This window comes from Gavia stellata, chromosome 4, assembly GCF_030936135.1.
Source record: "Gavia stellata isolate bGavSte3 chromosome 4, bGavSte3.hap2, whole genome shotgun sequence".
In the NCBI taxonomy this organism is placed as follows: Eukaryota; Metazoa; Chordata; class Aves; order Gaviiformes; family Gaviidae; genus Gavia; species Gavia stellata.
Window position 1 is genome coordinate 49,264,139 of NC_082597.1, and position 106,753 is coordinate 49,370,891.

At 40.4% G+C, this 106,753-nt stretch overlaps 2 protein-coding genes across 3 annotated transcripts; both read right to left on the reverse strand.

Annotated features, from left to right (window-relative positions):
- Positions 1-27,884: 27,884 nt before the first annotated feature.
- On the reverse strand, positions 27,885-86,735 carry POC1B (POC1 centriolar protein B). 2 transcript variants are annotated; one of them, XM_059815940.1, is made up of 13 exons: positions 86,683-86,735; positions 86,296-86,380; positions 77,408-77,579; positions 75,601-75,780; positions 74,203-74,310; positions 73,210-73,325; positions 72,691-72,824; positions 71,863-71,931; positions 67,329-67,481; positions 55,286-55,376; positions 54,539-54,545; positions 29,187-29,358; positions 27,885-27,998 (listed from the first exon to the last, which is right to left on the reverse strand). In XM_059815940.1, the coding sequence occupies exons 1-13, from the start codon at positions 86,695-86,697 to the stop codon at positions 27,894-27,896; spliced, it is 1,407 nt and encodes a 468-aa protein (XP_059671923.1). In that variant the 5' UTR covers positions 86,698-86,735; the 3' UTR covers positions 27,885-27,893. The 2 variants fall into 2 exon arrangements, with proteins under 2 accessions (XP_059671923.1, XP_059671922.1); XM_059815939.1 differs by lacking the exon at positions 54,539-54,545 and having other exon boundaries at positions 29,187-29,369; positions 55,290-55,376; positions 86,683-86,709.
- GALNT4 (polypeptide N-acetylgalactosaminyltransferase 4) lies at positions 84,026-85,783 on the reverse strand. The gene is made up of 2 exons (XM_059815970.1): positions 85,236-85,783; positions 84,026-85,115 (listed from the first exon to the last, which is right to left on the reverse strand). Exons 1-2 carry the CDS (start codon positions 85,781-85,783, stop codon positions 84,032-84,034), a joined length of 1,632 nt encoding a protein of 543 aa, XP_059671953.1. The 3' UTR covers positions 84,026-84,031.
- Positions 86,736-106,753: the final 20,018 nt, after the last annotated feature.

Here is a 106,753-nt window from a genome sequence, read left to right on the forward strand (position 1 = left end):
CCCTGTGTCCCATGTCTCCTTTCCTCCCAAATTCCCACCTGACCTTCATACTCAGGCCTCCAAAAATGTGTGAGCTGCCTCTATTCACTATGGGTTGAAGAGTTTGCCTGCGAGCAATTCCTGGGCATCTGACTGTGTCCTACATGCACTGCTGTGAGGCACACTGATGAAAGGGTTACATGGGCCACCGAGGAGGGAACTGAGCATTTGCTGAGGTTGTTTTTGCCTAAGGCCACCCCTTAGAGCAAGAGCCTGTTTGGGAGCAGGCAGGAGACTTTTTGCTCGCTCAGGGTAGGGTTGTGAACTGTGGTCAGGGAGGAAGGAGCAAGGTCTAGACAAAATGGGACCACTGAGCCTGAGATAACAGCCCTCCATGAAACGTGGCCTCTCTATCTGAGAACAGGCTGCCCACCTAGTCTGGTGTCTGTCTGAGCTCTTCTTGCCACCATCAGAAGAAAACGCCTTAGTGGACGTATTCTTAGATAGAGACTGTTTTCTTTAGCTCTCCATAATCTGCCCGGCAAGGGCATTTGTTGAAACTCAAAGTGTCTGTTTTTGTTTCTGCTGCTGGATGAGAGGGCACCTCACACTTCTCCATGGGCATGGTCTAGTTCACTTTCAGAGGAATTACGAAATGCTTCTTGAGATGTGGCATGGAGGATTTTGTTCTCTCCTTTCCTTCCCTCAGGTCCAAAGAAGGGTTTCTAGGAAGTGATTTGGTTTTTTTTTTAGAGGAGATAGTACTTCTAGGAACCTACAGCCAGTATATACTTGGAGGAGAGAAGATGGGTGTATCATTTCAGAGGAATCAAAATGAATTCCTGAGATCTGTATGTCAAGTATTTCCTCCAAGGATTTTCTTAGCACAAGGTCCATGTTCTTCTGAAATTTCCCGTGTGTTTCAGGGCTTCCGTAAGAACATGTGGGCTAAATTTGCTATGGAGTGGCCCTTGGACCAGGGTGAACTTTACCTTTCAAGAATCAACTTCAGCTGAAGCAACCTAAGGTCATGTCAAAAATTTCTTTCTTGTCCCCCTGTCAGTGACATTTGTGAATGATGGAAAACCATCCATATGGCTAAACAGACTATCTCCACTCCCCCACAAGTAGTGACTTAGAGGATGAAAGTAGTATTCATCCTGATCATCTGTTTTGTAAATCTCAAGCTTTCAAGAATGTCATTATTATTGGGGGAGCAGAGGAATGGACATTAAAACAGGATCTGTAACAGATTATTGGTGCTGGGAAGTGGGTAAGCTGGAGGGCAGGAAACCTGCCTGAACCCCACCAGCCCTGCTATTGCCCAGGAAGAGGGCCTGTGGGCCCGTGATAATACAAGGAGGAGGAAGCATTCTCACCATGGTCAATTAGAAGTCCAAGGAGACTAAGTGGGGCTTGAAAAATGGTAGGACCCTGAAAGGGGGGATGATGATAACACATCTAATGCATGTAAAGAGAGGACTGGTTAGGACAGGGACTAGGAACAAGGCTGTAAATCTGTTTCTGCAAGCACATCCTTGAAAACTAGTCCCATTGCACTGCAGGGAGGCTGGCAGTGGAGGAGGCTGAATCTCAGCTCTGGGATTGTGGTCCAGTTAAGCAAATGACATGGTTCTGATTGATACTGGCCCAGAGTATGGCTCAGTGTTTGTGGCTGCCTAAAACTGACGTAATTTAAACTCCGTTTCTGAACTAAGGAGTATGAACATTTCAAAGCTTTTTGCTTCCAGTCAGGACTTCCAGAGGTGGTATTAATAGCTTTGCTGAACTGTACTCCATTGATTTAAAGCACCTGTGCTTCTGAAAGTCAGGATTTTATCAATTTTTTATCACTTACACAGGAAGCAGTGCTGGGCTTAATGCTATTTATCCAGCTCGACATATTGACTTTGACTTAGGCGATCAAAGCGTTTGGGTTAGGGATTGTGTAACATCTTCCTATAAGAACTGTCAGGGGTAAATTTACCAAAGCCTGAAACTTTGATTGATGATCATTTTGCATGAGTGTTCAGCATCAGGAAGCACACAATAGACCCTTTGTCTTAATGGAGCTGCAGGCCGTGGCACCTTTAAACATACGTATTTTGAAACATGTTTCATCACCTCCTGGAACATAACAGTACACAAAACCCTGGAGGTACACTTGAAAGTGAGCTTTTCCTGGGCTCCAAGGAGGTGACCCAAGACCCTTTAAGACGCAGTTTGCTGTAGTGCAAATTGGGAGTCAGGAAGGAGAATAAGTTATTTGTCTTTCTCTTTTTTTTTTTTCTTTTGTAATAACAGCATTTCCCAATAGGTAAGCATCTGGAAAGTGCTAGCTCAGGAGCTCAGATACTCAGTCCTCTGCTCCAGTGAGTCCTCCTTGCAGCACTGCAGGCAACAGCACAGCCTGGCAGATAGAGCAAGACCTTCCTCCGAGGCTGGATAAAAGAGACTTGACTTCTTGTCCCAGCTTGTGGCAAGACATATCACCTTCTGTGAACTGACTTCCCTCATCTATTTGTATGTGAAGGGTAATAAATACGCTTGTTAAACCCTTGGTCATCTTATATCACCGATTGTTGAGGGTTTCACATCCTCTAACTTTTAAAAGGTAGGACCCTGGCCCCCTTCACTAGGGTAATGAGGAGAGACTCCACAGAGCAGAGCTCAGCAGGGGATCCTAATTTAGTGTCACTAGTTGCCCACAACAGAGAATACCTTCTACCGCTAACTATAAAGGGAGCCACAGAGAGTAATGTCCTGCCCCTGTCTCAAATGAAGCCATGTAAAGTATCTGTCCCAGCCTCAGTGGAATTAAAATGATAGCGGTCCCCTCATCGCAGGAGGTGGTGTCAGCGTGGATGTACTTTTTGGATAGTTGCTCTTGCTGCAGTAGTAGGGGGCATGTACAGAATTAAAATAGATGAAATATGACAGATGGTTGTCTGAGTTTTTCTCTCAACATAAAATTGAAAACTGACAAGTTATATAGCATTATACTGGTCCTATTACTGTCCATCCATGGCTTTGAAAGCCATGCAGAGCTTTGATCTGCTTTGAAAATTACTGCTGTTGTACTCTTTTTTTTTTTTGGCTAGGTGCTGAGAGTGCAGACTATGCTCAAAAGATGGCTCATCCCATCTCTGTAGCCATGCCCTGCAGGTCTGCTCTCGGGGCTGAGTGTGGCTGCCGGGAGCTGTGCTGGCCAGCACTTACCCAAGGCTCAGAAGTCTGCAGCCAACTTGTTTCTACCCAGAGCAGCAAGGGTATTTTGAGTGGTGGTAAAGGGGCTTGTCACTGCTGCCACCGTTTTGTCTGCTAGTCATAGCCTTTGTCCTGAGTGTGCCACCGACTGTGCACAGCTGGCCTCTGTCACTGCAGCGTGCAGAGGTCTCCTGTCCTGCAGAAGGGTGGCAGTGTGAAAATGTTCTGTGGGCTTTTCCTTTCTTTTCCTTTTCTTTTTTTTTTAGCTACAAACAAACAAACAAAACCTAAATGTTTGGAATGCAGATTGCATGGCTCAAGGACTCAGGATGATTAAAAGCAGGAGCCATACAGAGACACCCAGAAATGATTGTTTTTAACAAGACAGGAACTTTGTCTGAAAACAGGATGACCTGCTGCAAAAGACGCCAGCAAATCCCCATAGAGCTTTAGAAAAAACAAGCAGGCGCCTGAGTGTGCTTTAAAAAAAAAAATCCCGCCTAGTAATAAAAAGGGATGTAAGGGTAAACAGGAAAAGAGCACTCCACACTGCGAGCAGCCCGGAGGAGGAGAGGCTGGGAAGAGCACTGATCTGAAAACCTGATATGGAAACTGAAGGGAAAGATTTCTTAATATTCCCTGGGACAAACTCCCTGTGAAAACACAGCCTCAATGCAGCTTTGAGTGGCAGTTGCCTACTAGTTCCCATGTGCCTTTGTACCAGTAGTATGGAGGCTTTGGGAGAGTAGCATGGGCTCTACAGGTTTTGTTGGCTGGCTTCAGTGGCTGTAAAGAAGCGTTGTTTCAGACTTGCATGAAATAGAGGCTTAAGAGACATTTCTACTGCATAACTGTATTTCCTGCTGATGAAATTAACTGCAGTTCTGCACACCTGTGCTGCAGTTATACTGCAGTATGGCTCACTCTCCCAATTTTAGTGTGAATCTCATGACATATGTTGTGTTTTCCACTAAGTCCTAGCTCCTCAAGTCTTGTAATTGCATGATGATCTTTCATGTGTCTGAAACAAGTCTTTCTAGCCTTCATGCTTAAGAAAGAAAATCTTGAAATCATAAAGGCAGCTTACCATAATGCGTAGACCAAAAACCCTATTATTGCTAATTTCTGATGGTGAATTTTAAAATCAAATGCTATTTTGAGGAATTAGGATATTGATGTTTAGGCTTGATCATGTTGACGACTTCTGCTTGTTGGAAGAATTTGAAGACTCAAATACTAAGCAGGTTTTCCACTGCAACCCACATACTATCAGTGAGACACCTGTAGCAATTAGTGTGATGGGGTATGTATCCAGCATCAGGCCCAGGGACAGCAAATTCCTTTACAGCAGGTTTCTCCTGGGTGCTGCTCCAAAGTCAAACACATCCTCAGAACTGAAATAACAACTTATTGCAGCTTGTGTTTGTATGTGACCAGAAACGGATTCAGCAGGCTGTAGAATCCATTGACAGTAAAAGAGTCATCCTCTCAAATATAGGGCCTGGCCCCGACCAAAAGGCAGACTAGTGGCTTGGGCTGATGTCAGTGTTTTGGCTTCATGTTGGGCCTTTCGGCATGGAGGTTGCTCCCCTCTGGGCACCAGACAACTCTGTGCAGCTAGCTCGCCATGGAAGCAATGCTCCTGCACTCGCCAAAGGAGCACAGCTTTTCTGTTTTGGTGGGTCCTATGGAAAACGCTGTAGTTCAGACAAACATCTATGGCCTTACAGGCACTGATGGGAATTACAGAGAGGTTTTTGGATCGCCTCCCCTGGATGCAGCCCTAAATGCCAGGTAATGCACATCCAGTGCCCTGGTGCTCCTTTGGCTCCTGACGGGTGTTTACCAGCCGTGGCCTGGGAAAACCTCTGTGTCCCTCCATACCAGGCTGCCTTCCAGAGAGGCTCCAGCCTTTTTGGGTGGGCGGAGCAGGGGAGAAAGACATAGAAACATAGAATCATAGAATCATTTAGGTTGGAAAAGACCTTTGAGATCACCAAGTCCAACCATTAACCTAACACTACCAAGTTCACCACTAAACCATGTCCCTAAGCGCCTCATCCACATGTCTTTTAAATACCTCCAGGGATGGTGACTCCACCACCTCCCTGGGCAGCCTGTTCCAGTGCTTGACAACCCTTTCAGTGAAGAAATTTTTCCCAATATCCAATCTAAACCTCCCCTGGTGCAACTTGAGGCCGTTTCCTCTCATCCTATCACTTGTCACTTGGGAGAAGAGACCCACCTGGCTACAACCTCCTTTCAGGTAGTTGTGGAGAGTGATAAGGTCTCCCCTCAGCCTCCTTTTCTCCAGGCTAAACAACCCCAGCTCCCTCAGCTGTTCCTCACAGTCTTTGTTCTCTAGACCCTTCACCAGCTTCATTGCTCTTCTTTGGACGTGCTCCAGCACCTCAATGTCCTTCTTGTAGTGAGGGGCCCAAAACTGAACACAGGATTCGAGGTACAAAGAGGTCACATTTGTTTGTGAGCTCTTCAGGTAATGGAAAAGACGTTAGTCTCCACCCTCTTCTGGGTATTGCTTTAAGGTTGACAAAGAACAGCTTCTCCTCACCCAGGAGGAGGACAGGCACTGGGAGTGCTGTGTGCGTGGGGCTGCTCTGAAGCTGCCCAATTGTATGAGGTTCAACAAGGCCAAGTGCTGAGTCCTACACTTGGGTCACAACGCTACAGGCTTGGGGAAGAGTGGCTGGAAAGCTGCCCCGCAGAAAAGGACCTGGGAGTGTTGGTTGACAGCCGGCTGAAGATGAGCCAGCAGTGTGCCCAGGTGGCCAAGAAGGCCAACGGCATCCTGGCTTGTATCAGAAATAGTGTGGCCAGCAGGAGTAGGGAGGTGATCGTGCCCCTGTACTCGGCACTGGTGAGGCCGAACCTCGAATGCTGTGTTCACTTTTGGGCCCCTCACTACAAGAAGGACATTGAGGTGCTGGAGCGTGTCCAGAGAAAGGCAACGAAGCTGGTGAGGGGTCTGGAGCACAAGTCTTATGAGGAGTGGCTGAGGGAACTGGGGTTGTTCAGTCTGGAGAAGAGGAGGCTGAGGGGAGACCTCATCACTCTCTACAATTACCTGAAAGGGGGTTGCAGAGAGGTGGGTGTTGGTCTCTTCTCCCAAGTGACTAGCGACAGGACAAGAGGAAATGGCCTCAAGTTGCCCCAGGGGAGGTTTAGGCTGGATATTAGGAAAAATTTCTTTACTGAGAGAGTGGTGAGACACTGGAATAAGCTGCCCAGGGAAGTGGTGGAGTCACCATCCCTGGAGGTATTTAAAAGACGTGTGGATGAGGCATTTAGGGACATGGTTTAGTGGTGGACTTGGCAGTGTTAGGTTAACGGTTGGACTTGATGATCTTAGAGGTCTTTTCCAACCTAAATGATTCTATGATTCTATGACACTATCTCAGATGAGGGGCCCAGCTCTGCAGCCCGTCACAGGGGCGACGGCTACCCCTGCATGCCTTTTCAGCCCCTGCGTCTGATGCAAAATGTTTCCTGCTGAGGAGCTGTTTGGTTTCGATTTACGATCAGTTCACCTGCACCCTTCGGTTTTGCACCTGTTTTCTCAGGTAGCCCAGTCCCCTGGGCATGGGTTTTTATTCATTCACTTTTTTTATTACATAACATACATGGGGTTTTTTTTCTTTGCTTTAGTATAAATTAAAGATTTGTTACTATTAACGTATGTGACTGACTTAATACTTATCCATGGCCTGCAGCATCCTTCAGCACTGCACTACTTGAGATTAAGTATTATATAGTAGACACTATGATCAGAGAAATTTCCAATTTTTGAGAAATTAAATTATAACTGAATTAATTTTTTCATCTCATCACGATGGATAGAAATACCAGCTGCCTAGACCACCCGTTACCTAATTATCTGATCCTCACACACACACTCACAGGGACACAAACAGCTATAGCAGCACATTTTGGTTTGCCGCTATAACTTCCAAACTCACTATGAACATGGAACACAAGATCTACTTGCAGGGTGTAGATAAGCATGTCTGTGGAAGGATCTTGACAATTTTATTCTTACAAGATGTTCTTGTCTTCCTCGGACAAGCAAAGACATGATATCATTTATATTGGTCTGAGAAAAATTAATTCTAAGTAGACATGTCAATATGGTGACAGCTTGATTTAAAAAAGAATGTAAAATAGATGTACAAGATACTTAAATATATCATCGGGGAAAAAAGTGTTAATTTGTTCTCTGTAAGAAAGAGATGCTTTAAACTCTGCCTTAAAATGAATACAAATTGGGTGAGATGTCCCAGGTCCCAAATTCATCTCACAAATTGTCAAAGGAGAACAGCAGAAACAGCATCACTGAAGATCTAACATGGCAAAAAATGTTTCATTTATGTTAAAAAATGGTGCATTCAGGGTGGCTGCTCAGATTTCTGCAAATACGTATTTGTTTCCCAAAGCTCTGGCTTAAGTAAGAGGTAGTGGCTTCTGTTTGTCACTTTTTACTAGAACGGTGGATCTTATGAGACTTTTTTCAGTTGAGGACATTTTAACTCATGCAAATGAATTGTTCACCTCAGCCTCTTGGAAGGGAGTCATGGAGGACTGATGCCACTAGTGCAGGATAGCTTTTAGGCCATTTACTCTTTAACGGGCTATAAAGTAATTGGCTATTTTGGTTCTGCCTGGCGGGGTCTCTGGCTTGGCCAAGTATTGCTCCCTCAGTGGCTGCCATGCCTGCGCCCTGCAAACGCCTGGAAGCGCAGACCTTCTTCACTGACAAAAAAGGCCATTCGAACCAGCTCTTTTGCTGCCAAAAGCTCACTGTTCTGGGCAGCGAAGACACAGCCTCTTCACAATACCGCCCTCTCCCCGGGGGGACGCTGCCATTTGCAAGGGCCAGCCAGGCAGCGAGAGGGTCATGCTGGGCATGGAGAGGTGCAGCCCGATGCTGGCATCCCTGGCAGGGGACAGTCATGGCCACTGCTGGCCCCCAAGCTGGCTGCGGGGAGGTGGCTCCTGGAGAGATGACAGTGGGGAAGAGAGCAAATGGGAGCCAAGCTGTGATTAAGGTTTGGGAAAAGTGGCTATTTAAGTAACAGGCCAAGGCTGGCAGGGACCTCTGGAGACCATCCAGTCCAAGCCCCCTGCTCAGAGCAGGGTCAGCCAGAGCAGGTTGCCCAGGGCCAGATTCTGCACCTCTAGCTGCCAGCGGTGCAGAAGCAAGCCTGAAGTTTGAGGCCTTGAACCCAGAAGTTTGGCATAGCACAGCATGTGCCAAACTTGTGCTGAGAAGTTCTGAGTAATGAGGGATGATGCTCTGAAAAGATCATTTCAATGAAGCTCTTTTTCTTTGTATTCCAACTAGTCACAGATTATTTTTTTTCTCACTCCAGATATTATTTTGCATCTTTCTTGACATATGGAAGAAAGGAATGATGCTGTTCTGATCTACTGCCATAAAAATATGAAATGTTGTTTGTGTGATCTTCAGAGTAGATTAGAACTGGGAATTTCCACTTTGGGGGGATTTTCAACATGTTGAAATTTGTTTTCCTTTCAATCTAGACAACCTACAGTAGTCTCAAGTTTTACTACAAATTAGAAATTCCCTCCCCAAATGGATTTGTAAAATATGTAAATGTTTTATTAATCTTTAGAAACAGTGCTACAAAGCAAGATGTCCATTGATAACTCCCTTTTATTATTCTAGATAACTTGATTTTAAAATTATTCCATGGCTATTCTGGGTCTCAGCTCATAGTTTAGCTGTCTAGATTCTCAAAATATTCCTTGGGGAAGGACTCTCAGAGATGGCCAGCACTGGCATTGCTGCTCTCTCTGAAGTGATCATTGACTTCTGGGAACAAGAACATAACGAAAACACAAGTGCTTTTGGCAAGCCCAACATTAAAGTATGCTATTTAGCACAAGGAGTTAAAAAAGAAATAATCCGAAGATGGGAGCTGTGGGTAAGCATCTCTCAAGTGATGCATGTCATCTATGATCAGTTATACCTGAGTGGCAAGGCATGATGATGCAGCAATCAGTGCAGGGGTTACTATGGTGTCTGTTTTCCTAACATTATAAAATGACATATGGATTTCCTTTACAGGAGGTTGGCTACTCCTGGTAATGGAAATAATACAGACAACACAGGTACAACTGCTCCTCATTCTCACAGAGGGTTCAGGTATCACCACGTTACCTTGCCAGCACTCTGGCTTCTGAAGAGACGCGTTGGCTGTGGTGGCAGCAAGCCAGCGCTGCCCGGACTGGTTCTCCGCTCCAGCTAATAAACCCCCCAGGAGCTGGGCTGGTAGCACAGAGTGTGGTGCACTGGCACTTCAGCGGCCTGAGGAAGAGCTAGCCCGGGTATAGGGTTCATGCTCCGATAGAACCACACTGGAGACAGCCTGGGTCTCTTTGCCCCATGTCCCAGACACTTTTCCATGTTGGGAAGTGGTGCACTCGTGTCCCAGCCAGCTCTGGATAGAGCTGATGGGTTTGGGCTTAGCCCTGTGGGGACACAGCCATCCTACTTCTAGCCTCATCTGGCTCTGGAAGCAGTACAGGCGTGTCTGTGTGGTGCTTCCCCCAAGCCAGCAATCACGGCTGGTTTGAGCCATCATCCTGATGGCACCATTTGTCCCCCAGACAGCTCAGCAGCCCAGACAGTGGGATAGAAACAGGCTTGGGGAGACCAGCTGGCATCATTATACCTCTGCAAGAATTAGACAAGTTTGTTACTCCTACAAGGGCACTTACAGTACAGGGGAGATCGGATTTTGCATCACTGAGTTTATATGCTGTGGCCTGGGCTGTGCCAGGGGATGGCTTCTTACCCCTTCCCATCTTCATTTCTTAATCAGACATAAGAAATGAAATGCTGAAAGGTGCAAAGCAAAATGTAAAATGATTTATTAGGGTATATTATACCAGTGCTCAAAAACAACGCAGCAAAAGGAAAAACAGCAAACAATTAACGTAGGACTGTATCCACGTGTATTTTGGGTAAGTGCTTACAATAGCACAGAACCAGTTTCTGAGGCATTTGACATACAAAGTGCACCTTATGGCCTTTCCTGGTATGAAATTCAGAACATTCTCAAAGTTTCTTGGCACTGCAGATGGCAAGTTACTGTTGAATAGATGAAGTGATGCCGCAAGTGGGAAGCGATAGATGAGGAGACAACGACAGCTCTTAGGGCGCAGACGGATGTGTCTCCGCTGCAGTGCAGGGCCAGATGTATCTTGTTCAGTCCAAAACTGTTCGTAAGCTGTTATTGTCCAGTGTCACCGCTGAGTAAAATAAAGCTGAACTGATTACTAATACAGAGCCTCCAGTCCTTTTCCCGTAGTCTGAATCTATACGTTATAGCTCCAGGTTAAATCATATGTATTAGGAGCAAACATAAAATAGCTACAGAGCTCAGAAGTGCAGATGACTGGGGAATCATATGTTAATGAGATAAAAATTGTATTTTTCCTCCCAAAGGCAAAGGGACTATTTAAAGAGGAGAATTTTCCTTGGGGGAAAGACCATTTCTCAAGGCTTTCTTCTATTGTTTTTCAGCATCGTTCCAGCCCAGCCAAATAAGCCAAGCTACCAGGAACAGGGCAGTATCACCCGCGAGTGATGCCAGAGCAGGTGGGGAAGGGGAGGAGGGACGAGTTGCTGGTGGAGATACCTGGGGGTTTGGCAGGGTGTTGAGCTAATTCCTGAAGAAAACCAGGAAAAGTCCAACTGAAGTCGAGAGCTGCTACATGAGATGGAAGAGGAGACAGGGTGGAGTCTCCTTCCCAAAAATGATCCCGTGGTAAAAGAAGACCAATAGCTATAACGAGAAAAGAAATAATGTAAGGGACCAGTGGTGAAAAGGCTTAGTAAGGGACAGAAAATGCCAGGCCTTCTCATGGTCCACTGACTCCCTTGCCAAGTAGCTGTGTCCTGCAGCTGATGGATGATCCTGGACAGGGAACAGCCAGCCAGGGAAGGCATTTCATGAGTGGGGTATATACAAGGCAGTACTTCATCTCCAGGCTTCGGTGGAGGAAAGGGAGCAGAGATAATGTCCTGATGAGTAGTAGCAGGCATAGACGTGATGTTCTTTCATCATGCTTGTTTACAGTGTGGCAGCTGGGCTGAACACGCTCATTTACATCGCATTGCATGCTATGTGAGTGCTCAGCAAACAGAGGCAGGTATCTGAAAGCAAGGTATTAATAAAGGCTGCAGTGAACTAAACCTGATCACAAATAGGCTTTAATATTGCACTGCAGGACCATAACTCCTGGAGAAGTGGTTTGAATATGTGGGCTGCTGGCTTCATGCACTCTGGCAAGGACCACCATGTTGATGTTTATAAACCATCCCAGAGGGTGTCTGAGAATAGCACAGGGCCTCCGGAAGGGCAGACCCGTTCTCCAACAACACATTGCAGTTGAATTTAGAGGGTGAGGTAACTGGGCTGGGCTTGGGCGACCCAGCAGCAGCCCAAACCTGGCCAGCCGTGCCAGGCTACACACCTGTGTGGACCTCGCTTGAGCAAAGTACTCGGCTGGGGCTGCTACAGCTGGGGCAGTCTTTGCTGGTGGGACTTTCGCTTTCTGAAGAGAGTAGAAGAAAAATAAGCTGGACAAGCAGGGCAAGCAAGGAGGGGAGATTTGAGCCTCCTCTGTAAAGTACCCAAACTATAGCAAAGCGTCTGGAAACGTGTCTCCTGAGAGAAAACTGTTGCATGTGAAATGCTATGCTATGATTGGGAGTTGAAGAAAAAAATATCATAACTTCGCAGATGAATGACCAAAGCGCCAACATGAGAAAATGAGCTCCTGGTTTGCCATAAAGGCCTTTGCTAAGCTTTCAAGCATTGAGCAACAGGAATGTAAAACCTCTTTCGGTTCGGTGACAAGAGGCAGCTGAGAAGGAGGGGTACTTGTCTGCATTAAAAATCAACTTTTGCTAGACTGGTGTTCCTGGCAGGTTACACCTGCTTCCCACCCCGTGCCTTGCTGCCACTCTGTCTGGAGCAACGTGCTCTTAACAATAGCTGGTGGCTGGAAGGTACAGCATGTGCTACACTGCTCATTTCCCCTTCCTCCCAGCCTGATTGTTATTGCAGCGGTCAGGAGCAAGAAGGGCCACCACCAAGCTGTGAGAAACTGTGGCTGTGACAGTGAGGGTCTGACTTCATGCAATACGAAGTTGAAGAAAAATATTTAAAGAGAGAAGATGCCTTCCTGTAAGTACTTTGTACTGTAAAGCATATGTATATACACGAACACTCGCATGCACATGTATCCGGGAGGAGGTGTGTGTCCATAGGGGAAATCCTGCCTGCACCAAAGTCAATACCAAAAATTCCCACTGACCTTGGCAGGGCAGGGCTTTAGGAACTGTCCGCCTGTGTGGTGGGACATTATGCAAGTGTTCAGACACACTGCGAGCACATTTACTCACTGTAGGGCTGGGGGATGGCAGCCCGAGCCGTGCCAGCAATGCATTGAAATACAGCTGGGGAGTGAGGGCTCATCCTCAAGCCAAGCCCCACGCGCCAGCAGCTGCACATCGTCGTGTTCTCATGGCTTTCTGAGTCAGGTCTGAGCTAGAGTAACTTTGTCAGCCTGCAAGTCATGAGAGCATTCCCAGGCAGCGACTTTGCCTACCTCAAGGGACTGGCAGGGGTCTTTGGTTGCTTGCTTGGTTTTGGATTGGGGACTTTTTCTTTGTTTGTTTGCGTCCTTGTTTGTTTGTCTTTTTAACATTTGTTTGGATTAGTCTAAAAATTGGTGAACTGCCTTCGTTTACTCTGCTCCCAAAATACGTAGGATAGTTCTCAAGGGTCAATTAGAAGGGCCAACAGGCCCTTGGATAACCCTAATCCTACATTCAGTGGTTTCATCCAGTTTATTTTACCCTTGGCTCTGCCTTTGGTGAGGCAGAAGTTCAAGAAATCTATTATTTCTACTACTGACGTTAGTGGTTAGTGTCTTGAAAACTACTATTTTAAGGTTGATTATAATTCTATTCCAGTGATTTTTTTCAATTGTTTTGAATTTGTGCAGCTCTAAGCATCTTTCAGTGATAATATAGATGGAAATTTAAGATCCTAGCATAACGAATATAAATCTCGGTTTCCTTAGGTACCTTTTGGAGATCCATTGGCAGTAATTTAGGGGCCCAAGGTTTAAAGACCTGCTCTAGTATGTTTAGCTATAATGTGCCAAAACTTAAGTGGCTATTTTCACATCAGTCCCTGCATGCAGTGGGCCAGCCACCTGCTTTTGTTAATGTAAAATACGCATTGTATTTATAGATTCCTCCTGCTCATAACCATCATTTTGTAATAGCTGGATTCTCATTTTTCTGTCCTTCTCTGGCACCGCAAGCATCACAAACCAGCATCATCATGTGTGACAGGCATTTAACCTGCCACCTTCATCTTGATCACACACCTCCCAACTGGGACTCTGCTGTGGGGCACAGAATTAGGTGACTTCCAAAATCGGAGCTGTGATTCCTGCAGGAAAGCACTCTATAGCCATGCCTGGGACCAGATTTGGGGCAGTATGCCAAGTTCTTTTGAGAATTTGGCCCTAACTGTAATTACCATAGCTGATGCCTGCCCGTTTCTGAAAATCTGCTGCAATGTTACGGGTGTTGAACATTCAGAAAATCTGGTGATAGAGACCAGCCAGTCAGTGGAGTGCTGTCTCAGTTTGAGGGTGACATGAAGGCCAGAGCTGCTAGTAAAGGAAAGCAGAAACGCATCCGGAGTAATAGACAGTGTCTGTTCCAAATACCTGGCGAAACCAAACCAAAACAGGAGTATTACTAACAAATGTCAAGCACACCTCTTTCTGCCTAACAAGTATAAAATGCTAAATCACTTCCAGAACAAACACTGAATTATCTTTGCAAAAGACTAGTATGTCCTCAGCTCCTTCAGAAGAGCTCTGAACTAGGATCCTGAATCCAGAGCCTTCCTGTTGCTTTGGCAAATGCATCCTCACTTCCATGCAGAGCCATGGCCCCTTGGCCATGTTCTGTGTTTCACTGGAAGAGCTGGTAGTATTGCAAGCTGCTGAAGAAGAAAAACTGCTGAACTGCTTTGGAGCTCTAAGATCTGGGTGGGTGAAATTCATTACAATTTAATGAATATTTTTTTCCATTCATTTTAAAGATGTGTATGAACTACTTTCAGAACATTATTATAATCTGTAATTTTTTTTTCAGTGAATCTTTACACTGACTATTTACATATTCTTTACACTCTCCCTTTGGCACACGCTGTACATGATAACACATAAATGGTTGTGGTAACCACTCTATAAAGATGTAAAGTGCAGTCATTGCCACAGTACCTACAAACCAGATTCTATCAAATTTACCTTCAAACAGGGATCTCATCTGCCCCCGAACGTATCTGGATGACCCCTACATGTGTTAGCAATATGCTGCAATGACATACATGTGTTCCCACGCGGCCCATCCCTGCACTGACGGCACAGGTTTCTTTGTTCAGAATCACATTATGCATGTGTTTGTTATTCATGTTTCTGCTTCCCCAGCTTTCCTTTGATGTAAATTTAATACAACTTTTTTCATCATTATTTGAAACAGAAACTCTGGGACAAAAGGAGCATCAAATAATATAGGATATACTGAATAACATTAGGCATTGTTTTATACTTTTTCTGCAAGTCTAAGCCATAATAAAAAATACATCTTTTTCAGAAGAAAAGTAAAAGTCTTGACTTTAATTCAGGAGCTACAGCCTTACAGTTAGTCAGGCTGGGATGCCATGGCACTGAGCTGACCTAAGTCTACCGCAGAGAGTTTGTGTCAGGGGAGGCAGGAGGAGGTTCAGATTGGCTTCAACTGCACTGGAGACATTTTATTTTAAGTGGACATTAGCGTCTAAGGCCCCTGCAAGTCTTATACTGTGTCATATACAATTTTGGAAAAGCTTTGCATTCCTCTTTTTATGTTTCTGAGCCACACCTTCACCTGTTATTAGCTTGCACAATGTATGAAGATAATGTTGCTCTGTGCTTAACGTTTAAACAAAATTTCTGTCATTACTGGCCCTGGTTGCCAAAGCGACTGTGGGAAATGAACAGGGCAGATGGGAGCAGGCTTTCCCAGTGGATGCTACAGAACATTTCTGTAATGATTTAAAGCCATGCTAAACAATAGCTTGTTCACATTCAAATGCAGAGCATCCCAAGATGCTGCATGAGGCAGGGGAGAGAACTGAAATTGCTTTTGCGGAGATGCTAGGCATAATTAAAGGCTTATGCCTGAATCTTACAGCTAACAAACTGCTGTACAACAAGGGAAACAGCTCCCTAAGTAGCTTTTTACAAAAGACTAAATATACTATCATAATAATAAAACCTAACTATCCAGCTGCTGGTGAACTATGTGCATGTGGTACTGTGGACATCTCATCCCCTCTCTCCCCTTGAATCCGTCCCTTTCTGCTGCTGGAAAATAGCAAAGGTCCTCCCAGAAGCAGCTGAAAAGTTTAATAAAAATAAGTCAGAGCTGCTTAATCTGCTTTTGCAATCTGGCTGCGCTTTTTCTGAAAATCATGGTTGTTCCTTTGGCAAAGTTCAGGGCGAAGTGAGAGCTGCTAGGATGGCCCCAAAGAGGGGGGAGAAAAAAGCCGCTTGCTGTCTCCCCTTTTGATAGGAGAACTAAAGGCAAATGTGTGAAGGTACTAGAGCCCCACTGCAGAGCAGGAAGAGGAAAACAAATGGCACCACACCATATGCCTGTAATCCCAATTAAAATGCATTCAAATCCATTTCTCTTCTCCTCAGCCTCCCTTTTCCACACCAGTGAACAAGCATGTTTGACAACAGACTGTGGGAATTTCTAGTTCACTGAGCAGGTTTCCTTCCTCTTTGCCCCTGCATCTACCTGAGGCTGCTGCTCCAAACCCTTGCCATACACTTCAAAGCAAGCCCTGTCTCCCTCCCCTTGCCATATAGCCAGGCGTTGCGCTCCGTGCCAGGGGCTCTGGGAGAAAGCAAACTGCGAAGCAGCAGACATGGCTTGAGGTAAAGCCTTCTCAGTGGCAGTGCTGGCCTTTGTCGGAAATCAAACCTTTTAGGCTCCCCGTTGCTGCTGTGCTTAGCTCGCCACCTTTCCCAGGCATGGAGCTTCCTGTGCTTGAGGAATATACGTGGGGAAGCATCTAGCAGGCAGGCAGGACCGCCTGCCTTCAACAGGCACGGAACATCAGGCACAGCAGCCAAGGTGATACCTACTCAGTGCCACCGGCAAGAAGGGGGTAGGAGAAAAATGCTGCAGAGTACTTAGGAGGCTGGAAAATGCATGGAGTCGGAGGGGTCGTGAACACATGAGAGGAAGGCAGCACGGACTGTTCATTAGAGGCTGAACAGATTGAGAGAGGGAGAGGACGTTAGTGTGGCAAATCAATCCGCAAGCATCAAATTGATTTTAAAAAAAGCAAAAGGATGCACTCACCATTATAAAATCAAATCAGAAAACCAACAAATAAACATGGCCTACAGTTCATAAAACCATGGTTAGGTAGATAGCAGAACCCTTTTCTTAGGCAGGATAGCAGGCAACCTCATCTGCAGCTTTTCACATTTCTACTTCTCACCGTTCTAATGCAGAACTAATCACTTCCCTCTAAAGGCCCTTCCCTCTCCTCTTCATCTTCCTATTGACGTAAAAGCTATTGACTGGACCTATAATCACAGCATTGCTTTTCACTATTTGTCTTTTGCTTCAAACTCTGTTGCTTTCTCCCTTGTAGCATCTCTCAAATCTCAACCAAGAATTCAAAACACTTGCTTAGAACTTCGCAGTCTCCAGGATTTATGTTTTACATCCCCCTCCTTGCCAGCCTTTTCACATCTCCATCCCACCGCTTCCTACACAGAGTACAGCTGCCAGGTTGATGATACAGATGCAGAGATAAAATTCAATTCTCAAGAGCTGCCTTAGTAAAATGATTTTAACATACAGTCCCAGATAGCTTTCTCTGTATGCATTTTCTTTATGCTTTTAGGTTCACCACATCGACCTTTGCCTCTTGAGCAGGTGGAGCAACCAACAGCAGTAGCAGGGTGTTATCCTCCGTGCTCACTCGTGCCACAGGGAAAGTGCACGTTTGGGGAAAATACCAAGCAAGAGGCTGCTCTGCAGACTGATAGGAAACAGGGCCTAATGGACATGGGTCATTTCTTCCTGTTGCCCCAAGCTTGACTTCTCCCAACACTACAAATCTTCTCAGTCCTGCTTCACACTCCTCAGTGTCTCATTACCGTCCCCATCCACTCTGCGGTTCTCAGATCTTCTCTTCTGTCTCCTTACCCCAGTCCCAATCTCCATGCTGAGCTAGTCTCGGTCCCACTGTGTCCACATTTCCTCTGGCCTGCGTCATTCTCTGTGATAGCTTTCAGTGAGCTGCCTGCCTTTGTCCTCAGAAGAAATGTCCCCTACACCAGTTCACTCCCATCAGCTGTCTGTATGCTTTCTGATGCCAAAAGGTCTCCAGGAAAGGTCCAAAAAGGGGGTTACATATTATCTCGATTCTGAAAATTTATAGAAAATTTCATCCTGAAAAGGATACGTAGCATGGAAAATTTCATTCAAATGTTGGGAAATTTGTGGGAATGGCCTCTTACAAAAAGAAATGCAGGAAATGAGGGCTATTTGTGGCACTCCTGGTCTGTGGTTGAAATAATTGTAGGAGCTCTTGGCCACCACTTTCCTAACCAGGGCTCCCAAATGAGCTAAGTGATTCTGTATGTCAAGCCATAGTAGTGCTGTATGAACTGTAATATTTGCTTAAAATCCTCTTGCAGACAATGTACTGATTCAAACTCAATCCTATAGCTGCTGCAAACAATGTCATTATTATACAGCTCATTATCCCACGACAGCTGGTAGAAATGAGCTTGGAAATTCACATGCAACTTTGAAAATGCACCTGTACTTCTGTGTTATCCATCATGACTTCTTAATGGCCACTTGGACAGGCAGCTACTGAACACTATCGGTACCGACGCTTCAGGCCAATCAAAAGGAACGAGTGAACAACACGGACACGAGGCAGATTCCTCCCGGCGTATGCTGAGGTTATGCCTGTGGTCATTTTTTGCTGTGTGACTGTGGGGACCACGGTGTCTCTGTCGTGTGAGGTAACCCACAAGAGAATCTGCAAGGAGGCACAACATTTTGAGGTTGCCTCACACTATTCAGGGTTTGGCAGACTCACTGTTTATACAAAGTTAATACCAAATTGATGCTTTTGGGAAACTCCACCTTCCAACTTCCTGATATGCCCAGCAAGACTTCAGCCAAGTGCAGTAATTGTAGGCTGCAAAATATTTTTTCAGAGGAAAAGGACAGGAGAGAAGAGAGGGTGAAAACAGAGAGAGGAAGAGATAAGAAAAGAACTGATGGGCTACAGCAGGACAAACAATATAGGCAGGACAAAGTATTAGTGCAGAGGAGGCAGAGATTGTGGGTACGTTTGGGAAGACCATTCAACCTAATTACCAGAGGCTGTACTTCAGCAGAACAGAGTTCATGTTTGTCCTCTCCCTCTCTCTCTCTCTCTGCCTACATTCAGCTGCTGCTGGCTTTGTCTCTTCCAATAACACCCCTAAAACTTGAAGCCTCTTCTTCTCCTTGGAGGTTTCAGCATCTGTCAGGGCTTACAGCATTGCCTAGAAAATTACACTGGGGCACATCCCTTTCTTTCCCCATTCTTTCTGTAGCCCCTGGCCATGCTGTAACAGCACTATAGTCTGATCCCGTTGGCTGCACTAGCCTCCTGGACAATCCACTTTCGGATGTAATGGGTTTCCTGATTGAGAAAATACCATTAAAACTGAGAGGTCTGGAAAAAATGAGATAGATACTCTAATGCTTAAAGAGAATACTAAAATAATGCTTACAGCTGGATCCTGCTGTTTGGTAACACGAAGACCAAATTAACTCCAGAGTTTAAATCACCAGATCTTGATGTTGGCCGAATGCTTCTCAGTCAGATGCTTTCCAAAGCCAAGTTAACCCAAGTACACAGATACACTTAACATATGGCTGAAACTCATGGGCTGAAGGGAAAAAAAATATAGGCATTTGCTAGAGGTTGAGAGTCTGAAGTACAAAGGCAGATAAAGTTGACTGCCTATAGCGGGAGCCCTGAAGTGAAAGAGAAGTTATCTGCCTTCTCCAGCTTTCTTCACCTATTGAGCCCCCAGGATCCCAGGCACATGCCTGTGCAAGGTCCTGCCCTCAGATAACCCCACATTAAAGAGAGAAAAATCAAAAAACCAGCACCCAACGGATGGTTCAGACTGAAGTGCAGAGAAACATCTCTGGCTCCAAGTGAAGATGGAGCCGATAAACCAGGGAGCAGCAGCCAAAGCATAAGCAGCCGACCACCGAGGTGACTTTCTAGAGTATATCTCTGTGCTTAACGTCCCAAGAAACCATCTCACGTCCACAATTCCAGTGCCCAGAAGACACTAGAGAGGTTGATGCAGCCTCTGTACCAGAAACTGGCCTGAGAGAAGCAAGTGAAGGAGACAGTGCTGAAGGGCACTGATACTTCAGAGAGACTGCAATGCAATTAGGCATTTTAGAAAATAGAGAGGAAGAGACAATACTGGCAATGGGAGGTCTCCTGAAAATATTTCAGTTCCAGGGCAGTTTAACCTGAGCAGCTTCTCTGGAAGGGAGGAAAGCGGCTCTGGGTCTCCCACATAGCAAACCAAGAGACTGGGCTGTGCAATGTCCTTGTTATCAAAACACGTAATTCTGAACAAGCAGAAAAAGCCAGGTAGAGCCAATGTGTATTCCTCCCAAGACCTTTTCCCTCTAATTTAAAAAGAAAAAATCAAAATCAAAAAAAGAAGTCAGGAAGAATCACAGGTTCAGACCAGAGGCGTCCCAGAGCCGTGGAGCCTGGAGAGCCGCCAGGCAAGCTGGCAGGAAATCAGGCGGGTTTGTGATGGAAACCTGCCTGTGTTTCATCGGAAGTTCATCCAAACAGAGACGCTTCTGTGAAACATTTTGCTTACGACAAATCGGCATTCTCTGACAAAAACCTGTGCTGTTGGAAACCTCCCAGTCAGTGTTTCTTATGGCATAATTGTTCCTTAAATTAAAAAAAAAGAAAGAAATTGGGTGTGTCATAGCTAACATTAATGGGCTACATTATATATAGTTTTGTAAATGACTCCTTATATGGGGCAAATCTTAACAATGAGCCCTCGGGCATTTTAGTCTGGTTTTGTTTTCACAATGAGTGCTGAGAGCTCAGCTATGTTACCCTGCAATGTACATAAATGTAAAAGGAATGGTGAGATGCTGGATGAGGATAGAGCAATTTTATTGTATCCATAATTTTTTCACTCTGAATAACATTTTTCAAACATTAGGTTGTCAGTTTTGTATTCCTCCCCGTTCCTCCCAAATCCATCACACAGCAACATGCAGATAATTCCCTCCCAATACTCAGATTATGTAATGAGGGCTTAACTTTCTTACTTTGAAATTACTAACTTCATCATTTAGAGAAAAGAGAGAAATGTGGAAAACACATACACAACTTGGAGTAGCTGAATAGCTGAGAGCACTTTTCTTTTAAAAGAAAAAAAACACAAAATGAGGGATATTTCCTCTTTTATGGTTTTGAATGATTACTGGAAACCTCTCTCATTCTCACATCTCTTCCAAAGGAGTACACAAAAGGTCACAGGATAAGGTCTGCATACAAACATGGGACTTAGTCTTGCATACTCTTCACTTACCTGAGCTCCAAAGCCAGAAGTGGGAGCCTCTAATTCAGATAGCAAAGTACCCATTTAAACTAACCAGAAGCTCAAGTTAATATGGCTATATTTGTTTTCCTTGTACCTTTGAAAGAAAACAGCCATCAGCTGCTATTCAAATGTTCTTTCTTTGCCCCAGTTATGTGAATGCAGTGCACAAGATTAAGACATTTTCAGCATGTAACGTCTATCATGTGACAAGTCCCACTGATTTCAGCCAGTGACTTCCTCTTGAGTCAGCAAAGTACTTATGCCTGTGCGTGATTCCGAGATGACTAATCTTGGCTGTGCCTGTGCTGGCAGGTAGGTACATTGGGCAGGATATCCTGCAGCCCTGGGCCCTGGCATCCGCCCTGGCTGCATCCTGGCTCTGGGCTGCGACAAGAATGGCGTTGACCACAAGCTCCCGCATGCTGTGCTTTCGTTTGGAAAGAAATCCCTGTGCCCGGAGCCGGCAAGAAGTGTGGTGTACTTTGTGAGAGTCTGCAGCCAGGGTGACTGAGAGGATGACTGGAGGAGCATCTACCCTGTTGCATGGCCAACAGCCCAGCTTCGTGCTTAGTGTTACCCACATGCTGAAACTCTTTGGTAACTTGCAGTGGTACCGTATCAGCCCTGGCTCGAACAAGGCTGTCACAACTTCTCTAATGAACCTCTCACAGACTTTCAATAATGTGGCTATTTATAGGCTAGGTCTATACTGAATAGATTGCAGAAGCTGCACAAAAGCTTACAGTGTTTTAGCAATGAAGCTGTAGAGAGACATCAGTACAGACCAAAACCACTCAGTACGGTTACATACAATTAAATATTATAATCTACTACGCTTTGCCTGATTACGCTCACTGCTTAATTGAAAAGTTAATGGCGTCTTACTACATTTATAAAATTTTTTTTATAAGTGAAAGCTGGTCTTGTGAAGAACAGGAATTTTCAGGTCTTACAGATTAAAGAACTAAGCCCTGCTTTTCCCCGCAACATCAATTTTTAGGCGTAGCATGACTTAATTTTAACAGAATACCCCCAGTAATCAGTGCAGAACTTGGACATAGTCGGAAACCACCAGCAACTGTCTCATCTTTCTCTTTCAAGTTGTTCTTTTTAGGCTCTAACAAACATCCTGGGTCTTGTGCTCCTAGCATGTATCATAGGGTGAAAATAGTAATAAAAGGAATGATTAAAAAATGTTCAACAAGTGCTTTCATGAGAAAGAATTGCTGCCCAGAGCGTTCTGTCCATTTCACCACCCAAGTGCATTGCATCTTAAATGTTTCTTTTTGAGATGTGAGAGATGAAGGTAGCGCAAAGCAGCAGGACTCTTTGCATACGGCTCACCTGAATCTTTCTTAGAAGAAATCAGAGAAAAGATTTTACTGCTCTGACCTTCCCAGACTTCTGTCTCTATGGCACTTGTTCCTAAAATCCAAATAACCAGCAGACCACTGCAAACATACTTTGCTTATGAATCTTATAAATCTTCTTCTGAATCTTATGAGAGAATTGACATTTGATACAGGTGTTGGGATAAGCACTGTAAGCCTTTGGCTTCCACCACTGTGGCCAGAAGAGGCTTCAGTGACACCCTATAGCACAGAGACTGACAGTTCCTGCTACTTTGTCTTAACATTTTACCTCTCTAAAAGAAGCTAGGATTTCCTCTGGGGATTAGGAAGAGGAAAAAACTTGGGACAGAGCTACTATTTCATTACAATACAAAGCACAAAAGGATGAAAAAGATAGCTAATAGTTGTCTTGTCTTCTCTTCTGGCAATTGCTTCCTCTTTAGCAGCTTTGAAGAGAAGTTGGGTCCCTCTGTTTTATCCTGGTCTGTAAGGTCACAGGTTTTTAAGTCCCTTTATGGCCTAACTACTAGTCTGAGCTGCAGAATTCTATATTCAGATGGCATTGAGACCCTCAGCATTTCTTTGCAGCCCATTCCTGCCTCTGCAAGTGCATAGAGTCCTCTGATGCCCAGTCCCCACTATAGGCAGGGGAAAATCGTGTGACCCGTCACCAGCAGACTCAGTACCCCCATTAATACCAAAGCGCCCAGGGGATTCCTGAACTAGATGTTCCTGCACTGGTCTAGACTGTTGCTGCTTCCCCGACAGACAAATTTCACATTCAGCCCTCCTGAGGTGAGAGAGAGTGACTTTTGAAGGACAAGGTTAGGTTAGGCAGATGGATCTCTATCAAAGTCCCGCTCCAGTGGACTCGTGGGAGTAGCCTAGAAATTCCTGGAGACCCTTGGAATCAAACAAATTATCAAACAGCAGCTTTTCTGACCCTGACACATCCAGATGGGTTTTTTCCACTTGTTTTATTAATTTTTGCTTCTGAAGACAGGGAAAATGAAGTGCGGCAAGATGAAGACCTTAATTTGATTGTGTAGCTTTTGTGGCAGGAAACGTGTTAGTGAAAATAAGCAATTTTTCTGCTTTAAGTTGCATTTACAAATACACTGATGGTACCTTGTCTAGAACTGCTGATTCTCTTACAGAAGAGTATTTTGAAAGGGATGACACATTTTGTCTTGTATAAGGTTCCTTGGTGCTCGCCAATAAAATTCTTCAATACCAATAATAATATAAAAATAAGGTCACTGATTATTTAAGATGTTTATGTCTAAGTACAATACTAACTTATAAATATGTTCTGTAACAGGTAATAAATGCAGCTTACCGCTCACTGACTAGTTTAGAAACTCTTTTTTTTTTTTGCTGGATTTAGAATTTCTGCTGAAATTGGTGAGGAGTGTACTCAGCACATCCTGTTAGCTGAGTCAATTGAAATTGCACCTGTTCATGGATGCAAGTCATAACAAATACAACCCATATACATTGTAAAGAAAAGGACTTGTATGCACTTTTTCCAATTAACATCTGCCTTTTGGCAAGTCATTAACCTATTTTCTCACAAAGAAACGGCTTCAATTGTATTACGCATCCGAAGCGTGCAAAAGTCCCTGAGGGAGCACTCTGACAAAAACATACTGTTCCTGGATCCAATGTGAACATACATATTCATTAATTGTTTGGGGCAAAGAATACAGAATTTCTGATTTTTACAAGTCTTACAAGGTAAACAGGTTACATAAAGCTATGTCCTTGGAAATACATTCACATCCCAGCTACCATCGCTCAGCAGAAAACTCAAGAGTAGTTTTGTGCTGTGATACAGCAATGAAAATAATTCAGCAACACTGTAGTAAGACTTTTAGGAAGAAAAAACCCTGTTTACCCTAAAAATAGTACAACATATGTATCTATCTAAATAAATATAAATAAATAAAGGTGGGAAGTTGTATTTCTCAGATCCCTCATGCTACAGGGATCTGTTCAGGCTATCCTAAAATGGCAAGGAGAACCTATTCTACCACAATTTCTCCAGCCAGAAGATTAGTTTAATCAAAATTTAAAACTACAGTATAAGTTTCTTGCCATAAAGATAATGAAACAATGAATTATTATCTTACACATGTAAAAGCAAGAAACAACAACCCCCCAAAGAAGAGAGAGTTGTTCAGATTTATTCACCTCCAGAAACGGGTTTTCCAAAACCGTAAGTTTATTAAAAAAAAAAAAGTCAGCAGTAGTAAAAAGTAAATACTGAAAATTTTTGGAGAATGTAACAGTGTGTTTAAAACAAAAACAGAAAAAAAAAAACCCAAAATGAAACAGCCTCCAAAACCAGAAAATAGAAAACCCAGAATACAGTTTCAGTATAAAGCACAATGGATTACTGGCATAAACTGGTGTCTCAGTCTGATTTTGCCCTGGTATTTGAAAATCTTTATGCTCAGATCAAAAGAAAAAGTGAAGTGCCTTAAGGCACAACATTGCAACATTTAGCCATTTGGTGTCTGCCCCCACGGTGATAATTAGGAACCTCTAAACATGCTCCCAAAGGAAGCGCGTATTGCCATCCAAAGTGAAAAACTGAGAAAAATACCTTTACATAAAGTAATGCCCAAGATAAAAACTCCATTAGAATGCCACTAAACTTTGATAGGAATTACAACTAAAATTTAAGACACAGTAGTAACTGACGGCATTTCTCTCAATTTCGAAATGTCTGCCGAAAAACATACAATGAGCTGCTGAGCTACTGCATAATGCTTTGACCCTTCAGAAATTTGAAGTTGGGTTCCTCCACAGTCTCCCAGCGACACTGGCAGGAGAGGTTATTCCTGCTGCCACCTTCTCTCTCTCCCCCACAAACCTGGGGGATCTACTGCACGTCATTCAGACATTGGTGGTTTTTTTTAGTAATTGAGCCATTTTGCAGGAGCTGGCCTGGATGCTGGAAGCAGTCTCCCTCCAACAGGGTGGCCTATTTACATTTACTATCAGAGTGATAACTTAGCTTGAAGAAAGCTGGACTGCATCAGGTACATGGTTCAGCTTGTTTAGCACAAGTATGGATTTTCAGTACTTCACTGCAGTCTGCAATACCGATATACTTTTCATAATCATTTAAAGACCTGTGCAATTATTTTTTCACATGGTGCAGCAGCACAACTAAGGCTAAAGAGCAGCCATTTTCCTCTAGCGCTATGAGACAATTCAAATTAGTCAAGTCACCAGTTATTTGCCAGAGCACAAACCCTAGAGTAAATGCTTCTGAGAGTTTAACCAGCCCCTTCAGGTACTTTTAAAGGAAGTTCTTCTATTCCATAGCTTTATCTGTAGTTATATGGATCAAGAGAATACAATAACTAGCCCACATCAATGTTCCTTTAAAAGAAATGTCACGTTAGCCAGTTGTGGTTTAGGAGAGCCATCACAGCTTAAGGAAAATAATCTCCACCCTATTCTCAAACAACCATCTCTAGTTATACAGACATCCCAAGTGTCATGCATGTTGAGTTTCAATACCAACAGACCACTCGATAGAATGACAAAAACATATCTTAATTTGGAAATGTTATGTTAGTTCACCAGATTCACAAACAGCAGAGGAATAAACTGGATTTAGTAGTAAATGGTCCAGATAATAGGTACTGAAAAGGAAGAAGGATTAGTGATAGGAGCTAATGCAGAAAGGAAAATTTCAGCAGAGATTTTATTAAAAAATACAGAAGTAAAAGAAATTTCCTAATCTTGTTGCTAAATAACCCTGAAAAGCTTAACAAGAAAAAAAATCTACATATTTAAAACACATATATGTACTCCACTCAGAGAAACCAAGAAACAAGCAAAGGATTTTAATAGCTACATGGTTTAGTGTCTTCTAACGGTGTCAAGAAAATGCAAAGTCCACAAGAGAATTTGCAAATGCAGAAAGCAAAGTACATCTGACCTAAAATACAGTATTTACATAACTATGCATTATATAGCATTATAAACAATTGCATAATCAAAGGTCAGGCTGTTTACATTGGAATATGTGAGACCATCCTTTCACAAAAAATCTGTGGCTAGGATGTTTTTTATAGGAGACTGCTGCTTCGCAATAAACAGTACTACTTAAGACTGAGCTGAAAATATGTAGTCCTTGTTGGTAAAATTCAGAGATTACCAAGCAAGTGAGGTGATGTCTGGCTATCTGAAGATGATTACTAGGAGAGAAAAATGAAAAGTTATAAAGAAAAATTGACAGCTCATTGCTTTGGCTTGAACCACAATAGTATTTGCACAGTGAGCTTCTGTACTTAAGCTGAACTCTGTTGATGTTAATGAAGTTCAGCTTGGGCAATGGGCTTTATCTATATACAGGCAGTTGCAGAATTGGATTAAAATGCTCCCCCCATTTCAAGTGTCCTATTTTTCAACATACAAAATGTGAAGTTGCAGAAATGGATGACTACCTAGTTTTGATTGTGGATTTACAACAGGTGTTCTACAACTGGCATTTAAAAAATAATAGGTAGACATAAAGAAGCATAGATGTTTTCTATTAAAAAACAAAAAAAGAAGACCTACAATCGCCTTTCTAAAATTGCATTTTTATTTAAAATAAACACAAAAATCATCATACATTGCAAAGTCTTTCCTGATTTATGGCTTCATTCATAACACATTAATTGATGGGGGACATTAATAGCATGCAAAGCTTGAGCACCTGTGGAAGTCCTTGAAGGATGAGAATCTTTTGTATTTATGATACAGATTTCACGTAATTTTGAGCTTGGTTCAAATATATTCTTCAGAAGTATGAAGCGGATTTTTATTTTTCTAAATATGAAAAATGAATTTTGATGGGGATGAGATAAGCAGAAGTGCTTGACTGCATCAATCTTGCAGCTGAATTCACACAGATGCAATTATAGTTTCAAAGTTTAAGTGACTTAATTTTCATATTTGCAACTAAAAGTTTTACACTACATTTTCTTGCAGTCATCACTAAAATGTTTAGAAGATATAGAGTAACTGTCACTACTTTTTGGTAAAATATTTGAGACTATGTAAGGGACAAAAGAAAACCTCTGGCATTTTTGGAGTTAGGGCTAATTTAATTTAATTTAGGTGCTTGAGTAATGTTGCCTTAGCGCAAAGAGCATTCTTTTCACAATCCTTACCTGAGTTAAAACACCTGCATAGTGTACTTCCATAATAATTGCTATTAATCTAAAAATACATAGTTTGTTGCGTAGTCATATTGAAAGATTTTATTAGGTTGAAATAAGAGTCCTGTAACAGTCAATGGGAATGATTTTAGAAAATATTAGTTTTGACTGGGCTGTACTTTATTAAATATATAACGAGAATATCTGCTTGCTACTAATGTTTAAAATGTGTTGTATATTTTTTCTTCAGTTTTTATTACATTGACTTGTTAGAAAAGGAGGGTTTTTTGCTTATAGCAAAATCCAGAGAAGTAACTTTTATTATTTCCTTGTGAATATATGAAACATATTCACCAATATGGTTTCTTTTCATATTTTATTCTTCCTGTTTTCCCTGAAGTAACATTTTTTGCTGATTTTCTAGGCATTCTTTCAATTTATCTTCAGTCAAAGTCAGACGTTGTTCCAGGATTGAAATAGTCTGCATGAAGAGGACAGTAATTTCAATTTGTTTTTATATTACTCACATAGTATAAAAGTGTGCAACATAGTAGCATAAGAAAAATCATTTTAACTCAACAGGAAAAAATATCCTAAGATGGCTTTTCCTTAGCTATTCCACTTTTTACAACTGTATTTAAAAATAATGGCTTTGTATTTATGGAGATTGTCTAAAGGTTTAACATTTTTTTCACAAAATATTTTCTGAGAGAGAGAGAAATACATAGATGTGCATGCATATATAAATTACTCTGAAATACTATGAGAAAGTTGCATCCGTATTTCAATAGAAAAACAGCCATCATTGGTGACCCCAAATGATGTCTTCCAAAAAACTAAAAGAAACTTCTAAGGCATCCCCCAAAAAAGGAAATGAGAAAAAAAAAAAAGATACTATTAAAAGGCATTCTCCAAGCAATTACCTTCATCAGAAAAGGTCGGTTTCTGGACACAGGCCTGGCAGTTTCTTTTTAATCCAACTTACTACACAAACAATTTTCAACTGATGACTTGACTCCATATTTCAAACTTATTTCTTGAGTTAACATATATATTGCAAAAGAATGCAGAAAAAAGCCTCAGCCACTCCCTTTTGATTTGGTTTAATGTTAATATATTACAGACTACAGAGTAGTATCTTAAACATAGATTGGCTAAATCTGGATTACTAAAAAGAAGTACTGAGCACTTGCAAACAAGTGACTCAGAGTCACTGGCTGAGACTAGTACTTGTGCAGTTCCACTGACACTACGAATTATTCCACTGCTTAGATTCCTACCTAAGCCAACATCTTGAACACTAAGTTTGAAAAGGGATTTAATGGTACATTGCCAATTTACTTTGTTCATCCCCTGCTAATGCGTGACTGTTCAAGCTGGAATCTGACAATGTCTTCTAAATGCTGGCTTCTGGCAAATCTACACTAGATCTCACTACTGAAAATGTTCATGATTACGTAGCAGGAAGCCTTCACTCTAGCAAACACAATACATGCGATCAATATTTGCTGAAAGGAAAAAACTAAAACAGTCACTTGACTATACAACTATTCAGAATAACCCCATAGACTTCAATATTCTGATTTATGAACGTGGTTCCTGGTTTCTTTTGCCCATTGACAGCACTATAATTTTCCACTGCAAGTGTTATCTGTTATTGCATACTTACTAGAGTTAAAACATCCAGCTGCTCCACAATGTGCTCCAAAGCATTACCCAGGGAGGGGGAGATGCCTGTTTGCTTGTGCACATTCTGCACAGCTGATTCGCTCTCATTCTCTGACTTCCTTTTTGAACTTGTTGCCAAGACTGAAGCAGGGGGATACTGCAGATCTTCACTGCTGACATCATCCTTGAATACAGAAACACCATTTGAAGATTCAGTTGCCTTTGTCTTCATTTAATTGGAACCATACAAGAAGACAGGGAGAAAAGTCTGGCTTTTATTTTTTTTTTAAATATATTTACACATATATGCACACACACAAGGGCCTTCAGATTTGCTTCTTGGACCTGGTCCAATTCGTAACTCTTCAATTTGTTAAGGGAGAATTTCAGCTGTGATGGATGAGGCAATAAGAGAAATCTCAGCAGTCTTTAGGTACATATGATTGTTCTGTATTACTAGAGCTTGAATTAAAACTTGAATAAATACTATTGCTGACTGGAGTTTTCTTCAAAAAGATAGCTCTAGTTCACAAAGGAATTCATTCACAGCAGTCATATGGATGAAAAGTCCATCCATGTGTGACTAGATGATCACAAGGGTTCCTTTCAAATTCATAGTATGAAACCTTTGTTTAGTATGAATTAACCTCTTTCAGAATAAAAAAATATTAAGTAGTCTTTAGTTGTTTATTCAGTGGCATTACTTTTTGAGAAACTGATTCCTTCAGAAAATGGGAGGAGGAAACAACAAAAGACCCACACAATGCAAAGTTAAGAGAGAATAACTTTGATGTATAAACACCGCTCCAGGGTAAGTGAGAGAGCATGATCTTCCCAATCAATTCTGGTTTTGTTTGTGCCTTGAAGTTCTTAATGGCACTTTTGAGTCATGAAAGGTTAAATCATCACTAATTGATTAGAAGGTCCTTCATGACAACTTTACCTGATTTATTAATGACTTTGAGATTTCTTTGAAAACTTCTTATACCTTCAGATAATTTTAATTTATTTTTACACTAAAATAAACTGACCTAGTCAAGTTTTATTACTTTTATTATCTCTATTTTCAATATCCACAACATTTACAAAATAAAACTTTTAAATGGTTACAATTTAACTGTTTCTCTGAAATTTATTGACAGCTGAAAATATCCATTAGCTATGCAAAGGGGAAATTTTGGTCTTACCTGATGTATTTAAAACACACAATATTTACAATGTACCCAAAATATATTTATGTTGTAAAGCTTAACAGATTTAAAAAAAACCCAGAGTCTTAAAATCATTGTCAGCCATTAAAAAAAATTCTCCTAAGTCTATAAAATAATCTTCTAGAATGTAAATTGCAAGGCAGAATTAGTGGCAAACCTTTACAAGATTACCTAGGCATGTTGATGAGTTTCTGTCAAGAATGATTTATGTGCAGTTGACCCTGCCTGCCTTTGAATCAGGTAGGATCAGAGAGTGATGGATGAAATACTACTACTACAATAATGTCATGATTTTAAATATAAGTAATACTAAATCATATCAATATCATCAGGAACTTTACTGCTGCATCATCCACAATACTATTCCTGTGTCTTCAGTGCCATCCTGCACAGTCCTGACCAAGTAACATGCTCTGTTCTCCGGACTCACTGTTGCTGATTTTCCAAAGTCTTTCGTCCCTGTGTGCTGGTGTTGTGCTATCTAGATCAATGACAGAGAACTAAGGAAGAGACAAGTTGTGTCCACCACCTATCTGGAAGGGCTTTTCTTTTTACTAGCAAAGCACAAGAGCGAACCAAAAATGCCACACACATAGTCAGTAGAAGACCTTGGGTCTAGGGAGGGGAATGGCTGAAAGCAGAGATTGTGGTGGGGTAAGAGGGTTTTGTATCTTAGGAAGAGGAGGGCAAAGAAGAAATTCTCACTACCCTCTCCAGCTTAAAAGCTCCATAGCGCAGTTAAGTTCTGCAAGGTCAGGTCTCAGCCCCCAGGCAAGGACACATGAAGTGCAGAGCATAGGGTTAATAGGTATAGGGGGAGGTACCCATGCATATACTTCAGACCTTACGTTACAACGCTACAAAACCACATGGAACCCTTCTCAAGGTTTGATAGTACCATGGTATTTGGTGATATGTCACTTTCATTGATTTCATTATCATGAAAGAAACAGATAAATTAACTAGAAGATACCTCTAGCTCCCTTTCAGCCCTCTTTTCTGTGCTTGGTGACTGATTCATGCAAATGACCTAAGCATGTCAAGTAATAAAAGTCTGATGCAACTAACACTGAAATCCAGTGATTTGTATTGATACTGGGTTGTGTCAAAAAAAGTGTGCTAGACATCAGACTACAGATTTCAAACATTAAACATCCGAGGCTGTGCTACAGAACGTTCTAATGGTTACAACATTTGCATTGGACTACAGAGAACTGGCCTTCTCAGTCTAAGGCTATTTAAACTCATAGGTCATAGCGCAATGTCAGCCAGGCTGTTGCCTTTTAAAGGCATGAAACTGTGGAAGGAACGGTACTCTCTCCAGACGTGCTGTTCGAGTTTTGCCACTGGTCAACATAAAGCAGCTTTAGTTCAGTGGTTAGGATGCTCAGTAAGGAGCAGGTAAGTCCTGTTCCCATGAGAAGCTTTATATTTTATATATAAGGGGATAAAATGAATAAAGACCCCATAGGAGAAAGGAATTGAATCCAGAACTTCCCCACTCCTAACTAGGTGGTTTAATTACATCTTTCTCTACAGTACCATGAATTTCAATTTCTTCTCAATATGAAAAAACTTGTGATGTCAACTTCAAGTTATTCCAAAGAATTGTACATTGTGAAGGAGTCAGTCACTTGTTAGCACAAAATGAAACAGAATACAAATGGTTTGATTTTTGGATGAGGAAGGCAGAAAACAAACTTCCCATTTAATTTTACTTTGCTTTAGCTCCCTCCTTTAAAGTGTTAGAAGTCCTCAAAAGAAAGTATTCTGAATATCTCAGAATATTCTGGCTCACAATGTATCCCATGTACTTTTAGATGAGCATGAAGTGTAGAGGATTACTGCATCTGAAGACTGTCCATATCTTCCCTTTGCAGATTTCATTATATGAGATACCATTAATTCAATCCTAGAAGAGCTCAAATTCACTGCGTTATTTCTGACTTACCAAGTTGTATCTGAGGTCCTTGGGAAACATGATTAATGGAAGTTTTTTGGCACGCTTACTAAATCACAAGATGGAGATAGTCTCAAATGGTGATTAACAAGGAAAAGATTAAGCTCAATTTGGCGTTCAAATGTTAAAGAAAAAATATTGCCAGACATTAAAGTATTCCTGCCTTACAACCCATCATACTATGAAGAACATTCTTGTATTTAACTACAACAGGAAAGTTGGTTAGAATAGACTTAGTGAGATTTCTATAAAAGATAGTGAGATTACAGAAACCTTGCTTCTGTCTGTAAATCTTGACTGCTTGCCCAGAAGCTTCCAAACCTCAACCAGGATTAGCTAAATTTGGCAGAGAGGTAGAGGGCTCATTGATTAAGTTCCCACAAATTTCAGGAAAATTGAAGGCAGGGTAGATGGGACATGTTGCAGGAAAGACAGGTAGCACTCAAGCATTATATATTCTGCATGGCAGCAGTAAACCTGCCTGGTTATCATATACCTTATGAAATGCAGGCAGTTGATGAGGGAAGTTAAAAGTGTCAGTGAAAAACAGCCAGTTGGTGCAGGAACAATTTGTAAAGCTTACGCAGTTATTCTTTGTAGACACCTGTATGTGTCCTCTGAAAATTTTGGCACCTTTTGCTGATTTTAATCAAACCTAATGAAGAGGTAGGGGTCTCAGAAGTAATTAAGTTCCTGAAAGCTTCAGGAAACCATTTGCCAGAGTTTCCCGCCTGAGGTTAACACAGCTCTACAAGTTCACACTCCTTAGCTCTGAAAGGGAATAAGGATGTGAGTTCCAGAAGTGCGAGAAAGACCAAGGCTGGAACCCACATCTTGCCAGACACCAATATCAATAAGCTCATTGGAAATAAACCTACCATAGTTTAATGTTAACAAAGCTACTTGTACTGATGTTTTGAGAAGTACATTAATTTTCTTGCCATTTGAATAATACAGTAATTAAATAATACAGCCAAAGCAGGTGTAACTGCAAATTTCAACTGATACTCCCTGACTTTGCTTAAATGCATATTGCTTTGCAAGTTCAGTGTCCTACGGATAATCTATTAATTCTCAAGTACTTAAAATAAAAAAATTATATTTAACATTCAATGCACTCAAATTAAGAATTCGCTGTCTGTGATTCGAAGTATTAGGATTTAAAATCAATTTAAATTAACGGAGCAGGAGAGGAAAACAATCTGAGGTTATTAGACATTGACAAGTTCTTCTAAAACCAGTTCTGTTCTGAGGTTGGTGTTTCTCAGTTTCTTTCAAACAAGCTTGCTGTACTTCAGACTGGAAATAAAGATTTCAGTTTAAGCACCCACAAAGTGATGACAAATGTCACTATTAAGCCAATCTAAACAGGTTCTTCCAACCCAAGGAGGAAAGCTGTCAATTCAGGTAAACAGAGCAAATGCTAAGCTACTAAAAGTCTCACCAAACATTTTTTTCGTACAGTAAAATGGATCCAAAATTCAATGTATCAGATGAACAGGCTATGAAAAATGCTTTGTAGCTTAGTAAATTGCCACCAACATTGCCAAGTCAGAGTACTGGAGAAGTCTTCTTGTAATTTAGTGGGTTAACCAGGAAATTGAGATTCTTCTGTTACATACTCAAAGACTTATAGGGACAGTGAGACATGAAAGTGCTTATTTATATAAGGCAAAGGCCTCAATGTTTGTCAAATCTGAAAGGATCGAATACAGATAAGCACATAATTGAACTTTCAAAATTAGTAAGAGAAATTAAATGAGACAGTTTCAAATTTTTAACTTAGATAAGTTGTGCCAAAATGGTTGTTATTTTTACCATATTCTGGAAATTTGTAGATATTTTTAAATGTTGTCAGACATCAAGTATACTGCTAAATCCTTGAGATGCCTGCTTTATATTTTAACCTTTCCTAGTATCTAAATTTACAGCCTCCTCCAGCTCAGTGAAGGGTCCAAAACTGCTGAAATCTAATGCAACACTCAAATGCCAAAACCTTGTTATGAAGGAGTGACACTAGTCTCAGCAGATTTCCTTTACTTTTGGATACCAATCAGTTCATATCCACCACTTTCATTCAGCATAATCTTTTATAAAAAAAGTTCTTTTTAAAGAAACTCTCTACTCAACAGCCTATTTTACATAAAGTGTTTCAAAAACTAGATGTTCCCTTTCCTTCAAATTAGCCCCTTTCTAAAGTACTTTAAATACTACCAATTCATAAACAATTCTATATGTTGCCAGCAATGTGGTAAAAATGCCTTATAACTCAAAAAACCAAAACTATTCTGATAGACTTCAGAGCTCTAGCTTATTTTGAGAGAATAAATTTGAATAAGGCAATTAATTTTAAATTGTTACTTCTAAGCAAAGCTAAAAAGAAAATTAAAATGTGTACAACGTTTCCATTCACAGCCCATTAGTAATACGATGGACTCGCATTTGGGCAACTTCATGCGAGTTACAAATAAGGAGGAGAAGGAACAGATTTAATTAATCAATAGAAGTTATTACCATGATATTACCAAGCGGATGTTCAGTAGAAAATTAAGTTTAGCTTATAAATGATGTCACAAACAGCAAACCATAATTGCTCATCTTTGTTTTCTGTCAAGCAAAAAATAGCCAAATCTCTGTGGGTGGTACTTAATTTGTGAAAAATCCTTACACATAACCTTATCACCTCTGCCTAGTCCCAAATTTTTTCCCATGAAACATTCAGAGATCAGACAGAAACAAATACTGCATCCCAGTCTCCCTTCACTTCATGATGTGTAAGAATAGAATCTGAGTAAAAGGCATCCACATATAAAGATGCCTGAGGAGTGTTATTTATAGAGAAAAAAAATTCCCTCAAGGGAAAAAATATGAAAAAGTACAAGTCTCTGTCACTCAATTGAAAATCATTAGTCTTCAATCTTCTAAGAGCTTCAAATTCAGAAAATACAGACAACAGCTTCCAAATGAATATCTGAATGATCTTATAATTAAGATGGGCTTATACGAAAAAGTGACATTGGTAAGCTTCCTAATGAATCACAAAAGTTGGCATGGTCTGCTATTTAAAAATAATCCTTTAAATTTTGAACACATGGTACATTTGCCTACTAATACTAAAACATTTCTGTTGCTGTGATTAAAACAACTACAAACAATTAGTCATAAGCAGGGTATTAAGCTCAAACAGGCCAAAGAGCAAAGGCATGACAGAGTAGTATCCCACCTTACCAGACCTTGATTTCCTGTGTTTTTTGGTTCTTTGAAATCATGGGAAGTTTCTCAGAAGTACTATCATTATCACTGTCTTGTGAGCCTACCCTCAAATGAAAATGGTTCACTGTGGATATGCTAAATTGAACCATTTGGGAGATGGTTTTTTCTCCTTTTTTTTGTAGGCCATAATTATTCACAGATCACTTCTATTGGTTTGAAATTTTTTTTTTTAGTCAATAAGTGATCCACATAAAACAGAGCTCTGATCTATTAGGGTAACAATGAGCATGTTAAATCACAATCTGTTTTATCAGTTTCTACTGCAGAAAACTTCCCTGTAGTTTCAGCTGATGACAGCATTCTTCATTTCCTCTCCTGTCTCATGCACATGAATCAGCATAGCAAAAACCTGCCGTATGCCAAACTGCAGCTTTCTGCCCCTTGCTATCTGATGAGGTAGTTCTGGTTCTGCAAACTTTAATCGAACTTTGGCATTCAAGCAGTAAAATATAGATAAACTATACAGCGCATCTGAAAACAAAGTTCTACCAAGCATTTCTAGCTTGAGCAGACCTCTTTCAGAACAAGAGAATTTCACACTTAATTCGAAGTCTTTCATGGCTTCTTACACACTTCAGACTTCTCTAGCTCTTAAAAGAATGTCCAAGCTAAAACCAAAAATTGAAAGCACTTAATGTAAGTGCACCTCATCCAATCCGACAAGGAAATACTTGGTCTTCTCCCCTCTGGCATAGGTATCATCACTGAAGGCAGAACATCCTTCAGTTTAGAACGTGACCACAAGTAGTAGTATCAGGATACAGACTCACAGCCAACAAACCAAGCCAGACTATCAGACTGTATTCCTTAGCAAAACAGGCATTTTCACCTAAAATGGAATAGAACTTTAAGTCTTGAAAACAAATTCAGCCTGAAGCTAACTGAGTTTAGAGAGGTCACAAGGCCAGTACAGTACAATGAAAACTAGTTGCTAACTTTTTTTTTCCAAATATCAGTATAAAATTAACTGAAATCCTGATGCACTTACATCTACGGTCTGATTAATCAGATTTATTTGTTTCTATCATGATAACAGTTATGTTAAATTTAGCATTGCTGTGATGGCATGAGATAATAAACTCCTCTGTTCACAGGCACATCACAAGATATCCTGAATAGATAGTTTTATGTAAAGAAATTATATCATACTTTACAAGTGTTCTTTCACACACATAACGAGAAACTGGCTGCATGGATTTGTAATGTCAGCTTTTTCCCAGATTGCTGCCGATGGTCTGAGAAAACACTAAAACAGTGCACATTCAATGCACTGAGTATTTGGCAATTCCACATATACAGAAACCAGTACAGAACAAAATATTTTCTCCATATTCCATTCATGTCAAGAGAACACAGAAAAAGAACCAAAAATAAGCCTTGTTTTCTCCAAGAAATATAAAAATTAATTTTATTTCCCCAATAAAAAACTTGATAGAAGTCCACAAATATTTGAGTGCATCCAATTAGAAACAAATAATGTTTCTTAAATTTTTTTTCAGTTCTTAGATTATCAGTAATACCTAAGCTTTACTTAAAAACGGGTAATCTTTTTTTGAGTTTGCTCATTGATGTTAGTTTCTAACATCAATAGTTCCCTGCACAGAGTCTGATTCAGTAAAGAGAGCCACAAAGACTGAATAGCTATGCTCTGTTGCCACTGGATTTAGATAAATTTAACCCTTAAATACAGTAGCTATACAGTTATAAAGTACCTATACAGCTTGTAAAGGAAGAAAAAAAAAACCACAGACCCCTCAAACATGTTCTAATCAAACAACTACATTTTAAGCATTTAGAGAAAACTGAGGATTTTCCCCCACAAAACAAGCACTACTGCTGAAAAGTTAATAAATGAAAAAATAAATATCATTAACATCCCACACAAACTAGACAGAAATTATTCGAGGTTCAATTTCCAAAGGTGAGAATTTCCCTGCCAGGAAGTCAGTTCTAAATATACCAGTTCAGGAAGACCATATTCAAACACTGTCATAAATTATAAAAATACTTGCACCACAGGCACTAAAAAAACCAATATGTACCCTATGAACTAAAGGTAAAAGGAAGGTAATAAATGATCTTCAATATACCTTGAGCTTCAGCAAGATTCTTTGTAAAGCTGAGGACAGATAACATGAAAACATAGAAACATTCCTACTATTCACAATTACAAAATAAAGTAGCCAATTTTAATTTAGGCAAATTACTTTGGACTGCATGTGTGCATATCCAAGGGAACATCTTAGAGATGAATGAGAGGGCATCAAATACATGGAGGGAAGGAGGCAGGGTTACCTCAGAGTGAGAATGAGAGCACAGCATCCTCACCAGAAATACATCTACTCAGAGAAGTGACAGCCGTTCTGGATTGCCTGCTCATGACTTTTCTGTCCTCTCCTCCCTACTTAAACTGACTGAAAGTCTGCTTTTGACCAACAGCTAGTTAAAGAAGTCTAACTGAACTTTACAAAGAAACAATAGCCAGTAACAGTATGATTGTGCAGAGCCTTAAAATGTATATAAGGGCTAGCACTTCATCTGTCTCATTCAAATGGCTGGCAAAGTCACCTAGTATATTCATTGGTATTGTTCAAAATTAATTTACAATGAAAAGAGACAATTCAACAAACCCAAAGGAATTTCTCATTCTTGAAGGCATGTTTACTCCTAGGATACTCGACCTGTTGGGGCAAAACTAATCTTGATCAAGTTACACTGTATATAAATGAGAAGAGCTAAAGTAACACTCTTCCGTTGTCTTAAACCCTGCCTCTCAATAAGAATGAACAAAAAATTACTGAAGACAAAATCCTGAAAAGACAGACTCTGCCAGGACAAGGAGAAGGACTGAAGGACATGAGTAACCTCCTCCCAAACACTGCAGAAAGCTGAGAAGACCTGCAGTCGCTGTGCTCCAGTCTCCACAGACCAGGGGTCTGGTGCTTCACAAGGGTGGGAGACTGCTGCACAGGAGAACCAGCGTAGAGCTGTCTATGCTGCAGAGCCTCCCTTCACACACATATACATACTACATTAGCAGAGCCCCCTGCTGTAGAAGGAGCACATTAGATCTTTTTGCCAGCCCATATGTAAGTATATACACCTATACATATCTACATGCAACCTTCTTTCAAAATTATAGGCAAAGCCAACAGAAGCTCCTTTCTGTTGGCACAGCTGCACCTGTACCCATGTTTTTTGTCAGGATAACAGTGTCAGTGCTACAGTATGAATTTTTTTTTGGTACTTCATACCTACATAATTCATATCAACAAAACTTTGTTGCATAGACAAACCTAGCTTGCCTCCCGATAGGGGATGGTAGGAGGTGCAGGGTGTCCACACAAAGATTTCAGAGAACTCTCTCTTGTTAGCTCAGATCTGGCAGCTTTGACTTCACTTCAGAGCAGGGGTAACAACAGGAGGATATACCACTTAATCGTGTGGCTATTGACAATACCATTGGGTTTTTAATCCTACTTCTATGGAGCAAACAGTCTCCTCCAATTCAAATTATTGACAAGAAATGAAGGAGTAAAAAGCATTAGAAACTAGGTTAGCAATCCAGCATAGTAGAGCTCAAAGTTAAATCCAACAGGGCCAGCACAACTGCGTGAAGACTTTGCCAAAAAGCCAGATGCTACTATTAGGGCGGAAAAAGAAAGATACCCAATATTTCACAGCTTGGAACTGAAATCCCCTGACTATAACCAGGAAAAAAAACAATTTACTCTGTAATAGAGAAACACTGTTCCTCAGCATTTGACCAAGGCTTTTGTTGATAAAATGTTACACCTATAATGGATGATGAAGGACAAGGACATCAAATACTTTAACAATAGTGTCACAGAAAAGTTTCAAATTTTTCCTTAAAAAGCCAAAATTATGCGCTTTTTTTAGGTTTCATTTAATACCTGGAGAAAGAAACAAAAGTCTACACTGAGCTATTTCAGTGGTCAGCATTAGTAATACGCTGGACAAACTGTCCAATTTGTCCAGTTGAAAACAATACTCAGTGCTGCTGAGCTTAGTTCAGAGGTGGATATTCAAAGATTGCTTTAGCAGCACTAGCATAGCTTTGTAAAACTCAACTGATTTCAGTACAATTTACTGTGATAGGAATCAAATTAGGGAACTGCAGAAACTGAGAAATTTGAGAATTGCATATAAATATCAAAAAAATTTTAACTTTGGAGTGGTCTGACATGCTTCTTATACTCTTGAAAAATAATTTATTTAATTAGTGTTCTATTACAAACTTCTGTCAAAATACACACATTGTTCAGCACCAATTAAAATGCTAAATGTGTTGGCACATAAGATTGGTAGGTAGATAGAGTCTTCTTGGCTGTATTAAAAAAGGAATTCAACAACGATAAAAATTACATTTAAAGCATTAAGGTTGCCAATAATAGCTTTATTTTGAAATGCTTCATAATTTTCTCCCACTATTGGGCTGTGACAGTTGGAATTTTGAGGAAACCAAAATAAACACCTTACTGATTTAAGAATATGTTCTGCAGTTCTGCCAGTTCATTAAAATCAGAATTCAATTTAAAAAAAATAAAAATCTGTGACAAGCAGAGAGAGCAGGTTTCATTGCTCAAGCAATTCGTTAGCTACCAGGCTCTAAAGATTTATCTTCTCCCTATCTGACACTTGGTATTTGTATTTTAGCCAATTTCTTCCTACCTAAAGAGACAAAAATTAACAAACCGTTGGAGGTGACTAATTGTCAGCATGGGATAAACAGCAACACCACTCTGACTGCATTTGGGTGGTTGGGGCACGGGGAAGGGTAGGGATGGTGGCCGCCTCAGTGAGTTACAATTCCAAGAACATTTGTTATTCTTAAATTTCAAAAGGAACATATGACTAGAAGAGGTCTTGATCACTGAATCCAGTCCTCAGATATGAGAAGGAGTTTGCATCTATACCATTCTCATTGAGCCGTCTCTTATTTTGGAACTGATATCTCCCATGGTGAATTTCTTTTATGACTATTTATTTTAATTTTAAAAAGCATAAATATGGACAAAATTTAGTTTATACAGATTATGTTCTAGTCAAGTAAAACCATAAAACCTTCCCACTTCTGCTTCAACAGATGCTTTTAATATCACAATGGTCACATCCACAATCCTGTTGACTTTTGTTAAAATAAATATGGATAAATAACAAAAGTAGTCAGCTAAAATTAGGGGTTTGTTCTCCACTTCTGCAAATGATGCTGGGAGAAAGCCCCCTTTTTCCTTAGTTCTTTGTGTGAGGGTGTCTTATGTATTAAGATCCTGATTCATATTATGACATGGCTGGCTGCTTTGCACTCAGCTTTTCCTCCCTGCCAACACAAAAGAAGGGGCAGGGGGAAATCCAGTACAAACTCCTGCCTCTCTCAGCAGCAAAATGCTATAAGGCCAACAACTTGAGGAAGCTCTGCCTTATGATTCTTATAGGATTCCTTTGCCACCAAGCTGCAGAAAGGCAGTTGGTGAACACAGCAGAAGGGAAGCAACCTGGTCTAGTGTCCACGACAATTCACAGATTCGTGTTCCAGATCCAATCACTGTCACACCTTATTACTCTTTCTTGGTACAAGAGAAAACTCCACTTACAGTTTCTGTTCTCTGTAGTGATTCTTATGTGGCCAGAAAAACAGAGGTACTACAAGCAGATACATGACTTAGAAGAAACAAGACCAATGCTTACTCCTTCATTCAGCAAGGTATAGCATCTTTTGTACGGAAGAGGTTCTGAAGAACAGGCTCACTGTGGATTGGCACATCTCTCCATTTAATATATGTAAGTAGAAAATAATAATGTAATTTATGGGTTTTTTTAAAAAATATAGCATAACATCACATAGGACACTAAAAAAATACATACACAATTATCTCCTTAGAATATAAGGACATATAAAAGGCTATATATATACACTTTTATATATGTACTTTATATATAACATTTTTCTATGTGTGTATATGTATACATGGATACATTCCATATATATGCATATACACACTTATACAAAACACCTTACAAACTCTTAACTTATAATAGAAATAAATTACAGCTCTGTCCCCTATAACATGCATAGCTTTAAAACTCATATGTGTGTGTGTATATATATATGGAAAATAAATGGAAAACAGTAAATAAAGAGTTTACTATTTGGAGATAAATATTTAATTCCACTGGTCACAGTGTATTATTTTATTCATACATCCACCCAGGTTTAAATTAATTTGTTAAACACCCATGCAATTCTTCTGCACACATTCCATATTTAATTATGTTTGCTGCTACATTATTAGCACTTGTAGTATGTTTGGCATTTTTTGTTTGTTTTGAAGAGCCAAACTTAAAACATTGATTAACATTAGTATTGTTTATGTGTTCAAAAAGGGAAAAACTATGACAACACAATTATATATACACCAAGTCATTGTTTAACTTGCTCACCTTTCTATTGCTCTAGCGTACAAAAAGCATCTTGGAATTATATTTGTATTAGTGACATCCAGATGAGAACCACACGGTCTAAAACAGTATTCAATAGCAATTGTCATTATATAGGTCTACACAATTCAGTATATTCTTGTATGAATGCTGGGTCAAAGTGCTGACAAAAAAAAAAAAAAAGAATCTACATCATCAACTGTTTCTTTTTGCTGTAAAGGAACATCCTTTTAACATGACTAATCACACAGGCAGCCAAAAGAGGAGCATCAGTATGTTCCACAAGTAGGACTGAAAGCCAAGTACGTGTACAACTTGGAGCTGAAGCATAAGGGCAGAACTTCCTTGTGTCATTGTATCTCAATAAACTACTGCACGTCTGTTCTGAAAATCTGGTCCTCTGGTTAGACCAGGACAAAGAAATGGGAAACTTTTATTCTATTCCTGCTTGCCATTTCTTTGGCATTGAGGTCTGATGCTTTACCAAGCTACAGAACAGAAATTGTGTTAAGAATCACCACATTAAAGCCCTCTTGCTTTGTATTGATGACTAAGTTGCAGTCTCTCTACAACTTTTCTGCTTTTAGAAAAAAATTCCCTTATTTGTACTAATACTATGATCTTGTAAAACTTCTGAAAGGAAGATTACTTTGGTATTTTATCATCACCAGCAGCAGCCTGGTGATAGCAAGAACTTATGGAACTGTGTGTCCATGCAAGGTACAAGAGGAGGTATCATTTCCCATACCCTAATGAAAACACAGCATCACTGGCACTCCCTGTCATCTATGTCCCTGCATCTTAAGGGAAAAAATTTCTAATAATAATGGACCACATTAACACAAATCTTTTCCAGATATCAATCAAGTTAAGTGCATAACACTTACACATAAGATACTCCTGCTGAGAACAGCAGCTCAGATTCTGAAATGTGCTTGTGCTCCCTTGTGCTCACAGCCATGCAGCACTTTCTTTGAAAGTAAAGCACATTTCTCTAAATAGTTTGGTTGTACGGGTTAGAGTTGGATTAGGGATATAACTGGATTGAAAAAAGATATATAAAGATATAAAAAAATATTTAAATACTTCACTAAATTAGCATTAATAAAAAACTGCATTAAATACTATGCACTAGGGTATTGATAAATATAAACACAACTATGCTAAAAGGCATGTAAAACAGAATATCCTACTGTTACATCCCCTTTATCAGCTTCATTTGATTAAGGCTGACTGTGTGCTTGCAACTGCATAGAAGAGTTAAACAACGTGTAATCAATTCTACAGCATCAGTTATGACAGGTAGCGGTCTAGTCAAGATATGGAGATGCCACACTCAGTGGGATATGGAAGAAGGCATATCCCAAATGTGTGCCGCACTCCATGCTCGATGTTAAACTGACAATAAAAACAAAAGCAGTTGGCACTGTAATGCCAGATCAACAGCTGGCATTCCAGTCCTAAATGCCAAATTCCTGTTGGGGATTTAGAGCCTTCACAGGTAAAATATACTGTTGCTTTTCACAACTGTAAAAGGCAGAATAATAGAAACGACCATAAATTAGAAGTGATGAAACATAGCTGATCAGGATAACTGAAGGCCTCAGCAAAAACTCTATAGCCATTAGAATGAGGAGTAATAAAAAAGACATTTTAGCCCACTTTCCTAAGGAAACAATGCTGAGATTATCATTTGCGTCTGCTTGTCCCCACACCTCACTTAAATTTTGAACTTGTTGCAGATTTAAGAGGGTCTGATGGAGGAAGAGATATCATAGAGGGAGCTGATTTCATATAAGTTTCCTGAGAAGAGATTGCCAGCTAAAGGACAGAAATCAGTAAGGACTCCCAACTGGGAGAAAGGCTCTGGCATAGGCATAAGTTTACACATTATTGGAGACCAGAGAATGCATATGAGAAACAGAACTTTAATTACTACAAAGCAAGGGAAAAGTTTCAAATAAAACCTTACAGTCAGCTATGAAACACAGATTTGTAGGAAGCTAGACTACATGTTTTCTGTCACTCAAGGATGATTTGTACTTTACAAATATCAGGAACAAAAGAAGTCCTAGCAATGGCATACTTATTAGTTAGAGGTGTTAAAGAGTGATGCAGAAATTTTTTGAAGTGGTTAATGAAGTATTTTTATCTTCCATTTCAGAAGATAATAAATGCTGTAATTTTATTTCTGGCAAAATACTTTCTATTCCAACTGTAGCAAAAAAGACTATTAAACAATTTACACTGTATGTAAATATTTTTAAATCCTGGGTTACATAGTTTGAACTCAATGGTTTTGAAATAACTTAACAAGTAAGGCAATGATGCTGATTTTTAATATATCCTGGCATAATGGAGAAATACCAGGGAAGTGGGGAAGCTGACATTCCATCAGTAGTTAGAAAGGATAAACAGGACAACTGTGTGGTCACAGTCAGCTTGAGAATTGTGTCACAGAAAAACACTGAAAAGTTGATTTAGGACATATATAGAAAGATGTAAGGCATAACGTCAAGCAAATCAATACAGTTTGAGAAAGAAAAGAAATGGTCTGTCAAACTCTCTAGTGAAATATTTAGTCAAGCTGTTCTGATAAAAATACTTTTTTTTTTTAAATCCATAATACGCATCCTACAAATTTAATTAACAGATTTTATGTTGTAATGCAGCATGAAGTCAATTATCTAGCTAGTGTTTCTTCAAAAACAGTTTAATTAGAAGGTTACTACAGAATTATGCTGGTTTTAGTGATTCCACTGAAATCTGTTCTTGTTTCAGTACCATGCAAAACATACCAGCAATCTCGAAGACCAAGTTTACAGACAACACAAAAAGGCATACTGGAAACTACTAAAATAGTCAGGGCTACTTGGCAAACTGACTTCATTCAGCCATCCGAATGTAACCTTGTGTACACATGTAAGATCTCTGAGATGAAGACACTCTAGAGTAATACACTATAGAAAGCAGAGGTATTGAAAAGAATTACAATGACATAATAGATAACTGAGTGAAGTGATAAAACTTTGATGTGATAAGGTTATTGAGTGAAGAATTACAGCAACTTCTTACCTGTAGTTATAACTAGCTGAAAGTACTGAGCAAGAGGTAGTATTGTACTGTTACACTACACTGTCAAAAATTGGAAGTATAGACACAGAATTTCTGTCCTAAGAGATGTGTAAGAAATGAGTACAGCTGTAAGAATGAATCCTGGCTTGGAAGAGTAATCTTTTCAGTGAGGAACATTTGATACTGGTTTATATAAGAACAGGTTAAGGATAAAATCATTAATTGTCTTAAATATCTATGTCAAGAAAGGGGTCTTCCTGTACAATAAAAATACGGCAATAGTCAACTCAGAGTTGCATTGCCTATGCTTCAGGTATCTGATGTGCAGTGTGGAACTGACAACTTGGCATTTAGGAGGTACAATCTCCACGCAGTTAAAACACACCAGAGGACAGCAGCTGCTTATCCCTCCCTCCCTCGCACCAACCCAAGCTGGTACAACCAGAGTACCATACTGTGAGAGGATTAAAAAAAAAAAACCCGCACAGCTTTTCAGAACAGTGATGCCATGCATCTCCACTTATTGCGCCATTCACAGTGGCTTTTTTATTCCTCCCCCCCCCCCCCCCCCCCATTTATTGCAAAATGCATAAGGGCAATGGAATCCAGTGTTTCTTTTCCAGAAGAACACCCTAATCACTAACTGTGGACTGCTTTTTACTTGCTTTCCTTTGATACCATATACTTTCAGCTTTTACTTTACAGTGCTTCAAATTCAAGCATGAAGGATGGAGCTGACTCCATTCAGCCTGTGTCTCTGTTACCTGCTGTTTAGGTTACAGCCATGCAGACAGAAGAAAGCAAACTGAGCACTCTTAGGCTGAGAAAAATAACTGAATCCAACACGCCTACTGCCTGAAAAAAAGGAAGCCATTACTACCACCTCTTTTGCTCATATTTTTCCATTGCATTTTAAGAAAGATGATGTTCAGATTCATCATGCATGTAACACACCTGTATATGTTATAGCACAATCACATTGGATACATCGCTCCATGGACATTGGTCAACATCAGTTACGTTACAGCCAGCAGTAATCTCCTACTTAATCTCCAAATAATTTTTTCTCATTATTTCCTTTGAGCTGGTATTAGTGTTTGGATAGCTAAGCAGATGAGGGAATTGACTTCAATGGAATTAACCAGATAAAAACAGTGATTAAATTAAAATGACTGTGAAATCATCCTTTAGCATTGTCCTACCTAATTTCTGACCCCAAAACTATTTTGGTGGAAGATACAAGCCAAGATGCTTTCAGAGTTTTTCTATATTGAACATCTATCTGATGAAGGAACATTTTTGCCCTTAGGGCTGAATTTTATTTGAAAAGTCTCAGTCTCTCAGTCTCGTTTTAAGCAACCTATGTAATTTTTGCATCTGACTCGGCATTTCCATTTTCTCACATGAAGCAAGCAACTACATCTCTTACAGCAAACTAGATAGTAATGCAGCAAGGTTTGTAAGGAGAGATGTGTTGTAATAGAATAACTGATATATTTGGAAAACACTTAAACAAGCTTTTAGGCATGAAGTACCCTCTGGGTTTAGATAACACTATATTCTAAGCGATAAATAGAATTTGCTAGCACTTGTTCAAGCACTGTCATTTCGGAAAAATGAAAGATTTACAGAGTATTAAAGTGTTTCCTTTTGTAACAAACTTGCATTAACCATTTCAAATAACATATTGGTTTTACATATATATATATATTTCATTTTATATTCAAGATTCTACCACACAGTTACAAGCATGCTGCTCTAAACTTATACTCCAGTAGTATTTAAGAGCAAAGGGTAATTTAAGGGCAGTATTTTAGCTTCAGCATCTTGTTTTCTGACATGCTTTATCTGTAGCTTAGCTTTATTATCCAACTTAAGATAAACAAAAATAAAACCTTGCAACCTTCTTTAAGAGAGTCATCTAAACATTCCCTTGTTCCTTAGTCCCACAAAATGTGGGATCTCAGAATTATTAAAGTCCCACAAATACTAAGTTCAAAACTTAATTTTTTTCCATGCAGTAGCACAAGTTAAAACAGGTGTTTAGAGTAACAGAGCTACTGAATGCTAACTTCATTAACTTCCATTAAGCTAAATGACTCACAAATGGCATTTAGATCCGTAGTAAATCATCATCTAGGTCAGCAGGAAGCTCATTACAGACTGACAATCCAAGTGACAGAAACACTTTTCTACAAGTGCTATAGTAGTAATTTCCTGTGTGAAAGGCTTGCTGCTGTTCCTGCATTCCTCAGGGGATGCTTCTTCTCGGAGAATGTTACTCTTCCCCAGGAAGAGGAAGGAACCAGTTGTTATTGGATGTGTGGGCTGATAGCTGTTGGGCATTTTCTGCATGCCCCAGAATCAGCTGTGAGAACTGTGAATACAGCTTAGATTCCCAGCCGAAGCAGGGAAAACACTGCTTGGGCAGACAAGGTCAGAGTGTACACGTACAGCATCTCAGGAAGTTGAAAGAGAAATAATACCTGGAACTTCCATCCCTCTAGTTCCCAGAAATGTGCTGATTTGCTAAAGGAACAACATACAGACATGGATCAACTTGAAAAGCATTCCTGAAGCACTGCACTGTTGCCATGAGTAAGACCCTATACAAAGTAAAATATTGCCAATTCTAAAAGTCATCTGCAGCAAGCCAGTTATCTTACAAAATAGTACCAATAGTCCAGCAATAGCATCTGTTAATAGTGTCACTATGGGCAAAGGCAACATAATTAAACTGCCTCATGAGGAAACTAAATATTGAAGCTTAATCTTTTATATGGCAGGGGTGGTGGTGTAGATTTTTTTTTTCCCCTGTTAGGTCCTTCTCCTGAGCTTCCTGTCCTACAGTAACTCAAGCTTCCTCCATATGTGCTGTGACACTCTTACAGGGCAGGTTACCACTAGCTAGTTTGTGCCTAGTCCAGTACCGGTGAATTCAGTGTCACATCCCACTGGCTGCTTCTTTAGTGGCAGCACTAATTGTTTCCATATTCTACTAACTGCTTATTTCCACACTTGGTTAAAAAAACCCCACCAATTATTTAATTAAAAAATTATTAGGGAGATAGGACAGAGACAGACAAATAAACAGTACAGTCTCATAAGGTACATTTCCTCAGGAAAGCAGGCTAAAAATAGTATAGAAAATATTATATTCTTGCACTCTCTAGTGCCCAAATTCAGAATTCTGTCTCCAGTGGAAACTTGACTTTCTCTCAAGCTCCAGTTCACTCAAAGAACGTAATGAAGCTTATTAAGGAACATCAAGACATGTATTATTACCTAATTATGTAGCAGCACAACACATTTCCTGTTCTCTCCTTGTAAACCAGCAGTTACACGCTGTGTTAGGATAGCATTACTGCAAAATGCAAGGGCCATTTGGATCATATTCTTCTTTTATTACAAATGTTGAGTTCACTTTCATGTATCTGATCTTTAAGCATTTTTTCATGCCAGTGGTATCAAAGCATATTGCTTTTAAGATTAAATACACATCTTTTTCAACAGGCCTGCACCTCTACAGAAGCTCAAAATGCAAGTTTAGAAATTCACTGTTCAATATGCCAAACGCCTCATCCTTTTGCCACTCGTGACAGAAAATGAGCCATTTTGTTCTTATACACCACACTCGCTTTGGAAGGGCCCTAGCTGGGCAACAGAAAAGGCTGTCTCTACTGCTTCATGGTTGTTCCAGGTGGATTAGGTGTAGCCTTTGGGAGGGAGTGTGCTGTAAGTCAAGATGACACTAGAAATTGCTTGTCTAAGAGCAAGACTGGACAGAGAGAAGTATTCATTTGCAAAGACACAAGAGCAGAGTTTACAAATTCTTGTTTTTATTCTGCCACACTGAACACTTCTGAGTTCCTCTATTTACAGCTTTTATTCTATGTTTTTATAAGACCTAGCATCAGAGATTCAGAGCCTGGTTTTGGTACGCTCATCTACGGAAGAGGTGCAGACAGTTTTACCTCAAAACTTTGGAGAAACAGGATCTCTTCACGTTATTCCCCAATTTCATTCCATGTTTGTGATTTGGAGTTCAGAACATGGAGCTGGCAGTTCATTCAAGTATGCATTTACTGGTAATCAGAAGAACGTCAGTATATGAAAAAAATCCATAGCTATTCAGGGAGTGGCCTTTCTTATTTCTCTGTCTGGGAGCAAGGAAGGTATGGCTGGGAACTGCCAATTTTTATCAAAGCCCTTCTACTGGTGGGATCACTCAATGCAGAGCTCAGTTTAATTGGCAACTGAGTTTTGGACAAGGAACACAAGCAGGACATTTTTCTCTTTCTCTTAGATGACAATGATTCTAGTCTTCCTTTCAAAGGGATAGCGCCAGAACTTCCTTTTGGTAGAAGAAAAATGTATGAATATCATGCAATGATCAGAGTTTAAGTGAAGGGCTAAATGTCCAAGGTCCCAAGAAAACTTGATACCCATGAACTACAGAAAGCAGTTGTGCTTTCAGATGAACTATAAACAAGCAGTAAGGGCAACCACTGTGCACAGTGAAGTGCCACATGAGTTTTGCTCTACTGGCTGTTCCTTTCTGAATTGGACTTGGGCCCCCAGAGGAGATGATCTATGTATAAAATTCCTATTCTTTCCTTTCTTCCTTTTCCCTTCCCCTTAACCTCACTGAAGGCAGTTGGTGTTTATTTCTGTGTAAGGCTGGAGCCAGGAAAGGATGTAAATCAGAATAAATTTTAAGTTGCGTAGCAAGGAAAATATGCAGTGTTTTTAGCTTTTAAGATAAAATTTCTCTTCTACAGGATTCTGGAGTTGTGTTAAGCCATGCAAGGAAGAGACATTACTCCAAGATCTTTTCAAAAGAAGTTCCTGTGAGGCAGAATAGTTGTGTAAGCCTTCATGTACACAGAGATAGAAGAATAGAGGCAAATTTTGCATTCATAATTGCTGTCTTAGCAAAATATATGGGGTTTTTTTTAGGGGTCAAAAACACCTAAACCCTGAAATGCATACTAGGGAAGCAACGTGTATAGGATAAATTGAGAGTACCGATACTTCTACTTTTTGCATCAAGACACCTACTACAAATGCAGTACAGATAAACTAACAATGTCTTACCTTGAGGAATAAAAGTTGCACATGCTCTTACTTGCTTTCACATATTTTACAAGTGTGTATATGTGGGGGGGAGGAATTTATTTGGTCACTTTTAGTTTTAAAACATAGTATGTTCCTTCTTCTCCAAAGAGGAACAATCCTTGTCTTTCTCCTTCCAATATTTAATCCAGTCTCCAACTTTGTAGAAATAATACTGTAAATGAACAATAAACATCTCTTGTTTTCCGTGTTAACTAGCACTGGAAGAGAAAGAGCAGCAAACATCTCCTAGCCAGCACAGACATTTTGACTTCCAGATTACAGTACATTGCTTTGCTTCCTCCAAATCCTGTTTACATGAGCAAGGTCAGGGAATGGAACATTAAAGAGCCTCTACAGTGATTTCCTGCTGCTGTCAGTAAAAACTACCGAGACATCATCAACTTTCCCTTGTTCCCAATAGCTTATCAGAGACCGGAGGTTACTGATGTATTGCCTTACAGACTTGAAAAAAACCCAAGCTCCCTCAAAACTAAAAGTAAAATCAGAGCATGAAACAGGAGGAAGTAGTCCCAAAGGGAAACAAGACTTCCAATTTTTCCTTTTCAATAGCTTAGAAAACAAAGGCAATATTAAGCTGCTTGACACACAGAGAAGGGGTGGAAGAGAGGCAGTAATGCTTTCAGTCTTCAATGAGATAGAAAGGAGAAAGAAACACCACCCCAAGCCCCTAAACCTTGACACCAATTGAGTGAACATTTTCAGAGTGTAAAAGGCTAGAACACACCTCATTTTTAATAACTGCAACATATGAAGGCTCTTGCCATTGGAAAAAAGTCAGGGCATTATGCAAATACCAGTTAGTTAAGCATACATAGCTTGTTTTTATACTGGTTTCAGTAACACACAGGAGAACTGAATAAATGAATCAAATTCAAAGCTATTTACCTGACAATAATACGTAGACAGGAATTCTTAATGCTTTTGTAATTATAGTCCAAAAGAAAGGAGCTCCATACTGAAGATTACACTGAAGTTTTTCCACCAACACAATGACCAATTCTCTTCACTAAGTTTACAAAGGAAGTTGCATTAGTGTGAATCTTAGACGAAAAAAGATTTTTCACCGTGTTCAAAAAGAACTGGCCTTACAGCTTTAAGTTAGAACACAAGCTGAAAAGATAAGGTGTTTGGAGTTCAGAGAGTTTAATAATTTAAGTGTTTTCTAGCAAAATCCCTACGAGAGCATTCATACCTGCATATCTTGGCTTAGTCTTTGAAGCAAGACAATAAAAGTAAGTAAATTTAAAAAACCCACATAAATAGGCACTTTAAGTGTGGATGTTGTTATGGATTGTTGGCTTTGACAAGGCAACAAATTAAAATTCCTTGAAAAGAAGAGGAGGAGTGGGAAGAAGAGATCATATCAGTATTTCCTCATACAGATAAAATTCAAAATATAAATGAGTTGCTAAGAAAATATCTAAACATATATTTTAAATTTACAATAAAGAAGAGTATTAAGTTTTTAAATATTTGTTTTTCAAATCTTCTCCAGGCAGACTGTTGTCAAGAATAGATGACAGTGATACTTAGCTGCACCTTAATTACCACCTGGAGTTCTGTGTCCTGTTTTGGGCTTCTCAGTACAAGACAGACATTGACATCCTGGAGCAAGTCCAGTGGAGGGCAATCAAGATGAAGAGGGGACTGGAGCACGATATTCAAGAAAAGGCAGAGAACCAGGTTTGTTCAGCCTTTAGAAGGAAGGATATGGAGAGATCTTACTGCCATCTCAAGTATCTAATGGGTAGATAAAGAGAAGACAGAGCCAGACACTTAGAGGACCACTGTGATAGAATTAGAAGTAACAGACATATTGGAACACAGGAAATTCTAGCTACATATTATGAAAAAAATATTTTCACTGGTCAAACACTAGAGCAAGCTGCCCAGAGAGATGGTAGAGTCTCCATCCTTACACCTATTAACAAATAAATTGGACAAAGCCTTTAGGAACCTGATCCAAGTTGGCCTTGCTTTAAGGGGGAACTTAGATGAAATGACTCCAGACATCCCTCCAAACATACACTGCTCTATGGTTTTTATTACTGAATCTTTACAGAAGGGAAGAAAAGGAACACGTTTTTGCTCTGCCATAAGTCATTTTAGGGGCAGTAATAGCATATTTCTGATGACCAGTATAAAAGGACACAGTTCCAATAGCCAAAGGGATTCTCAGTAGGGAGAACACTTTCTCCTATTTCCTGGAGTAGCTTGAGATCTATGGTAGTTTGCTCACTTACTGTTAGAAATTTTGATAGCCATTCAACAAAACATTATGAGGTTTTGTATGGACTTCCAATCTCCCTAAAGATATTTCAGGGACCTTTAGGGAACTCATCACAGATCCTACAAAAGCTTCAATGTTGTTACTTGTCCCAGAGAAGCCAGTCTTTAAATACTTGAGACAGTGATCCGAGAAAGGCTGTATCTCTCTTCTTCAACAGAAAAATTAAAGTAAATATGTTGATTAGCTACTTCCAGTGGTCCAGGGACTTGCCAAGGTGTTTTGTAAATAACCCTTAGGGCCCTGCTGTGTTACATGCGTGATAAAGACATCGAACAAGAACCCTTCAAGATACGTAAATGCAGAGTGTATTTTTCTCTCTACACATATCAGAGAGCAGAAGAACTGTTTAAGCTAGAGCAAAACACTTCAAAAATACTAAGTAGGTATAGACAGGACATTTGCAAATTAACCTGGCAGCCTGATCAAAGATTTTTAGTCATTTGAACAGTGTTCTTCCAGTAGAAGTAAGACCAAAAAGCCATAAGCAGCTTTAAGATGGGTCTTGACAAGTTTGCAGGAAAGAAAAAAGTGTACAGTGATACTGTCTTTGATACCCAGTAGAAAAAGAGCAACACAAGGGGGTTGGAATCAGGGAGAAGGATGGGGGAGGAGGATGAATTAGACTAAAGGTTGGTAACCTCAAGTTAGAGGAGGATTAGAAGAAAATAAATAGACAAATAATGCAAAAACACAGGATAATTCAAGTGAAGACAAACAGTATCAAGAGGAAATCTGGCAGTGAAGTTGGGATGGGAAGAAATCCAGCATCTGCCCTTCCCCCTTTTATTTTTGTGAAGAATACATGAAGCCTCTATAGAAAGGCCCTCTATACATTAGGGAAATTGAGCCAGTTTCAGATGAAAAGGTCCAAGTCACTGAGATCCACAACCCTTTGGAAACAAGACACAAAGAGACTGGATGGCTGGCCTGATTAAGAAATAGGTGATAATTCCACAAACAGAAGCTGGTAATGCAGCAGACAGATACTGGGTGGGATGACATAAAAAGATGAGCTGACATTAGAAAGTAGGAGGAGCAGGTAGGTTGGCAAAGTTGGAGAAAGTGTTACTTACTATGAGGGAGGAAGGATGCTAGAGGCAGAGAAAACATGCAAATGGTTTCTGGATTTCTGTCAATAGTGCTGTATTGGACAGAGCAGTTGTCCCTAAGGCTGTAGTCCAAGTAACAAGAATATGGAAATGTTGCTAGATGGAAAAAAGATGCAGATGGTGAATGTTGAGAAGCAGAAAAGTGAGACTCAATGGTGAACAGGAGATCAAGATAATGGAAAACAAAAAAAAAATGTAGTGATTACTGACACAGTTAAAAGGCATTAAATTTGAAGCAACATTTTTGGAATGAAGACAACTGTAAAGCCAGCTAGCAATCAAAATGATGCTGTCTCTAGTGGGTCAACTTATTCCTACCATGAATTCTGGGCATAAAGTTTTATGAACTGCTCTCATATCAAAAGAATAAATGAAGGAGATAAAATGATTGGCAAATTTATAGGTATGTAACAAAGTTACAGTGTAACCATACATTTGAATTCTGTGATCAGTATTAGGATCAGGAAGTAATGAACAGAGAATATTTTAAAGTGATAGGTAGCCAATAAATTACATCCACCACAATCCACTATCTGTCAAGCCTACTAAAGAGATTTCTGTAAGTCTGCAAATTGCTTTTGACAGAAGTTATCTTAAAGAACTGTATTTCCGTTGTGAAAACATAACATGACAACTGCTAAACCTTAAAATATATGAAATTATAATCTCTCAAATAAAAGTTATTATATGATTATTCGTTTTGAAGAAAAAGTTTCTCTTAGACACCAAACTCTATCACGATCGTCAATAAATGATCTTAAAGAATTTCTCAGAGTACCTTCGCAACATAACTTTTCATAAAGCATTCATGACAAAATAGAACAGCAGAAACCACACCTGCTGCCTATTCATACGTATTAACCCTTCAGCCACACAGACTCAACAAGTTATGGTAACTAAAATTGCTCAAGATACAATTTATGCCTTCACAGAAACAGATTCAGAGCTAAAAGAGAAATTCTCATTTGAACCTAATTCTAGAACAGTACGTCTTTTACATTTCGTATCAGGAGAGCATATTTCTCCTCCTACGAAACTACCATTAAAACATTGCCTTCCTTTCCTCCCACATGCCATACCAATGTCATACAAAAGCCAACACTAGAAGGATCTAATCCTACGATTCTGTCTTAAAACGTGTTACTTCTTTTTTTCTCCTAGAGAACTACTAGATGCCTTAAAAGGAGAAAAATTAAAACATCACTTTCGGAATTTTACCAATGAGGCAACTATTCTTTAGGTTTCCCATTATTTGCAGATAAAGACAGAGTTACAAGAAGTGTTTGAGAATAAGCCACAAATTTTAACAGTAATATTTAGATATAATTAGCATGGACTTATAATTAGAATTTCTGCATAGTATATGGGTAAAATTACTAGTATAATGTGAAAGCTTTACTATTACACCATCTTCTGGTTAGCCTTAGGAACTGTGAAAGAAAGCTTAAGTTGAGAAGTTAGGATACTGAACTCTAAGCAGTCAACAATATATTTCCTTCATACAGACACAAAGAACACATTTCCAATAACATGTTAATTTAAGCTATACCCTATCTTTTCGACCCCTGCCCCCAAAAGGGCAACTTACCAGAATACTGAAAGATGAAGAGGAGCTAATCCCTATGACAGGTGGGTCAAGTGTTTGTGTATTAGTCACATCAAAGATAGGGTTGACCTGTTGAAAATGAATTATAATATTATTTCAGCACCAGTAGAGTAAGGGGAGTAAGACTGAAATAAAAAGGACCCCTTGCTACATTAAGGCACCACTATTCACTGAGGACTGGAAACAGGTTTTAAAATTTGTAAAAATAAAGGTAGGATGATAACCTCCAACCATGTAAAATGCAATCGTATAATACAGGAAGAGAATCCAGATACGCGTTTATTACAGAAATACAATTTATACTTCACAAACATCCATCACCCAAAACTAACTCAGGGGATTCCTACCATAAGAGCTGCAAGTATTAAGAAGTTCAGTTGTATGACAAATCAATAAAAATGAAGTTACAAATACGAGTTTGAAACGGATTTACTAAGACAGCTGACTCAAAACCTGCCCAAGGCTGAAGCCATGCAGTTAACAGAGTGGCCAATGGTGCTGAAATACTGCACAGTGTGAAGTATTCAAACAACTTCCCAACTTTGTAACTGTTACTTGCAGGTGCTTTTGAAAGTTTTTTCTTTTGCACAACAACTATAAGAACTCCTGAGAGTCACCTTTGAGTTTTACTTTCCAGCATCAATCACTTGTGGGTGCCGTTCTAGGCTGCCTTTCCTGTTCCTCCTTCCACGAGGAGGACTGTCCCAGGCAGAAGTGGTGTACTGCCCTTGATAACTCTGGACTTGAGCAGCATTGCTAGAAGGCAGCTCTTAATCAGCTTGTTACAGTCCAAGAACAGCTGTAGCCCTCCACTCGTGGAAGTTTCCATATGCAACTATGCAGCACCCTGTTTTTTATGTTAGACTGGTCCCCTACCTGTTGTAGTTTACTTAGGGCACATCCTCACTCACGGTCTCATACCATAGCTTGTAATTCCCACTACCATTCAGCTTGAGCTAGGATCAACATCGTTACAGCCACTCTGGCCCATCGATGCATAGGAAGGTGTGCATCAAGCAAGTCCCTAAGCCTGAGTTGCCTTACTGAAGTGGGAACATCATTAGCACCAAAGCTGAAAGCGAGCACACTCCCAGAAGCCCAGATCAATCAGTTCCCAACTCACACTCAAGTTCCTCAGTCATCTATCGCAACCAGACAGACTGTCTACATGCTTGCTTCTTACATGGCAACCCTGATTGTCAAAATAGCTTGGAAAACACTGTCGTGGAAAACAGGTAGGAGAGAACACCGAAATCTGTGATAAGTTAACTGGCCCAACACAACCCATGCTGTTCCTAAAACCACACAGAAAATGGCTTTGTACTGGAATAAAGTCAAAGGTTGATTGATCAGAAGAGGTAGTATTCTATGTCAGATATATGTCATCACAACACCTGCAGTTTTGACATCTTAATATCACAGTTGGACTACTCGCTTATTGTTGGTTACAAGAGTAAATCTGTAATTTTAGCAAAATATTGCTAATGTCTTTTCCTGAAAGTGAAACACTAGAAAGAATATAAAATTTGAGAAAGCTGCTGCTTTTATTTATCTTATGGTTTCACTTAAGGATCAGAATATCCTCCCTATATTTTCCCTACAATTACCGTTGTATTGTCTAGGTGTATCACAGCCTAAAACATTTGCCCTCTCAATGTGATGTATGGACGTACTATTCTTACTACTTTATGAACTGACAAAATTCACAGGAAGTCCAGTGTAGTAAAGAGAAATGAACTTTGCTCTTTTCAACTTTTTATCAGTAGTCCAACAGCGGCCTTATCAGAGACAGCATTAATTCCAACCATCATAAAGTGGAAAAAAAAAAAAAAAGAAAAACCCCAAAACTCACACTTCCCTAGTGATAGGGTTATATTTTAGTTGCTGGAGGTTTATTAGATACAAGGGTCATTTTATTTTGCCTTTTCAAGGAGAAAGGGCCTACCAGTTCACCTGAAGACTATCAAAACTCTGGCTCAACCACAGCTGCTCACTCAGTAATCATTTCAGTACTATTTCCACAAGTAAAAATCCCTGCTAGGGATGCTAGTGTCCATACATTGCCATATAGACTTTTTAGGTCAGTGATCCATTTGTTAAGTAGCTAGAATGAGATCTGAAAGCTGAAACTAGTAGCCAGGCAACAGCATCTTGTACTTTTCATTCAGTTCACTTGCATTTCCATAATTTACATGAAGAAATTTAGGTTAAAACTAATAGAAGTAAGATCTTCCTCAGTAAAGGTGGGTGAAGGGGGGGGAAGGAAGATGAACAAAGACATTTGAATACAGATGTTACCTGATCATTCAAGATGAAAGTGATCCTCACACTTTGCAGCACTTACAAATCAGAGATGACAAGCCTTAAGGGGAGATCTTAACTCTGTTTTTAAGCTAGTTCACCTTTCTGACCAGCAGTGCTTAGCTATTTCTTGGATTCAGTTTCAACAAGCCATTCTTCATCTACGAACTCTTTTTTTGTAGGTATTCTGTCTTAATTCAGATTACAGTTGCATCAATTGAGAATGAGCTACCCAGAGACAATCAGGAAAACCTGTTCTGCTACAGGGCCATCGGAACTGATAAATTAAAATTCTTCCTCAATTTGCAGATATTAGGATCAAGTCTTGCTTTCTTTCAATTTTGTCAAATGGACTTGGAGGAAAGAAAGTAAAAAAGGAGAACCAAAGCCACGGTCTAAGTAATAACTTTCCATTCATCTGAAAGTTCTGCCATTTTAACTAGACTTCTTTAGTTTCTCCTCTACAGAAACCCGATTAATGAAAATCTCCTCTGCATATAGTTCTGCTTATGACTTTATCAGAGATAAGGTGAGGAAGACGTGAACTGCAAATTTCACTTTTTTCTGCTCCATACATACCCTGTCTATTTTGATTAAACAAACAACAGGTACTCTCATAAAGGACTTAGAACATTTGTTTAGTGCCCAGCATAACCAGGGTCATTTGCATCTGACCTTAAGTCAGTCCTGAAATGAATATAATTAATATGTTATGTGAGTGGCAATCATATTATTGGCAGCTGAGCCCAAAGTCTTTTTGACATGTATCATTTAGGCACTGAAAAGAAGAGAGGACAATGCACCTGCAGGACTCTGCAGAAGGACAGCAGGTGCCTATCACCTATCAGTTCTCTGATGTAGAGGAGCTACTGTAGTATTATTACTATTAGCTCTTGATACAGCTTCTTTGAGATAATAACTCCTTGTTATATACATCAGAGATATTGTAGAATGAGTTAAATGCTTTTCTTGACACAGGGTTGCTAAATAAATACATTGTATGATTAAGTTAAGAAAATGTGCTCTTTATGTGAAAGTCTCACATCCTGGAGCCAGAATGAAAGTCTCCTCTGCATATAGTTCTGCTTACTGCTTTATCAAAGATAAGGGGAAGATGAGGGGCATTGTAAATACTGACTAGGGGTGCAGGAACTGACATATTTAATATTTTTTAATAAAAGATATATCTCTGTATAGAGAGATATATAAAATTGTTAAGCAACAAGTCAGAAATAGCGAAGTGTCTAAAGAAAAGAACACAAAAACATAAAGGCTGTAGCTAAGCCCTTCTTGCAAACGTTCATGTTTACATATTGCACAAAAAATTAATGAGGTAATGGAATGAAGCTAAGTTTAAAAGTTTCAAATTACCTGACATTTCATGTCAAGGTGATGTAGTTAGCTGTCAAATAATCTCACCAAACATATTTGAAGAAACTTAACTTTAGAAAAATAAGAAAGAAAAACCAGAACACTAAAAAGCAAGGTAAGGAGAACTGTCATGGATTAAAGGTTTTCAAAACCAGAATTTTTTCATTATATTCTTCCAATATGATGATAAAATTATCACATTTTGATCCATAGCACAAGAAAATATATTTGAAGGAAGGTTTCTACAGAATCTTTCACGTAAGGAATGAGAGATTTCTAAAGTCTGAAGTGGAACAAAACCAAAATATTTTCTTTAAAGAAAGTGAGAGGCAGGGATTAGGATCACTGCTTAGGACAGAGAACCAGGGAAAGAACAAAAAGAATCACATACTTAGCTGCGCCTGCTTTAAGCAAATGATTATGCCCCTACAGATATTCCTCTGTTGATTTTAACACAGTATATCCAATCTCAAAAAATCTCCACCCTTCATTTTATTTTTTTAATACATTTCAGACAGTGTTATGTCAAAAAACTATAAATTAATAAAATTAAAAGAATAAGTTTCAAATGACTCACACAAAGTATTTCCTAGGAAAGTGATGTAGCTAGCTGTGAAATAGTCTCTCCAAACATACCAAGAAGAAATTTAGCTTTCAATTTGATTAAACACTGTTCTTTGTGCTAGACTGGAGCCCTGAGGCCAAGCCAGCCATATATTCTTATTTCTACTGCCACCTAGCGTTTATTTGGATTTCTTTCATCTGAGAAAATATTTACAACCGAAATTACACTGGAAATTTTAAGATGGGACTAAATCAACAGTAGACTTTCATGCTCAACATAGAAAGTCTACACATCCTAATGTGTTCAAACCTCAATGCTATGTTTTTAAAGGAAACTTATTTCTATCTTCCATCTGCTTTAAAAGAGGTCTCCAGTATATGAAGGATTAATTATGTACAAACACAGGAAATTCAGAAGTACAACTGTCACCAAGTGGAATGCATTTCTTTTAGTATATTGCACTAAAACTTCATTACTGGTTAAACATAACATTTTCAAACACCTCCAAAAGCTCCTTATTTCAAAGAGAGACAAATGACAGGGATTTATCTCAGTTAAATTTAGACATACTGCTAGAGACCTGTATTTGAGCTGATCACCCAAGATTACCTCTGTGGTCAATGGAAAAAAGTAGGTGCCTTCAGAGAACAAGTCATTTACTTACATTGCCAAATTGTCTGAATAATTGTGATGATTATAAGCTTTAAACCTCTACTTATCTGAATATTCAAGAATCACACTAATCAATGCAGTTGGAGAACAGTTGTAAAGATTTACAAGAACATGAAATTCAACACTGTGTTAAAATTCAGGCTACTGCTGGTCTGAAGAGGAGGAGACACAAGTAAGGAATTTCTTGTAAAAGTTAATCACGTTTCAAAAAGTAGGCAGGGAGAGAGAAAGAAAACTAGAGAAGGTATCTTAAATATTACTGGCTCTCTGTATAGCTTTGAAGAGTGAGGAGAAGTTCTGAGAAAAGGTGAAAGTATACTCAAGCTCCATGTTTCAGTCACTATACTAAAGGCAAAATACCAGGTGATACCTGCAATTCTTAATGCCCTTGTGCAAGCTGTTTTGTTCAAAACAGCATTTCCAACTGGTGATGTGTTAAAACACTACAACTGTCTCTCTGAACCCAGCTGAATAAATTTTGAGTAAAGCCAGCTCCATTTTGTGTGTACTATTTTCCCAGTATCAAGCTCTGGAATAGCAACAACTATCCAGAAGCAGTTAGAAACCTGGAGAGGCATGAAACATTAGGAATTAAAAAAACACGGACAGAATTACTTCCCTCTTGAGTTCTACCTGTACATCTGTTGAACTTTTTGTGTTCTACCACTTTGAATTTTATCTTAAGTCAATCCAACTTCATTCCTGCTATAGAGGTGACTAAACGTAACCTGCTCAGCATAACTCAGGGCAATGTATTATAACACATCTCAAGTGTCTAGATGACATTGCGGTGGCTTGTAGCAAACCTTAAAAGGTCATCTATACTTTTAAATATGGGATATTTGAACTGCCTCCTCTGCCTACACATAACTCTTGCATATGTTACCAAGTCTCTTAAAATAGTTACTTTAATTTAGCTAAGATCAATCATCTTCCCCTGTTCTTCACGAAAAAGAAAATTAACAGAAAGCAAGCAGTCTGCATTTTATCTGAGGTGCAGATGAGATATCAGAAAAACTGTGTCATTACAATTGCTGCACTGTAGTAGAACAGATCACCCAGAGAGACTGGGGAATCTCCATCCCTCTCCAAGCCCCCCTAACTAGACACAGCCATGGCTGACTTAATGTACCATTGGCAACAAGACTAGATGACCTCCAAAAGCTCCCTCTGACATGTCTGTGATTCAATTCCTCCTTTCCCTGGTATATTAGAAACAGGATGAGCCATAGAAAGATAAGGGTGGTGTTGCAGTGGAACTGCCTAGTGCTAAAATTCTCTCTATTGCCTGTTGCTTAGAAAGAGGTTAGGATGTTTAAAAAGCATATTTGTTTTAACTGAAGAGGGACAAAAAAAATGTTTTTTTTCTTCTCCTCCAGAGTACAGCATAGCACAGTGGGGCTAGAAATGCTGCTTTTTTCCCCAGTTACAGGAGGAAATATTTAAGAAGATGGAACACTGAAAAATTTCAAGCATAGTTAGCACCACTAAAGCATGTTACTACCACACGTTTACTACCCACTGGTAGTTTTGCAGGTTGGCAGCGAGGAGATAGAGCAAAGAAGCGTGAAAGGGATGAAGAAGGACTTTAAGACGCTGGGGAGACTGATTGAGGGATCGGGTGCACAAGTGGTGTTTTCTGCAATCCCCTCAGTGGCAGGGAGGAACACTGAAAGGAATAAGAAAGCAAACATGGTCAACGTGTCGCTCAGAGACTGGTGCCACCAGAGGAATTTTGGATTCTTTGACCATGGGGTGGTCTCCACGGCACCGGGTCTGCTGAGTGCAGACGGTGTTCAGCTGTCCCCAAGGGGGAAAAGGATCCTTGCCCGTAAGTTGGCAAACCTCATCAAGAGGGCTTTAAACTAGACTCGAAGGGGGAAGGGGATGAAACCAGGCTACCCAGAGATGAGCCTAGGGGTGACATGCCATTGTCAGGGGCAAGACCGATAGCCCAGCTCAAGTGCATCTATTCCAATGCACGCAGCATGGGTGGCAAACAGGAGGAGCTGGAAGCCATCGTGCGGCGGGGCAGCTATGACGTGGTCGCCATCACAGAAACATGGTGGGATGACTCGCATGGCTGGAGTGCTGCGATGGAGGGCTATAAGCTCTTCAGGAGGGATAGGCAAGGAAGGAGAGGCGGTGGGGTGGCTCTGTACGTCAAGGAGTGCTTTGATTGTATAGAGCTGGATGATTGTCACGACGGGGTTGAATGCTTATGGGCAAGGATTAGGGGGAAGGCCAACAAGCCGGATATCCTGCTGGGGGTCTGTTATAGACCACCCAACCAGGGCGTAGAGGCCGATGAAGCATTCTACAAGCGACTGGCAGAAGTCTCAGTTGCAAGCCCTTGTTCTTGTGGGGGACTTCAACTTACCAGATGTCTGCTGGAAAAACAACACAGCTAAGAGGAAACAGTCCCAGAGGTTGTTGAGTGTGTGGAAGATAACTTCCTCACGCAGCTGGTAAGCGAGCCTACCAGGGAAGGTGCCCTGCTTGACCTGCTGTTTACAAACAGAGAGGATCTGGTGGGAGAAGTAAAGGTCGGAGGCCGTCTTGGGCTTAGCGACCATGAAATGATAGAGTTTTCAATATTTAGCCAAGTAAGGAGGCGGGTCAGCAATACCGCTACCATGGACTTCCGAAGGGCAGACTTCAGCCTGTTCAGGACACTGGTTGGGAGGGTCCCTTGGGAGACGGTCCTGAAGGGCAAAGGGGTCCAGGAAGGCTGGGCCTTCTTCAAGAAGGAAATCTTGAAGGCGCAGGAGCAGGCAGTGCCCATGTGCCGTAAAAAGAGCCGGCGGGGAAGACGACCGGCCTGGCTGAACAAGGAGCTTATGCTGAGGCTCGGGGAAAAAAAGAGAACTTACCACCTCTGGAAAAAGGGGCAGGCAAGTGAAGAAGAATACAAGGACCTCGTTAGGTCATGCAGGGAGGGAATTAGGAAGGCGAAAGCCCAGCTAGAGCTCAACCTGGCCACGGTCATGAGGGACAACAAAAAAAGCTTCTATAAATACATTAACAACAAAAAGAGAGCCAAGGAGGATCTCCATCCTCTACTGGATGCGGCGGGGAACATTGTTACGAAGGATGAGGAAAAGGCTGAAGTACTTAATGCCTTCTTTGCCTCAGTCTTTAACAGCCACACCAGGTATCCTCAGGGTATCCATCTCCCTGAGCTGGATGACAGGGATGGAGAGCTAAATAGGCTCCCCATGATCCAGGAGGAAGCAGTTAACGACCTGCTATGCCACCTGGACACTCACAAGTCTATGGGGCCTGATGGCATCCACCCAAGGGTGCTGAGGGAGCTGGCGGAGGAGCTTGCCAAGCCGCTCTCCATCATTTATCAACAGTCCTGGTCAACGGGGGAGGTCCCGGATGACTGGAGGCTTGCCAACGTGACGCCCATCTACAAGAAGGGTCGGAAGGAGGATCCGGGGAACTACAGGCCTGTCAGCCTGACCTCGGTGCCGGGGAACATTATGGAGAGGCTCATCTTGAGGGCGCTCACGGGACACATGCAGGATACTCAAGGGATCAGGCCAAGCCAGCACGGGTTCATGAAAGGCAGGTCCTGCTTGACCAACCTGATCTCCTTTTATGACCAGGTGACCCACCTAGTGGATGAGGGGAAGGCTGTTGATGTTGTCTACCTGGACTTCAGCAAAGCCTTTGACACTGTTCCCCACAGTATTCTCCTGGAGAAGCTGGTGACTTGTGGCTTAGACAGGTACACTCTTCGCTGGGTAAAAAACTGGCTGGATGGCCGAGCCCAGAGAGTTGTGGTGAATGAGGTGAAATCCAGCTGGCGGCCGGTCACAAGCGGAGTCCCCCAGGGCTCAGTTTTGGGACCGGTCTTGTTTAATATCTTTATCGATGATCTGGATGAGGGGTTGAGTGCACCCTCAGCAAGTTTGCAGACGACACCAAGTTGGGTGGGAGTGTTGATCTGCTTGAGGGTAGGAAGGGTCTGCAGAGGGATCTGGACAGGCTGGATCGATGGGCTGAGGCCAACCAGATGAAGTTCAATAAGGCCAAGTGCCGGGTTCTACACTTTGGCCACAAGAAGCCCAGGCAAGGCTACAGGCTTGGGGAGGAGTGGCTGGAAAGCTCCCCCGCAGAAAAGGACCTGGGGGTGTTGATTGACAGCCAGCTGAATATGAGCCAGCAGTGTGCCCAGGTGGCCAAGAAGGCCAACAGCATCCTGGCCTGGATCAGAAATAGTGTGGCCAGCAGGAGTAGGGAGGTGATCGTGCCTCTGTACTCGGCTCTGGTGAGGCTGCACCTCAAATACTGTGTTCAGTTTTGGGCCCCTCACTACAAGAAAGACATTGAGGTGCTGGAGCGTATCCAGAGAAGGGCGACGAAGCTGGTGAGGGGTCTGGAGCACAAGTCTTATGAGGAGCAGCTGAGGGAACTGGGGTTGTTTAGCCTGGAGAAGAGGAGGCTGAGGGGAGACCTTATCGCTCTCTACAACTACCTGAAAGGAGGCTGCAGAGAGGTGGGTGTTGGTCTCTTCTCCCAAGTGACTAGTGACAGGACAAGAGGAAATGGCCTCAAGTTGTGCCAGGGGAGGTTCAGGCTGGATATTAGGAAAAAGTTCTTTACTGAGAGAGTAGTGAAACATTGGAATAGGCTGCCCAGGGAGGTGGTAGAGTCACCCTCCCTAGAGGTATTCAAGGAGCGTGTGGATGTGGCATTGTGGGATGTAGCTTGATGGGCATGGTGCTGTGTGGTGTTGGGTGGGTTGGTTTTTGGTGTGTTGTGGCTTTTTTTTGTTTGTTTTTTTTTTTTGGTTTTTTTTTTTTTTTTTTAGGTTGGACTTGATGATCTTACAGGTCTTTTCCAACCTTAGTGATTCTGTGATTCTATGTTACTGCTGGTAATAACCTGATAGTAGTTTTGTCTGCCTCTGTCCAGATGGTGATGTCCATCCTTCCTCGCCACAACAAAACCTCCGTAATTTTTGTTGAGACAGACAGGAGGGGCAGTAAAAAAAAGGAAATACATATGGAGTAACAAAACTTAATAACTTCATTTTAACACTGTCTAAACTATTATTAATTCTGAAAATAAGCTGCAAAAGAGATCCTAATAATTATATTATTTAATTTAAAAATACAAAAATATAGTATATTACAGTAATATCAGTTTTGTTGAAACACTGTTCTGTCTCAAAGAATATAATATACTTCAGGTTTATTTGAGAGCAAGATATTCTACAGATAATGTGATGTTAACAGAAAACTAAATACAGCAATCTTATTCTTAAAATCCTGAAATCAGGCCAGAAAACACACCACAAAAGTCCAAAAATTTGCTGTGACAAATGACAAAGCCATAGAGCCCTTTCACTGCTACAGAGCAGCTAACTCAGAAGCCTGTAAGCTGCTACAAATGTTACAGCCATAAAGAAACACTAGGTTAAGTGAAATCTGTCAAAGCTAACCGATAAATTTCTTGACATTCAACTATTTGATTTCCTTTATATGCCCTTTCAGTATTGGTAATTAAGTGCTTCCTAGCCTTAGTTTAACTTTAGCCTGAACTCATTAATGCTTTTCCAGAGCCTCTCAGTTACCTGGGACAAAAAAAAAATCTGGAAAATTGCTTTGAAGAATATTCCTATCTTTGTCAGGCATCTAAGCAACAGAAGTGTGGAAAAGTTGACCTGAAAAGAAAACAACTGAACCCTGCAGCTATAAGCTACTGTGTTTGTTTAGCATGTGTTATAACTGGGTGCAATTTGAACAGGTCTTGAAGCAAACTGTTGATGCAGCAAGAGTGGTTTACATCTGCTGGCAAATGCTGTGATTGAGTTTGTTCCAGCACTGAAGGCTGCTACCAGTAAACTTAACTTCATTCATTGACCTTACAATGAATACGACAGTCTGGCACAGAAGTTTGAAGACTGTCATACATGCAGCTGTCCTGCTCTTGTTCTGACCAAAATGCTAAGCATCAAAAAGCTTCAAATCCAACCTGACAACAGAATCGGACACATGAGAATACTTAGTGATGGATTCTATCAGGGTTCCCCCTCTTCCACTAAAATATATTCAATCTTTATACTACTCATATGGCAATATATTCATATTGCATAGCTCAATATCCTCAAATCTCAATGTTTTAAAAGTCTGAGCAGGAAACAAATGCCATGGCAAGCAGTATCTGCGTTTTATACCGACAAAAACAGGTAATGGTGAATTTCTATAGAACTCTATTAGTATATGACAGCAACCAAAAAGTTCCTAGATTTATATCAGATACAGCTCTTGGACACTAGAGGCACCTGGGGAATATCAAAGAAGAGATAAAAGTATAGGTAATCACCATGCAGAAGCTAGCCACATCTACCCAGGACAGTCACAAATACATCCCTGGGGTTTTAGCATAAACAATGGTCTTGTCTAAGGCATAGTACTGTTTACCTGTTTAGCACAGCTTTCAGACAACCTGACAAACACATGATTTTCCAAATACTGACGCAGAATATTTGACATTTCACTTTGGTTCTCTAATTCCCAATACTTCCAAGGGTTGCTGGTAGAAGGTTTGACAGTAAAGTAGCTGAAGAACGAACTGTCAGGAAAGCAGACTACATAGTGAGATAAAACACACCACTAGCCTAGAAAGGCTTTCTAAACTTTTATATAGGTATCAAGATCTTCTCACGATACCTAAAAGGTCTTGGAAAGAAGGACAACTTGTGACAATCAAGCATTTCACTTTCAGTAATAATGCCACTTTGTCCTGCTTCTAATTATATATTTTGAGTAGTATCCTAAAGCTCTCTGAAGATTCAGTTATATTCTGCAACTGCCATGTTACTTCAGAAACCAGACTACCACCTATGTTTTGTTTAAATCAGGTGTAAAGTATGACTTGCACAAGAAGCATGAAAGGAATTCACCAGGATAAATCTGACAGCATCAGCTAGCCTAGTAACCTTAATGTGGATTCATAAGTTATGGTGGCTTCCAAAGTATTATACATAACAACAAAAAGTTCTATGGTATACATAGAACACATTTAACTAAATGCTAGACAGATGGTGTTTACAAAGGCCTCTGGTTTCCTATATTAAGAGTACTTATTGCACTCACCTCAACTGACTGAAGTTTTTCATCATGGAGATGGGGTGACCTCGGGTAAATATCAAGAAGATGAGGAGGATCATCAATATGTGTTCTTCTAATATGGTGTTTAAGAACTTGTTTATAATCAAATGAATCAAAGTTGGTTTTCCACAGTAATACCTGTAAGAAGCCATCATATCAGTAACTACTTAAAGCCTTTTCATTGCCCAAAACATAACTATTCAGTGAAGTCTGTTGTTACTAGCAGATCAGGACATCAGAATGAGCCTGCTGTCATCACTTAGTCCGATCTCTACTACAAGACAGGCACTTCCCCAGAGTATCTTGTATTTCAAGTCTAATAGATGTGGTTCAATCTATTAAAAAAAAAAATCTCTAAAAGATGTCTCAATAATCATAAAACAAAACAAACTTCTGTCCCACATGAAGGCTTGCAGGTCAAATGAGAAAGTTTGAGGTGATAAGAGAAAAGACAGAGTTCCACAGAACTCTAAAGCACCTGGTTCCAGTGTTTTAGCAACAGCAATCTGTTTTCTGAACCTTGTCCAATTACATTCAAGGTAGAAACCATATACAACAGTCACACCATGGCCAAATGCAGAAGTAAGGTAGTAGAATGCAGAGGTAAGATAGCAGAAGGTAGTCTATCCAGCCTTATGGATAGAGCAGGAAACCAAATCATAACACACAACATTGCTCTTATGTCACAAAACAATTGTATATGTAAGGAATCTAATTAAGTTTACACGATTTGTGTCATCTTTGTTACTTTAAGTAGTAAGGGAAAAAAGAAAATTAAAAAAGGAAGTTTATAACACTTAGAAGATGATAGTTTCCAATAGTTCAATGCTGATTTTTATAGCTGCTCCCTAAATTAGAGGAAACAAAGATGGGACCATGATCTGACTTAAAATTACTTGCCTGTCCAACCAAAAATATTTTGACAACCATTAAAAGTATTTTTCAGAAATTAATAAACTATACATAAGCAGCACAAATCACAGATTTGTTCACAGAAATTCCAAGCAGACTAAATCATATTTTTACTATATTCCTAAGTAGCTGCATTGTTACAAGTTCATTTCAGGTTCAACACCTTTCATGCCTTGAGTGGAAGACCCTAAGTATGAATTGGTAAACACAGTCCATCAATAAAGATAGACCCAAACTAACTCAGACATTAGTAACAGTGAAAAGCGGGATGGATGGATCTTGGTACAAACTACATAAGCCTGCCTTGGAACCTGGCACTTGCAGGACAGTTAGGTGTTAGATTAGTTGATTCAGAGCAGCTCACTGTGCTGTAAGAGGGAGGTCCTGCTTTCTCTCCCTCCTCTTTTCAGCTGTGTAGTTCCACTACTTCCATCACCCAATCCAGCATAGAGTTGTTAACATTTTTTTATGTGGCTTTTCCCCATTTTTCAGGCTAATTTTCTGCTGGTTTAGCAATTCGAACTGGCTCAGCACTGAGTGTAAACAAGGATATAGGCAGGAGGCAGCAGAAGTAGAACCTTTCATCAGTGGTAAGCATTTGAGCTGCTCAAGCTCTAAATAAGTTTCATTTCACTCTAAAGTGGAAGGCCATGCCACTGCGGCTTCATCATTACAGATAACAAAATTAGTAAGAGTAAAACCAGCATTGAAGCAGTTGTATATGCCTTGAGTATCTCAACCACAGTGCAAAGTGTAAAACCAACTATGCACAATCCTAGAAAAATAGTTATTCCATAAGGAATTATTTCCCTTTACATCAAGGCAGTCACCAGACACAATGAGTTGTCTCTTCTATATGGTAAAAACTGAATTAACAGCAAAGGCTACTACCTTCCAAAGGAACAGGTATAACTTTGCTCTTTCACCTAAAAAGTAAGAGTAAAAAGGTCTTAGGTCTTCCATGGAAGCAGGTAAATGAAATAGTTTGTCATGTGCACATATAGCCAAGAAGTATGAAAAACATGAATTTCAGAACTCTACATGTTCAGGTTTTTTTTTTTTATTAAGGAAAGAAGCAAACAGGAAGAAACAAAAGTAGTATCCAGTCATTGTTTCAAATACTTAGTGTGCTTCTGAACAAAGCTTTCAGCTGGCTCTGCACCAACTGGAAAGAAACTTGAAACCAGAAGCAGAGATACTGGTTTTCCTTCTTTGATGGAAGAAAAACAGATTTTATCTGTTGTTTGAAAATGTAGTAGTCTTGAAATAATATGTGTATAGAGCAAGTAATCTGTGCTAAACTTACAATGAATCAGCTGCTTCCAAGTCATGCTGTGGACAGACAGTATCTTTTCGATACTGGACAAGGGATAGAAGATACTTCTATGGCCAGCCTCTGCTCATCAGCTTGATATTGCCAACCTGCCAGCAGAACTTTTCAAATTAATACACCCTACATTTACAGTAAACCAACTTAACTCTATCACAGTGAGTTGATAAGAGGTCCCACAACTATTCTCCTGACAGACCTGGCAGAGGGCTGTGGACAGGTCAGCAAAAAAGGATGTTTGTGGAGTACATGTATGCATACACCAACAGAAAATGGATACTGAGGAATGAAGTTCTTATGTTTACTATAGATAAAGGTATATATATAGGCAGTTACCACACAATGGTTAGCACTGTACATTTTAAAACTTACAATACAAAAGTGAAAGTTATAGCAAAATAAGTAGCCTTCTCCCACCGGAACGTTCACAAGAAAAAGGGAAAAAACTTCCACAGATAAAAAACATGCCTTTCTGTAAGGTAAATAACACCATGATTCATTACTAGACCTACTATGACTACTTTTTTTTAATTCAACATTTACCTAAGAAAGCACTTCCTGATGAAATTGGACCTTCCTTCTCATGTATTCAGCACGAAACCACTATACCAAACTGCTGAGAAACATGAGTCATCTTACAGATTTTGCACTATAATACCTACTCAGTCCATGATCCCATGTGCCACCAGCTCTACAGCATGGAGTCAGAGCAGGAAAAAGGCAATGACATGACTGCACTGAACACGCATGTCATTCTGGGTGCCCCAAATTCAAAGGAACCTTGCAATAAGACAGGCATTCCCAGGATATGCTGGCATTTATTTGGGAGGTTGAGTTAGGCTTAATACTGTAGGTCCTCTCCATTGTCATAGCTTCTCAGATGAATCTTCTGTCATGTGACCTAGCTTAATACACACACTTCACTTCCTCTCCTCTCAAGTTGAATATAACATACCAATCGTCATAAAATGCAAAAGAAAGTACTCATGAAAAGTAAGGTCAACAATTCCGGATTACCTAGGAATCAAAAGTTTCATTTTGGAACTGAAAAATTCTCATTAAAAACCCTTTAGTATGGAAAATAAAAGATTAAACTAGTGGCTCAAGGAATAAATATCTTTTCCCTCATTCTTGTTTTTTTTGGTTTATGGTTTTTTTTCTGCTTGTAAAATTAATATTGTAAGTTTGCAAACATTTTCACTTTTCCAATAACTGCAAGTTTTGGCACTGCTTCTTACTAACACCTTGTGATAGAAAGCAATTTTAATTTTTTTCTTTGAGTGCTTTCAAGTCATTCCAGAAAAAGTGCTACCTGAAGCATCAAGTTACAAAACAGAAACAGACTGTATTCTTTCTAATGATATTGAGTATTTAATTGAAGAGTATGTTATTTTTCAAGACTGTCTCTGTTACTAGCTGAAACATATTTCAAACTCCACAAAACTGAACAGAAACATGTTATATGGTAAAATCAAAAGATCTTCATTTCTACAGTATGATTTTCTGTGTCTACATTGAGCTTTTTATAAGAGGAAACAATGAAAAAAGACAACTAGTATGAAGAAACATTTCAAACTGTGAAACTCTAAGCCTTGGGCTAAGAAAGTTCTCTATTTTTTGAGAATGTAAAGACCTGATAGAGATGATTCCAAGCTTGATAGTATTTTTGTGGTTATGAGATTTACCACAGTAGATGAAGATTAACTGTATGATTTGCTGTTTAATTTAAAATAACTTTTTTGTTTTAAATGCTCCCTATATGAAATTCAGTACTTTGCTGTTTCACCAATGTAAATTAGCAAAGCTAACACAAGATTTTTTTTCCCCCAAATGTAACCAAAGTTTTCCCAGTAGTACAACTTAATTCTTATGATTACAGAGTAGTGACTAAAAAAAGTGAAAACCTAATGGAGCGTGTAGGCGTTAATACTAGTTGCAAAACAACTACTTTGTTGACACTGAACTGCAACACTTAAAATATTTCTAATTAAAAAATCATTCCTTTATTTTAATATGTAAAACAGAAGTGGCTAGTATTGTGGTCTTCTCATAGTAACATCCCATTGAAAGTCATTAAGATCAAGTTTTTAAATGATGTATTTACAATTTTTCTCCTCAAATTTAACTCTAGGCTAAACAAAGTCTATATAACACACTACTAGACAGAATGCATGTCAGCATACTGTAATTAGCTTGTTACTGTGACATACTATATTTAACTCCCATCCACTGTAACCAACATTAAGACATTTAATTTAAAGAGACAATATCACAAACCTGAGCATCTGCTCCACCTGAGGCAAATTTTTCACCACCTTTTGAAAAAGCCACAGAAAGTACAGGTCCCTGAAAGAAAAAAATTAGTGTACAGTAAAATTACGCTATTACTGTAATCATGGTATTTTAATGCAAAGAGAAAAACACTTATGCTGTTATCTAATATATATAGTTTCTCCAATTTTAATAAGAGAAGGAACAATTTAACTGTAGTGAAATTTTTGCAAAACAACTTGATTGAAGAGTTAATGCAGCATCTTACAAAGATGTGCGATATTACAATTACTACAAATCAATACTAGGAAAATAGCGGCATTTTCCTTAGATTTTATGCTTTAACTCTGCAATGAAAAATTATGTAATATGTATTGCATCACTCAAGACAATGCGTTTGATTGATTCATTATTAAAAGTAGGGTTTGTTTTGCATTAAGAGGAAACGGAGAAAATGTCTGCCATTTTTCACAAAAGTTATCTTCCATAAGCTTCCCTCTCCTTAGAAAGCACTGTTTTTCAATAGACAAAAAGACTAATGTGCCAAACAATATTTTGACAGTCAAGAGAGTGAATTATTAATTAATTCAGAACATGTTCTATTACTTAACATTAAGCATGCTTATAATATTGACATATTAACTGCATGGTCATAGGTAAAATAGATGCATTTCCTTATGCACTTGTGACAAGGTGTATTAATACAACACTTTGGCTGTCCACTAAAGTTTGTCTGCAAGCTGCAAAACACAATGGCATAAATGTTACTTTCCTTTTGAAGAGATACTGAATAACCTATTAAGATCTCCATTTAAATAGGATTACTGTGTATACCTTGTGTCCATGAAGAGTGTAAATAAGTCTTCCTTCTAAGAGGTCCAAAATCTTAAGGGTACCATCAGTAGAAGCAGTGATGAGATAGTTACCAGAAGGGTGGAACGATACACAATTAACCCCTGCTCTGTGAACTAATTTACAGAAGACAATATTCAAAAGACTATAGATATCTACTAACAGGAAATGTACACTTTATTTCTTCGCTCTTTTCTACTTCCCAAAGAACAACCTACTTCATTTAAGGGAAAAACAACCAAAGCGCTGGAGCATAGCAGACTCTCCAAAGTATTTGCTTAGTTCTGTTCTAAAAATTAAAGAGAAGCATTGCAAAGGAATAATCAGGATTCAGTCTGGGTTTTTAGAGTTGCTAGACTACAAAAAGATTACTTACAAAATGCCAATGGCTTTTTTGTCCACTTTCCCCAGTAAGGAATGAAATAATAATCTAAATAAAATCACATTTTGTTGCGAAGAGCTCCATTCTAAAGAAAATACAACAAACTACATTGTTTTTACCTTTGTAATGCTGCAGTAGCTTGTTCATTCGAATATCCCACAGTTTCACTGTATGATTGGAACCTGCAGAAGCTATACATGTACCACTTGGGTTGAAATCCACAAAATTTGCAAATCTAAATATAATTAATGAAAATAGATTGATTATGTGTTTCCACAGAAATATTTGGAGATATATATATAAAAATATTAACACTGAGTTGCCACAAACTTGTGTGGAATCCACATGTATGGAAACTCAAATAAGGTATTTCAAGCAACTGAGATAAACATGAGAAAACAAGATGTGCAAGACAGATCAGACTGTATAATCTGTTTTTTGTTAAAAAAGATAGTATAATTGTCCTGACTCAAACTTTCACAGTTCATGCTGGAGTACAAAGTTCCCAGAAGAAAGTGCTGCAAAGAGTTTGTAAGCAGCAAGTAAAATAATTTTGTCTAAGAGCAGAATATCTAGCTATAGCCTTTTAGCTTGGAAGAAGGAGAGAGATGGCAGTCATAAAATTAGCAAAGCACATACACAAGATTAATATTCCATTGCATTTGTTAATTAAAACTCTGGTTGCAAGATGTTTCAGAAAACCGCAGATAAGTAAAAGCAAGTATTTTCTAACCCTATATAAAGGCAGGTCACTGAAGCTAACAGAATACTGTTTTCATCAAAAAGTGGAAAAGTCTTAAACTTCTCTTGTTGAAGCATCCAATATCAAATAGCATTATCGAAATGGAGGAAAAACATGAAAATGTTCGAAAAGCCAGGAACAATCTGACTTCTCTCCGACTTATTTCTTGACTATAGGAAAACAGCTGGATAAGTGCAGCCAGTTAACCTCTTCAGAAAAACGTGAAATTCATTATTTTAGTTCACATGGGTGGTAGGAGAAATTGATCTATTTTCAGATACAACATATATATGTTAACAACCCAAAACATGGATTTCATCTCATTAAAAACTACACACTTGCATGTCTCCTTTTTTGTAGTAACACTTACCCTCCATAATCTAAGAAGCTATCAATACAAGTTTTATTTCTCATATCCCAGATCTTAACAGATTTATCCTCACTGCAAGATGCCATTAGTCTTCCATCAGGTGAAAACCTGCAACATGCAAATGTATACATTACTAAACAACTGATACTACCTAGATTGGCATTAGAGACATAAGTAGCAAAACAGCAGAACCAAGAAAGTCCGTTTGGAATTAAGATGTGTAACACTCCAAGAACATTTGAATTTCTCGTATTTCTCATGGAGTAATAAAATTGAAAACTTTTTCCCCCCACTCCTCCCACTCCCCATTTCACAATCAGCTACAATGAAAAACAGCCATAAGCAAGAGAAAGGGGCGGGGCAGGTAACAGCAGCCTAAGTTTGTCACTTCAAATGCCAAAGATATTATTTTAGAAAACTATAGGCAAAAAACAAAGAGGACACAGTAGAACCTTGCATTCAATTTTAACCTACATATATATATACACACACACTCTCTTGTGAGCTCTCTCTAGACTTACAAACTGTCAGCAAAACATTCATGATTATTCCTAGACTAGCAGACTAGGTTTTTAAACAGGAAAATTGCTTTGTCTACAATTTCACCAATCCTTATTATTTCCCATATTGAGCAACTGCACAAGGACATTAGAACACTGTTCAAGAACTTCCACATATCATTTCTTAGAGGTTTTATTTTTCTTCTCAACAATCAGATACTTCGGAACTTTGTAGGGCTCTGCACTTCACCAGTGTTAAATTTCTTTTTCAAGAGGTTTAAATCAGGCCTCTCAGCTGTATATTTTCCATTAATATGGGAAAAAAAGAAACCAACAGCAAAGAACAATCTTTTCTTGTCTTTGAAGAGCTGCCCTGCCTTTAAATATGGTACGAATCTTAACTTGCAGTACAAAGACCATTACTTTTAACCTTTTCCAATTAGGTAAGCTTAACTCATTTTGACTCATGACCATTCTTCTATGCCGCTACTTTTCCAAGAATAGTTGAGAAAACCCCTACTGCGCATAATAAATCTAGAAACAAGTGAATGGTGTGAAGTAAGTTAATACAGCACAAAAACATCCAGGACTGGGGAAACAGACAGGATACTGACTGAAAATGAATACAGAAGACCTTATTTATCCTTTAAAGTAAAAGAATTAACAACCAGAAACAGATTTAATGTTTACACTTGTTAACACAGAGCAAGCTTTCAGACTTCAACTAGGAGTTTTATATAAAATATGTGTGTATAAGATTGATTTATTAAAATTTTATTATCAGTGATAGATCATCATTTATCATTCACAGATTTTTCTTCTCTTAGTTCTGCCCTGAGAAATAAAAACCCTTTGTTAGGAGTTCTGCTTCTTTACAAAGAATAAAAACAACACTTACTTGGCACAGGAAACCCAATGAGTGTGTTGGAATAGGGAAAACAAAAGGCGCTGACGGCGAACACTCCATATTTTTATTGATTTATCATTGGATGCTGAAACTAGAAAGTGGCCATCATGCGAGAAGCTCACGCTACGAACAGATGCTGTATGACCTTTCAGTACTGACGATTCTCCATGACTGGGGAAAAAAACCAACCAAAACACAATTATATTAAACTGAAAGAGTTTAAAACCCCATAAAACTCAAAGTTAACATATTTGGAATCTTATCCAAATGAAAAGCAATGTATACAGGCTAAATCTTAGTGCTGCAAATATTTTTTGCCTTATTGAAGTTCAATAAGGCCAAGTGCCGGGTTCTACACTTTGGCCACAACAACCCCAGGCAACGCTACAGGCTTGGGGATGAGTGGCTGGAAAGCTCCCCCGCAGAAAAGGACCTGGGGGTGTTGATCGACACCCGGCTGAATATGAGCCAGCAGTGTGCCCAGGTGGCCAAGAAGGCCAACGGCATCCTGGCTTGTATCAGAAATGGTGTGGCCAGCAGGAGCAGGGAGGTGATCGTGCCCCTGTACTCAGCACTGGTGAGGCCGCACCTCGAATACTGTGTTCACTTTTGGGCCCCTCACTACAAGAAAGACATTGAGGTGCTGGAGCGTATCCAGAGAAGGGCGACGAAGCTGGTGAGGGGTCTGGAGCACAAGTCTTATGAGGAGCGGCTGAGGGAGCTGGGGTTGTTTAGCCTGGAGAAGAGGAGGCTGAGGGGAGACCTTATTGCTCTCTACAACTACCTGAAAGGAGGCTGCAGAGAGGTGGGTGTTGGTCTCTTCTCCCAAGTGACTAGTGACAGGACTAGAGGAAATGGCCTCAAGTTGTGCCAGGGGAGGTTCAGGCTAGATATTAGGAAAAAGTTCTTTACTGAGAGAGTAGTGAAACATTGGAATAGGCTGCCCAGGGAGGTGGTAGAGTCACCCTCCCTAGAGGTATTCAAGGAGCGTGTGGATGTGGCATTGTGGGATGTAGCTTGATGGGCATGGTGCTGTGTGGTGTTGGGTGGGTTGTGGCTTGTTGTTGTTGTGTGGCGTGGGTTTTGTGGGTTTTTTTGTTTTGGGTTTTTTTTTTTTTCCCCCCAGGTTGGACTCGATGATCTTACAGGTCTTTTCCAACCGTACTGATTCTGTGATTCTGTGATTTGTATATTAAATATTAGAATAACAGACTTTAAAGTAACTGTATTTAATACGACCAATTTTAGAAAACAGTGCAATTAACTAGCAGCATTAGCCTCCATACAGTATTTGAAAGAGTATTTATTATATTTTGATATAGTAATCTACAAAATGCTTAAGAGTTAAAGTAACATCAGTCTTTCTAAGATCATTCTGAATAGCTTGCAATCACTACTACTTGATAACAGTCTGAAAAGCCATGTCAATTAACATATTTTTTCCAAAAATACTTTTTTTTTGTTTCCTTCACCACTTGCCTCCCCAAGATGAAGTGAAGCCATGCAATCCTTATTAAAAGAAATATATCCTTTAAGCCGGAGAAATACTACCAAGCACAGTCCTACACCCATGAAATTATGACTGCTGAATTGCTATATTTTTCTTTGGAAACTACAGAATATTCAGTAAAGAACAAAGTAACACAAGAAGAATTGTGTTGCTTGTGCTCCCAATCTCTGTTTCTGTCAAAGCCCAGTCAGGGATGTGGGAATGAAATAACTTTTCTTGGGTAAAGACTCCAATATTCACATTGCACATTAATGAAACACATAGCCAACATTGCCCAGTTATACTCACATGCAAGGAATCCATAGTCTGACAGTACGATCTTGAGAAGCTGAAGCAAGTAGCTGCCCATCTGGTGAGAACTGTACACTGGTCACTGCTTCTGCATGGCCTCCAAATTTGTAAGCTCTGCATTGTGTCTTCAGCTTCCACACTATAAGAAACCTATCCAAAGAGGAGGTAGCTGGCAAGAAATAAAAGATATTATGAGTCCACTCACTGTTGTAAGAAAAATCAGAGCTAATGACTATGGATTTGGATCTACCAGTGAACTTACTGGGTATTAGGGGGAGGGAGCAGTTGTTGGGTTTTAACGGATACTTGGCTTGAGCAGAAGCCTGGCAGCCAGCAATGCCAACACCAGGCTTTTGGAAGGACATCAGAAGACTAGGAGGAGTAAAGAATAATTCTTAACAGGTAGCTCTCCCACATAGTAAGTAAACTGGGTTACAAGTACTTTAAAGATACAGAACAAAAAATGCAAAGCCAAACATCATGCACATGTCATTAAGTATGAATCCAGATTTGACGTTACCAAATACTAAGAACAAGAGACAAATTCTTCCGAGATCTCACTTTGATCTCTGAGACGGAATTTGTTTCAAGCATCAAGTGTTTGACACTGAAAAGACAGGACAACTTAAACTTAAGATATCATTTCTAACACTTCAGATATCTACACTAAAGTGAATTTCCAAGTATGATGATTCTGTAATCCTATTTAAGTATCGATTTTTTAATACTAACTTTTGTCTAGTTCAAAACACAATGTGAAGTTGTCGGTCTGATAATAGAAAGAGATGAACTTTATTTTTTTGCAGCCACTTTACAGGTGGACCATACTATCTACATTTGAGAAGGCAGACATAGCTTTTACCAAAGCTTCACCATTTTCAGGAAAGTATAAGCAGCAAAAGCAATGAGCAGTTGAATTAAATTGACAAGTATGACATTCCTATGCCCCTATTATCTTCATTTCTGCTAAGTGCTAGCATGCAGGTAATAAATAAAAACAAGGGATTCACACTCCCATCCCTCAATTATAGAATTCCTACCCCTAGTACAGAAAGGGAGGGAGACGAAGAACAGGGACCTCCTGGAAGTTGAAGAGGACATGAAAAGGATGGCTCTTCCCTTCCCTACATCTTTCAGGCACCAACATAGCACAAAGGAATGGAGTCTGTTTATTAGCACATGTATCAAGGCAAGTCTCAAACAAAATATTAGATAGTAAATTGTCCTTAGGGATTTGGCACAGAGATAGTATTCTTACTCCAAAAAGACTAGCTTCTGATAAAAGATGTGGGACCAGACTATCCCTACGCCCATATCAATAGGCCTAAATTTGACACAGAACTACAGGATATTTCCCCCCCTCTAACTTTTCAGAACTCTATTTTACAGCAGGCTCCTTCCAGTTGTACTTGAACGATTTCTTTTTTTCCCCTTTGATTCAGAAAACCTAGAGTGCCATAAAACAGAAAGGAAAAAGTGAAATATAAGCCAAAACAGAATTTGAAGGCATCACATTGGAAACATGGAACAGACAAGATTGATGGTTTCTATAAACAAATAAAGCATCAACTGCCAGTTACCCATGGAACACCAAGAGATGCCTTATGAACTGCATGAAGGCCATGTAATACCAGCCCTTTTTGCTTTCAGTTCTAAAAACTGAAGAACATATAAAAGATTACAATACAATAAATTCAAAGCCTGGTTTCTTGTAGCTTGCTCTCTCATAGATGGATTATCCCAAGGTTAATGAGACACAAGCAGTGACCTGAAGTTCTCCTTTCCCTGGGAGAGCCACAAGTGTCTTCCTTGCTCTCCCTCTGGACTCCCTGTTGCCTACGCTCACACGGCATCCTCTCTCCATCCTGACCTAGGTTTCTCTCTTGAAGCCACCCGCTCATTACCATGACACTCAAAGGCTATTATTATCTCTGATACTGCAGTTCCAGCTCAGCTGACACCACCCCAGGGGTGGTAGAGGGCAGAGGTTCAGGACCTGCACAGGAAAGGGGGAAATAACAGAGATCTGTTGCAAAATTATTTTCCTGAGGCACACAGGCTGATGTGAGTCTGTACCTGAACAGTATGTGAGAGGCATAAACCCAAAGGAAACTAAGACAAAACTCTGGATCTACATTCAACTTTGGCCCCTATCCTGCCAAGGAAATCAGGTTCCTTTGCCATTAACAAGGCTCAGCTAAGCCAGGCTGTTCCCTATTCAAGCAGGCTGAAATCAACTTTGGTGCATATTGCTAATGCCTAAGCATTTTGCTGTATGGTAAACATTTTATCTTAGCTAACCACAGGCGCTAAATACAAGAGTCTATAGGGTAATAGTGTTGCCAGCAATAATTTACGTTATCAATACTAATCTTAAAAATAGCTTTATACATGAAAAAGCTACTGTATAATTTACAATTACCAAATAAACTTCTCTATTTTTCTTTTTATTCCATTTTAAGGGATTTTGCCTATTTTATAATAATGCTTTTCCAATTTACTCAAGCACAGTATCTTAAGAATTGCTTCTTTTTTCCTTTTATGCATTTTTCTCCCCTCAAGTTCATGTTGTCTATGCATTTAAGTGTTCAAAAAGAGGGGAACAAAGACCTTCCAGGGTAGATTACACATGGGGTCCTATAGCAATGCAGAGGAGACACAGTTGTTACATTCTGTCAGCACTTGCTAAGTATGACAGCACCCTACAGTCTGACTTTAATTACCAGACCACCAGTAAATGGTCCACAACAGGTCTCCAAGGCTAATTTAAAGTATTGGAACTGAAACAAAAGAAACACAGAAGGTCCAGAACATATTTTTTTTTTTTTTTAAGATGGGCTGTACCACAAACAGTTCTGTTGCACATGCTCCTCAGAGAAAACATGACATAACCAGAACCTTTTTTAGAGCTGAAAGACAATTTGTCCTTGCTGTAGTAATGAAAATATTTGATCAACTGCAAAATACAACCAGAAAGAAGAAAGCTGAAAATTCACATTGAGCTGACTCCAATATGCAACTTAGTCCAGTTTATAACCTCAGTGTCTTTTGTTTCGTGTTTTTTTTTTTTTTTAAAATGTCAGTGCTTTCTGTACACAACCATCTTTAGCATAGATTTTTTGTGGCAATTCGCAATGAAACCAAGTTCAATTTATAAGTTGTGAATATTGATCGTATACATTTTCATAGACACATGTATATATGAAGACACAAGTTGCCACAACATGGGATTACCATTACACTCCCATTTCCCACAATACCAGAGTAGAGGCTATAAGAAAGTTGTGCAAAAGATCAGAAAAGACATACTCAGACAGGCTGTAACAGCTCGATGTACCCCTTGGTCACCCTTTTTTCCCCCAAAAATATCAAAGCATCCCCAATGTAATTAACTCTCCCAGTGCAAGAATTAGAGGTCAGAAGGAGTACAGGGCTGTGCACATGACATATATGTGAATATTCAAACACCACCAATCACCAAAAACCCCACACACTTCACAGGAACCCTGCAAATCTCAGTGTGAGAAGGTGCAACATCACAATACAAACATATTTAACAGTGGTTTGCAAGATTTCCTACTTGGAGGAAAACAGTTATTAATGAAGTCTCTGCCAAGGGAGCTGATCTGGGATTCTAAGCACAGTGCATAAGTTATGAGGAACTTTTACTAGCTCCCATGAAGTTCAAGTTCATCATGGTTTTTACTGTATGTACTTGCACAACTGGAAGAATTGAAAAGAGTCAGCACACTACCCAACATTTAATTATCATTCTGGATTTTATTTTTTCAAAAGAAACCCCAATGCCCTCCCATGTTTATTCAGTGTTAAGTTTACATTCAATTTCTTTTAAGTCACTTAAAATCAGTAGCTTAAAATATACACAAGTGTTCTCCAAACTTTCAAAGTCTAACAGAACAGAAAATCTTTCAGAGTTTCAGATTTCTGGAAAACCTGTACACACTGAAAAACAACTGTATTGGAATATTCCTGCAGAATTGCTGCAACTCAGTTCAAAACTAGTGGAACTTGAAATGGCAAGGTTTTTTTTTCTTCTCTCTTTCTCTCTCCTTCTCTAGCCACCCCCCCAACCTTTTTTAGTCCCACTGGGAACAAATTTAATTTTTTGTATTTATTTTAGGGCCAGGTTATTTACTTTTGGGTTTTTTCCCTTTTAGTTTTTAAATAATCACAAAAATAGAATGGGAGGTGGTGGGGAGAAGGAAGAAGGTTTCAGATACATACAGAGAAGATAACTTTTAAAACTCTTAAAAGGCAGATTCACTTAGACTTATTGCTTAAATAGATAAGGAACACTTTGAATGTCAGTTTTAACATGAAGGTAGTTCTTTATATGAAATGTAGTTTTTGCCAAGTCCTAAAAAAGTCAATTGTACAAAAGTTTCATAGTCTATATTCACACCATTTATTTACTTTCATCTGAGGAAACATGCATTGCACATACTACTTATGCTCTGCCATGTAGGAGAACTGAGGCCTTTTTCCTGTCATTTCTATTGTATTGACCGTAACAGTTTACAGCCAGCTTTTCACAAAAGCACATGCTTTGTATAATTTACTGCTCCAGTACATAATGACTGGCTGCCTTTTAAAATTTGATAAATGGTTTATAACTTCTAGGTCCACAAAAGAATTCCTTGCTGCAGAGTGGAATGGAATTTTTCAGGAATGTCTCCCTTATATAGTAAAGAAGTTCCCTTTTTAAAAAAAACAAAAAAAAAATCAGCTTAGGGAAAAGAACAAAAAAACCCCCCAAATTGCAAGTAATCTCCTAAAAAGAAGTTAAAGACTTAAACCAACCCATACCACACAGTGGCAAGCATTTTTAGCATGATTCAATGCTATATCCACAGCTCCAAGTTTTCTTCTTCTGTTCCCCTCCTATCTTAGCCTGCTTCCACAGAAATCTCTCAGCTCTTCAAACCCACTAAGGCTCAAGAATATGTCTTAATTTACTCTTGCTTTATTTGTGGAAAATCTTCACTTATTTCAGGTCTCACTTGCTCCGTTTTAAACCTTCTACCTACTAACACCTACAGCAAATACACACCTACTACATTCGTCAGGCATCCAGATTCTTATTGCTCATGAGCTCAAGTTCCTACCTAGCAGCCCCATGTCAAGAATTACTACACTGTGGCTACTGAAGAAAATTTATCACTTCAGTGAAAATAACCAAAAAACCTAGAATGCCTGAAACATTAAGGTAAGTGTTCCACTTAAATCATATAAAACTAAAAACACAGATACTAACAAGATTTTTTTTTTTCAAGTACCCAATATATCTATCACATCTACTGTCTATAATCACACTCAAAACAGATTAGTGACATGATTCAAAAATCAATATTCTTCAAAACTCAGCATAACAGGATACAGAAAACATTCTAAATAAGTTTGTCTGTGAACCACCTAACCAACAAATCTTGGTTTCCTCCAAGCTGCCTTTTGCCTTTTCAACTCCATTCACTTCAGCAGCTCCAGCTTCCCAACCTTACCTGAGGTGTCCCATGGTACTATTGTGGCTAGAAAGAGGCAGTCTATGCTGCATTATTTCAAAACTCTACCTAGGGCTGATGTATGCCAGCTGTTGCCAAAATACATGATGCAAAATAAAACAGCGCCTTTTCCTCTGTGTCTCCTTCCTCTACCCTGCTGATAGGCCAAAAAAAGAAAGGATACATGATATAGTCCCTAGGATGCCAGGCTTAACATGGAAGCGCTTACATGAAGGCAACATAAATATTAAATACATAGCTAAGAAACAGCAGTAGCTAATGCAATTCTGTGCTTTCTCTCCGTCTCCATTAACTTTAAACAGAATTCTTACTTATAGCCATCCCTATTTCTTCCCATTTGTGGTACCGCCAGCATGCCCTTGGTTCCACTGCTACCACAACTCTTCTCTAAATGCATGAGAGCTCCTGACTCATCCTCATTAGTTTTCCAGAATAGGCACAAGACTGCCAGTGCTAAAGTCCATCTACTAAAAAACCTTCCTTTTCTTCAATGTAATATAGCTAGTTGTCACCGTGAAACCCTTAAAAGCACGTAAATTCCCAGAAAACTGCAAAATATTCCAAGGCTTAAGATTCAACTTTCCACATCAATGTCCATTCAACCACATGCTACAGGACCATTACTTAAGGCGTTAGATACATATGTTATAATGTATCTGCCACACAGGTCAGTTAATTCCACTGCAAGAACCTTAACTTTTACTTCTGTAAGTAAAGATTCTTTACTTTCATGTAACATTATCTTGCAGGTTTAATGTGTATAATTTTTTTAAAGAAAAAAAAATCCCTCCTCAGTCCACTCAAAAGCCTTTGTTTTACCATAATCAAGACAGACCAGAGTAAGAAAATAACGGATCAAAATTTTACAAAAATAAAAGGCATTAGACCTGTATTCAACATTTTAGAAACTAAACACCAGTATTTACTTTTGCTTTCCATACAGTTCACCATAGCAGAGTTTCTACACCACTACAGATGCATCTAAAGACACTCCAAGGTATACAATCAAATGTCACTATCTGCTCACATATGTAAAAACCTTGGAGATCACAGTCCATTCAATCCATACTACCAGCAGCAATTATTTCTCAAACTTCCAAATCTGATTTTTATCTGCAGCATTACAAGTTCTCATTTCCACATCAGCATGCCCCACACTTGTACGATAAGCAGTAAGGCACTTCCCCGAATGAGGATGATAAATAGTCCCATCTTCTTTGAAATGCCATATAATAATTTCTGGGATAGGAGATCCATCTTTTGGGCAGCTCCTCATACCTATGAAGTCTTCATGCTCAGGGACTTCAGCACATAGCTCAGTTACAGAGTTAAATCTAATCTCCTTATTTGATGTGTATTCAAAAAATTGATTGCCTCCCTGACCATGACATCCGAAGAGAGAAAGGTGAGCCCCAGTAGGATGATGTTCTGGTAAGACATAGTCAAGGCATTCTGAAGCTATTCCTGCACTGCGGATAGCACCATGCCAGCCAGGACGGTCTTCTGGTACATGCAACTCGGCAAATACGTTTTTTAAATACCAGTTAAAACTCTTGCATTTCAAACGCTCTCTTAGTATCTTTCTTTCAGAAATATCTCCATAGTTTTCTTTTCTTGCTGAAGGATTTCTGTTGTAGAAGTGCTCTTTGTACTCATCCATCCACACCTCAGCAGCACGTGCTGTGTTCTGAAGGAAGTTCGGTCTAGCATACGGTGCACGCTTTGGAAACACATGGCCTACATGGGAGCACGGATGAATTTCCAACATGCCTCCACACTGCCAAACCCTAAATGACAGTTCTAAGTTTTCCCCTCCCCAAACATCCATTCCTGTATCATAGGTGCCCAGGTACTCAAAATACTTCTTGCTTACAGCAAACAAGCCACCAGCCATAGTTGGGGATCTGATTGGGTCGGTTTCAGATTTGCGCCTGAGACGTTCATGTTTAGGCACTGAGTGCCACTGGAATGTCAGCCGCCAGTCAAACCCCCCAATCATGGGCTCTGCTGTTTGCATGTAGTATTCAAATGTTTTCCAGTCAATGGTGTCAATGACAGGACAAACAATAACAGTCTCGTTCTCAGCAATCCTCTCGAGCAGTGGTTCCAGCCAGCCGGAGACGCATTCACAGTGGCAGTCTAGAAACGTGAGGACATCACCAGTAGCAAAGGTAGCACCAATTAAGCGTGCACGAACCAATCCTTCTCGTTTGTTGGTTCTTATCAAACGAACTCTTTTCAGACTGCTTATGTATTTTTCAAGTTCAGCCTTCAAATACACTTTATCACTCAAGTCATCAACCAGTATAATTTCTTTTAGAAGCACTGAAGGCGATGTTTCAAGAACACTATGTATCGTCCGCAGCAACGTTGACCAGGCTTCATTGTAAAAAGCGATTATAACAGATGTTGTGGGCAGTCTTCTGTAATTGTAAGATTTGGTTTTACAGCCACTCAGTCGATTATCTTCAATGTGCCGGTGGAGAGAGATTTTATCACTCAAATAGATATTAATCGCATACTTCTCAATCAGTTCTTCTTCCTGTTTCTTTTCCTCAGGACTCAGCTGCAGGCGAGAGGGCTTACCCCATTCTCCTGGGGCATAAGGATCAGGCGGGGATTTGTCATAAACTGGACGAGCCAAATCCACTGCCTCTTCTGCTCTGTCAGAAAAGCGCCTCTCCCATTTCCCTTTGGTGATGCTCTCCCCGGCGAGGGAGGCACCGAAGGAAGAAACCGACAGCTCGACCACAAAGTAAGCGATCATCAAGAAGCCGAGAAACACGCAGCTTTTGCGGACCCACGTCCATCTTCTCGCCAGACGGATCCTCATCGTAGGCGATTCAAAGCAGCCCCTAGCAGAGAGGAGCTCCGTGAACTGCTGCTGGCTCCCCCCCCCTCCGCGCCTCAGGACGGAGGGGGCTGCAGGCGCTCCCAGCTTCGGGCTCGGGCCGCCGGCCGAGTTGGCAGCCGGTCCCTCCGTGGCGGGCCCAGAGGTTTCCAGGGGGACCGCGGGGGGAGCGGGGCAGCAGCGGAGGCACGGAACAGCCCCCCGTCCCTCCGGCCTCGGCGCCCCCCTCACTTACTTCCTCCTCCTCCTCCTCTCTCGCCGCGGGACAAACCCCTCCTCCCGCCTTGTGGTTTGCTCAAAAAGTTGTCGCTTAAGGAAGGGGCAGAGACTCCTCGGCCCGCCCGGGCGGCGCGGGAGCCCGCCCCGCCCCCGCGCCCGGACCTGCGCCCGGAACTGCCCGGCGGCTCCGCCGGCTGCCAGGGGAGGGAGCGAGCCGAGCCGCCCCGCCCGGAAAGCAAACGGCGCCCGGCCCCGCCGCCGGCCCCCGCACTCACCCAGCCCCGCGGCGTCCGCGTTGAAGGCGACGCCCGTCACCGCCGCTCTGTGGCCTCGGAAAGGGCGGATCAAGACGGGGTCCTCCTGGGGGACAGGGTGCGCACCGTCAGGCTCAGGGCGGCCCCTCCACCCGCCCACCCCTCAGGAGCCGTTAACGTCCCGCAGGCGGCGGAGGCACGGCCGCTACCGGCTTCGCACCCTCCGCCGCCCCGGGCTGGGCGCTCCCACCGGCAGGTGCGGTGCTTGCACCGGTTGTAGCCGTGCAGCCCCCGGCGGCGCACCGACACCCGCCGGCCGCGGTGCCCGCTCACAGGTTGGCGGCCGCTGCTTGCCTGGCCGCCGGAGCACCGCCGTGCCTGCTCCCCGCCCCAGGGTCGGGCCCTTACCAGCGCAGAGGCCATGGGCAGAGCGGGGCGGCGGTTACCAGAGCGGGGCGGCGGCCCGTCAAAGCCCCCTCGCTCTAGTCACAGCCGGTCGAGCTCCGAATTCATCCGCGGCGCCAACAGCGCGTCTTTCGATTCGCCCATTCGCCGGCCGCCCTGCGGGGGCGGGGCCGCAGAGCCGCCTATCGGTCTTGTAGGTGCTCGACTCCCTCTTAAAGGCGTAGAGCCGCAGTGCCCCTCGCGTTGCCTGGCTACCGCGCGAGCAGGCGTCGTCTCCTCAGCGGTGTCCGGGTGTTCCCCGCCCGGGCCCGGGCCCGGGCCCGGGATCGGCGGCGGCGGGGCGGGGCGGGGCGGCGCGGCCTCTCCGGACGGCCCGGGGCAAATTAAATTTTCTTGTCTCCCAATTTGTCCGTTGGTTGGGACACAGTGGCTTCTGGTTGGGAGGGGCTGAGCTACCGCCGAGGCGTGCGGTTCGCGGCGTGCTGGAGCAGGCGGGGCCGGAGGTGGGAAACTCGACCTGGGGGTTGTTATTTAAAAAAAACCCAAACCACGGTTTTTCCTACCAACCTAAGAGGAATCCCCCAGCGGTGGGCTGGTTCTCTGCCAGGCGACAGCGCGGCGCTCTGAGCTGCACCGTCGGTGTTTCCTCTGGGCTGCCGGGGGAGCCCCGGGCCGCGGGGAGGCCCCGGGGGCCTGAGGCGCTGCCGCCGACCCGGCTGCAGGCGGAGCATGCTTCCGCTTGCCTACTCTCGAGGGCCCTTTCTTTCAGGTTAGCTGAAAGCAAACCTTGAAGAAGCATAATCCTCAAAGCTAGTGGAAGATCTGGCCCATGTTACCTCGATTTTGTGGCTTATAAATTGATGCAGGGTAGCTCTGGTTAACACCACAGACTGATTTTGCATTAAGCCAGCTTAGGTAGTATTGGCCTCTTATCATTTTCCCCATTGTTTCTTAGCCTGTTAGTCCTTTCTAGATTTCCAAGTCAGCGCTCATATTTGTATCATACAGATTTGTCTTTAAACAGTCCTTCAATGCTTTAAAAAAGTACAACTAGCTTTTTTTAAAATAAAAAACCCAAAAATGTTGGTGTTACTAGTGCTGTGAATGCTTATGCAGCTTCATGGTAAGCTAGATAAGGAAACCAATCTCACTGAAAAAGTACTGCTCCAGTAGCTATGCTAGTAAAAAGAGGGTTGACATCAATTAGCAAAAGGGAGGACTGTGACAGCAAAACTGTCATTCAATATGCAAGTGCTCGTGAAGAAGTAACTTATACTGCAATTACCCCCTTCTTTTTTTATCCAGTCTGCATTTTACAGAGTTTCATCTGACATTAAACTCTTACATCTACAGAATCAGGTCAGTAATTAGGCCAACATGTAAGATTTGTCAGTTATAGAACAGTTCCAAATCAGTTCTGTTTAACCATTAAATGCATGTTTAGAGTAATAATTTTAAAAGTGCTGAAAAAAGCAGGATTATCACAAGTCTGTAAGAAGGTTTCCATGAAAATCTCCTAGCCATTCCTTACATTGTTATTATGCAGACTGATAATTTGTCTTTACAGCTTCAGAACATAAAAGAAGTTTTTTAAAAAAATAAATGGTGGACAGAACACACTGACTTTAACTTGAACTTAACTAAAGCTAGAGGTTTATGTCATTATTTGTTCTTGGTTTGGTTTGGTTTGGTTTGGGGTTTTTTCCATACAGCTCAGTCACCCATCCCTTTGTGTTAGCTCCCATGACTTAGTTATCACAAAGTAAAAATGTAGCATTAAAAAAGTTGGTAATAAGACTTGAATGTTCCACATTCTACCATGTTGCAGGAGCAGCGAGTTAACTAGTTAAACTTAAATTCACTTGGCCTCTTCACCACTACTGATGTCTTCCAGCCCTTTCTCAACTGTTTTGCCAACTATCCTCTTTCTCCTAGGGTTTATCAGCTGTGAATGATGCCTCTCAGTGGGTAGACAGCTAAGCTATGTTTAGATCCTATTCCTCTGGGAAGCAGGTTTAGTACCAGACTTTGAGTGATCTTAAGTTATTCTGTGTTCTCCTTTCCTTTTCTTCCTTTTCTCTTGAATGAGAGACATTACACTCTGTGCTCCTGTAATTGTGTATTATGGTATCTCAGCATTTCTGGTATCTATCTGGTTCTGAAGTTCAGATGTGTTCTGGAAGCTCCTTAAAACCCAGCAGACAGAAGCACATGTTATTTTATTTACAAGCTGAATTAAATGACAATTCCCAGTCATACTGAATCTTTTTCCTTTTGCCTTCCTCACAGATGCTACACTTCCAGCAGCTCAGTATCCTTTATTCATTTTGGGGTGCTAGTTGGGGTGCAATAAACTGAAATCTGTACCTGCCCAAAATTCCTGAATTACAAAGTGGCAGGTGATAGGCATAAAGCAAAGGAAGGACTGTGATTACTGAGAGAAAGAGAGTGGCATTCCTCTTTTTACAAATTGCTGGAAGAGTGTTTCTTGGATTGTAGGGTTTACAAAGTTAATCTGTTCCTTGGTGTTTGTGTACAGAAGGGTTAAAAGATGGAATTTTGGTCCGTGGATGGACACTGGGTGAGAAGTAGGTAGCTGAGAAAACCGCAGTCAGCACAAGAAAACAGGTGGTTTATTGTCTACTGTTTGAAACGCTGACCATAGAGATAAGGAGGCTGAGCAATACAGGGGGAGGACAGGGAGGACGTGCAGTGGTGGAAGAATACAAAGCACAGTTCATAATTTGGCTTGCCTTATAACATCCTGCTATCGGCTTGAGCATGGTTGATACGTGACTGCTGGATTATGGTAATATGCCGCATGTACAAAGCCTACAAACCAATAGACGGGATGGCTATGGCGCATGCAGTGCACCTGACCAGCGGGCACATGCGCCATAGGCTCCCTATGTTGAGAGTCGGCAACCGAGGCATGTTTCGGCACCTGCTGATCACATGTGTCAAAATCCATTCCTCTGCAAATGTATAAATACCAGGATTTCCCGAAGAGCCATGGGCCAGCGTACGGTGAGATCACCGTTGCCTGCGTGGGGACGGCCACGTAAAGCTGGCACCTACCGACTGCTGGGCTGAGCGCGCGGTGCAAGGCGACACAAGAATGTACAGACTATCCATCTTCCTCAGGGTCCTCGGGTCGGTAAGACAATTGCTTTGCAAGATACCCTTAGTGTAACGCATGTCTGTAGTTAATAAAACGCTTGGGTTTTTTTTATTTTTTTTCCTTGTAGTCTGTGTATATGTGTTTACCTTTCTCGGGAATCCTCAAAACCACTCTAAAACAGTGTTTCTCCTTACCTGAGAGTGTTTTGAAGACTCCCAAATGATTGTAGGAAGCAAAGTATTCCCTTGCCACAGGCATATAATTAGCTATAATGACTGTAGTTATAAAGCTGGCAGGTATTAGTTTTTATGCTGTTTATTTTTTCTTATTAGTGTGCATAGATTTTATTTTTAGAATTATTTTAAGATTACTGTAACTCCTAATAATTTAATACAATTATGAGTTGGCATTGTCTCTTTAAGGTTGAGAATAACTGTTCTGCCATATGCAAGTGCAATCTACCATATTAAGTTGTTGTGCACTGTGATGACAATGATAAATGGTGCATCAGAAAATATTTTCCAAGCATCATGTCTCAGTAGGCTGTTGTTTCAGCAGCTGTGAAGTTTTTTTTATCAGGCACTGAGTTAAGGTAGTATATGTCCAAACAGAAATCATGTATACGGAGGAACACTTTAAGATTGTAACTCAAGGTTCATGCAGGTTGCATGGTCACTGTAAGAAAGGACCTAGTAAAAGTACACGTAGAATTCAAGGACACATAGACAAACTTGATACCCTTTGTGCATGTATATTGCAATACACACATAAATGACACTGATCACATATGATTTCATAATAATTGAGGTAATACATTGCATGGGCACAAGGGGCAAATGTAATATATTAGCCCATCTAACGATCTGTCATATCTAAAATGAAGATTTTATAACTTAATGTTAATCCTACTTTAAAATAAAATTGAGAACCCCAACTTTAATTACGTGGGATCATATTGGAAGCAGCTGTGTTAGCAGCAGAGCTGTCCAGACCCCTGGAGAGGCCTTTGGCCCTCAGGCTTTTGGCAGACGGGGGACACAAGTAGGCGGTGGTGCACCCTGAGCGCTAGAGGGGAGTGTGAGATATGCTTTGCCAGAGTGGTGTCAATTATTCATCCACCTACATGCAGGAGAAGAATGTAGTCTCAGGGCACAAAGATTCAATTATAGGCTGTCTTGCAGCTGTAGAACCATTAGACTTTAATACCCCAGTGTCTTTCCAACCTCTGATCCTACCTTTTTTTCTGCTGCACCAAAACGTTTTTGAAAGTAAATGTTAAGACTGTAAGTAACTTGCGGAGTACTGTTGGTTTGGAGGAATTTTCCTATCAAAGTCCCATTAAAGTCTGTTTACCAACAGCAGCAAGAAAACGGAAAAAAAAGGATATCAAGTATGGACTTACAGATTTGAAATGCAAGGATGATTCGAAATATATTTGATGTTATTTTTAGTCTAAGAAACACGCAGTCTAAGAAACATAGTCTAAGAAACATCCCAGGGGCTTGAGGGAATTGGCAGGTGTAGTTGCTAAGCTACTCTCCATCATATTTAAAAAGTCATGGCAGTCAGGCAAAGTCTTCTGAGATTGGAGAAAAGGGAATATCACACCCAGGTCACACCCAGACTCTGGGAACTACTGGCCAGTCAGCCTCACCTCTGTGCGCGGTAAGATCCTGGAGCAGATCCTCCTCGAAGTTATGTTGAAGCATATGGAAGATGGCGAGGTGATTAGAGACAGCCAACATGGCTTCACCAAGGGCAAATCATGCCTGACTAATCTAGTGGCCTTCTATGATGGAGTGACAGCATCAGTGGACAAGGGAAGAGCTACAGATGTCATCTACCTGAACTTCTGTAAAGCCTTTAGTATGGTCCCCCACAACATTCTTGCCTCTGAATTGGAGTGATACAGATTCAATGGATGGACTATTAGATGGATAAGGAATTGGCTGCATGGTCACATTCAAAGAATTACAGTCAATGGCTCAGTGCCCAAATGGAAACCAGTAACGAGTGGTGTCCCTCAAGGGTCTGTTTTGGGACCAATACTATTTAATATCTTCATTAATGACACAGACAGTGAGATTGAGTGCACCTTCAGCAAGTTTGTGGATGACATCAAGCTGAGTGGTGCAGTTGACATGCCTGAGGGATGGGATGCCATCTGGGGGACCCTGACAGACTTGAGGAATGGGCTCGTGCAGCCTCATGAAGTTCAGAAAGGCCACTGGAAGATAAATGAATTGAGAGCAGCCCTGCAGAGAAGGACTTGGGAATACTGGTGGATGAAAAATTGGACATGAGCTGACAATGTGCGCTTGCAGCCCAGAAAGCCAACCGATTCCTGGGCTGCATAAAAAGAATCGTGGCCAGCAGGTCAAGGGAGGTGATTCTCCTCCTCTACTCTGCTCTCGTGAGACCCCACCTGGAGTACTGCGTCTGGCTCTGGAGTTCCCAGTACGAGAAGCACATGGACCTGTTAGAGCAGGTCCAGAGGAGGGCCACGAAAACGATCAGAGGGCTCTTGTAGCTGATAGATACTTGAGATTTTTCCTTGTTCAGTGTATAGGTTGTATTTATACTGAAGGATAAATAAGAGAACTTAAAGTGCCTGAAGGGAAGCATGTGTAAAGGAAAACTGCATAATTTAAAACCAGCACTTTAAACAAAATGACCATCTGCATTAGAAGCTGAGAGTGATAATTACTCTGTCAAAGAACTTGTCTTGAAGTCATTAGAATTTGTATAAAAGTGGGTGTGTTATCCAAAGGGGTTTCTCCATTTGTTCCTTTTAAGTAGATGCTTTTTGTGTAAAAGATACATATCTTTCTAATGACTTCAGGGATTAAATTCCTTAATGTTTCTCCCTAAGTACCCAAACAGCACTGTAAAAATACTGATATAGCAATATGCAGCTGAAGCACGTACTGAGCTGCATGTAAGCCTCTCTTAGTGTTACAGATTATAACTCATACTCTCTATAACGTATGTGCATTGTTTGAATCTGAGAATGTTTATAGCCACTGATTGTTTTCTGATAATGGGACTGGTTTGACTGGAATTTTCTGGGATAATCCTATTATGGTGTTTTATAGCAGTGGCATCACTACCTGGGTGATACCCACGCACAATTCCAAATTTAAAGAACATCTTTGTTTCTTCTTCTTTTTTTTTTTTTTTTTGGTAATGTTTTAATGGATGATCAATACAAGTACTATTTGCTATGCTGCCAGTAACATGGATATATTGGTAAATATAATTTTATTTCAGTGAGCTTGCATCTAGCTTTTCTAAAAGTAAGTAAAGCAGTTGTTTTCTGAATAGATATGTGGTATGATGGCTCTTTGCCATTGTATACAATATCTGAGAAACTGTCATGTTGCAAAATTCAATGTGTTGGAATTAAGTTACTTTAGCAAACTGTCTGGCAGGAGGTGTTTAAAATCAGGAACTATTCATGTGCCTTACCGTGTTTATGAAGGCTAGAACAAGTTTGTAAGAATTTAGTACAATGTAGCAAAGGTTAGAACAAATTTATTAATGCTTCAGCAGATGCTATATAGAATGGCGTTTATGGAGTATCTTCCATTTAGTACTGCTTAGCAATAGCATCATCTAGTATAATGTGGATATTAACTGCAAGAGTGAGTCGATGTAAACTGATGAATAGTGAAGTGTTGTATGGAGATACCTAGCTTGGTCAATTATCTGTTTAGGTATGCTTCACAAGGCAACACTTCACCTAAAGAAACTAGTAAGGAGAATGAACTAGGGAGTAGAATAAACAGGACCAAGAGAAACTAAAATAAGAAGTTTAAGTAGAAAAATGAGCTCTTGATATCTGACCTCTCTTAATTTTAGAAGAAAATGTAGCTTTTCTTGAAGTCCTAACTCTGTGAAACCAAATTCTGGCTTAGCTTATGAATTTATGAATAAAAGGTGGCAGTAAATCTATCTGCTAGGTGTTAAGGAGGAACTTGGTATTTGCATGACGCAGAATCCATATTAGCAAGTATTTTGTGAATTCATGTGGTTTGTTTTAAACCAGACTACACTAAAATTGTATGGGTGAGGTTTTCAACTGTTAAACTGAAGATATAGAGAATGTAAGGAGTGATAAAACCTTAATACATCATGCTTGACTCAGCTTTTCAAAAGGAAAAATACTATATGCATTCACTTTAAACAGAAAATGTAGAGAAGCACTTATTTTTACCACCTCCAATAACAATTGATCAGTATTTTTCAGGAACCCAAAAAGCTGTTAGAAACACTCACAAAAATACGCAATTTTTCCTTTGTACATAGATAGACAAACAGGCTATGATACAGAAACATGAGGAAGTGAACAAAAGATGTTCAGGTCTGAAGGCTGTGTAATAATCCAGAGCATATCAGTGACATTGGGTAGCTGATGATTTTTTTTTCTTTTCTGATCTTGAAGGAACAAAACAGAAAGGGATGCATAGGTGTTACTATGAAGCTTTGGGGAACTAGTGGGTTTGAATGAAAACTTACAAGTGTGCTTTAGGCCTGAGTCAGAACTCAGGGGTTTTTTGAAATAGGTCTTGCTTATGTTGATAAATTCTAAATTTGGTTTAATTGTCTCCTAGCTCAAGCTGAAGCTTAATGGGCAGTCCAGTATCGGCAAGGTGTGTCAAGGTTTGTGCTTTGACAGTGTGTCAATATGCTAGTTTAAGACTAGCTCATTTCAGGTGCTTTGAAAATCAAGTTACTGTGTTAATTTTGAATTTTCTTGCATCCCTGTATCATATTTATACTTAGTTGTAGTACCAAACCAGACATAAATAAATCTAGTGGTTAGCTGCTGCCAAAAGGGGCATCATCACTCCTTTTCATGTTGGTATTAGTGGTCATCTGACCTAGAAGTGAAGTGGTTTAGAGAGCTCAACCAACATGAATAGCAGTATGGTGGTTGTTTATTTATTGTTGGTTTAGTGTTCTGCCAGTTTAGTGCATTGAATTGGTTCTTCTCAGGATCAGATCAATGGTGACTGGCACACAGTAAGTGGCTGAAGCTTGCTGCTGAGTGCGGGACTGCTGCTTTTGGCAATACTTAGCCAATACATTGTCTTAGAGAAGTTGTCAAACTACACCCTTGGACATTTTTCCTAGTTTCATCAGCATACAGCTGGTACCTCATGCTCAACCAGTAACAACACCCACCATAATTCCTATGCTAATTTATTTTTTCTGCTGCTGATAGTAGGGTAAAATTGAAATTACCTTACTTTCTGTCTTTCATAAGCTTGCTTGTCTGCACTTACTCAAGGAGTACTAGGGGAAAACACACATAAACGTATGAAATATGGGTGAACAGTGAAGGTACAACAGAAAAACTAAAGCAAGAGCTTGAAACCAATGACCAGAACAAAATGACCAGGTACAAAGTATGAGGAATTATAATGAATGTTATTACAGAGACAAGTAAGGAAAAACAATATGCCACTATTATCAGAAAACCAGGAAACTAATGGTGCCTGAACACTTGCAGCTACAAGTGGAGAAAGTGAGTATGTAGCTGTAAAAAAATCACAAGGGGAGGTTAGTGGGCCAATTGATCTTCTGCGTCCTCCACTATGACTTCCAGTTCAACAAGTCTGTTTGTAAGTGGCAAAGGAGGGGGACATGTTATCCAGAGAGATGGAGAAGGAAGCAGAAGAGCGCACTCAGTAGAGCAGGGGTGGTCTTCAACTGCACAGCTTGGTGCACATAGCACATTTTATCTGTGGTGTTAGTTTCTTCTGCTAGATGCTTGCAGAAGGCCAGGGTCTGACCCATCAAGGATTTCACGTGCTTAGTGCATGGTTGTGCTACATACATTTGTTTAGCAATGTCATAATACTAGTTTCCCAGCTCCACACCACCCTTGCTTACTATGCATCTTCTAAAAAGTATCCTTGACTCCGTATCTCATGACTGGTCCAGAGATGACTGGGGGACTGAGTTAGAAACATCATTGCTCTCACCTCCGCTGCCCCTTTGTGGATTATATCTAAGGACAGAACCACCAGTTTATTTTACCAGGGCGGAACTAGATTTTGTTAGTACACTTAAAAGAACGAGGAGAACTTGATTCTACTCTTCCCTTAGGTTAGTTTCCAGAGGGACAGGCATAAGGCAAGGTCTTTCTGACCAGCAGAGGCAGCTGTTTCAGGTTCAGGATTGTTACAGGGAAGACTAGGTCACACGAGAGAGAGAAAACCTTACAGATTACATTTTTGCCATGTCACAGGCAACCCTAAATGCTGATTGATCTGTGTTCATCATTGCTATACCAGAGAAGGGTAGGGACTTCTATGGTTGGAGGAAGAAGGCCTGCATCTGTGCATTATTTTTTATTTTTGCTGTTGCAGCACTGGCTGCTAGGGCAGGAAGAGCTTTCCAGCACGACAGCTGGAAAACCCACAACACGATAGAGTACCACAGATGCTTCCTGCTGCTACCATTTAGATTTTCTCTTGAATATTACTTGTGTGGCTGATACAGACAGAAAGATGAAGGGGGTACTAGTAGTTTCAGACTCTCAGAAGTTTTATTATTAAATACACTGTTCTGTTTTCTTGCCTGCATCGAGTAGAAAAGCTGCCACCATAAATGAGACAGCACTCTGGTCTGATTCAAAGAGTAAGCAATGTAGTTACATCTTGTCAAATGCTGCTTATGAAATGATAAAAATCTAACCAATGAGCCCTATTCCACTGATGAGCGTGCAAGTATAGTGGGTCATTTTGGGGGTAGAAAGTCCAAACTGCAAATATCTTCCCCACTCTACACCTTTTTTAAACTCCCTTTTCTCTCCTGCAGGAAGGATGTATACATGCCTAGCTGGATGTGTGTCACCTTGCTTTAAGACTTCTTGCAGGGGCTGTAATATTACGAAATTTTATGCTGACCCTAGCATAATGACTGGTTTTTTTTCAGAGAGGGATGATTTCTGAATGGCTGAACAACCCATATACTGCACAGTGGCGAGAAGCAGAAGGTAGCATCTGCTTAATATCACAAAATGGATCGGGGAAGAACGCCCCTAATTTTCTTGTTAAAACAAGTTTGCAAGAACACTGCTCTGGCTCCCTGTAGCATTCTGTTGTTATCACAAAACATTACTTGTTTTTATTGTTTTGCACACTTCTAATTGCAAGGCTGCTGCCTATGGACACACTATACCCAGAATCTCCATCGTGATCCAGTTGGGATTCCACAGGGTGTTCTACAGTGGCAGTTAGCATACAGGTACTATGGAGACTGGTCCCAGCTGCAGGGGGGGATCAATAGGGCCTCATAGCAGACAAGATACGCAGCACATTGGTATCACTGCAATCCATGAGCACTGTAGAAGAGAAAACAGAAGTCAAAGCGCCTTCCCTTTCAAAGTTAGAAGGGGTATCTTGGCGCTGCAGCTTTTGCCGATGCAGTAGCAGGAATCACACAGGAAGCGTACCCTGATGGCTTCTGCCCATTCAGAACTAGTCCAGACAGTTTTCCTTTAGTGTGCTGTGACACTGCAACCTAACAAGTATTTTCACACCACACAAGCTCTCTGATGGAGACAAAACATTAAATTCATGCTAAAAGGATCACAAGGCAGCCTGTTAGAGATGATAGCGCCTAACTTACTTTGTGCACTGCTTGACTTTTTTGCACTAATTCTTATCCAGAAATTCAGTTTGTTGGCTACTTCCACTCTAGTTTAAGAGAATCCATCCTTAACTAGACTTGTTTTGAAAAATACAGCCTGCTGTTAATAAAACCAGTTTGTTCTTGCACCTATAGAACACACAGGGTGTGCTTTAAATTTCCCAGTTGTTGTCAGAAAAGGGTTCTACATGCTTGCCACAAGAGCTGCCTTCAAGATTACGCCTGCCGCAAGGAAGTTTTCCTGCCATAGTATTGAATATGGTCGTGAAACTTATGTCTTCACCAAAAGCGTATGAACACTTGCAGATAGGCACGTTTTACTGTGACACACCACTTAATTACATTAGCCACATTTAATTTTGGTATCTTAAATAAAAAGCACTAGATTAAGTTTCTTACATCAGTTTACTTGGAACATTTGGTATTCTAGTTTTGTTACACTCTCTCCAACCTATCATCACTTATGTGAAATCATACAGTGATCCATAGTGGTTGTCAAATTTCAGTATTCAGTTTCACAGCACAGATCATAGTAGGTTCTCCTCCAAAGCAAAACAGGAAGTAAAGATGACTGAAATGCTCAAGCAAAAGTATGAACTGATAGAGGGCATAGTTTATAGCATTCCTGACATTAGTGCCTCAAGGTGGAGGAGCCTGCCTTAAGATACATGCTTTTCAACTTGTATGTTCATTCTTTTTGCTCCTCTCACTCCTATCCTGTTATCCTGCTTTGCTTCCCTTGAAGCTTTCAGCAGCCTCCTCACTGCTCATGCTTTTCTTTCCACTCTCCCCTTTCACCTCCCACTTAACTTCCTTCATCCACAGTATTTTAGCTGTTGCTTCCTCCACCTGTAGTTACTGGGGCACTAGGAGCCACAGAGGGGAGCACCTTTCTGCTCAAGTTTTGCTGTCCAGAGAAGAGCCCATGCAGCATGTTTTGCAGCAGCTGTGCCAGCTGAGGCAGCAGCAGTTTACCCAGAAGCGGTTCCGGTGTGGTTTACCACGCTGCCACAGAAGCTGTTGAAATGGCACAACTGTGGGGACACTGCAGGAATAGAGGAGCGGGAGCAGAGGATGTGACCTGAGCTAGCATCATGAACTACAATACTGCTGTATGAAAGGCTCAGTTGCAACCTGATCGCAGTCCCCTGCAATCAGGCAGAGCAGTTTGCTTAGAACAGGCACAATTTTCAGAGAATTTTGCTGAACAACAGACAAGGCTGACTATACAGATATTTAACAGGTTGTAACTTGTCCATGCCTTCCACTGGGATAGCAAGAGACATCCCCAGCACCAGGAGATCCTCCTTGACAAGTGTCAAAGCTTGTTCAAAAGCTTGGAGATGGTGGAGTATCAGCAGCAACAAGCATTAACAGAAAAATAACACTTCCCCCTTGAATTCCATTCTTTGAAATGGCTAAGGCCTTTTATTTTATAACATTACTCTTCCCCCCCAAAGCAAACCTTTTGACCTGTATAATTTTATTAGGGTGGTTAGTGAATAAATATATTTCTCCATGAAGTTTCCTCAAAGGCCTGATTTCTAAGTTACAGTACAACCATCAAGTCTTGCAAGACTGAAACAAGGCAAGAAAGCCACAGGAGCACTTTTCTTGTATTTGGCAATATCCCAAACATAGTCAGTTTGGAAATAACTATCTGTGGCTTAACTGTTGTACTTGGATTGATTCTAAGTGCAACATTGCAAACTGGGTTTATAATAGCATACAGGAGTATGTTTCAGCATTTCAGTCTTTTTGGTAATGATTATTGGAGATCAAGCATGGACTTCAGAAAACAAACACTGAGGGGTCTATTGGTTGTGCTGATTGCCTTTGGGGATAGTAGTGAAGAAAGCTGATGTAAAGTAGTATTCTCAAGTGGTGTTTTATCAGCTCACACTCTTCATCCCATGATGAAAAAGCCTGTAGCACTTCTTCATTCAAACATAGAAAGTGCTGATCGTGTTGATTGGTATCAATCTGACGCATGATCGTTTAGTTGATATTTGGGCTTGCACTGTTTGTAGCCCTTTTGAAAAAGAGCAAAGTCAGTGAGATTTAAAGCTGTACTTGTATTCAAGTATTGACATGCCTGCAGAATGGTTGGGGACCCCTGTTATCCCCAGCTCTTTAAAAATTGCAGCTGAGAATACTTTATCCTCCTCTAGAGTTTAGTTCATCTTTTATTGAAACATCAACACCTTTGAAATGAAGCATGCTGCAATATACTGGCCCTACAGAAGAAAATTCAAATGTTTTCTGACCCTTTGAGGTAGAGAGCCAGAACACAGCATATTAAGATTCAGTGGTGTAGGCACTCCCCCACATCATCTAAAGATACTTCTTTTAAATCTGTTTTAGTTTCAAAAGCAATGTGTTATTTCTAACAAGAAAGGCTATGACAACTGTTTTGCAGAAACCCAGCTATTTTTTTTAATAGTTAGAATGTCAAATTTCTATTTGAATCATCTCACATTACTTTAACATTTGGTCAGCCAGCCAGCTAGTTTTACTATACAGCTTATATGTGGAATATTTGTCAGAAGCTTTTTCCTATTACATCCTTTTTAAGACTAGAATGACAGTTTTGTAATGTCAGACTTCCTACATTAGCATTTAAAGTCTTATATGCAATTATCTGAGAAGCAGTAAAAAGATACTCCAAATCTTATATAACACTAAGTTCTCTAAGTGTAACAAAGTATTTCTGTAACTCAGGGCAAAAGAGGGAGCATTTGTATGTAACAGCAGAACCAATATTGCATTTAATTTAATTTCACAGGTATTTTGCTCAATTAGATAAAAGCCTGTAACACTACCACTCTATGAACTAAGGTAAGGCGAAAAGTCAGCTTCTCAATTCCATTTAAATTATAGGCTTCTATGATTGAAAATATATTTTTCAGTGCTTTTTATTCTTGATCAGTTAGAACAATATTATAGATCTCATTAACTTGATATGACTGCAAGAGAACTTTCTTTTTCATAAACTGATCTTAAACACATAAAACCAGAAAAAAAGCACAGTATGTTTGAGAAAAAGCAGCAGGTTCTTGCAAAAGTCCTAAGTAGAGGGCAAGGCACTGAAACCACACAAATAAGTCAGCTTTTAATTTTCCTTAGAAATAGCTATGATTTTTCTTCCTCTAGACACTTGAAAGATTTGAAGAACCAAATAATGGAGTGAGAAATCCTCTTCTTCCTTGAGGAGCTGCTGTTTTCCACAGGTCTGCAGCACAGTTTTCTGAAGTTCATGTTAAAATCTGTGGGCTTTCCTATGCATTAGAGACTGTTACCTTGAAGTGGCTAAGCATGTCTGGCTTGTAGTATAAACCACAAACATAGATTCTTCTAGAACATTAGAAGGCATAAGCAAAATTTAACAGATACCCATTGAAGACAGTTTAAAAACAGGATCACAGCATAATTCAGGTTGGAAGGGGCCTTGGGAAGTCATCTAATGCAAACTCCTGCTCAAAGCAGTAGAACTTCATGAAGTTTCATTCAGATTATTTCATGAAGCATCATTCCTTTAATGCCTGCAAAGACAAAAAGGCTGTGAATTTTCCTCATTAAAGCGTTATTTTCTGCTGAATAGTCCTCCATATCCACAAAAGAATAACTGAATAAGCTTTTATTTTGAACATTTGAATACTGATTTAACCCTGTATCTCTCCTCACAGCTCAGACTATCTTCCCAGACAGCTGTCCACAGAACTGCATTGCACTGTGAGGGGATAAACTTAGGAAGGAGGGCAAAGGGCAGGGATTAGAAGGCACACAAAACCTATGCAGTTCAGCACTGAACAGTAACAACTAAGCTCTGTGTTATTTCTTCTGCAGGTTTCTCTCCTAACAGGAGATGAGAAAAGCTCAAGTCCAGTTTAAGCTTCACCAACCTTTATTAGATTCACTGTGAGTAAAAAAAAAAAAAAAAAAAAGCGAAGGTATCTGAAACTTCCTGCAAGGAGCTTTTCATTCATGACCAGTAGCTTCATACCTGACCATCTCTGAAATTTAAAAATATCACCACTGAAGGCTTGAAGATTAGCTCTTAGCTTAAGTTCAGATAACTAGAGAACAACTCTAAGAACTGTAAAAACACTTAAGTAACATTATTTGCACCAAGCCTTATGTTACTTACATCAGCCATACAACAAACTTTTAACTCTTTTTATTCCATTTTCAACTTGTAAGAAGATGATATGAGAAAGAGCTGCTAGAAGAAAAGAGAAATATGCATGCTTCTATTTACTAAAAGATGCTTCTACAGAGGAATGAGAACTGCAAGTTTCCTTCAATGCATATATGCTATCCCCTTTCTTCTGCAACTAATGGCCCCATCTTTCCAAAAAAGATCAAAGCCACTGGTGACATTTTAGACAACCTGAGTAAGAAACTCTTGTAAGAAGTCCTCTGGGATACCTAACAGGCCAGCAAGCATAGGATATCATCTTGCATGCAGTAACTTAAATCCTGAAAGTTGTAGCATTTTAGATAAAAAAAAAAGCAAGGTGGAGTTGCTTATGCTTGATCATATCATTTTGGGAGTACTTTTTAAATGGTAGCATCTTTCAGTGCTGTTGTCTAGAGCAACTCATAGGAAAGCTCTTTTGACAAGACGTATTTAAAGAACTAGCTTTGAAAAATATATGTTTTTAAGACGGACAGCTTTTTTTCCCCATGCGAAAAACAACAGTAAGTTTTGAAGTCCAAAAGAGCTATCACCAGAGCTGCTTAGCTGGTTACTTAGCACATCAGGATTCCAGAAGGCCCATTATGTCTTTACAGAACATAGCTAAAGTTGATGCCATTTTAAGACATTAATTTTTGACTTTCCCAGTCAGTTATCATTAAAAATATTTACTATAGCAGAAGTGATCCAAGCTCTGCTATCACAGTAAATGTTGCAGCAGGCAAATATCAGCAAGCCCATTGGTCAGGTCAGTTTAAGATAAGAGAAAGACAAGTGTCAGTTCCTTTCTTGGTTTGGCTCAGGTTTGATCACTCCAGTGATTGATTTCTTTGTTGAATTCCATCTACATGTACAGATAATATCCATGAGACTAATGGGGAAACCCTATAGAGTGACACATCCTGCTCAAGAATTTCAGGATCACAGAATGACCAAGGTTGGCAGGGACCTCTGCAGATCATCTAGTCCAACCCCCTGCTCAAAGCAGGGTCAGCTACAGCGGGTTGCTCAGGGCTGTGTCTAGTTGGGTTTTGAGTGTTTCCAAGGATGGAGACGCCATAACCTCTCTGGGCAACCTGGTCCAGCATTTGACCACCAGCACAGTAAAAAAAAAGTTGTTTCTTGTGTTCAGGCAGAATTTCACATGTTGTAAATTGTGCCCATTGCCTCTTGTCCTGTCAGTGGACACCACTGAGAAAAGTCTGGCTCCCTCCTTTGATTCCACCCATCACACATGCACAACTGTAGCAAATTAGACCCCTATACAGCTGAAGAGCTTAATGCTTGTTTTTGGGGTTGGGTGGAAAGGAGTATGCTGGTTTTGGCTGGGATAGAGTTAATTTTTTTCACAGTAGCTAGTATGGGGCTGTGTTTTGGATTTGTGCTGAAAACAGTGTTGATACACAGGGATGTTTTAGTTACTGCTGAGCAGTGCTTACACAGAGTCAAGGCCCTTTCTGCTTCTCACACCGCCCCACCAGCAAGTAGGTTGGGGGTGCACAAGAAGTTGGGCGGGGACACAGCCGGGACAGCTGAGCCCAACTGACCAAAGGGATATTCCATACCGTATGATGTCATGCTCAGTATATAAACTAGGGGGAAAGCTGGCCGGGGGACCGCTGCTTGGGCTGGGCATCGGTCAGAGGGTGGTGAGCAATTGTTTTCATTTGCATCACTTGCCTTTCTTGTTTGTTGTTGTTATTTTCCTTTTCATTGCAATTTTTATTACTATTATCATCATTATTATTTTATTTCATTTCAGTTATTAAACTGTTCTTACCTCAACACACAAGCTTTCTTACTTTTGCTTTTCTGATTCTCTCCCCCATCCCGCTGGTGCAGGGAGGAAGTGAGCAAGTGGCTGTGCGGTGCTGAGTTGCCAGCTGGGCTTAAACCAGGACAGGGAGGAAGAGGGTCTGTTAAGCAGGTGTTTGCTACCTGCAGCTAAGGGATCTGAGCAGCACAGCACAGCCTGCGCCTGCTCATGTTAACTGTGTTGTGGATCTATCACTCCTCCATGTGCAGGGGTCTGCAGGTCAGGATCATTAAGCTTGTTCAAGTAAGTAGATGTTTTATTATATAGCTACCTTACATTGCCTTCACATGTATTTTCCCTATTAAGTCCTCATAGCCATTTTACGCATATTTTCAAAGCCCTGCCCTTAGGACTTTTTACTAGAAGTGGGTCTTCAAGATATACCTGACAGAAGTCTACTGTAAGGCATAGTGCTTTTGAAGTTTCCTGCCCAAGGCTTAAATTTAAAAGTGTTATCCTAATTCTCAGCACCTGTACATCTGCAAGCATGACCAAAGTCCCGCTATGAGTAGAGCTGGAACCTTGTCTATATACCAAGCCGCTTTCATATAAGCAGGCAGAGGTCAAGGACTCAGCTACATAAGGGGTTTTTATGACCTACCTGGGAGAAACATTTGGTCTTAAATGTTCATTCTCTACTGATCATTGTTATGTTCATTCACTGTTCATTCTTAGTCTAAAACCTAATTCTTCAAGCCTTCACACCAGTTAAAAAGTAGAAGGAGCACATTAAGGACTCTCCACTGGAAACACCACCAGCCACATTGCACAGCAGTTTTCCAGTGTGTTTACTGACAGTGGGTGAGATTTTGAAGTAGAAGGCAGAAGAGAAGATCATAAGGCAGCGTAGAAGGATGATAAAAGGAGACAAATCCACAATTGCACCTCTTACTCCATCTGTCCTTCACTGATTCCCTACAATAGTCCTTGGCAGACTGTAAGGGGGAAGAGGAGAAAGGGAGAAGATACCAAGTTTTAGGTCATGTCCATACTACTGCTAGATTTATTAGAACAGAGCCTAGTTGATTTGGTAAAAGGAAAAAAGCTACGAATGACTCATCTTTTTGGAACTTAAAATACTACAGAAAGTACCTTTTCCAGAGTATTTTTTTATTTAAAAACACTAGTTTAATAGAGTGCTTTTTGCATGATCATCCTCAATGAATTAGACTTAGAATATTAATGACCAATACATGGCAAGTGAGTAAAGACATACCTTCCCATCTTTAAAAGTAGTGTTTTCAGAAAGCAAATCCTATTGCTTCCTACCAAAATATCAATTCCAAGAACTCCCTATTTCATGTAATCTGTGCCTGACCCATGTATCCTTTGACAGATCCTGTATCAAGGATCTGAGTGTTCTAAATTGATAGTTTTGCCGGTTCTCTCCTAAAATATGTAGCACAAAACACTATGCAGTAGCTGCCAGCACAGTATTCAAAATAAGCTCTGTATTTCCCCACAAACATCAGTCAAATAGTGGCTTACCTTCAGGAGATCTTGCGACTAGCTTAGGTCATAACTGAAGATGCTTTGTACTTACAGCCATCAGAGCAACCAACTTGTGGAAGAGGGAAAATGTCAAGTTAAATTCTGTATTTGTAAAACTGAAATTGTCAAAGATAACAGATGTATCTTCTAGGGTTTATTTGTAGAGTCTTTTTGTTTTTTTTAATTGTAGTACCTTAAATCAGAAGTTTTAGGAGGCTATTCACACAAAATTTAGAAGCATTTGAACTGTACGTTCTTATTCTCTACAGGAGACTCTGAAAGCTTTTAAACAGGAAACGCTACTATTCATTTTGTGCCTTAGCAATTGTGATAGAGCAACGCCAAGATTGTGCCTTTGCTAAGGAGGAAGCCATAGAAAGTTTTCTGTGTGATTGTACTTACTGTCTTCCACCATGCTCCAGCTTCATGACCTGTAAGAAAGGCAGCCTAAGAAAGCAGATGAAGATGTTCAGAATACTGTTAGATACTGCTAGCTTTGAAATGAATCAAAGGGATACAGAATGCATACTTGCATTTTAGCAAGCAACTGGTGCTTCATAGCTGGATTGACACTTGTCACTACACCAGAATTTGAGATGCCAGGTCATGTTCCAGTATTCCAGAATGTACACTTCCATGAACCAAAAGCTGTTAATTCCCAGAAATCCCCTTGCTAGTAATTTTTCCAAGTTTGAGTTCCCACCGTCTTCCAGTAGGGGCAAGCCAAGGAACCCTTTTCAGCCTAACAATTTCATAGATTTTTAGAAAACTAGGACATATCAGATGCATATAACAGTAGTACAGTTACAGAGGAATTCACTAAACCTTGAAGATCAGATATGGCTGAAGCGAGCTACTACCCGTCTTCTGCAATGCTAGGCATCCCTTTCTATATCTAAAGGAATACACCCAGAACACTAACAAGATCTGAAGTGGTCATAAAGTTGTATGTGGACACAAAACAAAGTCCTCTGCCTGCTCCATACAGGGCAGGAGAAACCTGCTTGCTTCCTTGCAGCTGTTACGTTTTGGACATAAACTATGTTAATCTCTTCTCCTTTTATATATAACCTCCTATTAATGCTCCTGAGTTACTATGAAAGCATAAGAGCCACATCCAGTTTGTTTCCCCTACTGAGGAACACTCCCTGCTTTGTCAGATTTGCAGTGTAAGCACCAACTCTAGCTTCATGCTTTGCAACTAGCATAGTGCTGCCACTGCCTAGTGAGCTACCTTTTTCATGCTGTCTTCTTTCAGGTGTTTAAGCCCGTCCCATAGCTTTCTAAGCAAATCCTCCCTTTAGACCTCACTTTGAACAAAAAGGACAAGTAGTACCTGTAGGAAGCTTTTGGTTTAGACACCATGTAAGCCATATCTCCTTGATGGATGCTGCAGTCTCTTGAAGAAGGTGGTTAGGTAGTTCCGTATACAGTCCAGGAGAGAAGATAAGCAGGAACAGCTCTAAGGCTCTTGATTCTGGCCCAGAATTTCTCATGACATGGCCCTGAATAAGCAGGCCAGTTGAGTCTGGCGATAAGTCGGAGCTGGACCCTCCATGCTGGCCAGGCTCATCCAACAAAGTTAAGGTATTTCAGTGAGGGCTTGAAATCTGTAAGATCAGAAGATATGCACTGCTTGGGGAGAGGCTGAAGGTGGAAAAAAGCAGGAGCTCTTTAGAACCAAGTATTTGCATCAGAAAAGCAGTATGGACATTAAGGCATTCTACTTTAATTTATGCAAGGCTTAGTATGATCTGGATTCTTCTACAGCTCTGCAAAGGCTGGC

Excerpts from the sequence above, each read along its gene's own strand:
- GALNT4 (XM_059815970.1), bottom strand. The coding sequence starts at position 85,783 with ATGAGGATCCGTCTGGCGAGAAGATGGACGTGGGTCCGCAAAAGCTGC. Across the intron at positions 85,116-85,235 it reads CTGGTTGATGACTTGAGTGA|TACTGGTGATGTCCTCACGT; the intron begins TAAAGTGTATTT and ends TGCTACCTTTGC.
- POC1B (XM_059815940.1), bottom strand. Across the intron at positions 75,781-77,407 it reads AGACTATGGATTCCTTGCAT|TCATGGAGAATCGTCAGTAC; the intron begins GTGAGTATAACT and ends TTTTTTCCCCAG. Across the intron at positions 27,999-29,186 it reads AGCTGGATGTTTTAACTCTA|ACTATTTCAATCCTGGAACA; the intron begins GTAAGTATGCAA and ends CTCTTCATGCAG.